At 38.9% G+C, this 120,982-nt stretch overlaps 7 protein-coding genes across 16 annotated transcripts; 2 read left to right on the top strand and 5 right to left on the bottom strand.

Moving 5' to 3' along the window:
- Positions 1–12,132: 12,132 nt before the first annotated feature.
- LOC140946315 (uncharacterized) lies at positions 12,133–26,404 on the bottom strand. Of its 3 annotated transcripts, none has more exons than XM_073395414.1 (9): positions 26,273–26,404; positions 18,971–23,506; positions 18,056–18,288; positions 17,287–17,826; positions 16,746–17,109; positions 16,040–16,158; positions 14,419–14,514; positions 14,261–14,325; positions 12,133–13,527 (listed from the first exon to the last, which is right to left on the bottom strand). In XM_073395414.1, exons 1-9 carry the CDS (start codon positions 26,334–26,336, stop codon positions 13,362–13,364), a joined length of 6,183 nt encoding a protein of 2,060 aa, XP_073251515.1. In that variant the 5' UTR covers positions 26,337–26,404; the 3' UTR covers positions 12,133–13,361. The 3 variants fall into 3 exon arrangements, with proteins under 3 accessions (XP_073251515.1, XP_073251516.1, XP_073251517.1); XM_073395415.1 differs by lacking the exon at positions 26,273–26,404 and adding an exon at positions 25,464–26,168; XM_073395416.1 differs by lacking the exon at positions 17,287–17,826.
- A 6,538-nt stretch (positions 26,405–32,942) lies between these two features.
- LOC140945190 (uncharacterized) lies at positions 32,943–46,347 on the bottom strand. The gene is made up of 9 exons (XM_073394244.1): positions 45,968–46,347; positions 42,298–42,405; positions 40,068–40,280; positions 39,487–39,572; positions 39,062–39,366; positions 37,381–38,184; positions 35,256–35,285; positions 33,800–33,968; positions 32,943–33,177 (listed from the first exon to the last, which is right to left on the bottom strand). Exons 1-9 carry the CDS (start codon positions 46,034–46,036, stop codon positions 32,943–32,945), a joined length of 2,019 nt encoding a protein of 672 aa, XP_073250345.1. The 5' UTR covers positions 46,037–46,347.
- Positions 46,348–46,727: 380 nt separating this feature from the next.
- LOC140945074 (REPTOR-binding partner-like) lies at positions 46,728–49,788 on the top strand. Its single transcript, XM_073394142.1, has 2 exons — positions 46,728–47,254; positions 48,007–49,788. The coding sequence occupies exons 1-2, from the start codon at positions 46,850–46,852 to the stop codon at positions 48,094–48,096; spliced, it is 495 nt and encodes a 164-aa protein (XP_073250243.1). The 5' UTR covers positions 46,728–46,849; the 3' UTR covers positions 48,097–49,788.
- Positions 49,789–49,918: 130 nt separating this feature from the next.
- LOC140945189 (zinc finger protein 385B-like) lies at positions 49,919–54,991 on the bottom strand. Its single transcript, XM_073394243.1, has 4 exons — positions 54,635–54,991; positions 53,277–53,731; positions 52,133–52,377; positions 49,919–50,936 (listed from the first exon to the last, which is right to left on the bottom strand). Exons 1-4 carry the CDS (start codon positions 54,989–54,991, stop codon positions 50,737–50,739), a joined length of 1,257 nt encoding a protein of 418 aa, XP_073250344.1. The 3' UTR covers positions 49,919–50,736.
- A 5,653-nt stretch (positions 54,992–60,644) lies between these two features.
- LOC140945188 (interferon regulatory factor 1-like) lies at positions 60,645–69,289 on the bottom strand. The gene is made up of 6 exons (XM_073394242.1): positions 69,146–69,289; positions 68,449–68,806; positions 64,451–64,545; positions 62,611–62,706; positions 61,916–62,018; positions 60,645–61,020 (listed from the first exon to the last, which is right to left on the bottom strand). The coding sequence occupies exons 1-6, from the start codon at positions 69,224–69,226 to the stop codon at positions 60,977–60,979; spliced, it is 777 nt and encodes a 258-aa protein (XP_073250343.1). The 5' UTR covers positions 69,227–69,289; the 3' UTR covers positions 60,645–60,976.
- Positions 69,290–78,343: 9,054 nt separating this feature from the next.
- Positions 78,344–112,137, bottom strand: LOC140946391 (uncharacterized). Of its 8 annotated transcripts, none has more exons than XM_073395498.1 (18): positions 110,115–110,425; positions 108,163–108,322; positions 103,480–103,500; positions 97,970–98,054; positions 94,129–94,202; positions 92,594–92,784; positions 91,273–91,368; positions 89,083–90,755; positions 88,266–88,514; positions 86,819–87,400; positions 86,500–86,517; positions 86,227–86,376; positions 83,362–83,753; positions 82,595–82,694; positions 82,007–82,032; positions 81,206–81,375; positions 79,275–80,167; positions 78,344–78,772 (listed from the first exon to the last, which is right to left on the bottom strand). In XM_073395498.1, the coding sequence occupies exons 1-18, from the start codon at positions 110,207–110,209 to the stop codon at positions 78,660–78,662; spliced, it is 5,088 nt and encodes a 1,695-aa protein (XP_073251599.1). In that variant the 5' UTR covers positions 110,210–110,425; the 3' UTR covers positions 78,344–78,659. The 8 variants fall into 8 exon arrangements, with proteins under 8 accessions (XP_073251599.1, XP_073251604.1, XP_073251600.1 ...); XM_073395503.1 differs by having other exon boundaries at positions 86,496–86,517; positions 86,874–87,400; XM_073395499.1 differs by having other exon boundaries at positions 91,273–91,365.
- A 64-nt stretch (positions 112,138–112,201) lies between these two features.
- On the top strand, positions 112,202–119,096 carry LOC140946392 (protein disulfide-isomerase A6-like). The gene is made up of 8 exons (XM_073395507.1): positions 112,202–112,344; positions 112,420–112,561; positions 114,590–114,647; positions 116,001–116,093; positions 116,534–116,573; positions 116,815–116,930; positions 117,159–117,271; positions 118,040–119,096. Exons 1-8 carry the CDS (start codon positions 112,290–112,292, stop codon positions 118,803–118,805), a joined length of 1,383 nt encoding a protein of 460 aa, XP_073251608.1. The 5' UTR covers positions 112,202–112,289; the 3' UTR covers positions 118,806–119,096.
- The last annotated feature ends 1,886 nt before the right edge of the window (positions 119,097–120,982 follow it).

Genomic DNA, 120,982 nt, shown 5'->3' with positions numbered 1-120,982 from the left:
GCCCACCCTTTATTACGGCGTTCTCTAGCACTGGAAGGCCCGGCTTCTTCAAATGCAATTCGCTGTCTATCTCCGCTAGCCACATGCATCTCTCCGACTCGGTCAGCCCACTTCTTTCGTGCCGCATCGTACACAGACTCACAATCTAGATCTGACGCACGTACATGCTTCCCTGCGTCCATGTGAGCTTCCGCTTCCTCTCCAGTCTTGAACGTTAGCACGCATGTACTTTCACTGCATGAGAATATTTCTCCTCGTGGACTGGAAGCATGGCTAACTGAGCCAAGATTGTTGCTACGTGGACCCCACTCCTTTAGGACTTTCAATCCAGTTTCTTCTTGTGGTACAACTTCAAGCTGACTGTATGATAAGAATCTGCCGGGTCCAACGCTAAATGCACGCCAAGCGCGTATTCCGTTTCCCTCAAACGAAAAGTTGTTAAGGAGGCTGATACCTGGTATCTTGTTGGCGGTGATTTCTTTATTAGTGTCCACTTTGACAACTGCCGCCCTGACTCCTTTTACTCCTCCATGCGACTCCAGTGCTGTCTTCATGTCTTCCGCAGTGATGACATTGTGTTTTTCATTGACCCATCGTCGTATGTGTGCCTTCATGGGAGCGGTCTTTCGGTCACAGATGTCTTTTCCGGACTGTGGCTCTGAAAAGTCGTAACGCAGAATTGTCATGCTGGTTCGCTGACCAATGAACGGAAGACTGAGCAAAAGAGATCCACTATGGTAGCAACCTGCGTTATCGGATCTCAGGAAAACATTTTCAATCTCCGGTGATTCGATTCTTTCTTGATGGTATTTAAAAGATGCTCTATTATAGAGGCTACAGCAAAGCTATTCTGCGTGCAGTTATCAAACAGATGGACAAAACATTCCACTTGGAATTTTTCAGTATGCTTAGTGATCACAGCACTCACATGCCAGCTTCGTCCTCGTTTTCCGAAGAAATCACTCATTCGTTCCCGATAACGTTGTGGGAGGTATTTCATGGCCCAATCCATAACGATTAAACATGAAGCTTCATCAACATGTACAAGAGCAAATTGCTTTCCTTCTTCTTGATTTACTGTGCGAAGCAAATGCGCCTTCCAGTCCTGGATAGATGCCAAACAGAGTTTGTAGTCGTGGCTTAACCGCCATCTGTGCTCCTCCGGCATCTCAACACGGTTGATCTCGGATTCAATTTCCTTCAAAACTGTCTCTAATGATTCGCATTGCTCGCAGTCAGTTTCATGCTCGTGCTGACATATGCTTTGCAGGTTGGAGTCACTTGTGTCACCTAGGGCATGTGCAGTGCAGTGATCTGCACAAGTTTCTTCTCTGCCAACATGGGACTTAAACTCAGTCTTAAGGTATCTCTTTGCCTCCTTGATTTTTTGTTCTGCATCCTTTACCCAGGTAGCCTCCGATCCATGGTCTCCAAGCGTCTTAAGCACGTCAGTGACATTGTCTATGGCCTCCGTCCCTTCTGCTGTAGTGTTGTCGAGTCCCTGCAAAGATTTTTGCATTGAGGCACCACACACCTCAATTATTCTGTAGAGTGAACGCTGTCCTGCTGGTTCAAAATTCTGCTCTTTGCAGTAAACTGAGTATTGCTCAATTATTCTTGACGGTGTCATAGTCCTTATAACTGCCAGAATGATAATGCTTCCTCCCGTGTCAAGCTTAAGCACTTTTGTGCCAAATGCTACGTCCTGCAGCATCTCAGGTCTTGCGATGTAATCGATAAAATGATCAATTTGAACGGGTGAGATTCGGGAACGGAAAATTGGCTCTTACGGAACAGGCAGACCTTCACCAACTTTGGTAGCATGCTGTCGAGCTTCATCTATTCGCCATTTTGAAAGTGTTGGTATCATGTTCATCAACTGGGACCTGCTAAAATCATTGGCAAAGAGAGAGAGTATCTGTCGTTTTGTTTGCCATGACTCGGCATGGTTATATGACTTGATCAGAACGTCGATTAGCCCAGATTTCGGATCAAAACTTCTACGTCTAGTGGCACCACCAGAATCCTTATTTACTAATCTTTCCTGTCGAAGAGTGGTCCATAATTCCTCTTCCTGTCCAGGGCTAAGGACCGAAAGTGCTGAGCAGATGCTTTCTTTGGCCTTTCGCAGATAGTACTTTTGCTGTGTTGTCGATATATCATCCCAAGACGTATTCAAAGTTGACAGAATGGGTGAAATTCTTCCTCCAGATAAACTGCTAATGGTATTGTTCAGTTGCTGCCTTCTCTGTTGCTGTTCCTCTACTTCGTCGGACCAGATACTGATTTCTTCTTCTGGGATACTTTGTTGGGATGATTGTGATGATGATGAAACCATCTCTTGTTCTGCATTAGATGTTACCAGAGCGCCCTGATCTTCATTCTGCTGTGGTAGTTCAAATACATCTTCATCACCAGCCACTTGAGACTGTCAGTGCAATAAAAGGGATATTAACTACATTTCCATAATTTTTCTGTTACGTTGTTACCGAGACTGGAGCCACAGAAAAGGGAGTTACAGGACTCCTTAACCAGTAAAAACCACTAAAAGTTGCAAACAGACTAAAACCTGAAACCGAATTTTCAGTTTGTTGTCATCCAAAGATTTTGCTACCATGGCAACGTGACGTAACGACTTCCTCTCTCTATTGCATTCAAACCTTTCCCGGTACTATAGCCTACCCCTCGTCCTTATATTACAGAGATTTAGAATCACGGCAAACAGCAAACGTCGATTTGCCGCATCTCTTTTATTGTAGTTTACTAGTCACGATATCTACACAAATAGAAGTTTCAACTGAAAGCGATCTATACAAAACTGATGTACTCAATATACCTTAGTCGCTTTATTTTGTTATAATTTTTGTTTTAACAATTTGTTTTTTTTTAATTGATAGATTTGTTACGTAATAATATGTTAGAGCAAGCCTTTATGAAAGTAAAAATGTTTTCCCCTCTCTCCAAAATAAAAATCTTGGCGTCACATTACACCCTTCCCCCTCCCCCATAAAGGCCACTCTCTACAACGCCCCATCAAAAAGTGGCCGTTGAAGAGTGGTACTGGTCGGACTGCATCAAGCTGGCAGGTCGCTAAAAAACGTTAGAGTGGGGATAGCCAGTCCATCTAACTCCATCTATTTTCAAACTGAAAAAAGAGGCATTAACGTTGGCAATGCTATCTATCGCTTTTTCGTTCTCAGTTCCTAGCTTCCCAGCAAATGATACTTTTTTTCCAAACTCCCTCCCCCCCCCCCCCCCCCCGAGTTTTTCCATCCACGTTTCTTTCACGGTTTTTCGGTTGTTCTTCTTGTGTTTTCTTTTACAGTCTTGGATAGGTTTTTAAATATTTAAACCTGTTGTTAAGTGTTTCAGATGCCTAGCTGAAATTGCGTGACTAAAGAAAGCAAATACACAACCCGCTGATCGCCCCTTCCTCTTTCAGAGTCTTCTACATGGCGTAGTCTGTAGTGCTCTGTGCGGCACTTCACACAAATAGCTAATACAAATGAAATAGATAAAGATTAAAAATGCGACTCTTACTCCAACCCCCCAAAATCGAATTTTATACATAGTTTCTGAGACAGCTAAAATTTAGACATTGAGTTTCAATCTTTTCATCAGTGAAAGTGGAAAAATACGAGCACTTAAAACATTTTAAGAAAATAGCGCGAGAAGAATGATTACTTTTTATTTGAATTAATTTTCCTGTTCTAAAATAATCTGAAAAACGTTTAAAGTTGTAGTTTATAGTTCCTGTTCATTTAGGCGTGACACGCTGTAGCTTCTGTCACGACAGCACTTGAAAAGACTTTTTGTGGCAAAACAGGCTTCCGTTTAGCCTGCGAAGCGCAGACGTATTTCCGGTCGTCGCTTCTCTCCCCCCGTTATTTTTTGGAGGGAGAGAAGCGACGACCGGAAATACGTCTGCGCTTCGCAGGCTAGCTTCTGTTCTGAATAAAAGTATCTTGCTTGCTCACCCCATCCTCGGAGACCCAGGGGCAGTCAGTCTGTGCTTTCGTCGCGCCTTTTCTTCCGACCCAACTGACTGCCCCTGGGTCTCCGAGGATAGATCACCCTTGTTTGATTTATGGCACATCCAAGGAAATTTACCCCACCCCTCCCCCCGCCCCCCGCTTCGCTTCTGTTGATATAGTGGCGCTTTCAAATTTGCAACTTGATGCCAGCGCTTCCACTACAATAGTCATACTCAGTACATACTCGATACGCCTAGAGCCTAGAGCCTTTCGTGATATTTATGCAAAACGTAATTTACCAGGTAAGATCGACAAAAGGATTTTAAAGTAATAAGAGACACTCACTGGACCCAACTGGGACAGCAGCATTGTGTAAAGCAAAGATTTCCTTGGACATTGCGTAATTGACACGGCGTGGGTCCTTGACTTGCTTGCGTTGACCTTTGTGCGATGGATAGCAACATGTCGAACTTTTACGACCTCTCCAGTCGACTGTCAGGTCTCTTCTGTGTTTAGGACAGATGGTCATGGCTGCTACTCTGTCTTGAGATAAATCGAAGTGTCCTGCTCTGTTCAAGATGAGCTCCTTCTCAGTGATTTCTATTCCTTCGGATCGCCATCCTCGCTTGCTACTCACACCAAGGCCCAGTAAGTGTTATGTCTTCTTTACAAGCATCCAGCGGCAGAACATTTGTACTAGATCCGTAAGAACTACAAGGTGACTCTTGTGAAGCGAACGAACAGTTCATATTTTAAAGCAAGTGTGGTACAACGAAAGTACGCAAATTTCGGCGAGTCGTAAATGAAACCTGATAACCGAGCGGCGCGCGAGACATATAGATGTTGCTCGGTCTCAAATTACGCAGCTACAATTATACGTGTAAGTCGTTAATTAATTTCTTAATTTCATATTTTGGCAAACAAAAATTTTCTGCAAAAACCAAGTAAAAAATATTCTCCTGAAACTTTATATGACTGAAAATTCGTCGCACAGACAATTTAAAAATCGTCCATTCATTTCTTTATAATTAATTCTAATTAATACGTCTGCTTTATAATTTGTATCATACGTGTACGACTGCAACGGTTTCCGCTGTTCCAAAGTAAGGTTGTTTTCTTTTCATTGCAGTATCCTTTCCAAATTATTATTTTTTTATACGGGTGATGAAGTTTTCAGCCGTCTAAAGTTACAATTTAAAGGCCATTACCAAAAATCAAGGTTACATGCTTTATGCAAAATACCGCAAAATCACGTTCACGAAAATAGGCTTCCTGTAAAAAGAGTTTCTTGTACCAATCAATACTTTTTTAATTTTGACTTAGAAGGGTATAGACTATTGCAAAATGGAATTATTTATCAAATACACAACCGCACTTTCAAGAAAATGGGCTTAGAAAATCGCCGAAATTCGCTGTCCTGTAACAGTCACGCAACATACCCGGGTTAAAACCCTTGGGCAAAATTACCGTTACACTAAAAATTTGATTTTATGCATCCAAAACGTTTATTTTAAGGTACTTTAGCTTCAGAAAAAAATCTGTGCACTAATTCCTTAAGGAAAAATTGTTTTAGACCCGAGAAATTTCCATTGTTTTTGGTGGTTTTTAGGGCTTCCCTTGGCCAAAAACTGGGGGGGTGGTCAATCTCGGGGGGGAAAAGCCGGAAAATCTTGTTAATGTCACCAAAGTTAATCTTATCAGCTTGGTTTTAAATGCTGAAAAAATAAAGGAAATCGGCTGACCCCAATCTTTTGGCACCGCCCGGTTTTCTCTGACAATGGCTCTTAAGGCGTAAGAATAAAACAGAGTTCGTATAAAATTAAACAAGGGAGTGTTTCGTGTGGATGTGTTTTTAAAGTGATAAAACGTGTCACTTGTATCCCTATTGACTAGGAGTCAGTGAGTAGTCGATTTGCACTATTATTCTCCCAGAATTTTACATCTTTCAATTTTAATATTTATTTTGTTTGCACCGGGAAACGTTCAGAACATTGAATATTCAACAATGAAAACAATCAGCGTATTTAAATGATCGAGCCAGTAGATAGATGCGTTATCTTTCACCTGTCTTGGATTGGGTTTATATGCAGATTGTTCGCAATTAAAAAATATGAAGAGCTAAGAAACAGTAATTTAAAGTTGCTTTACATTTAACAAAAACCAGTAAACGACGAGCTGAAAATAGCAAGCTTTTAAGGATGACGTCGATCATACCATTATCTCTCAGGAGTTTTAATTTTTCTACCGTGATTCTTTTGACATGGAAACACAAAATATAAATTACATATCAATGCTGTTAAATCTTTCACCCAGTTAGTCAAAGTATACAAAAAACGTTCTCAAATTTTCCTGATTTTTGTCGCATTACATTTTAATCTTAAAATACGTGGCAAGGAACTTAACATCGGCATCAGCGAGTAGCCAAAGGTGGATGGATGGCAGTTTTACATAATATTGAATAATTCCATTCTCCAGCAAGTCACGACGTGCCAAGTTAACATCACGGCGAAAAATAGACGTTGGTTGGCGTTACTTTATATTTTAAATCTCTTGATCCACTTACGTCAAGTTGTAGAAGAAATTTTTCCAATTTATCTCTGAGAATTAAAAAAGCCTCTGCTACGGAAATCAATTAGAAACGCAGAGAATTCACTTTATCCAACAATATGCTTTATATTCCGCCGCTTTGTACATTGTTTATAATCTTTTTACCAGTGCTACTCCTCAATGTTAGATATTTCCGTTACTGAATGGTCTTCTGCTCCATTTGTTTTTGCTTCGTTAAGTGTTTTTTGTTCTTCCGTTGTCTTTTTATCCTCTTTCCCCTTCGTTTCTCCTTCTATCTTTTGATACAGAAGCGGTCTGTCCACATCGCCCGATTCTCGACTACAACAACGGTTGCCCATTTCAACAGCTTGGTGTTTCGACAAAATGTAATGTTGATCGCTTTGTTAGTTTCACCTTCCTGGCCTTGAGCATGAATTTTCGTTTACAGTCACTTGTCACGAGATACCCTGCCTAGAGGAAGGTCATCTCCCCTTTTGAATATTACTCACACCACTGCTGAGTTTACAAGATATCTCACTGGGGATATGCCACGTGTCCTGCGGCTTTGACGCGGCCAGAACCGGAACCACTATGAAATCGAGGCTATTGTTAAGGGCAAACAAACTAGGAAAAATCTCCTCGGACCGAGCCTAGTACTCCGAAGTGTTGTTTTGTTTTGTTGTTATTATTGCTAACAATCTAAATTACGTTCTTCGAAATTAGATTGCTCTTAACACTTGTCCCTGTTTAGAAAGAGAGAGGAAGGATGGCGATCCCTTGTGGCGATCTATTACGTGGCAAAAAATACCCTAATTTTCTCTTTGCGGGATCTGCGATGCGCGCCGATATACTTCTGGTGAACAACATGTTTCTAAAACAAAAAAAGGGTTATTTAGAGCGAGGGTGATCTTTGATCACTAAGAAGTCCTTCCGCTCTTGTTTGTATGCGCTATTCTCGTTCAAACTGGCGTGGCGAAGCGGAGAAAATTATGGTCTCGTTTAGCGAACTACTGCATATTCGATTAAGAACCATTTCGTCACTTACCGAAAATTCCTGAATCGTAATTGCTGGTGACTGATTTAAAAGATTATTAATAATAATAATAATAATAATAATAATAATAATAATAATAATAATAATAATATAATAAACACAAACAAGAACGGAACGACCTTTCCAACATCTGAGATCAAACTCGCTCGATGAAATAATTTTTTTTATCTGTTGGAAACGTGTTGTTCACCAAAAGGAGTGCAGCGCGCATAGCAAATGCTGGAAAGGGAAAAGGGTATTTTTAGCCACGTAATAGATCACCATTTACTTTCTTCCTTTCTCTTTCTAATACACAAGAGCAATCTGATTTCGAACTATTTAAAGTACTCGCGAACTTCAAAAAAACAGCTGTCTAATATGGTTTTGCTCAAAATTCAAACTTTTGGTAAAAGTTGTTGGAACTTCAGGTATGGTGACAAAATACTCCGTACAAAAAGAGTCGTGGCAAATAAGAGTAACTGTACAGACCAAATTTCGTTTTCTGTGCTGAAATAAACTAAACTGAAATAAAGTAAACACCTTATCCCAAGAGAGCCCGAGTAGCTTTGCTCCATTAGGTTTCACCCGCAACTGTTCCTTGGCATATGTCTGGCCATCATCTGTCAACTGCCTATCTGCTTCCAGTTCTGGTACATTCAGTGAAGTTCCACTTTTGCAACTCGAAACCTGCCCCTTCAAAAACACCCCTATATTGCAGCTCATTTTAACTCATACACTTGATCAACCGTATCTTCCCCAGCGATCATGATGTCATCAGCATATTAGACTCAAACGTAGTCCTTCACTGAACGATTGCTAAAAGACTGGGCCAGCTCTCCAAAACGTGCTCTGGAGTGTACTTCTTGCAGGTGCGGATTGGAGAAGCAGATCGCGACGCACTTCGATATTTCATTGGATAAAGGATTAAGACTCATCACAAGTTGAGACTTTGACACTCACGAGAGGCTTTGTTTGGACTTGTACAGTCGCCTTTTCTCCTTGCAGGGACCTTGAAACAACATTTAGAAACTTTAGGAACTGAATACCCAAAGCATGTGGAGGAAATCAGGCAGGCAGGCATAACTTTAAATAGGCTGATCACGTGTAGTGATTGATGTGCTTAGATGTGTAGTCCATGTGTGGATGTATGCTCTGCGATAATTATTATTATTGTAATTGTTGTACTTTGGAATAAATGAAACAAAAAAATGTGGAGGAAATCATAAGGAGTCTTTATGTTGCTGACATCATCGTTGGGGAAGATACGGTTGATCAAGTGCGTGGCAGCCAATCCTATAGACAATCTAAGAAGCGCTTTGGAAGGATATGCAGTGAGGTCTGTGTATGGATGGACAGACAGCACAGTGGCCTTGCATTGGATTACCGGTTAAGATAACTAAAGACAATTTGTGTCTGGTAGAGTGGCACAAATTAATGCCAAGGCCTATGTGAAGTGGAGTACAGTCGACTCCCGATAACTCGAACCCTCGCTAACTCGAACCTCGCGCTAACTCGAACCAAAATCGATTTCCCCTGGATTTCCGTCATACATTCACTGTAATTTTACCCTCGATAACTCGAACTCCCGCTAACTCGAACCAATTTTCGCTTCCCCTCAGGTCATTTTCTATATAATCTTACCCTCGATAACTCGAACCATGTTTTGAGCCCTTAAAAAGTCGGGGAAAAAGTCGTCTACAGGCGTCCGAAACATTGAATTTTGCATTTCCTATTGACATGTTGTAGGAGTATAGTTCACTAGCGGAGGCTGATGTTGATTGTCACAGGCTAACGTGAAGCAGCTTTTCTTCTCAAAACAGTAAAACGCATGCTCTATTTAGGCTATGTTTTGTTACGTTAGGTTCTGATTTATAATCTAGAAGTATCTTTTAATTTTCACTTGACATTTCTACAATTAAATGTGATTAAAATATTCACTGTGCAGTAAAAACTGTTTTTTACGTTACTCTCGGCTATTTTCATCGAACTCCCGATAACTCGAACCTTTTTTCGATTGCCCTTGAAGGGTCGAGTTATCGGGAGTCGACTGTATGTGGGAACAGGCCAAAATCCAGCTGACGTGGGGAGCAGAGGCACCCTGTCCAGAGAGCGTCTTGAAATCTGGCTAAAGGGGCCGAGCTGGCTGTCCAAACCAGAAATGTGGCCAGCGGTGGTGAAAACTAGACCAAGTAAGGAGACAGAAGCAGAGGCCAAGTTAGTAAAGGAAGAGGAGGACACCCTACACCAGGTTTTAGAGAAAAATGGATTCTGGAATACAAGACGTATCACGTCATGAGTAGCAAGATTTATCCAAAACTGTAAGAAAGGCAAAAAGTACCGGGTGTCCCTTCCATTCCGGCAACGTATGAGACTGACAAGCAAGTTAAATTCTGGGTAGGATGAGCTCCAAACAGCAGGTTAAACACAAACAAGTTCCATGAAGACCAGCTCAAACTTTATTTGCAGAAGAATGAAGAGGGTCTGTCCAAGTGTAGAGGACGAATTCAGGGAAGCTACCCTATCTACTTACCACCAGATGCCTTGCTAACAAAGAAAATTGTCTCTGATAAACGTGTGCTAGGTCTTCATGGGGGAGTGGGACTTAGGATGAGTTTTATTCGTCAACAATTTTGGGTGCCGCGGCTAAGACAACTTTCAAAGAGAGTTATCAGAGGTTATGGGTGCAATAAGTTCCTAAGTTAGCACTTTTTCAAACCCATCAGCAGGAAAATTTCCAACAGATAGAACGGAAGGATCTGCCCCTTTCGAAGTAGTTGGTCTAGACTTTGCAGGACGTATGGGGTACAAAGAAAGAAGGGAAAACCATATATTTTGTTATTTGCTTGCAGCTTAACCAAAGCTGTCCACCTTGAGTTGCTGCCAAACCAAACAGCTAAGGAGTTCATCAAGCATCTCAAACGGTTCATCGCGAGAAAAGGCCATTTCAGGAAGATTTATTCGGATAGCGGGCGAACTTTTGTTGCCGCAGCAAAGTGGTTGAATGGGGTGGTAAAACATGAACAGCTTCAGAACCACCTCGCTCCTCAGGGAATAAGGAGGCAATTTAATCTAAGCAGAGCCCCGTGGTTGGTTGGGGTGGGGGGGGGGGCGGGGAGGCAATTTGACAGACTTGTGGGCTTCGTAAAACGGGCATTGTAAAAGAGTATTGGTTGAGCTAGCCTTACGTGGTATGAGCATGAGGAAGTACTCGCTGGAGGTAGAAATAGCAGTGAATAATCGCCCTCTGTCATATGTGGAATACGACGTACAGGTAGCTGTTTTGACCCTATGTGCCATGATGTTCGGTCAACCAAGACTTGTGCCAGGAGATAACACAGGAGAAGGAGATGCTGACTTGAGGAAGAGAGTGAAGTATCTACGCCGGTGTAAAGAGGTTCTATGGAATGGATGTAGTGGGGAATAGCTGATCGAAGTCTCTGAGGGAGAAGAGCCCCCCCCCCCCCCCCCCCCCCCCCCAAATCCCAGAGCAAGTGAGTTTCGCCCCGTTAGGAGGCCTACAGCTGTAGCAGCGGAGAACGTTCGCTGCATTGTGGAAGAAGAAGCTGTCGAAGACTTAACTTACTATTTATTTGATCCCAATTACTTGTATCAAATAGGGGAGAGTGTGAGAATTCGTAGGTTAACATTAGGATGTTAAGGTTTTGTTCACGTTTTTTCCTTTCTGAACTAGTCAGACGCTCCCTAAGGTCCTCGGGGCCTGGGAGACGAGGTTTAAGGATATATATGGTTCTGTTCTTCATCGTGAGCATGAGTTTATTGTCTGGAGGAACAGTTCCGACAACAATAATGCACCAGTCAATGTTAAGACCCAGGATAGGGGGACCGGGCATACCCAGAGGGATTCGAAATTTTGGGCCATTTTCATGTCATTTCTTTACCCGGAGGAGAAAGACAGATGTAAAATACCCCTCCCTTGGGGTACATTTTGTTCGATTTAGATGATATAAATTGCAATGCATACTTCCTCCTCACTCCCATTCAGATAGGAGATAAGAGTCCGTCAGAACTCTTTCGCTATTTGTGCCTCAACTTTCACAATTGTGTTAGCATTTTCTTCAGCGCGTTGTACGGTCACAATTGCCTTCAAACTTGTTGATACAAAACTAGAGAGCTCTGAGCTTATTTGCTGAAGTTAGGGAAAGATGTGTCGTAGTTGCAAAAAAAACCTTTGTAAAAAACTGCCGGTATGTCAAAGGTTTTTATACCTACAAGATAGTAGATAATAATTTCTTAAAGTTCCACTATTCTCCATTAAGGATGCAGAAAATCAGAGAAATCAATAAAATTTTTACTGCTGAAAAGCGCCATTTCAAGACGTGAGAAACATGCTAATAAATGGGTTCGGGCCACCTTGAGAATCAACCTGAAGATGTCGCGGATGGAAGCAAAAACCATGTACACTGGTAACTGGTCAAACAGTCACGTGAGGCATAAATTCGTGGCAAGGGATTCAAGGTAGCCAAAGTTAGATAGCGGTTTTACGTAATATTAAATAATTCCATTCTTGAAGTAAGTAAATTCATAAGTGTGCAAATAATGAACTGAATATTCTTGATAACATAATCCGCAAGCAGTTTTATCATACAGCAGTTTATTTTGTCTTTGAGGACAATAAACTTGTCTCTTCGGACAGGTATAATTCCATATAATCTTGGTTAACATGGTATAACATCCGCTTTATCAACGGATCTGGCGAGATAAACAATGTCAATGATCTCTCATATATCCACGAATCATTCAAGTAAATTAATAACCTTTTTTCGTAAAAAACCAAACTAAAACTATACTGAAGTTTAAATAGCTTCTTTGGACCAGAAGTAATAAATATCAAACACATATACAGCTGTATACAACTGAGAGCTAAGGAGTACTGAAAGACGAGCAAACGCGCCTAAAATTATTGATTACAACTCCCAACAATGCATGCTGGGAAGAACACTGACATTACCAAAGATTCCATAACACGACACAAAACTGACTTAATCCTGAGATGATTAAAGGAGCTGTGTATCGAAATTTACCAAAATTTAAAAAGTGGGACCTGTCACCAAATTGAATGAAACAAAAAAATAACCACGCAAAACGTTAAAAGAAGGTTTAAATAACACAACAAATACAAAAGAACTAGGGCCCTGATGGACAAACTTGAAGGAGATTGAAACGGACTGAAATTGTAGTTTTTGAAAATGTGTTAGCCTAACAGTTTTTCAAAGTTCATTTTTGTTGTTGGTAATGTTTAAAATAAGGCTTGGGAGATGTATTTTTTTGTTTGACACAAAGCTGTGCTTTTGTCATTCACAAGTAATTTCTCAATTTTCTGAGCGAATAAGGAGATGTCATTGGTATTACAAACAAAATGAACTAGCCTGCCGTGACAGAGCCCCTTTAATTTAGTCTGTAAATAACATTGTTCGGTGGACACTGCGCGCACTCAAAGTTGCAGCCAACTTGTTTCATCACGAACATTATCCAATCTCGTTCCCAGGGTGCTCTACTACTTTCTCTCTCTCCGGTGGCCGAGTAGCAGAGAGCCTGGGAGGTTGGGAAATTATCATGGGAAAGTCACTCACGTAATCAATCAACCCTTTTAGTAGTTTATGGTAGTTTAACATAGTAAACAAGACTATTGTAACCAAGACCTGTGACTGAAAATACAATGGATTTTTGATACGCTATAACTGCATTTTCTCCAGCTATAAGGAAAACCTGTTCAATTCGACAACTACGTTAACACAGCACCAAGCACGTTCTTAAGGGACTGGGAGAACAACTGCAGCAGCATAGTTTTATCTCTGTGGGTGACGAGGAGGTCTCTTGAGATTTGAAGCTGTCTTGGAGGCTACCACGGGTTTCCCAGTATTCCAGTGGGACTTGTAAATAGCAAATCCGTCTACTGAAATGGAGAGAGTCTTGGAAGGGATCTTAGTAAACTCTTTTCCGCCGCTGTTATATCTAAAATGACACAAGAGAAATGACAAACTTGTAAACTTGCCAATCAAACAAAAGCTAACCTTTGATAAAGGGGTATACAAAGGGGGAATTCCCTACGGTAGAGGAAAAGTAACGACAACGTTATAGAAACTTTCATACGAGATATTTCTACCCAAATCCATGAATCTATAGTTCTGGTGTACACTCCTCAAGGCAGGCGTTTTCTAGGGCGAGAATCTAAAGCTTCTGCTTTTATGTTTTTAAATTCCTCCACTTCATCTTACGTTACAAACATCCAATAAAATTTATTATGAAATTCCAAGAAATTTTTAAGGACGTTTTTAAGGGACCTGAAAGAAAATTTTATGAATTTCAAAAATAGTTTGCACCTCAGTGCAATGAGCGAATTTTGAACGTTTAGTAACATATATTGAGGCAATCATTGCATAATCCAGTACGAATCTTGATTATACTATATGTCATTACAATATCGATACTTGACCCTGGTTTCCGTGGTAAGCAATCGAACCATTAAGTATTTTACTGCTAATACACGTGGCGTTGGAATACAATTAGCATCTGTTAATCTCTACAAAAAATTTAGATCAGGAACCACTGGATTTAACAGAGCCGTGTGGTTTACTGCCACTACAGTTAGATATTTTCTAAAGAATTTATTGATTGTAGTCTCTTTTCTTTGAAGTATCAAAAAGCGAATTCCTTGTAGCTTAAAAAAAAGATGTTGATAACTTACTTGTACAGAAATTCAACCATTTTGCTCGTCACCACGCGAGGCCCGATTCCAAATACTTTGAAAAGCTACAAAGAAAATGAAATCCGTTAGATAAATACCATATAAGTCGAACGTTCAAATCAAACCTCTTTCAACAGCCAAATGTAAAGAAAATTAACCTGGTCGTTATCGAGGTTGTGTAGATATATTCCACGGAACTTAAGACCATCTTTAAATAAAATCATGAAGTGATGACCGTCAGATTCAGATATAGCCTGAAATAAAACCAAAAAAGATCAATCTTGAGAACATGTTTAATAACAATTACTAATATAGTACAAGGTCTTCTGCGCGAAACGGCTTGAGGAACGTTTTTGGGAGGTGCGTGGACCGAGAATTGAAGGGATCCCTCAACCCTCACAGAGAGCTTGCTCGTAGACTTGAAATAAATTCTTATTTTGGTAAATCGCAGGCTACATGGAGCAATCTATAACTTATGGACGAACTAAAATCATTCAGGCGGAACAAAAACGGGTATTTAAGAAACGCTCTTCAAGTAAAGCGTCATCGCTCCCACTGGACAATGACGGAAGCTGTCAGAGAGTGTCTTTTAAAAAACGAAGATGTATTTACGTGATTGGCGTGGATTGGCGATTTTTGTGTTTTGCGGGAACGAATCTTTGCGATTAGGACAGATTGGTTTTTCTTGCTGGGAATTAATTTTTGCGATTTTCAGAAAGTCGCGGACAAATTATTGATAATAATATTTTCGTTTTTATTGAGTACGTGAAATGGAAATACATACAATCGAAGCTCTACTTGCCACCATTCTCGTAAGCGACCAGCTCTAATTACGAACACCTTTTTGAAACCCCGTTTGAACTGCGACTTAAACTTTGTAATGAAAAGCTCTCGTAAGCGACCGCGACCACCTTTGGGATTACTTAACTGGACTTTTCCTTTGTTTTTAAGCTCTCGTAAGCGACCACTCAGACTCTTATTCATGTACATGAACTCTTAAATGAAACTGCACACTGCTCTAATGGTTCGTTGATAAAGATCTTGTACAATGCCGTATTGTATTTGTAAAAGTTCAATAAAGTTCAGATATAAAGACACTCATTAAAAACTAATTTCTTTTTTATTTCTTTATGAAGTATTAATGAGTTTCTGAAGCTCTCGGAAGCGACCACCCTCTATTGTTTTACCATGCAGTCGCGTACGAGAGCTCGGTCTCGGTCTCGGTCGCGACCAGCTCTAGTTACGACCACTATTTCGAATTTCCGATGCGGTCGCTTACAAGAGCTCCGACTGTATTTTCCAACAAAACTACGGTGTGCGTACCCTATGCAAAGGAGTAAACCAGATTACTTTTCTCTTTGTCATTCGATTACAATAGTATCTGCGGTGACTGATTGTTCTGATGATAGATCGGAAGTGATTTCATTATCAGCTGATGCATCGTCTTTATCAATTCTACCATTTGTGGGTTTCTTTCTGAACGAATGAGAAAGGTTGTAAATGAGCAGACACGATTTCCCAGTACTGAATTTTTTGGACCTTACTTAGGTTCACTCTGGGTAAATTTTTGCGGGCAAACCGTTTGCGGCAATATATATATTTGCGGATCGCAGGAAAAATCACAAGAAATAGAACCCGCATAAAATTTCGTACCACACGGTTCTCCAAAGACACAAATAAAAAGCAGTAAAGAGAAAAAAAGAAGCCAGCACATCCGTGTAAGTAATGTTTTCCCGCCATCGTATTTGGAAATATTTGATATTATTCATTTTAACAAACCTGTAGGCACTTTTCTTTTTGATCCTGGTTCACTGTACCTGACAAACACACGTATGATATGGCGTTCACGATGATCTTCCTGTTCGACTTCCCACTTGGTTTAACGTAACACTGAGGACCTAATAACAGAAACACTGACAGTTTAGAGTAGTGTTCAATCGACTGTCGTAAAACTGAAACCAAAGAAATTTCTCTGGAAAATCATAACAGGCAGACTGTCAAAAGAACCAAGCAGAACCAAGAAAATAAATGTAGCCGGCGCGGCAAAGCGCGGGGAATCAAGCACGAGAGGCGTTTGGTTTTAGATGATTGGTTCGGGGAGCGAGATAGTAATGAATACCAAGAAAGTAATCACAGTATAGTATTTCTTAAAATCCCTCGTGGTCCCGACGTTTTGCACTTGGTTCTCCTCGGCTTCGCTCACATTTTTTGCCTGCTTTCTCGGCTTTACAGCTTGACTTCAAACATAATTGGCGCGGCCAATCGAAAAAATAAAATTCTGAGTGCTCCCAACAGAAGTCAGAACTCCAACTTATAACTTTTAACAACTATTTTGGATGCTCTAAGCGCCAAACTCTGAAAGACTTGTCGGGGCTTAGCCATATCAACTAAGCTCATAACTCGGAAACATCCAACACCCTAACAGCAAATGTTCGTTTAAGTCGCAATAGATGATACGGAAATCAAAACAGCAGACCGCACATACCACTAAACTCCGCAAATCCAGAAGGCTGCGTGGGACCCTGTACGAAATAGCTGCTTGCGTCATCATTTGCATCATAGCGCTGTTCCTGAGGCCCCGGGCGGCGGTAAGTGGCGAAGGAGTCTGGGACTCGCGGGGCTTGTGTTTCTCTGATTCTCAGTTCCTGTTCGACTCTTTGTCGTTCCAATTCTTCTTTACGACGTCTTTCTTCTTCCACTCTTTGTAGCATCTCTTTTTCGCGTTGTTTTTCTTCTCTTTTTCTCTTTTTTTCAAGCTCCGCTTCCTTCCTTGTCCTGTCTTCCTCTTGTTTCTTCTGTCTCATTCGCAAGAACTTGTCTCGTTTTCTTTCTTGTTCTGGAGTCAAGCACTGCATAAATTATATGCAAACATAATATTTTAACACACGAGTTTATGCATAAGAGGTGAGATTGATTTGATTCCGGTTAAGACAAACCGCTTAAGCAAATAGAAAGGTAAATCAGATTTACCTTAAATTAAATTATCCTAAAGGGAAATTCGTAGCTGTTACATTCTAGCAACTTACCTGACTTCCGGGGCTTGTATCATCACCTATAAACATGGCCAGTCCTTTCTTGTACGGAGTGTGATGGTCCACCTCTATTTCTCCAGTACCCTCTTCAGGAGAAACAGTTTCTTGCTCAAGCTCCATATTTACAGCCGCTGTTTCAGGTCGGACCAACGGGGATGGGGTAGTCACGTGGCTCACGTCTACATTCCAACACTTCCGTGCGGGTGCAGTTTGGCGAGTAGCTGCTGGCTGTGATGACGGGCGCGTCGGTACCGAGCTGCCCTTGGAGCTTGCTTCGACCGCTGGCTGGGAAGACGGACACCTGATGTCAGGGTTGGTTCCTGAATCATTACGAGGAGGATAATCCGATAGTCGGAACTCTCGCGTCTCAAACTGCTGACCTTGAGAACCGTGTTGTGGAGCGGGGAGGGGAGAGTTAGAAGGGGATGACCAAGCAATAGGAGGGGACGATTGATCTGGAAATTCGGCCACAGGCTTCCTCGGCTGGTCCTGGGATTGAGACTTCATAACCGTTGCCTTGTCGGATGTCAGCGCCTACAATAATTACAACATCAAAAATGCAGTGCATCTATAAAATTTACCAAACGCTGTTGAACACTTCCATTACACACTTTGTAACTGAAGGAAAATAAACAGTTTACCCTTGTTCTTTCATAACATAACCTTTGTCAAATTAATTTTGTTCAGCTAAGGACAAAAGATGAATTTACAAAAGCTAATTTTGCAGTGTTCAAAACTGTTTTTAAGACATCGCATAACTAACCTCAAACCCAGGTCCCTCTCCAACAGCCTGACCTCCTTGAGCTTTGCCGATTACATACCAAAACGCAGTTTGTCCCAGTCTCCGACGCTGATCCTCCCACTCAGCTTGGGCACGATGTTTCTCAGCCTCGATATGGCGCCGTTTTTCGTCAAGCTGCATGCGCAGGTAAGCCAGTTGTGACGTCACAGCTTGATCATCTTCGGCATCGGCCGGCTCCAATTCCTCAATTTCACCTTAAACACAAGCCTTTGTTAATCGCACGTCGTTACAAACCCATGAACGTCACGCAATCTAATGTCAATTAAAATTGTTTACCCAAACAGTTACCTAACAAAACAGCTGGTACTGGACTATGGAAAAACAACACCGTGACTGCAGAAAAGAGAAATTTAGGTATGTTGTGATTCCCTTTGTTTATACTTCTTGTCATCATTACCATAACCAAAAACAAAGGAATTTTAACATTGCAGCAAGGATAGAATTGAGCCACAACACGTACATTCACAAAGGGTGATCAACACAGTTCTACCAGACCTATTTTTGGCCTCTTCAAAAATACACCACTATACAGCATGGCCTAATCTTACCTTCTTCATTACCTAAGGCGAGCTGTTTCACGGAAATCGTTTTTTTCCCACTGAATGTAAATTTGCTTGTCCTAACTAAATAAAGTACTAATGACTACAAATGAACGCCTAATGTGAATCTGTACTTCTTCATTCCCTATTTGATTTCGTTTTTAGGATTTGATGAATTCGCTTTTTTTGCTTTTATTTTTGGCGCGGGGGGGGGGGGGGGGCTGGGGGGGGGCAATTTCTAGTCAGTGAATTTTATCTCAAGAACTTCGGCGTGAATAGAGAGGAGAAAATGATCAGCCATAATAAATCCTCGCGGGTAATCATTATACCAACAAACCTTTTGCCTCCGAACGAGAATCGGTTATTTGATTAAGAACATCAGTAGGAGATATTCCACAGTCATCGGCAACATCCATGAGACTCGCAATTTGGTCTAACACACTGCCGCTTGGGCGCCACGTGGCCCGTCCACGAGTAGGCGCGCTGCTTGACACTGCCAAAGGCTCCTTTGTTTCTAGCCCCACTATTTCAGCATCCCTTGTGGGTACCAAGTCAGTATCAAGTGTACATTTGTATCCGGAAACTTGGCGATTTCTATCAGTACTTTCCAACTTGTTGCAATTGGATGAAGAGGTGGCGTTTTTTGTATCCCTAACGTCTTTTTTAGGTTCCAAAACACCAGAAACCTTTTCAACCTTGTCATCGTTAATCTGGAATTTCGAAAATGTTTGCTGGGGACGAGTAGAATCAAAGAACTCTATTACAAATGAATCAGGGTTTGACTGCAAAGGGTTTGGTTTCTTCAAAAACTGTCGTTTTGGTTTTGGTGGCGACTTCCTTCTTCCAATACTCGATTTAATAGGAATGGAAGTGTTTTGATTATGTTCGCTTAGTTCAAACTCTTTCGTATCATCTGATTTCAAAACAATACTGTTTGACAACTTCTCAAGAGCTTCGATCACCGGTATATCACGTGATATCTCGTCCATGTGATCAAGCGTAAACGTTCTTCGGTTGGAGTCTTCGCTGACGTGCGAAAGCTCTATGGCGTTGTCAAGGTCTTTAACTGGAGCAACAACTTTTGCTAAATTCAAATCTTCATTTGAACTGTCAAGAATGTATGTATTGGCTCGAACACGCGAAGACTCAAAACTCTGAGAAGAAATATCATTATCAGAGAACGAAGACACAAATCCAGAATCGACAGACCGAGGTCTGACGTCCTTGAAGGACGCAGCTGGTTCGGCAGGTTTTTCAAAGCTTATGTCGTCTAAGAAATCCTCTACTGAAGTACCAGACTGGAATGCCTCCTGCACGGCGAACGCAACGTCGCTTAGTGAATAAGCCTTTCGTATGGATGGAGGATAAGGAGACCCGTCGGGGGTGGTGAAAGAGAACTGCCCCTTTATGGCTGTTTCAGAGTAGCGTTTCCGTTTCCGATTATCCTTTCCTAATTGCGTTATTGGTAAATCTCCGCTCATTGCCGCTAACGAGAATTCCGCGAGTTCATTTGTAAGTTCATCTAGTGCTTGTATCACAGGTATTCCTGCCATTTTGGCATCTTCCAGAGTTCTACAAACATTCTCCAGCGAGTGTGTGTACCTGTCACTCTCTTTTTCGGTCCCGTCGTTTATAAGGTCTGAATCAGATTTGGAGTTAAGACGCATGAGATTTGTCCTTTGAGACGCTTCTGATTTCCCAACTGAACTTACGTCTTTTAGCGTCTCTACAACCGGAATTCCCTTCGCTTTTGCATCGTCAATTGTCAGTGAGACGCTTTCCAAAGAATACGTATTCCGTTCGGACTCAGTGGTGCAAGATTCAGGACGAAGTTCGTTTGACCCAAGCACAGAATCGTTATTCGACGTATTCTGCCGAAAGCTTTCTGTTCGCTGAGGATCTCTTGCCATTTCTTTAGCATTCGCTTCAAGCAGACGCTCGCAAGCTGATGTTAAATAATCCAACTTTTGAACGACACCAAGGCCGCTAGCGATATTTTCACTATTGTGTGGTTTTGATGTCAAAGCTTCTTGGGATTTGAAGTGGAAACTTATCGGCGACATCATTCGTTTTTGACTTCCATCATATAGACGTAGCTTGGTTCCCTCGCCGATGGTCTCCAGAGGACTGGCCAGTGCGTAGGTCTTCCTGTTGATTAGTTTCTCTTGTCTTCGATGTACAGCATCTGGTGTCTGTCTAACGGGGGAATCTTTAGAAGAAGTCAAATGTCCTAACGCGTCAACAACTGGGAGTCCCCTCTGCTTAGCATGTTCTAAAGTGTGGCTGACTTCATCAAGGGTGTAAGTACCCCTGTTGTCTGCTCCTTGGTCTGGTATCTTAAGTCGCAACGGGCTCTTTGGTTTGTCCTTTGCCAAAGCCCCCAGTACTTCAATCACAGGTACTCCAGTAATCTTAGCGTGTTCAATTGACTTTGACACTTCATCTAAAGTGTATGTCCGCCTTTTGTCAACACTTTCTTTCTCTTTACACTCCTTACTTGTCTCTTTATTTCTTGCCAAATTCTCCAAAGTTTCCACTACAGGAATGCCTTGTTCCGAAGCAGTTTGTAATGCACATGACACTTCATCCAATGTATAAGTTCCTCGCCTTTCTTCAGACAGCTGAATCTTCACACTTCCGTCCTCGGAAAGGTCATTTTTTGATAAATGCTCAAGCGTCTTAACCACAGGAACGCCATCTTTCTCACCATCTTGAAAAGAAGTAGACACGTCCTCAAGGTCGTATGTGCCTCGTTTCCCTGAGTTCACCGCATGGGGCCGTTCGCGCCTATGAGATGTTGGAAACTCTTCGTCGCTGTCGCAAGTCACGCAATCCTCAAGTTGTTCTAGGGCGTCTTCAAAGGTAGCTTCAAACTCGTCTCGGGTGATGGACGACAAAGCGTGTGCATCACATCTTTTTGGTTCATACGTCCCATCCTCAGTGGAGTTATCACTGCCATGATGAACATGGGAATTCCGCTGCTGCTTTTCCTCCTTCGCTAAGTGGTTTAGTGTCACAGAAACTGGGATTCCCTTCTCTACAGCCTCCTCAATAGCGTGAGAAACTGTATCTAAAGTGTAAGTTCCTCGATTCTGAGGATTTGGCTGACTTGTCACTTCTGAAGTTGTCTCAGCAAATGAATGGCGTTCCTTCTCAGATGCGAGCGAATGAAGAGCCTCCACTGTGGGCAAGCCTTTCTCTTCAGCCTCTTGCAAAGTCTGTGACACAGAGTCTAAGGTAAAGGTGCCACGCTTTGGAGTGTTTTCCTCGTCAGTTGACAAGGTCGATGACTGTAACTCATTTTTATTCGCGAGCTGTAATAATACTTGGCTCACAGACAAACCCTTGTTCTGGCCTTCTTGAAGAGTTTGCGACACAGGTTCAAGAGTAAACGTCCCGCGCTTTACGACAGATTCGTTATTAGCTGCGACTTTCGATGGCTGACATTCCTCCTCTTTCGCCAGCTGAGACAAAACCTCTGATGGAAACCAGCCTTCATCAGCTCCCCTTTGTATAGAAAGCGAAACCGAATCCAAAGTGTACGTCGATCGCTTTTCTGCTGATTCTTGTCTCTCGTCTGAAGGTGAATCCGTTTTGTTTGAGTTGACACGTTCATTTGGAAAATAAGTTTCGATCGCGTTATCAATTTCTCGAGACACGCTCTCCAAAGTAAATGTACTTCGTTTTAGGGGTGTTTCGTCTACAAGCGCCGAGGAATCATCATGTGACTGCTGTTGGCATTGCTTTAATTCTTCCTTACTTGCTAGATCGTTTAGTATAGTTGTTATAGGTAGACCTTCACCATCTTCGTTCTCTGTCGACTGTGGCAAGCGTTCCAACGTAAAAGTGTCACGTTTTCTCTCGTCAGAATTCACGTCCACGAATCCGTGCCTTGTCACTGCCTCTTCCAGCTTGACATCTGAGCAAGTCAAACCAGCCTCGCCTACGTTCGATCGCTGTAGCTGAATCTTTGCACTCGATTTCTGTTGGTACTTGCGATTTGAACGCGTCTTTAAGGCCATAAACGGGGAATGCAATACACCTGGTTCTCCCTTTGCCCGTTTTAATTGAGGTTCGTCATCAAAGCCCACCTCAAATGCCACGAATCTGTCCTTAACAACGCCCTGTTCGTTATCAACAGTTCCAGTTTCTCTTTTATCAATCGCCACTAATTCCCCATTATTTGCGGCTTCCTGCTCCTTCTTATTTACCGTTCCGAATTTTGCACTATTTATGGCTTTGACTTCCCTGTTATTTCCTAGACCGAAATCCACGGATTCAAGGTCGCTGCTATTTAGGATTTTAGGTTCCCGCTCATTTATAGCTCGCGTTTCACAAGCTGACTTTCTCTGCAGATCTTTAGTACGAAATCTTGACGTTACACGGGGAGGTGGTTGAGGTTTAGTGGCTTTTTGAAAGTCAATGTTAAACGCTACACCCTTTCCAGTGGTCAGGTTGGACTGTTCCCTACCTGACGTGACATATTCTTTGGTTGGTGTTAAATCCAAGCGTGACACACCGGCCGCGGCCGACAACGCTGCTATCCGGTCCCGAATACTTCCACCAGCAGGGGTGTCACGTTCAGAAGCGGTAGAGATTGAAGAAGGATTCTCAAATGTTTTAGGTTCATTTTCAAGAGAGGTGAAGGCTGAAGCACTTGATATTTTCCCATTTAGCAAAAACCTAGAGGAAAAAGCTGTTTGTTTTTTATTTTCCGACGAAGGAGGGACAGGTGCGCTTTGTTTCCAAGGAGACGTCTCGTCTTGGAACAGAGGTTTTGAGCGAAAGGCCGTCGCTGCCATAAAATGTGGTTTCTCATGGGTGAAAAATTCATCAGCTGAGTGCTTCGTCCGTGTGTCGTCCTGCATGCAACCTGCAAAATAATATGAATATTAAAGTCAATAAACTGCACACCAGACGAAAAAATAAATACTGCCTATACATAACAAATGGAGATAGTTTAGTGAAAAAAGTGACATCGCCAAAACACACGACCCAATGACAGTCGACGGCAACAAATTTAAGCATTCGAAGGTCTGCGATAACACTGAACTTGAAGCGATCAATTTCACATTGCATAAGACAGGAAAAGAGAGATGTTGGGGGAGGGGGAGCAGATTAATTTGCAATTTGTGGTGGACGTATAAATACGCCTTCCAATCATAAGTGATTATATCACCCCTCGCGTGTCTCCCTCTCTTTTGCCCATATTACTTTCATGCGCCTGCTAAGTTATACGAAGGCTAGGCCGGCTCTTGAGGTTAAAGTTGGATTTGCTATTTGATAGGCCTGTATATATGACAAACATCGGGAATAAGAACTGACAACCACTAACTTTGAGAATGCCACCCTTGGTGTTTTATTTCCGTTCCAAGATAACAGAAGAGGCCACGATTTACAGTGGCCAAGTCTGAGAGCCAACATACGAGACATGCCGGGGGTGTTGTCATGCCGGAACCTAACAGAGCAAACTCAGCTCATGCTAGGCAAATATATTACCAACCCCTAGATGAAGCACTGTTATTGTGCACACATGATGGACTATATAAAACGGGATATAAATTGCTTACATTTTCATTAACAAAATATTATGTTCTGTAGAGGCTTTGTACATGTATGCCATTTTGTGGTGCATACGCTACTATTGGCGCTATATAAAAAATATATTTCTTAAAATTTTTTTCAGACGTCTGTCCATTCAAAAACCCGCGATAGATTGTCAAACAGAATGCCAAAGAGTAGCTAAGGTAAATGGCTGATCCGTCTTGCGCTAATGATGAAAAAATAATTCCTTCGTGTGTGGTTTCACCAAAAAGTGTTTCAAGAACATGATAGCAATATAATCACAATGAACATGTTTGTGATGCAAAATGAAAAACACAAATGAAGTAACAGGATACAAAATAAACATGGAATGGTGGCTCTATGAAAAATACAACGATAAAAAGAATCCTGGCTTCCACGGTGCTTCAGTAAATACAGAACTGACTTGCCAAAAGGCATCTGCTCGTGATAATGAAATTCATCATATAATCAGTACTTACATGAAAATTTGTCTAGCAACCCCCTAACGAGTCAAAAATGTACAAAATGCAAACACGACTGAACTCAGTTTTGTAGAAATTAAACAAGACATAAAACTTTCTCCTGTAAACAGCGACTAAAAGGCGACATTTAGACAAAAAACAAAATCACTTCTCAAGACCAGTGCGTGAGAGCAATATTCATTATGCTTTAGCTCAATATATGCTTTGCTAGATAAAAAATAATTGGAAAATGATCATTGTAAATATTGTATATTGAATCCAATAAAATATCGAACTTTCTCAGACAAGCATTTTAAAATTTTTTCGCGCATTTCAAACATAAACTATTTAGAACAACTATTACATGATTATGTTAAGTAAAACAACGAACAAACAAGGTTTTTCGAAAACAGATCGTATACGAAAATAATCTACTCTGCAGCTTCTAGGGAATATATTAAACTAGGTTCTCCTCCGATACCCGCCTCATGCAAATGTTTTTAAAGTCTTTTATTTGGCAAGAGCTAACACTTCTACAATTATATTGGAATCTCGTTGTGTTGCAAGGCTAACTTTCGGGTCTATGAATAAAACACTACGTCCCTTACGAGCATTTTTTTCCTCTCTGAAAAGAAATCGTAGTGTGACCATTCATGTGAAGGTTATAAGCAAGTCATATCCTGGGGTACTATTAGATTTAAATATTGGTGAATACTTAAATTCATGCATGGTTATGAATCAGCTTGAATTCTCAGACAGTAAATTGTTAGCTATACTTTGTTTAAATGAATTACAGTGGAATACCTTGAATTCTCTTCCAACAGACATTTAAAAGGCCCAGCAATATGATACACTCAACAAACCATCATGAGTGGACATAAACACGTCCACTTCCGGTGACGGTGTCGTACGACAAACTCCTTGGGAAATTTAATGATCGGCGTGGCTATTTTCAGTTCTTTCGACTTGATTTTCGTGAATTTCAGGGAGGATTTCCCGTTAGAGTCAGAGCACAAAAATGTCAAACAGATGCTTAGAGCCAAACGTGGTTAAAACGAATGCAGATCGCTCGCCATAACACCGCGTCTGTAAGCTATATCCAACAGTATTCTACCATTTCGTTCACATACGAGTCGTCGTTTACAAGGCAAAAGGTTATTTTGGCTTTATGACGTTTCATTCAATCCAACATCAAAGTCCTTCGAATTTCATTCCTGGGTAATGACATCATAACAAGCGATGCTTCGCTTACAGAATAGAACGCGGTGATGTAGCAGTTCGATAAAATCCTCGGCGTACACGTTGACTATTTAAATATCGGCTGTTCGCGAACTTCCCTCTTTCACTATCTCCTGTCGGGCTGGATCGCACACGCTGAGTTATTTGTAAAAGATCTAAGAGATCAGCTGAGTTTAAACCAGTGTAACAACGCAAAAACCGATTAAAAAACGCGCAAAAACATATCCATTGCCACGATTATCAAAGATAATATATTCAGTTTTCAACATGCAAATTACAGACTAGAGCTGTGCGCGCGAAGTACAAGCACATCAACAATCATTCTATTCGCATACATTATTCATTATTAACGTTAAGAATGTAGGTAAACGTACCTTTCTTCTGCAGGTCAAAGGGATTTCTCTGCGTCCAAGCAAGATGACTTGAAAGCGTCTTCATCACCGGCGGCACGGCTTTGTCAGCTGCGAATCACTCATGCGTGTTTAAAGTGAGTGTCAAAAAAACACGCGAAAACACAGTCACGTTATTCGACACTAACGCGAGATCGAAGGCTTCTCACAATCGCAGTAAAACCACGCAAACGGACCTTTACAAGAATATTTCTCACTCTTCTGAACAAGTCAAACAGTAGTAATTGCCGATAAACGGATAAGAAAGCAGTAAAGCAGTATTGATCAGTCTACAATGAATGAATTTGAGAACGTTTGTTACAATACCAATTTCCTGAATTTGAGATAACGAACCAAATCAGCTTAAGTTAAGGATGTCAAAGGGTGTAGTGTTTGTCAAGTAAAACAAATTGCTTCGGCCGCACCTCGGAATTACTTCATCAAACGGAAAAGAGAGATTAAAGCAAGCAGATCGCTTCCACCGGCGGATATACACCAGCTGTCTTCTGCAAGAAAAACAACTTTTCTGTAATTTAGATACAAAATATATAATTATAGCCATACTTGACATTTATGGCGCTGGTCAAATATTTCCTGCAACATGGTCGACACATCTCTAGAAATAGTCTTCTTCACAAGGTTTGTTTTTCACCTCAGGAGATACGCGAAAAAAGTAAACATTATCATTGAGTCACTTTTAACGTAAAAAAAAATTACAACCTTTCGTTTGGAAAGCACACAATTTTTGAATACATGAAACTAAGCCAACTTGAAATAAAAACATCAATATAATCCAGACAACAAGAATCTTGCCATAATGATTTTCAAAACTGCAACAAGCTTTGTTCGTCACGAAAACCCAAAAGGTGAGTTGTAAGTCAACCAATCTCTACGACTTTGCCCGCAAAATCAAATCATATTTAGGATGAGGTTCTTTTCCAGCTAGATAAGGAACTTAATAAATTGTGAAGAATGTTCTAAATAACTGACTCATTAGAAGCATATATTAGTGAAATGGCAACCTGAATTGAACAATTTCTTTTCTAAAGGATGAAATCTGCCTACAATTTGCCTTACAGATCCGCTATTGAGTTTATGGTTACTAATTATCACGAGATATGGATATAAGAATCTTATCTCTTCGGTGAGCCTTCCACACTGGTTCCAGCCTGTCGTTATTGTTCTCTGAATCTTACTTGCAAAGCAATATAAAGAGCAGCTATCCAAGATAGTTTGCGACTGAACTAAATTATGTTGCAGGCAAACTGCACAAACAAAAGCAATGAATTGTTTTGCATTGTTTGGTTTTGAAATGTTCTTAACCGCTCGCGGGCCACACTCTTGTAATAAGTTTTTGTGTAAGATGATGTCAGATTGAGTGCAGATAGAGCCTAGGAGATCACTTTGGACTCACCATAAATAGTATGCGGTTTACAGCAAGGAAAGTTCTTATTTCCGTAAGTTTTGGAATTTTTCACCTATTCAGTTCTCTCTTGTCCAGTACCAGCCAAGTTCTTACCATCCCCTCCCAGCATTTCTTACCTTTTTCATTGAGCATAACTTGTCCTCCTACCCCACTCTTTGCTGCAGTAAGCCAACTGATCCTCGCCCCAGGGCTTCCACGTCCTGTCTGTCTTGGGCTGCTACGCCTTCTGGGACTGCTTGTTGGGCTGTTAATCTCGTGTGCAGTCTATTCGAAGAGACAGCTGGTCAGTAAATTGACAGGAGGCCTGGGCCACTGTATGTAGTTAGTTTCGAGCGAAGTTTATGCCACAATCACACAACAAAATTAATCCACGAGTTGTGCTCGGCTCGATAAGCTCTAATCCAAGGTTAAATGGGCTAAGTTACCCTGTTTACTATCTTTTTTTTTAAGATTATGTTCCAGTTTTGTTATTTACTATTATATCTCGGCACCGAAACTGTTTAATGTCGTTTGTCGCGACGGATGCCAGGGATGGTCGTGAATTGAAACTTGGCAAAGTTGGTCCAACTTTTTCGCTCTGCCTGTAAAAATCACCAAGAAAATTACTATGGTTAATGCTCCCTGATGGAATTTGTTTGATTTCTTCTCCATAACTCTACAGAAGCATTTTGTGTATGTATAAAGGAATTAGGTAATGACCTAGACAGAGAATTGACCTAAAACGGAAATATCCTCGTGACGTACATAGCTCCTCCAACGGTAAATGGAACATATTAGTTGCTATGGTAACCAAGCCTGGATTTGGTCTATTTTTTTTTTTTGGAACAATTCAGCCTGAGTTTAATAAAAAAAAAATCAGTGATTTTCATAAGGGGTTACAGTTTCTTTTAACTTGCGCTTTCAATGGTGGTAATCACTTTGTAGTCGAACACCAGCAGTGGGCAACTGTTTTTTCAGTAAAATTTCTAAACATTTCGGGACGCCACCACCGGTTTCCCCCAAAAATGACGTCTGAGGAACAACTGCAGAAATTCCATTTGATGACGTGTCACTACGCAGTTCAGGTCGTGGCATGAGGGAATTTGCTTCAACCAATCAGAAGCACTATCCAGATCTGTGTAGTGACAACTCATCAGTAAAAAATAGGCCCTTTGCAGCTAGCCATTCACTTCCCGTGCTGAAGAGCAAAAAAGTCGCACCGGGACAAGACAAACAAACTAGACATACATAATTTTAAGGAAAAGTTTCCTTTGTTTGGAATGTCCCAGTTCGACTTCTGCTCTCCAGCATGGCGGTGTGAATGGTGAATGGTGAATGGTAGCTGCAAAGGGCCTATTTCTGCAGTCGTTCCTCAGACGTCATTTCGCGGACAAACCAAAGGTAGCGCGACGCGAAATATCGGCTGTTTTCAGTGGCTAGTCTAATTGACTAAGTCGCATACTCAGTATTTCTAAAGGTGGTGAGCTGTCTGTCAAAGTCATAAGGGCAGTTTTAAAGGAAAGGGGAAAGGGAGTTTTAGGCGCGAGAGAAACGCGAGGGGCGCGCGAGGAGGAAGGGAAAGAAACGCCGTTTCTCTCTCTCCCTGCTTGCCGCCCCTCGCGTTTCTCTCGCGCCCAAAACCCCCTTTTTCCTTCCTTTTCAAACACATGACACGAAGGCTAGGGTAGTTTTTCCTCTCTTACCTTTTTATCAACACTCGCATTTAATTGCCTCATTAGCCTCGCCCCAGCCTCCGGCTCGTCTGTCCAGCTAATTCTGTGCGGATTATCACTTCCTGCTCCCTCTGGACTGACTCGGATGTTTGTGACTACAGTCTGCTGTCCAGAAAGTTTTCCGCCGCTGCTGGATAAAGATGTGTTCCTGCCGTGTCCTGAAGAAGTATTTGCATTTGTAACATGATCATCAACGATATTCCCATCGGGCGTTTTCCGAAATGTTCTCGAGCGGGTAATGTAAGATGAGCCAGATGAACGTGTCTGCACCTCCTCCACCCCTCTTGGGAAAGCCTGCCTCTCATCACCCTCACCTTCCTTGTTGGAGTGAGGTGTCGCAGATACTGGTGCTTGCTGGATATCAGAGCGCTCTGAAGCGTTAGCGTCGTGTAAACCCTCAACACTCTCCTTATCATGACCCTGTTTATCCTTTTGTTTCCTTGAAAACGTGGAAAACCTGTCAGCTTCAATGCTTCTTCGATCATACGTGGAACCTGTTGAAGACTGCGCCGTCAGACTGCCCGAAAGAGCATCACTTGTCCCTTTTCTGAAAGTTGTAAATCCGTCAGACAGCCGCAGATCCAGGGCAGGATCGTTGGCTTCAATCTCTTCCCTCGTTACTTGCGGCGCTGAGTCTTTTCTAAACGTCGAAAATCCATCCGAATGTCTAAGATCTCTAACGCCTTGTCCATGGGTTTCCTGAACGATGCGATAGTGCGGCCTTCCATCAGAAGAGTCGCTTGCCTGATCTGGACCGTCAGTGTACTGCTTTTGTTCATCCTTATGAGATTTTTTACTGTAAGTACCACAGTGAGCCGCCTGCCGTATGTCCTGTAATCTTTGATCAGCAGTATCCTCATCATACGAAGTTGCAGGGCTGTTAGCTTTAAATACCTCTCTACCGGCCAGTCCGCTCTGTGCACCTACCTTATAAGTTCGGAAGTCTCCAGAAAGATTAATTTTATAATTCTCAACTGTATCTTGGTTAAAATCAAAGACGGGCGATTCAAAATTACTCGATCGTGTTACAGTTTCAGTATTATGCTGCTCAGTTTGGCCTGTCTTAGAGTTTGAATTTTCTTCAGGAGGATTTGAAAGAGAGCGCTCAAAAATAACCACATCATTCGGGCTGTCCTGAGATGCCATGTCACGCGCTAGCAAAGCCGCTTCTTGGTGGGCACCGTCCCGTTTCCCAAGGTTTAAAGAGGGTGAAGGCGCGGGCGAGCTCTCGAGCGAGTCCCGTCGCCCATCAACAGCCTCCGTTGCAGCGTCAGTCGTTTCAACGCCACCGGAAGACAAAATAAGTGGTCTAAAGCCTGATAGATCTTGACTTGAATCCGCTTCAGTCTGGATAAGGTTCCCACTTTGAAACACATCGCTCGAAGCACTGGTTGAAGAGTTAGTCCTTTCAGCAACAGAGCCGCTAGCTACTTCGAAGGACCCACCAATTTCTGACATTTGCCTACCCTCTCCGATCACAGGAATACCAGCGGCTTTGGCAGACTCTACAGACACTTGACCAACAGTATAGCTACCGCGTACAAGTTGCTCATATGATTTACTATGACAGGCAAAAAGACCGGCCTTTTCTCCTGACTTTCCTTGAATTCTTGGAGTCGCGCTCATTTCTGGATCAGCTTGGAATTCATCTTCCTCCTCCCCTACAAGAGTCTTCTCCATGTCTTCCCTGCTTTTTATACTGAATCTTTTACTTTTTCTGTCAAGAGTACTTGCGGGTGAAGTAGTAAAGAAGGCCGGCATAAAAGGAGCAACGTCCAAAGGCGAACAAGGACTGCTAGGCGCAGTGGAATTAGCAGAGGTCACCGAGTTTGGATTGGAAACTAGAGGCTCTGTTGTCTCAGCTATAGGAGACAGCTGATCACTGGGATCGTCCGCAGGCGCGTCTGGCACTTCGAGATGGGCGCGTTGATCTGGTGGATTGCTGGAAACGCTGACCGCGTTATTGCGGGCGAGGAGTATAGGATCATCGCCGTCTTCCATTTCAGCGCCATCGGGAATTTGTCGTAATTTATCTTCTGTAAGACGCTGCAAAACCTCAAGCCGAAACATGTTCATGTCCTCGCTGCTCACGCTGGTATTCAGGTCGTCTTCATCTTCTTGAGGTAACGGCGCTTTTGGAAAATTGCCTTTCGATTTTGCAAAGGTGCGGGGAGTCTCTACACTTTTTCCAGCCAGGATTTTGGCCTCGATCTCCTCGAACTGGCTCAGCTCCTTGGCTGAAATATCGCTCATGTAGCTGTCTCTTACACCTGTAAATAAAACATGTTACGGTATTTACAAGTGTCAGGAACACGAGCATCGCATCACAAACTTTTGGCGAGAAAAACTAGAACATCGTCACAGGAAAAGTCTACGACACAAGCGCTATTTCAAGGCAAGAAAACATGTATGAAATAGACCTCTCTACCTAGGATTGATTGTTTTGAATCTTCCATTTCAGAGCATCAGGTTAACGTTAATGTACATGTTAATGCCTTGTTTATAGTTGCTAGTTTACGGACACTCTTATCAATTAATCTAAATGAAAAACAACAAGGTATAAAACCCTAACAAGCAAAAGGGAAATCAATATTGGCTATAAACAAGCACAGCTGAAGAGATACTAGCGACGACCAAGAGAAAAACTCCAGCTAGTGGTTAGCTTGGGAGGGGGTTGAATTGAAAGCTCTGGAGAGACCCTTTCACGGTTGTTTGAAGTATTGTTAAGGGCCAAATAGCGGCTATCTGTTGACACTGCTAGAAAGAGCGCCTTAAATTCAGTAAACTGAATACATCTGAAGCGACGGAAGATATTAATAGTTTCGCAACGTCGCGAAATTTTTTAGACTTTTGTATGGTCGGGGCGCGAACTTGCTCCCCACCAAAGAAACGTCTGTAAAATTTTGCGACTTTGCGAAGCTTTATCTTCGTTAGTTTTCAATAAATCACTCGCAAACTTGGCAACGTCAATTATTTTAAGGGGTTCTTTATAGCGGTGTCAACGGATTTTCGCTGACTGCTCCGTGTCAAAAGCAGAAGAAAAAACTGTGGAAGGGTCTAATGGACGACTCCGAGACGCTGATTATTTGACCATTTTGCCCTTCTAGAGAACTATTTCTTTCAAATTTTATTTTACTTAACGCACTGATACATGAAAAATTAATTTAAACGCCACATGTCTATTGGTGAGGCAAAAAAAACAACAAATCAAGCTAAAGAAGTCTTTTTTGTAAGAGAGACGCATTTTGAGGCAAAGAAAAAGTTGGGTCTACAACAACCGTTTTCTGGTGTAACGACGGGGCGGGTGGGGTAAACGTTCTTCTACGTTAAAACCATGGTCATTGGTTTTAAACAACTTTGTTTGCTGACTACTCTCTCCTTACCCCATTAACAATATCCCCATTGAGCAAACATTCCCGCTAAGTCGATTTCGATACTTAAAGAGCAACGTTATTCCGCTAAGTCTTATTTCAACCATGGACAACCTATACCTATGTTAACTCAACCTGTACTTATATCATCTCAATACGACAAATGATCCCTTACCCACTGCTGCCAGAGATTCCCAGGGTTTATCCCCAGTAAATCTGGTATTAAGACTATCAACTGAAGACAGACTGTCCTGTGACGTATGCTCTTCCCGTTTAGTGGCTATTCCTGATGACTTTATTGCTGCATGGATCCCTTCAGCACCCTTCTGGGGAACACTTCCCTCTCTACCCTTCTGAGTGACATTGGTTGTTAGGTTTGGTCTGATGAGACAGAAACAGAATAAAGACACAACATAATGTAAGTTACTCGGTATCATCATTTAAGAACCCACGAATTCCTGGTGAATTATGCCATGTTCTTCATCTAAAGAACTTTGGAAGTTAAGAGAAAACTTAGTGCCCCTAGAAATAGACATGCCACAAGTTTAGTCAGTGGGAAGCTAATATTTGGAATTTTTGGTGATGCGTTTACTTCAGAACAGTGCTTATTTGATAAAAAAAAAAAGTTGTGAAGCACTGTCTTCCTTACAGACTGTAAGTACAGATGTAGCACTTTTTCTAAATCAAGGCAACACAAAAAAATGGCCTTAAATTGTAAGGAGCTAAACAGCACCAAATTTATCTAATACTGGTAATTTATTTATCTTTTATGGCTGGCCAATCAAGCAAGTTGTGATGGTAACATACTTGACTGATTAGCTATTTTACAGACGCCACAGGCTACAAGACAGAAGTTCTCTTGCATCCTGCAGATGTGATTCATATTTCTGGTAAGTTAATCAGTTATGTTTTTTGAGGGAGGAGGGTACACAATATCCTAAATTTAAAACACGCTTGTGAAATGAACATGACTTACAAGCTTGACAACTTTTAAAAGACCCACCTAAAGTCAAGTGATATTCTTTGATTCCTACTGGACGACAGATTGGTGTCTGATAAACTCGCTCCAGTCTCCTCTCGCCAGGCATGAAATGACTGCCTTGGTTCTACTGGAGCAGCTTTATCAAGGCCACTTAGCGACTGGGACCTCTGGAGATCATTGAGATGCAGCTCTGGATTGAAAGACACAATAATATATTAGGCAAGGACAAAGCCTTGAGTCTGTTACAGCAGACACTAATTTTCAGAAGTGACCCTGCATTACTAAAATGGTGTCAGTAAGTACAATATTTCAGTAAACAAAATTAGCAACATCCCAAATTGCTTTATTTTTATATACACTATAAAGCTTCGTCATTTATCTTATTACTTTTCTGGTATAAAGTAATGCTTAGAAACTTATTTATTGGGTATAATACATGTTAGACTGCAAGCAGTGCTGTATTTTTCTTTTGAGTCACGGTAGACCAAAAGCACCCATGGGGGTCAAACGGTGAATCTGAGAGGAACGAGTGCAGAAGTCTGAGCGATGACTACTAATTTGCATAATTAGGACGGAAGCCATCAGGGAGTTGAGTAATTTTAATTCCCAGTGGACAAAAACCTTGTACCAGATTAAATTTAAACAATATCACATTCTTTTTTACAGTTTTCAAGAGCTATAGATGTAAACAGTTATCTGTAATAACACGGCAGAAAATTTCTCATGAGAGCCCGAGAAAACAAATGTCTCAGACATGAAATTCTCAGAATTTCACCTGCGTTTTCACCGTTCTTGTGAAATTTGACATTTTATTGTCTGCTGAAAACTGAAATTACAGTGGAACCCCATCAATACGGTCACCAATGGGCCAAAAAAATTTGGCCCTGTTAACAGGGTGGCCGTATCAATGAGGGTTTTTTTACAAGAAAATGTATGGCGGTTTTTGCCAGGTGGCCAAAAAAAGTGGCGGTAATAACGAGGTGGCTGTAAGGCAGGGTTTCACTGTACTCAATTTCCTGATGGATTCCATCTTAATACTTTTTCACTTGCTGCATGCGGCTCTAAGTAATGACAGCTGCTCGTGGTCTAAACACATGTTTGCACCTGCACAAGGTTAGTATTTGCTGTTATTTAGTCATTTTGGCAGACACCTCTAAGGGAAAGCAACAGCCAGTGCTGGTCCCAGTATTGCTGATCTTAGAGAGAAGTCACTGCATTTTATCTTAAGATGACAATCATGAATGGATTGAAGAGGTCTGGCCTAAGGTCACTTGTCACTGTCCGACATTTTGGCAACAATTCAAAGTACTTCCGCAAGGCATTAAGGTGGGAAACAACCAAGAGAATAAAACTTGAGTAAGTCCCAGTTGCTGCGACTGATATTATAATTTTGTTACACTGATTAGTTTTAAAGAAAAATAGAAAATATATTATTTTTAAGTGATTCATATAATATTTATAATATTCCACAACATACCTTGTAGATATCTCTGAAGAATGCTTTTATCTGTGAAGTTGGATTTTTAACATGTTACTTTATACTTTTTCAGTTGTTATAGAAATATTTATAATAAAGAATTTAAAATTCACATGAATACTTGAGGTGCCTGATACAACCTTCCAGGGATATTCAAAATAAACAAAAGGATAATACTGTAACATTTTAAAGACTGAATTTTATAACTATCACAAAAATTTATTCTTGCAGATTTATAAAATTCAGATCTTAAAAAAAAAAATCATTGAGTTTCACAGGAGAATTCAAGAGAAACCCATGGGTTGGAGAAGTTTAAAATAATAATTATGACATTACTCTTGTGAGTATCACTTCCACTTTAAGAGAAAATACTAAAATTTATGTATTCTATAAATGACATGGAAAGTTACTATTAAAAATGCTGCTTTTTGAAGGCTCCAAGGAAGAAACTCTTTTCTGCATTTTTTTTAAAATATATTTTTAAAATTTAAAACACATTACTGTTCATATTGTGAAAAAAAAATTAAGATTAAGACCTTTGTTTTTTATGTGTTCACTCAAAAAGATCTCTTCTTTGAAATCCAATATTATATAATGATTGAGTTTTGCTACTCACAGTTTAAATGTTAGTTTAACTAACAAAGTTACAAACTTAAGCCAAGTTATGGCAGCAAGACTTGATTTTTGATAAAATACCATTTAAACCATGTTACATCAAAGCTTGAATAAATTTTCTTCAGCTACAATTCAACATAATCAATTTAATTGAAGATGATGGAAAAGAAATTGATTATTTTGCTCCAGGCTAAACCTTTTATTTACCACTTTAAAATATCAAACATAAAAACATTCCCTGAGAACATTCACTAATGATCAATATCACCCTCTATTATCCATCACGCTTGGATTACTACCAAAAATACATTGGCATTTCTTGATACAACTGAACACTGCATTCTCAAAGTCAATAAATAACAATCTTTTGGCTCAGGTGGATGAATCTTGATACCCAATAAAACACCAGATAAAACACTCACCAGGTTTTCATCAGAGATCAAATACTTGCATTTTAATGAAATGTCATTATTTATTAACACAACCCATGGAAACAAAGTAATACCAGAGAAAACATGTCACTGCATAATTTCCTTCTATTGTTTCATTTGAGAAGTCATGTCAAAAACTTGGGCTTCGTGCTTCATTACAGCTTCCAAACACCTTGAAACATGGCCTCAGGCTTTCATCTGTTTCTTGGCATTTGGAACCTGTGACAAACCACTTGCCCTCATTCTTGACATGAAACTTTGTTTATGCCAGTTTTTAAATTGGACTGAAAAGGTGTTCATAAATTACTAAATTGCAGCTTAACCCATTCGCTCCTGGAGATTTTGCCGAAAAACGCGTTTTGAAGCTAGTCCAGTGGTTTTCTGGTCACTATGGTGCTATAAAGAGCTAAAACTTACCCCAAACCGGTTTACAGGTCGTACACTTCATGGCCTTCTGATCCAGATGCAAAATATCAGCTTGCGAAGTTCAAGCATGCACAGAAAGCAAAATTTCGACATAGTTTTTGGGTTTAAAAGTGACACAGCAGTCTTGACTTTTACTTTTCGCTTTCTCTCCTCCCCTCTTTTTTCGCTTTTCTTGCCTCATTTTTTTTTTCTCTTGCTGGGCATTTAGTAGGCTTCATTTTGGTGGGAATAGTTTTTAGGAAAGCTTTTAGGATCTTAGGATTAGGTGAAAGGAAAGGTAGGTGGGCAATGGAACAAGATTTTCATGGAGATTTTCAGGTCAATGTTACATGGTTTTTTGCCTCTTTCTCTGGTGTCCTTGACTGGATTGTGCTCATTCTGGTATGGTTTGAAAGATCTCTTCACTCTGCACAAGTTAGTGGAAAAAGTTGTCCTTGACCGTTAAAACTGATGACGTCACAAAGGGTAGAAAGGACGTGGATCCGCACGGGCGGTTACGGGCGGTTCAGGGGCGAATGGGTTAAGCCTTGTGGATTGAGCAGCTCTTAGCTAGCTACATGAACTTCACAGCCCATTCCCAAGTTATGGAAAAGTTACTTTGTGAGTCCAAAACTAATTTCATAATAGTAATTATAGTTATTAATTGATTTTACCTTCTACTTCCTCTTGCTGCATATCCCACTCCTCAAGATCAAGCGTTCTTTGCTTTTGCTTGTTGCGCCGTGCAAGAAGAGAGTGTTCTTGTCTGGGCGTGACACGTGGGCTTCCCCCGACACTAAATGTGTTAGGAAGACTAAGTTTTCGGTCCCTAACAAGAACAGGTCTCTGGAATATTCCATTAAATGGATTTTCTTTATCTTTTTCATATTCATCTTGTTTTGTCAACGGTTCATTTAATGGAGGCTGCTGCAGATCATCATCTACAGTAAAATCCAGTTGAAATGGAGACTTGAATGATAGTCGACTGTTTGAGTTCACTTGTGAATCACTTTGTGATTTCCAAATATCACTTTTAACCTGTTGGATGCGCTCTGAAGAAGAGCTATTTAACTGTCCAGGCATGGATGAAATTTGTCCATTTTTTATCTTGAAATGTTCTCTTGGGCTTCTGTGTCCAATGTTTGTATCCTTTTCGGAGAGTAAAAGAGGATTGCTCAAACTTCTGTTATCAGTGAAATTTTCTTTATTAGCAACAAGACATTGCTGATCAACATCTGATTTAGAAAGCAGCTTCTTCTCGGTACCAATTTCAGGTGACTTCCATTCAAATTCACATACATTAAATAACTCAGCTAAAAGAGCAGTGATGTTTGGCTTCATGGCTTGCGATCCATACAACAAATCTTCAATTTTTAGGGCTAGGACAGAAGTGCAGATTAACTGACTGCACAAAGAGCGAAATAGGTCCAGATTGTGGACACAGTCCTCCGTAGAAAGGTTTGTGCCAAAACGAATATCTGTAATAATTGAAAATTAAATAAAGCATTCATTTGTAGCTGTAGCAATAATACCATATAAAAATATATACATGTACAACAAGCGCGTCGGAAGTGAAATTTTTTTCATGTTGGTCAAATCTTTTTCAATCTCGCCTGCACGTCATGGAAAAAGCTTTGTTCCTACATTTGTTTTAAGGTCTCTATTGTTCACCTATTTGATAACCTTGAGTCTGGAAAAATAAACTATTGTTTTGGAAAAAGTCTGGGAAAAGTCTTGAATTTTGGATCAAAATTCTGCACAAACCCTGAATTTATCATGCAGTAGAAACAAATTTGTGCATGTGGTATAATAAATGATTAATAAAGCACCTGTTATCATTATATTATAGTAATTCTCCTGCACTTAATTTACTAGCATGCAATGTAGGCACATTTTCTAGGTGAGCAAAAGCTGCTTGTTTATGTGTATTATACTGGGTCACCATCTTTGATTTATTTTCCATGAGCCATGTTTCAAACTTATGTTTAACTCAGTTATCGTATACAATGTAGCTTTCCAAAAAACTCAAGACTTTTTACAATTTTTTTAAGCCTTTTCCTCTATTTTCCAGACTTTTTCTAGATCTGGAAAATTGCTGGGCAAATTTTAAGACTTTTTCAAGTATTCAAGACTCTGCACGAACCCTGTAAATTACATGCAATGTTTTATTTTTGTTAATTCATGTTACATTTTGCATTCACAAAAATTTGAATAACAATGTAAGCTCCTTCTACATGTACCATCCCACCTCAAAAGTGGGACCCCGGCAACTAATTCAGGGATTCATAAAAACAGCTTTTCTTGCATTGCACAAATACTTAAAGGCCGATACGTTAACTGTTTATTAATATTTACCTTCTAGGCTGATAACTGATGGATGGTAAAATGCTATAATCCCAAGCAAACTCTGTCCATCACTTATGTCTTTCAAGAGATCTTCCATTAAAGGAAACACTGTTTGTACTTTGGGCTGAAGCTGGTCACGACGAAACCTGAACCTCTTGGCTTTGTCCTGATTCTGCAGTAGCTGTTCAGCATGTTGTCTTTGCTTCTTTAGCTGATTATCATTTAAACTGGCACATATTTTGTTGATCCACAGGAGTAATGCATCTTCCAGATCAAAGGGAAGCTCTTTAGAAGCATTGAATGAGGAAAACTTGCTGAAGGAAGTTGAAAAAGGAATTGAAAGAAAGGAAATTGTTTATTGTGTCATAAAGATTATTACAAATCCTCAACCTAACACAGAGAAGTTGTCACAAACAATTTAACCAGTGGTATACCTGACACTCTGCACAACTTGTTGCACACTTACAGTGCGAGTAGAGAAAGCACTCATCAGGCAATCCATCAAGGCAAGATGAGTGGACTGAAAACAAAACAATAAATAGTACAAGTCATTATAACAATGCTATGGAATCATGGCTGTGGACTACATTGTAACTCATACAAATTGTATATAAACAAAAAATATTTGAGCAATATTATTACTGCTTGATCCACCAGATAACAGTGTTGATGGAGTGCCTAAATAGGAAGGCAGTGTGACTGAGAAGGTTTAATAGAGCACCGGAACAGGAAAGGCAGCCCAGAGTTCAAGTTCCACCCCCACTTTTTAGTAGCTGGATTTGTTCTCAATAGTCCCGAGTTTAACTACTCAGTTACTGTAAACAACCAACTAGTTTGCTTCCTTCCAGATGAGATGCTTAAAGGTAGATTTCCACTACTGTTCACTAGGCTGCTCAGTGACAGATTGACTTGAAAAATTCATTGGCTGATTAACTGACTAAATGAAGGTATGGCAACTTATTTCTTTAGTGATTTATTGGTTACAATAAATTATTCTATCATAACACATAGTTACCTTTCTAAAGGGTTTCTTTTGTTGTAAGGCAGAATCTGTAACAGCAATGTCACCTTCCTCAACCACATAAAAGCCATGACGAGAGAGTGTCTGGATGATAGCCCACTGACCAACAGCAGGAGCCTTCCCATGAAAAATATTGTTACAAACCTTACTGTAGATCTCACCATTCGTAAGGAATTCTGTCACCTCTGGGCGGACTGTGATCCGTTTCTATGAAAAGAGAGACTTAATTCAGGGCTGCCACTAGGGGCAGGGGACTGGGGATTTCTTCCACCTACTATGAGAATGAACCCTGGCGGCTATTTTTCGTAGGGAATAAAGGGAAAATGAGACCAAAAGAACTCCCTGGCTGTTCAGTTTCCCCACCTACTAATTGCAGATACCCAGGAACTTGAAATCTTAGTGACAGCCGTGTAATTAACAAAAGTCAAAAGATGAATAAAATGAAACCCCCTAAGTAGAAGTTGTGAATTTTTGCTGATCAGCATTTTCCAGATTTGAAGCCCTAAGGCTTCACCTTGAAATCCAAGTACCAACAAACAAGTGCAATTCGGCACAGATGATCTTTAAATCTGTATTTAAGTAAATAAAATTAATGTTGGGATGCAAACAGGTTGATAACTCTTCTGCAAAAAGCTCAGAACAGATAAAGACATGTTTAATGATTTTTCCTTGTTTCTGTTGTAATTTTTCATAATATTATTACATAAACAGTGTATCTTGGATGCTTTGGTCTACTCTTTTGGTGAAAATAAATACTGTCACTTAGGTGTGTAGCTAAAGAAAAGCTACACAGGCTTTTTTATTTGTCAAGCCAACTTTTTCTCCAACTCAATCCTCAAAATAGCCTGTGTCACAGACATAATTTAATCTTGGTTAGTAACATCTGCGAAGTAGCAACCGATATCCTTGTTCAAGATCCCCAACGGACTCAACGAGTTACTGGAAGTGTGTTTTGAATTTCTTTTCACGCTCCTGACTGGCAAATCGACAATGGCTTTTTTAACAGGCCAATCATGACACATACTCAAATCCTGATACCCAGGTGAGGGCCCACAACAAGGATTTTGTCGCTGTTTCGCAGATGGACTTAACCAGAGTTTAGTTTTACCTGTGGCACAGGCTACCCTAAAAATTACCACATGTCTTTGTTTCCCAGAGCAATTTGAGCTGGTGGTAAATTCTTATTCAGATAGTGAAATTTGCCAGCAGCCCGCTCTTAGCAACATTCCTGCGTTAGCCCTTAATTTTTACATCCAACCCTGTCTTGTTAGTCAAGATAACACCTGTTGATTCAGATGCCAAACTCATAAAAAATTGGCCATCCTTAAAAATCTTTGAGACAAAAAATATTATTCTAAAATTTGGAACTTACCAGTATAATAATCATTATAACCATAAAGTTAAAAAAAATCCAGCATCTGGATCAAACTGAATCAAAACTGTTCCTTCTACTGTAAGTCAATTAGTAGGCTTCATTTTGGTGGCAAAGGTTTTTAGGAAAGCTTTTAGGATCTTGGGATTAGATGAAAGGAAAGGTAGGTGGGTAGTGGAACAAGATTTTCATGGAAATTTTCAGGTCAATGTTACGTGGTTTTTTGCCTTTCTCTCTGGGGTACTTGACTGAATTGTGCCCAATCTGGTATGGTTCGAAAGATCTTTTCACTCTGCACAAGTTGGCGGACAAAGTTGTCCTTGACCATTAAAACTGATCGGCATCGCATGGGCAGTTATGGGCAGCTCAGGGGTGAATGGGTTAATGGGTTAATAATAGTTTTATTGATCCAGGGTTGTCACAAAGATTTCAAGTTGCTGGGTAAATACAACAAGTAGGAAGGAAATCAAACAGTTAGAGAAATTTCTTTTGATTTTATTTTTCTCCTATTTTCCAATGAAAGAAGCCAGGGGCCACATTCATAGTTGCCAGGGGTAATCCCTGGCCCTCGGCTCTTAATGACAGCCCTATTGATCTAAATCCCAAACTTTTCACGACTTCTAGATTCAAGGAATATGGTTTGGCTCATGAAAACTTTGGAACTGAAGATGGCCTTAGACTTACAAAAACTAAATATTTTCTGCACTCTTAAAAGATGCCATAAATGTTGCCAATTTTTCAATGAGATTAATTGCCATTAAACTGACTTGAATATTGCATTTTTGGGCATATTTATGGCATCATCTCTATGATCAAAAAGACAGTGTGGATGTATAGACTGTACGTGTATACCTCTGAGTCACGTTGAATAGGACTGGTGACTTGAGAGGGAATGTTCTCAAACTCTCCATCTTCAGTGGCACGGAAAACCAACCAGTATAATGATGCTGCAAACTTTGCCTAAAAAAACAGAGAAAGATCCAGATTGAAAACATTGGTGAAATCACTTATAAGCACAGGGTACTCTCTATAATGACTATAGATCTATAGATTAAGTTCAAGTACAAGTTTTTTTAGTGATTAATGTTAACATTTTTATACACAAAAGTCCTTATCCACAAATGCTATGCAGCTAATCAAAGTGGAAATAAAAGATAATTACGATTTTTCAATCAGAAAGAGCTCATGGAGATGCAGTCATGTACTCACCATGAGGTGACATGTGACAATAAAACTCAACTGATGACCACCTCTTTTCATTAACAGCTGATAAACTGACCAGTCCATATGTTAACTTTGCTTCAACCTCTCAACTAACAAACAGCCAGCCAAATGGTTTAATTAGGAGATGTTCTCTACCAACATCTCTACAACAAGCAGTCACCTCTCCACAATTCAGGGCTGTCACTGAGATTTCAAGTTGCCCTGTAATCATTTATTTATTTATTTATTTTGCTTCCTATGAAAGTAGCCAGGGGTCATGCTCTTAGTAGCTGGGGGAATCCCCATTCCCTAGCTTGAGCCCCTATTGACCTATTGACAACCCTCTAATGGCATTAACCACTAAGCAGACCAGTCAAAATTTAACAATGCAAAAACTGATGTACTCACTTTCACTCACTTGCTTCATTTTAATGACATCTTATTCTGAACTGTTTTGAAAACATTTGATTTCATTATCTTGTTTAAATGTGACACAATAGGCCTTACAGGAAAGCAACAATTGGTTGTACAGGTACATAACTGGCATCCTTATCACCCCTCTACGATGTGAAGAAGTTCAACAGTTTTACAGGTAATTCGAGATGAAAAACATTTTTTAAAAACTTTAAGCCAAAGTCCAAACTGCAATGCTCAACATACAATTCTCAAAGAATTCACTAAAACCTGTGTTCTAAAAATCAGTCCATTGTAGCTTTCATAATCATCAATTTGTCCTTTTACTATACTAGTCTCCCTCAGGGTCTATGGGGTGAATGTAGAGAAAACCTTAAAGGAGATTAATTTTTTCAGATCAAATCACAAAACTTGTTAACATCATTAAATAATGAGCATACAGTCAAACCTCTCTAATACGGACACCGAAGGGACAGAGCGAAGTGTCCGTATTAGAGAGGTGTTCGTATAAAAGAGGTCATTATGATGACGCCACTTTTTTGACTCCACTTACAGTTTTAAGTGTTCAGTAGCTGAAACCAGGCTTACACTCGCCTTTAAACTGCACTTAAGTCTATTAATTCACAGTACAAAAACACTTTCAGTAGCAGACAACATTGTACATATCAGCTACATACGTACATTCGTAGAAAAATCACTGTTTTAAGATGAAACGAGCTACAGCGCAATGCTGCATGTAAAAAGTTTTAACGTAAAGCACAATTCTGAAAGTGTCTTTCGCTATTTTGCAAGTGCAGTTAACAGTAACTGGAGTACAAAATGTAATAGAAAAGATCTATATGCTATCTGTAGTTATTCAAGCCTTTAAAAAGTCGGTTATGTTCATCTGTCAGGGGCACCCAACGACAATTTTCGGAAAATATCTGTTCGGAAGACGATTTGACATCTAGAATTTTCGGAACATTTGTTGTAAAATTTCTTGCTTGCTGCCTCTCCTAAGATTTTCGAACATCTAAAAACTACTATAATTGCCCATTTTTAACGGATTTTTACCGTTAAAACGTCACGTAGAATTTTCGGGAACCTTTTTTCTGGCTGAAATTTTCGAAAAGGTAAGTTTTGATCCCTATAATTTTCGGATCACTAGACTTTCAGCTAGGAAATCCGAACAGATGAAAAATTTTTAGGGGATAAAAATATGCCTATATCTACTGTTTAAATACTAAAATAGGTTTAACAGTGCTATGTTTAAGTGGTTTTGAACTATATTCTCTTTGGGTGCCCCTGATCTGTACACATTTTGCAAATTAATTGTTTGGTATATAGCGACTGGGCTTTTGAAGCCACCTTGCATAGCTCATCAGCCAGACTAGACAGGATTTACTCTGTGCAGATTCACCTGATCACCGGAGTGTCCGTAATAGAGAGGTTACGTTTATGTGAATTTACTCTCTGGGGCCGAGATTTAGTGTCCGTTGTCCGTATTAGAGAGAGTCCGTATTAAAGAGGGTTTTTTTAAAGACAATATATGAGAATTTTGTCGGCACATTGAAAACTGTCTGTAATATAGAGGTGTCCGTCTTAGAGAGGTGTCCGTACCGAGAGGTTTGACTGTATTTGTTTTTAAAAAAAATTTAAAGAATTATCTCACTGATAGCCGATCTGTCGCTTCATTTTCTGATCTTGCTAACTCTGCACTCAGCCTTGAATTTAGTTCATTAGGTAGTTGAAGGAAGCCTATTAATATAGGCTTCAAGCTTCGTTAGGCTTCCTTGTCACATTAATTTTATAAATTAACTAACAACTTTTGTTCATGTTGTACAAGGTTTTGTGGGCGACTAAATAAATAAAACAAATAAAGCATTTTCAACTACCATACGGCTAAATAGTACAATTCCATGTCTCTCATGCCCTTAATTTGCCCCACAAATTTGCTTAAAACTTAATTACCATAACCATAGTTACATGCAATAGAGTCCCCTGTACTAACTATGCCATCACAGCAAGGTTCTTAAAAGTACAGTACACAATAATTATAATTATGACAGATAGTTAAAATTTTAAACACATAACTGTGAAGCCAATGGCTGTTTTTATACTACAGTCGTATTATCCATCTGGACGAACTTTGGCAAACATTTTGTTGTTTATCTGGTTGTGCATCTCAAGTTTAGTATAAGGACAGGCAAAAGACACGATATGCATCTGGATGAACTATCCTTCGTAATACATCTTGGACGACGCAATACAAAAGGTAGTTCATCTGGACGCAAAATGCATCCTGTTCCCATCTTTATACTTGAGACGCTTAACTGGACCAAGTACAAAATGTTTGCCCAAGTTCGTCCAAACAGATAACGCATCCTCAGTATAAAAGCAGCCAATGTTTGAGCAGTATGTTTTCAACAGTGGCCTTTCTTAAGAAACTAACACAGCAAGAGATTTCTCACAAAAACTCAGCATGATTAGTATAATATTTTTTTTATGTTAAGTTAGAACACAGCACAGTCAAAGGTGCATGTGGAATCTTCACAAAATCCTTTTTACTTGAATGAATCACTTTTTCCTCAGCATAGAAAATATGCAAATCAAATGAATATCACACATGTCTCCTTTACGAATAAACCTCGCTGATAATTGGCCATGTCTGGTGAACTCTACAACTGGAAACCCGATCATAATTTACAGAATAAATGTAAGAGACCTTGAAAAATTTAACACACACACATTTCATCAGCGTCTAAATTGAATATATGTCGACTGAATTGAATAAATGTCGGGGATTTTTAGCGTAAAGTCGTTCATTAATTATGTATTATTTGCCAGAAGCTATAGAATCTCGTGTTGTTTTATATGAACATAAGCTTAATTTAAGCTCAATCAATACAAGTGTAATAACACAAACCTCAAATGGATCATATTCTGTCACAGGAATAACATGCAAAGGAACATTTTCCACTTTTAACTCATCCATAGGAAACTATATCCTTTCCTGAGCCTTTAAAAGTCTATCCATTCCAGTACTAACAGAGACACCATATCCGTCTTTCAAAACGCTGAACGCGCGCTACATATCAAAATGTCAAATGTGCTTAAAAGTCACCTTTACATTCACTGCACAATCCAATAGTTTGAAGCGATAAATACGTGCATTGTGGACTTTTTCTTGTAAAGGGAAACCGTCTCTTTCTCCAGAACCAAATAATTAAGGCGAGAGAAACAACATAATCGAAATTCACATTTGTTTTTGTTCAACTTTCTTTCAACATATTCGAACCTTTCAAATTAGCCTCCGCGCCTGCGCAACTACTCTGGGAGTTTCGTCACCAGTTTTCTCCGAAAAGAGCCTTATTTTGTAGGTCCTTTTCTTTGTAACTCAAACCAGCCCTAACCAAATTTAGAAAAAGAGCTATATTTGAACACATCGTTCAACCCTGACCTTATATAACGGAAGTTGTTTACATGCACTGTTTCCTGCATCGTCATTATCATGTGACTCTCAGGAGTGCGCTCATCGCGCCAAAAAACGTCAGTAGTTATGTAATCCTTTTTTTGATTGGTTGGCAAGTGAATTGTTTCACGCTACGTTTCCCGGAGACTACAACCTCGTCCAATCAAATGCAGAGAAATGGTTTTATTTACACGTCAATCAAGAACCAAAACATTACATCACTTTGTTTTGATCGAGAACGGTGAAATTTACCACGTACGAGAAGGCTGGAATGTTCTGAGTTGAAGCAATACAAAAAGGTCTTCTTCTGACATTTTCTGAGTTTTTTGGCCGTGAATGGCTGTAGTCACTTCGATCTATACAAAGGAGACATCTCAGGCGAAGGAAATTCTAGAGGAATACAATAATCCAATGAAACAAGAGGGAATGAAGTTTTCCTGGACTGGTAATCGGCGAGCAAAACACGATAGCATATCGTCTGTCGACAGCAATTCCTCTTCGGATTCACCCTTCCCGGACTCTCCGAACAATACAGCTTCGAGGATGAATACGGCAAAAAAGACTTGTGGCAGAAAGCGAGGAAGGCGGCCCTCCAAAATCGATCTAGAAGCTAAACTTGAACGAAGCAGGCAATCGGCGCGAGAGTGTCGAGCTCGAAAGAAGCTTCGATATAAATATTTGGAGGATATGATTGCGGACAAGGAAAGTTACGTTTACAAACTCCGAGAAGAACTTGAAATGGTAAGAAATACACACAGTGATCCACTTGAAAAAATTTGCTAACCTTCGTTGGGAAATATGATAATTTAATCTCAATATACAGCGACCTTAATACTGGGAACACGATACCTAAATATTAAGCTTATGTAGTTCATCACCGTATGCCGTATAGACCGTATACCTTAATTTTTTTTTACGTTTTTATTAAGGCCAATACAGAGTTAAGTTTTCTGTGACAACACGAAGTTGTAGACTTCTGGGTGATCGGTGATCTGTTTATGTTCACATCTCAGACAAAACAAAAGTGATCACTCAAATGAAGGCATCTTTGGAATTTTAACGCTTCCTTCCGTCAGCAATTTGCTATAAATACATCAGGTATCTTTTATCTCTTTTTTATCTTAAGTGTTTGTTTTACTTTGTAACGTGTAAATAACACAATCAGGCCCACTCAATCAGAAAAAAATGTCATTAACCTTAATGTTTTGTTGAACCTGTGTCTTAGGACTTGGAAATATAAAATAGAACATAATTATAAATAGAAAATTTATAAATACAGACGTGATCTACTGGTATCAAATTACGATGGTTGGTTGGACCACAGTGGTTGGAGGCAAGTGCTCTCACCACTGAGCCATCCCATAACAATACAACTCCAAGGGGTCTTACACAATAGCTCCCTGGTCACATGCCATAAATTGCCTATTAAGCCACACCCCTAGAAGAAAAGGTATCTTTTATGCAATAATGTACATTTTATTTTTCTCTGTCAGTATCGCCACTGGTGCAAGGCTGTTGATAAAGGAGTGTACCCAACAGACCTCCAGGAGTTCATCAAGGAGCATGTTGACAATATCGACTAGCACTGGATTATGAAAAGATTGGTGTTTAGGAGATTACCCGTAGCCAGTATGCTATTATGGCTATACTGGGTTCAGCTATCTTTCCATGGCATTCCATTGCTCTGGCATATGCTCCCTTACCTCAGCCAGTTCAGAGACCTTCAAATTCCTTCTACAGCTGTGAAAAAAACATGAATTGTGGTGGATCAATTCTTTCCCTGAAGTTCAAGAACCTTAAAATCAGCTGTTGATCTGAGTGCACTTTTTTTGCCATCAAAGTTATGTCTTGAGAGGATCCTTCAAAATGGCAGCAGCAAATCTAAATAGCTTGAAGATAAACCAAGAGAAAACAACTACAATCACCATAAACACAGCTGCTACGCATCTTGATAATTGTTAAATATTGTTAAATTTCAGTTGAAGTGACAGACACATGACTGTTCTATTCCTCACCTGGCAGTGCCTTCATTATTTTATTGTTGCCATGGTCTAGATTCATGAGACTTATTAGCATTTACATTTTAAAAAATCAAATGACTTGGAATCAAACATGTGCAATTGAGGGTTAGCAGTAATTAAAACATAAGTGCTTGACAAAGTTTACAGCATCTAGGAAACTTCAATGCAATAATACAGCCTTTGTCATGTAAGCTCAAACAGGCAACTCAGCCTTAAAAATTAAAATGTTTTGTTTGTGGTCCTTCTGTGAATTGTAAATTGTACTAAAATATACATGGTTTTATCCCATCAGGTAAATAAATCCTATCTGCTACAGAAATATCATGTAGTTTACAACATGAGCATTATTTTTACTCTTCAATGTTTATCATTGATATGATTGTCCTAAGTTTACAAATTATGTACCCTAGCATGGACCATAAGAAGTTAGTAGAGTAGAGTTGTGACAAAGATCAACAATTTGATTAATTCAATCTTTTCTCAAACTGTTTTTAATTAATGTTTTATTTTTTAAATATTTTGTGAATAATTCATTTTATTTTAGTTTTAATATTGGAAATTCTAATACTGGAATAATTTTTTTATTATTGTTGCAACGCTTTTTGATGTGAATATTTTAACCCTTTCATTTCCATGAGGGCAAAAACTCCGAGTCACAATTTAAGAAAACTGACCAAATTTTATTTTGAAAAATACCAGGTAGCTGAAAAGCATAGCGTAAGTCAACTGTCAAGTGGTTCCATATAAAAGGTTACACCACAGGATTTCAAAACCATGTTCCATGTCTTTCGATTATTGTTACAGTGTAGTAACTGGGTTAAATGTTGAAAAAGTTGGAATACTTTTGTATAACTACTTAGTAAAACTTAAAATAATGAAACCTTGTTTTCTTCAATGAAAGTTGCACATAATAATGCTACCAATTTCATTGATTTTATTTGTAAAGACTAGTAATGCAAGACAACCCAATAATTTTTGCTGTTTCCTAAAATTGATTATGAAAAGGTGCGCTGTTGTATGGCTTAACACCTGTTAATAGAGTTTTGTTACTTCCACTTATTAAGATGGTTTTTCTTAAAGGAGTTTACCACACTTATCACCTTTTGAACAACAGTTACTTTAATGCTTCATCAGTCTCTATAAAAATACTTGTGTAACATTAACAGTTTAGTACAGAGAGTCACAGAATCTCATGTAAAAAATAATTTGGTTGCATTAAACTTTAATAAAGTCCAAATAACTTTGTACCAAAAATTCCCTCATTTGTCTTTCCTTTCTCATTTGTCATAAAATATTAAGATGGAATCCACCATGAAATTGAGTAAGTTTTATTATATTTTTCAGAGGACAAAAGCCTTCTCCCAGAATAATTTAAACAATATTGCATTCTTTTTTACACTTTTCAAGGGCTATATATGTAATTAGTTATCTGTAATAACACCAAAGACAATTTCTCATTGTAGCCTGAGAAAGTAGAATTGCATAAGAATTATGAAAACACAGGTAAAATTCTGAAAATTTTGTGTGTAAGATGTCATTTGGTGAAGATTGACATTTATTTTTTCAGACTCTGAAAAGAAATTTTCTTTGGTGTTATTAGAGAAATCTAATCACATCTATGGCCCTTAAAAAATGTAACACACTGCTGGTTGTCACTGTTGCACCAATGAAAATTAAGTCGAAGTCCAGAATCTGTAAAATAATAGAGGATAAATAAGCAAAATGCCTCACCAAAACTCCCGTCTGTGCAATTTTTCATAGGCAAGGTACTTGAAGAATATTTCTACCAACTTTTTAGACCTTAAGGGGGAGATGGCATGTTGGAAACCCTCTGAGGGACATCAATATGGTGGCCAGAAACAACTGTCATTGAGTTTTGCCACAAAAGCTTGAATTCATCACCTAAGGAACTTTAATATTTAAAACATTAAAATAAGACAAAGATTGAACACATAGCAAAAATCTCAAAAGATAAAGACATGTCAGCCTTCTTGGCCACCACTTAAGATGCTAACCACTGATTTATAACCTAACACTAAAGCATCTACGATATTACTAAAATATTGTAATGTTTGTTACCAAGGTTCAATAAGGGTTTTGTTTTCCAGAATTGTCATCATATTACTTTACTCTGTATATTTCATACTCTTACAATCCTTATGGAAAAACATTGCCAAAAATGTATTAAACGGACAAATATTTTTACAGTTTACACAAAGATGGTCTTTGCACATTAGAGTTAACATCACGATTAGCTGATTGTGTTTGTTGTCCACTTAATGAGTCATTTGGGTTAACCATGCATGTCAAATTGCTGCTTGCTTTAACAAAACTTGATGAAATAGGTGGGAACTTGGAAAACACAGCACCTCTTCCTCTGTTCTTTTGCCAAGCTCTTAATGCTGAAAGGCCAATATTATTGTGTTATTCATTCTCTAGAGGTATATTTTTGGAAATCAATAATTATTTGTACATAAACACAATTACCTACAACCACCATCATTCAATCTTTAAGTCTGAAATTTTTTTTGTCAAATTTGCTATTCATTTTCCTTTGTTTCAGATCTTCTACTATTAATAACATGAGACCAAGAAAACAAAAATTTAAACTAGTTTGCATGAAGAAAGATTTGACCCACAATCCTCAAAATTATCCCCCCTGTGCCGGCACACTTCAGCTAATAACAAGCCAGAAAATCTGTTTGAGCATCATTAATAATGAACCGAGGTCCTGAGGACTCAAGAGAAACCCCAGGGCAGGAGGGAGGGAGAGAAAATAGTAACTCAAATGCAGGGTTTGAGCTAGGATTTGATCACTGGGGGACAACTTGTCCCCTTTGCTAAAATTTTGGGGGACATTTTTGTTTTTAGGGGGACAGAAATTTGTACACCCGTCTGCTGATGCAAAGGGGTTTGTCTTCTTAGATTTCTGGCAAAAATAGCAGAACATCGCCTCCTTTTCATAGCTCAACCACGTGTGATCTCGTGATTTTTTCGGTTTCCTTCGATCCTCATCCGTTTCTTCCTGATTAATACACTGTTCTTCTGTATCATTTTTCTCTGATTCACTCTGGCTTTGATTTGGAGTGAAAAAGCTTTCTAATTTTCGAACACATTTTCGATGTGACACATTAACTATTGCCAGGCGCGTTCACCATGCTTGGTTGAGCATGACATGTACTTGTTCAGTAGAACGTAACTGAAACTTTCCATGTTCTGTTTTAGCTTGCAATTTCTGTACTGAAATAAATCTCTTCGTGTGTGCTTCCTTTCCAGCTTTTTTCTCTAAATTTTGAAGGGGACAAATTGTCCCCTTGGCCGTTTTTTAAGGGACAATTTCAATTGCAGTGCGGGATTGGCGCAAAGGCACGGTCTGGCTCAAACCCTGCAAATGAATGCCTGAGACAAGTGATCAGATTACACCTAGCCGCTGAAACAGCTTGGGTTCTTCTAGCTAATTAAGTTATTCCTTTGGAATATTAACCATTGTCTGCACCAGTATCATTACCATCAACATCATCATCACAATTTATTGACCTTTAGTCCTAACAACTGCCACAACAGACCAATGTATGTAGCTGTAAGTTTTTCTACTTACATGTTCCTCCTCTACCCCTCCCCTGGCCTCTCCCTCTTCCTCTAATTGTCCGGCCTCTAGACTGCTCGCATGCTTGTTGCCTTTGTACTCTGTTAATGTGCTTTGGACTACTTAAATGTTGCTCCATTTGAATCTGGGAGTTAAAGCTCATAATGCATTCATCACAGTAAAACTTCATCGGAGGATTGCCAACTGTGGGTAACAAAACCACTCCTAAATATTTACAACAAAAAGATACATGGAAAATTTAATACACATTGTTACCAGTAATAATATTTTAAAGGGTTTTGGAAAATTTGCTGTTTTAAGGGAAAACTTTTATCTTATGGGGAATGTCCACCTCCTTTAGAAAGCTGAGTGTGATAAATACTCCAAACAAAAACTTCAAAACTGTACTATGTCAATTTTAGTGGCAGTTTAATTTTGCACATGGGGCAAAGGTAACTTTTTAATATTTTCCAGTTGAGACTCCTCTCTCAGAATTCTACCAATTCTAAACAATAATATTGCACTCGAGATTCTTGCATATCTTGGGAAAAAACTACTGTTTTCTTTCTAAGTTATTACAGAGTTTGTTACTCTATTTTTATAACATTTCTCTTCTATGGTTGATTGCTCTTTTTCCAGGTGTCTGATTCATGTTAATAACCAAGGCATTTGTCACCTGGCAAAGTTTATAAAAGTACCAATATTATGATTTTGACTTCAGTCTTCATTTTTGTGGATCACCACTAACTTTTTTTCCAATCCGTAGTTTACGTCTAGGAGAACTTAAGCGATATTGCAGAGTATAATAGCCCACATCAGGGTTTCAAAAAGATGTTCAATTTCAGAGTCCTTTTGACAAGAAGTTCTCTCATTTTGCTTGCTGCCGAGCCTTTCTTGATCAAGCTTGTTCATTCAATGAAGCTGAATACATATGTTGAGGTTCAATTTTATCCTTGGTTTAAATTCTATTCTCTTTTGTTTTGGGGTATACTGATGTCTGATAATGAGTTTGAAACAAAAGAAAATAAAATTAAAACCAAGGATAAAACTGAACCACAACATTTATATCAATATTAAGCCATCTTAACCTTGCATTGTATCCTGGGCCACTCATACATTAATCTCTCTAAATAAATATACTTAGAGAGTATTTTGCTACATACTAGAAACAGATTTCCAGTGCATTTTCCCCTTAAGATGCATGTCCATTTGACTCTTGGAGTTCAATGTCAAGCGACAAAATTCACAGTGCAGTTCATTAGTTTCTTTATTAACGGATGATACTGTTTCACTTGTATTGGTGTCTTGTAACAGAGCTTTTTCTGGCTGTTCCTGTGAGACAACTGTTCCTAAGCTAGAAGGGACAGTTAACTCTTTTATATTGCCTTCATCTCCTGTTTGACTCAAGGCTTGCAATTTGCGTTGGTGCGATTGGCCATTAAAATGCTGCGCAACTTGTGTAGTAGAGTTGAATTTCCTTCCACAGATAAGGCAATCGAGACCGACACGATCAAGTGGCAAAGCTTTGAGTTTGGGTGGTATATCAGATGTACATGTAAAACTGAAAGACAGTTCCAAGCTTTCAGAATGCTCTTCATTTGAATCCTTCATCTAGCAAAAAAAAGTTGCAGAAAGGAATAAGCAGGACTCAGTTGTTGAGATAGCCACCATCATTATGCAGATTACCCTAACCAACGCTTTAAACCATAACCACATGTACTCCTAGTAACAATCTCCACAATTTTTTCTACTATACATTATTTCTTCTAGAGCAGATCTTCATGGGGTAGTTTGGAATTAGTTCAAAGTCAAACCCTCTAATCAAACTAAAACTGCCCACCTCTCACTTGCAGAGATAAAAGACACTTTGTCTCCAGTAGCCACATTGTCAGTGACTGGCAAGCCTCCAAGCTACCCCCAAGGAATGGGCTATTGCAGAATTTAATACCTGCACCCCCCAGTTGAGGACCAAAAGAATTCTTCAGGGGTAAGTGATAAAAATTGAGGGTCTCTAAAGCAGTAGAGTAAAAAATGTTGAATTTTTTTTTCACAATCTTCAGTCATGAACAAGAAAAAAATAACTTTTTAACAAAATTCTTTAAGGGCAAACCCTGTTTCCTTTGAGGTGCAATGAGTAAAAGAAAACGGTTGTTTTGGTTTTATTGTCTCAACTGCTGTATTTTGCAACTGAATGTAGCAGTGGTCTTGTTAATCTAAAAGTTAACCGCATACTTTATACATATACATATGGGGGCGTTCCATTTGTATCCACAACCTCCCCCACCCCCCTTCCCGCCCCCCGCTTAGGATGACCCTCAAATTTTTGTTGGTGTCCTTTGAAAAATGAAATCCTAAGGGTTCATTTTTTTTCGGCACCTTTAGAAATTTTGTCCGAAGGATCCAAATTTTGCCGGTTCCTTAAAAGAAAAAAAAAGCCCCCGCTGTGAGAAAACCTGTCATCCTTACGGTGGGGGTGCAGATAAAAAATGGAACGTCCCATGGCAGAGTCCTCACCGGGTTCATTGCACCAGGTTGACTCTGTTTGATCTGTTCCTTAAGTCGATGGGATTTCCCTCGTTTATGCTGTTCTGCTTGGGTCAGGGAATTGAGTTGTACTTTGCAGATGTCACAAAAGAATTGTTGAGCGTGTTGTTGTTGCGGAGTTCGTTGCTTGTTGGGCATGTGTTCATCATAGTCTTGGTTCGACATTTTTCGCTTCCTCCCTGGATTAAATACCATAGTATTGCTTTCTTGCGTTGGTGCATGGCTTTCTTTGGTGCTATGGTACAAAGAGCAAAAGTCTGAAAAGTCCGAGAAAGAAAATTCTGAAAGTTCTCCCTGGTTAGAAATCTGCAGATTTTGCAACGCCATTTTACTACTGGTGCGGTTCGCGCGGTTTGCACTTTGAGCCGTAGCTTATGTATGTAAGTGTCACTAGAAAGTCACCACGTACTTTACAGCAAGGAGCCCAAAAAAAGTGTAACCGCTTTTAATTTATTCACATTCTTTCGTGCAGATTTAATCCAATCAGAAGCCAGCTGGAAACTGTCCTCGACTTCTGATTGGTTAATACCTTCATGAAAGAATGTGAATTAATTAAAGGAGGTCACACTTTTAGGCTCCTTGCTGTAACAGTTATAGGCCCCGTGCAAACAGACGTAACATTGTTAGCCAACAACTCCCAACATTGTTGCGTCCGTTTGCACACCCTGCTGCATGTTGTTGGATGTTGTTGCGTGTTGTTGAGCAAAATTTGTAACATTGTTGAAAGTTGTTACGTCCGTTTGCACGTAGCTTTGTGGGCTATGAGCCTGCGATCATGAGTGTCCGATACGCCTAGTTCTTGATCACTGGTAGTGAAAGGGGTAAGGATCCAGTAACCATTTCTGCGTGCAGCACTTCCATAAAATTTTTTTTAATCACAATGCGACTACTATAAACGGGGCCGGCCACCCAGCCAAAGTTGACCAATCGGATTACGGGAAAATAACAATACATTCTGAGAAAGTTAGTTGTCAATCATAATAAAAACGAAACGAAATAAACAACACGTATCGAAATCAACTAATTACAACCTACAGACGTGACCATTTGAACCTGCTGAAGAAAGGACTTTTTTACCGAGAGGTCCGTTAGAGTGAGTGGCGGAGGCGAAAAAAGTAAACGATAATATACATAGAGAGAAATATATAGAGATGAACAAATATTTTTACTGATCCTCAGGTCTCACTCTATAGATCCAACGTTCTGCACCAGGTTTTGCAGAAAATTCTTTCGCGGCCCTCTGCAGTTTATGTCCATATTTGTATTTTGGGGCCGTTGCTATACTGTATTTCATCCATCCGATGAGTTGTACATTTTGCATGGTTTGATCCTGTGTTTTGTCTGTTTGGTTTGGCCATCCGATACATTTTGTTCCAGCAGAAGACTGTGATTTAATATAGACGAAATACCCAGCAAGGTATGATCATTAGAACTCGTTCATTAAACGGACTTCTAAACGCAAGAGAGGAACCAGTGTTCTTCGATCTTTGTCAGTTGAGTTCTATAAAAATTTACACTTTCGTCTCGTGCTTCTCTTGCTTCGCACTTCTAAAATTCTCATCAGCTTTTGCCCCTTTTTCATTGGTATCCTATGATGGACGCGGTGAGGTCATTAGTACATTCACAATAAACCAGATGAAGGCTTCAGACTGCCGTCCGTACAACATCGTCCTCGGGATCCTCTCTTAAGCCCTGTGTAAAAGGACACAACATTGTTAGAGTTGTTGCGTCCGTTTGCACGTAGCTAAAAGTTTGACCGGTTTCAAACTTTGCGCAACAACTCCCAACAACACGCAACAACATGCAACAGGGAGTGCAAACACACGCAACATGTAAGCGGATTGCATACTCAACGCATCAGTGGTTGTCCCACAAGAACTTCCGGCGTTTAACAAACTTATGAATCCACCACTATGGAGATCGTTTGCGTTGTTTTAATGCTGTCAGGAGGGTCTCAATGGGGTTAACCGATAGGCGTAAAACGACCAAAAATTTAGTCGACAGCCGTAAAAATTGAAAAATTTTAACCGTTAGCCGTAACTAGGGTAAAAAGAGTTAACCGTAAAAGAAATTTTTCCCTAAATTAGTTGATTTTAAGGAAGGTGCTTAACTCACTTATGACCGGCTGCGCCTTTCTTATTCACGGCTACTTTGATTCCTTACGCTCTCTCCTCTGCAGAAGCCTCTTTGTGTCGCAGGGAGGTTGCTGGGAGAAAGAAAAAGAAAGGGCGCGCGCGGGGACGAGTCTTGCTTGACCTCACTTGGCCTGTGTTTTATAGGACAAGTTGACAGCGCTACATATATCAATGACTAGTACATTTCAGTGTGAGTATTATCAATGTTTTACATGCAAAAGATGCGATAAATTCAAACTAAAATGTACTAGTCATGGAGTTATGTATAGTGCACAATATTTTGGAAAAAATAGCATAACGTCAAAACAGTGAATATTGAAATTTTAAGATGTTGCAGTAATCAATCTCAATGAACGTTTCAGACCTTATTATATACATTATGAAGATTATGTGAAGAGATCTTAAAAAAATTCGTTCGAGTCGTTTCAGAGATATACAAAATAGCGCTAAAAGTCCAAATTTTGAATGAATTTGCGCTTATACAGGTGGTGAGAAAAGGGCTTAGTTTTCAAGATCGCAAGAACAAAAATACACCCGAAAATTTCCTACGATAAAAAGATGATATTAGCAGCATTCTGACGCTACTTAAGAATTATTTGAGTCATTTATAACGCTTTTATTAAATAATCTATCATGGCTATTGAAAATTTGAGGTTTGAATCGAATTCAAATATTCAGAATTTTTTACTTCTTACGGAGATTGTTTGCTAAACACCAAACTTTAAGTTTCTAGTGTTGGATTTTCAGTAGCTGGTCTAGATCACACAAAATTCGCCTTTTATCAATTTCAAAGTTTTTTGTTTCTTGTTGTCATAGTAATATCGACTTTAAATAAAACTACATTTTCACAAATTTCACTCCATAGCCAAACGATCGGACAAGGAAAAAGCCACTTCACAGGCGATTGAAGAATATTGGTATGGCCTCTGAAAAACTGTATCGAAACACCTTGACTTAATCGGTGCCAGTATTGAAAGGTCTTGTTAGTATTTTTCCAACGGGTGAAGAAAGGCCAATCGAAAGGTTAAAGGCAAGACACTAGGAGTATCGGACACTTTTAACATTCAAGAAAAGCATTTCAAGGAAAACGTTATTGTAGTCTTGGCCTTGACGAGCAAGCCAGGAAGTTCCGTCTGAAAACTGTAAGGCCTCGCAAAAATCAGCAGCAAAACAGAAAATTATTCTTTATCGACCCAGCAGCAGCTAGATCTGTTGCTTGACTCAGATGGTGAAAGCCAGATGAACAGTAAGTACTGGTCAACGGTGACGTATCCGAGACAAAAACTCGCTCGGACCACGTAATCCGAAACGCATTGGCCGCGCAGAATAATGAGGCCTAGTGACAAGGCAACGGCAGACAGCCAGACAGTCGTTCTGTACAGTCCCTCGCTATCGTAAAAAAAGAACTTGAACAGCTCGTTATTAAGAACAGTTTGCTTTGTCCCTGGGGAAAGACAGCCCTTACATTTTCTCTAAATTCATACAAAGATGATCCTAGGATCTTTATTTTGCTTTAAATATACAAAAATAGAGGTTTATTGACAATTTATTAACAAATTCATCCTGAGATGATCCTAGGATCTTTACTGTACAAAAATAGAGGTTTATTGATATTTAACTCTTTGAAACCAAAGAAATTAATTTTTAACTTTTTTGTTTACCGTAACGGAAAAAAAATTAACCGATAGCCGTAAAAGAGCCAAAATTTTAGCCGATAAACGTAAAAGCCATCGAAACATTGAGACCCTCGGTCAGAGGCCGTCAACTCCTATAGTTGTTATGGCCCACTTTTTAACTTTTATCGTGGAAAGTGTGTTTTCCTTTCAGCATGCTTTACCAATTAAGGCATACAGTGTAGTATTCACCGACGCAGATTTGTAAAAAACATTTATTACAGTATATCAAAAGGATTTTCTGACGTTCCCACGTAACTTAACGTAAATATATTCTTACAAATATAGACTCTTTAAAAGGCGCTTTTTTTCCTTCCAAAGAAGTTTCCGCTATGTCTTGGACACGCACTTTAAAAACAACAACACATACTTTTATATTTCACAAAATAGCTCTTTTGACTAATCAGGGGCGTAGCCAGCAGCCTATAAGCCCGTCTGCCCGTTGTACGATTTTCCCTACCAAATACAATCATTGACAAAAGTTCTGGGACACTTTTGCATTTCTAGAGCGTTTTCCAATTCACATAGGTCCAACCCCTCCCCTCACCCCACAAACAAAGCTGGACGCTTGTATCCAGAATTTTTTCCGAGTTTCAACTTTGTATAGGACAAAGGGAGAGAGAACTGCAAGAAAATTTCGAAAACAATGCAATGTTTTATGACGAAACCCAGAAATGACAGAAAAATGTGAATATTACATTGAGGAGTTTTGTCCATGATTGTAACTTTTTTTTACTGTGACTCCTCTACCAGTAATGTTGAAGCAAAAAAAACTGACACATACGTACTTTAACGTTCGTGAATGAGAAAGAAGCAGAGGGGATAAATCTTGTTATAAACCACCCACATTGTGTTGCGATGAAATCTACTAGCTTGTCTTATATGTCCAAACCACGCGAACTACTAGTAACTTCGTAAATGCAAAAAACCTGCCAGAATAATAGAGACGATCTGCTATCAGGGTAAGGAAATTCTAGTAGCCAAATATATTACCAGTCACCTAACACGCGATCTTTAGGGACCATGCCTACAAAAAGTCGAAAAGCTACGCCCCTGCCGATCATCGAGAACAGAACCATTATCTAGAAGCGAAAACTATAGCCTGGGTGGCAGGCCTGTTGAAAGGGGACGGGAGAGAAGGGAAAAGGGATAGGGGACTGGAAATAAAAGGAAGGAGACTCTACCTTTCCCTCCTGGCGCTTTTCTCCTCCTACCCCCCCCCTCCCACCCCCACTTCCCCTCTCCTCCTCTTTTCGCAACTGCCACACAGGCTACTGAAATTATAACATTTACTTTGATCCAATTAAACGCATTTTGTATGGCACCCATAGAGGCCGTTCGTGGCTGTTGTACTATCTTAACCAAAAACCACTCAGTAACTTTTTAAGTTTACTTTACGAAAATACTTGGTATTAATTTCCTTTTGGCGTTAACTTTGTGAGTTATATATATTTTATTTTATATGATTTGAGCTAAAGAAGTTTTTAGTAGGCCACAGCCGAGTTCCAAAAACCCTCACTTTCAAAATGAGGCTAGGTGCACAACTTTTCTTGTGAAAATGAGTGTTATTTGCATGAGAATGAAAAATGATCTCCATATCAAAGGCTGAGGACCTACCCTCGTTTTGAAACAGAGGCCCGGGGGAACTCGGAAATGGCCCATTGACTACGCAAATGAACATGCAACTTGCTTTGAACATGCTTTGGACTTTTGAAATCTCCACAAAACAACGAGATCAGCGACCAAACTCAAAGCATTGTATAACAGAAATTCAGAAGCCCATAACCGGGAGCGAGAAAGATGAAGAAAGTTCAAAAATACCATTTCAGGGCTGTAGGTTTTGCTGAGTAGTTTGTAAGACTTAGAGATATTCTAAATTCGAGCCAAAATCGTTCTAAAAATAAACTGGTCGGGTGAAAACGCCGTGACAAGTGTACATGGAAGTTTCTCACTCCGGGTTATGAGCTCCTGACGACTTCTTAGACTTATCTTATATTAAATTCTTGAAATAAAGAAGACGCTACTAGACGTCTTATAATTGCCCTGGCATAAAACCGACCAGTTCTTTTCTGCACGATACATGTACAGCAACTCGCGGGGTTTTTTCTCGCAGCTTGACACTCGGCGGCGGCTGCATGTTTTCCCAAACTTGGTATAACGGTTTTTTTAAAAAATTTCTTACATCAGTGACAGCAGCCAATTGAACAATTACTGACGCCTGAGGGTGTGGGAATTGTCTTTAAGTTAAATGAATATCCATCGTTATGAAATAGATGTTTTTAAAGTAGCTTGCTCAAGTCTAGGATAGGATAGTATTTGAAAGGAAACTGAATGGAAGTTTTGACAACTTATTGCCTAGGGTAAGGAAGTTTTAGAGAAGGGTTCTTTAATTTGAATGAGCATTATCTGTTGTAGTATAGAACTTCCAGTGTCCCAAAGAGACAGTACTACCTAAAAAAGTTCAATGTGTCCCCTGAGCATAGGTACTTGGTAGTTTGGAGCCCTTAATCGAATACATCATGCCTTGGAAATTGAAACGGGTTAATGCCTGTAGAAAAAAAGAGACATTAAAAAATGCACATATTAGAGAAGCAAACGTGGTTAAATAAATTGCCATAATCAATTGTTAACGGTAAAGGTCAAGATAGAGATTTGTAAATGAATGCTGGGTGCATGGAGTTTCTTCAGGATAGTAAAGCGCCCCTCCCATGTTGACATTGCATGAATATCCATGGTTGTTATACCGCAAAAACGGACTTAATCTGATCTATGCACCCAGTGGGGGTCCTCCGCATTTAAAGTGACTTGGATGATCGAAGGATGTTTTGGGGTCTTAAATTTTCGATTCCAGGAATTTTTGGGGTCGGAAAATTTCCAAGTATTTTTTGGGGGCTTAAATTAAGTAGGGTTTTTTGGGGGTATACAAAACTAGCTGAGGATTCGTGGTAGTGCCCGCGTATCCCAACGGCGTTGTTCTGCGAATAAAATACAACCAAACTTGTTTTGCAGCTGTTTAATATTTAACGCACTACATTGCATTTAGCAATTATTAAGGCTCGGAAATTCCCCACGGGATTTTTTGGGGGGTTAATTTTTGGTTCAGGGATTTTTTGGGTTTTGTTGGAAGCCCTAGGGTTTTTTTTGAGTTTCGATCTTTGCCCATATTCGATCATCCCCGTCACTTGAAATTCTAAAAACCAACTCCCACACCCCCCCCCCCCCCCCGCCCCCTTGGACTACGCATGCGCTAGTAACTTGACCATACCTGCTTTTATCAGGAAGTGGAGAGTTGCGCCATTGTAGAGCGGAGGGAAAAAAGCGGATGAAAACAAGAGGTAGTCCAAAGAAAAATTTAAAACAATCCTTTAAAGCAAAATTTTGGAGGGATAACAATGAGTATTATGGTATTTTTGAATAAGGCCTATTAAGGAATGATTGCTGACCTGTGTCCACAGGATAACCACACAAGAAAGTTGTTGAATCAGCGCTACCTCCGGGACTACTAAGATATGGGGAGCTTGCTTCACTCATCATTTCATCAACCAACTGTTAAGATACAAAAACAACTTGAAGTTAAATATAGACATTTACCTTCTCAGAAATGAAGGAACTAGCCAGGTTCTCAAGGTATGTTCTAGATGTGGCGTAAGGAACATCCACATTTTTTTATCATGTTTTATTACAAAGATAATTGAACCAAAATTTGAAATTGTAACTGAAACGCCAAAACTGATGGTTAAACATTTTATGGAAAAAACTGCGAAAGCCTATGGCAACTCTGATTCTGCAAGCCATCGGCCAAAACGCTGCCCTTTCAGAAACCACGATCCTTGTATCGCCTCATGGAAAGGAATTCAAGACTGGATTTTGAACTCCCCACCGTGGATGGGATTCCAGATATTGGAATCCGGATTTTTGTTACTCTTGGATTCCGGATTCCAATTGTTGACGGAATCCGGATTCCTTGAGCTGTTTTCCAGATTCCGGATTCCACGAGCAAAAATTTCCCTGATTCCGACATCAGAGGGCGACTTGTACCTTGTACGCCGCTATCAATGTTTTAAAGTTCATGCCGTTCAAAGACGTTATTTATAAGCGGCTAATCGTTTCAGTTGTTTCCTAGTGTCAGCCATCTTACCGTAACTATTTCCACGTCTTCGTCACTCATGCAGTTTCTGCTGGCTTTAAACACAGGAGGCGACATGTCATACGGTTCAAAGGATGAATATAAAGGCTGAAATGGAGATAAAGATGCAAACTTAACTATTGAGCTGAGAGGATCAAATGAAACCAGGTCTTGCAATATGCAGTGTCTAGGACACTCTGTTCCACCTTGACTTTCATATGAGAACGATACAATTTGATACTGATTTTTGTCTTCCTGTTTTTATGTGGAATAAAAGAACCTACGCTAGCCATGCAGTAAGAGCCTGAATATAGCTCTACGGTAACTTCCGGTTTACCGGAAATCATTATCATTTCGAAGTCTTTCTTCCTCGTGTTTGTTTTGTTTGTCAGGTTATAATATAAACAAGTTGTTTCCTTTAGTGATTAGAACGCCTTGATAACAAGCAAAATTGAATCGGACTGTGTATTATTGACAGTATCTAGGATGTGGTTTATCGCCGGTACCGACTGCCAGTGAGCGTTTCTAGAGCGTTACTAATAGACTTTCTAAGAAATAGGAATCTTTTACAATAATATTTTCCCCAGAAGGGCCATTGTCAAATGTCGGCCGCTCAGTGTGCTTAGATAACTTGTACTATATGGCTCTAAGAAATCATAAACTTATTTAGAAACAGAAACGATAGCACAGCGAAGTACCCCGAGTGCTGTTTATCCTTGAAGAAAAGGTTACCTAGACGATTGCTTCTTCTAAGGGTAAGTAGAATTTTGACTTGATTGTTCGAAGAAATTTCATACATATGCAAGAAAGAATCAAGGAAACGATGAAGTGTCGGTAGACAGTGAAAAAATCAAAATATTGCTCTTTTTGATTTCGATTCAGGCCACTAATATTCAGTAAAGTATTTGCTTCTTAAAAGTCGCGAATACTTTAACCCAGTTTTATAACAATTAAACTTTCATCGTCGTTTACGGTTTAAATTAAAACGTTTCTAGGAATATCAGTTTCACTCATGCCTTTTCTCTTGCCAATAATTAAAACGTTACAACAGGTATTATGTAGAAAAAATTCTATCAAAATGAGGCAACATAAAGCCCGTATGCAGCTAATACGAGGAACCAACTGCTCGGCGACGGAGCCCGGATAGAAAGCTCCGGCTTCTCCGGGTCAATGATGATCGATTGGCTATTTCGAACATTGGTTATATTACAGTATTGTAATCCCTGGCTTTATAAATCACTTCTGAGGGTTGATTGAGCTTTCGTAAGTTATTTAAGAGCAGCTTCTAAGTTACAAAAAAACACGTACTTTATCAAACAAAGGCAAAGAATATGTATGTTCGTTTCGTTAATTTGCATATAATGTCCATGTGGCTTTTTGTAGCTTTAGCCAATTTTCTCAGTGGTTTAGACAAGAAAAAAAATGTTGTGTGTGATGAAACCATTTTTAATAGGTTGTTAAATTTTGAACTAAGGCCACAACATTGTTTTTCCGAAAGTAGTGGTTCAGAATATGAAGGTACTGTTGAGCCTCTGAACCCTAACAATAACATAGTCGTTGGCACAATGTAGGTCCGTATTGCGTGTATGAAGGGGCTACAACAGGATTGAAGTAGCTGACGCGCCTTAGGACCAGCACAAACGCCCAAACAAAAGAAACAAAAGAAAGAAAGAGAAACGAAGACACTCTTGAGCAAATAATTAATTATATAAGTTGTAGTTTATCGAAAATGCCTTTTGTATGATGGGAAGTGAAAGTGAAAGAAATATATATCAGTCATAAGGATTGAATTTTGCCCATGACAAGTAAACGAAAACAGCAATTGGATAAATAATAAATCATGCAAACTTACTTGAGGAGGAAAGGTAAAAGACAAATGAGATCCTGTGAATCTTGAGGGGTGACGAGGCTCACTCCCCTTGAGATCATGCTGCAGCCTTAAACGATCTAAAAATGATAATAAGCGAACACAATTGTCAACACCAACAATACCTAGTTATCAATCTTATCCAACTTTTAGAATATTAATTATGGATAATGATGCTGCACGTTAAACCAGTGGATGTTTCTAGAACCGCTTTGAAGGCGCCACAAGAAATTATTGTTTATTCTGACTCAAATCACTCCAAAGTTAAAACAAACAGACCATAGGAAGGTATTGCTCACAAACATTTACTGATTTGAACTGTCCCGCGTTAGATTTTATCCACAGACTCAGTTGGGACCACCTTTTAAGGCGTATACAGCGTGAATAGTGTCACAGTACAGTACTGTTAGGTATCTTTCATAGAGTCATACTTTGAGATTTCATCCACAGACTTAAAAGTTAGAACCACCAAGTACAGCGTAATAAACGGTACCACAGGAAAGTGCTGCTCAGAAGCTTTCATTTGAATTGTCATACTGTTGGATTTCATTCCCAGACTCAAGAGTTGAAACCATCCAGCGTGTACAGATCATAAAAAGCACCACAGGAGTATAATGGCCAGTAGCTTTCATTTGAATTGTCTTAGTTAAAGGTTTACTCGCATGGCTTAAATGCTCGAACTCTCTGGTAAAACGAAACTGTACCAAAGGAAAGTATGGTTCAGATTTAATTTCAAAGTTGACACCTTAGGATTTCACTTACAGACACAAAATTAGAACCATCTTGTACAACATAACAGACAGCACCACAGGAGAGCACTATTCAACAGCTTTACACGATACGATTTCATGCACAGATTTAAAAGTCAGAACTAACTTAGCCTGTACAGCATCATGATAAACAGCACCAGAGGAAAGTACCTCTCATTAGGTTTAACTCACTGCAGAATTTCATTCACAGTGACTCAAAACTGACATTCACCGACTGTGCAGCGTTATAAACAGCATCACATATACAGAAATGTACTGCACAAAACCGGGTTAGCCTTTATTTTAATGGTCAGACAAACTTTAGGGTATACAGTCTAGAATATAAAGATAGAACTATCTTGGACACCATCATACAGTAAATCTCGCGAGTAAGTTAGGCTAAAATTTGCCAGTTAGGCCCCCTCTATGCAACCTGTTCAGCCTAAAATTTGAAACAGGTTCATATTTTCTAAAATCCATAACTAAGAATTCTGTACACTTAAGCAAATAAGATAAGATAAGATATCCAGGGTACTCTTTGGAGACATACGCGCCTTATCACTCCAACTGCTATGTCAGTATTATGGTTTGCAAATTTTATATAAAGAATAAGCTGAATACCACTAAATCAATATTAGCTTTAAGTACTTGTATTTTTTTTTTTAGAAAAAAAAACTGAAGAACCTATTTACCTAGATAGCCTAAATTTGTACTAATACAGTACCATGTAAAAACCTGTTTAGGCTAACTTGGGAAAATGCTGTTTCTTACTCACAGGTGTGTACTGTAGCATGTTATATTAACTACGTTGAATCTCCAACCACAAAGATCATTCATTAAACGACCATCTAATCATTCTTGTTCCCAACCTTTTTTTGAAAAGAAAAAATTTTCATTTCATAAATACCTAATAACCAATCTTATCCAGACTGTTCTTTCCTTGAGAGGTTGCGTTTTTGTGGAGAAAGGGAAATGGTCAACCCGAAAACAAGTGTATTGTACCTCTAGTTAACGTGTTCAAGCAGAAAAAAGACCCCTTAGACGATATTTAGACAATTCTTATTCATCGAATGACGCGTGCCGGCATGGATTTTTATTTTTATGAAAGCGAAATACATGCTGACCGCGCGGCACGTTCCATGAGGGAATTAATTCCACGATAATTTTAAGATGGTTGCTGGTTCAAGGTCATCGTTTGGGCAAAAAATGGAAACATCCACTCTTGTTTCAAACATTTTGTATTATGGAAAGGATGTGAAACTGACGTGACTGAGGTTATTTTCTGTCTGGTTCAAATCGTCCTTTCTGTTGTAAGAGAGATAAGCCTTGGACAGTCCTGCGTGCCCCTTGGTGTCATGGCCATAAATTAATTAAGTAGTTTTCTTTGATTTTCGTTCGTTCTAATAATTGACCAAAACTCAAACATCCCGAAATAACTGCTATTTGTAATTTTCTGTATGAGTTTACTATCGATTATGATTCATTTCTTCAACAGATTGAAAAAATTTTATACGCCATCCATCACTTCATCAGCACTGCGCGGGAGAGTACGACTCACATTAATCTGAACGGAAAAATGGTTGTAAGGATTTCACATCGACCAAAATCATAGAGTCGTTTTTTAGACGTCATAAAAATACTAAAAACACGTGCACATTTGAATGGTGACATTTTATTGTTCCATTCACAAATTAAAAACTATTAGTGCTGCACATACCTGGTACAGCATAACAAAGACAACTACCGGAAAGTACGTGCACGCATGATATTGATTTACGAAGGACGTAAATGAGTCACGCTCTAAATTCATATAACAGAAACGCGAAAGCCGACCACCTAACTGTAAGACAACCGGTGAGACGAGGAGACAAGTGAGATATGAACAAATTCAAATTGAATCAGAGCAACTTAGTATAGAGGTGTGATTCTTGTTTTTTTTTTCTGATTTTGCGCCCTGCCTGCTCTACTGAGTGATAGTAGGCTGAAACCGACTTAAACTACAGAAGTGTCCCATATGGCAGCCATGTTTGAAAAGCAACCGCTGATAGAATTTGATACTGCATCCGTTTAGTAAATTAAAGTAACTAAGTGGATTTCTGCTACTCTCAAATAAGGCAAGAATGCGATTAATGGACCCCTAAAAGTCTAACTTTCTATTCATGTTTATTTTTCTCCTGTCAGATTATACGGGAAAAGACAAATTGTACAAGAAAGTGGTTCTTTTGAATTTGTTTTTAATCATTTCAGTAGAACGTAACTCAGAAATGACCGTTACCGAAGTTATCGGTAGCACAGAGTCTTGGTTAAGGAAAACGACCAGTTCATTGCCGCAATGTATTTCAATGAGAGGTTATTGTACATACCACCACAAGTCATGGAAATGCAATGTATACAACAAACAAACATTCTTTTGATCTTACATTTGGATTGATATGAAGTCTTAAAAGTTTGCGCCAACTAAGGATGTATTGTACTGGCATTTAAGAGCTTTGTGCTTTATCAAATCTACATTTCTAACCTTGTAGTCTTTTAGCATTTCAACTGATTGAACGAGAAGCTCAAGCGACTCTTGAAATGTCCTGGGCTCAAACGATCCCGCGAATGAGAACCGAAGAATTCAAGTTGAAATCAGCTGTATATTGATCTCATGGCGCGTGGCAAATACTTTGTCTCATTAATTTACCACTATCGATAGTTGATATTGATGGTTGACCGCTGTTCCTTAAAATCGCATTCATACAATATAAATGTCTCATTTGTCTCATCGTCTAACTCGACACTGACTCTGTCTATGTGAGGTAAAGTTTTGTTCGTGTTTTGTAGCGATACGTTGATGATTGCGCCAGACTTATTGCAAAATTGTTGACTTGAAGAAACAAATTGCTCTGTGATCTTGTAATATTAAAACCCATCAGTGCCAATATAGCTCAGATTTTGGTCCATGAAACCGCTAAGAGAGTATGATTTCCCTGAATGCGCACCATACCACTCTGGGTCCACTCTATACGAATTTCCCTAGTCGTTATTTTATTAGCTTTAGCTCTGAGTTCGTTGGCAACTATTTGCAAACAAGACATGCTTTGTTTGTATAGGCGGAAAGAAACATGGAGACAGAGAATGGAAAACGCTAACATCTTTCTCTAACTATAATAACATTACGTCGCTAACAGTGAGCTATTACAAACTTAACAGTTATCACATTCCGGTAGCATCTTTGGGTTCCAAATCCCTTACCTCTTCCTCGAACTGGCCGCATTTTGTAAATCTTATAAGCATCCTTTCCACGGGGACAACTCTCTTCGCGAATCTCCTTAATATCTGGTAAGGCATTCAAAGCACATCTAAAATTTGTCTTCCACTTTCGAGGATCAGGGAGGTCCCTTCCTTCTTTGTATTTTCCTGTATATGTGGCCCAGGCTCTAAATAGAGCAGCATCATCTTTTTCAGACCAGCCATGCCGAGAGCCGTGTTTCCAAGGGATTCGAAAGGTTCGCTTCCTCGGGTCTCCTTCCCATTTTAAACCATACAAGCCCGCATCGATCATCTCTTTGAGCCAGTCGCGAAGACGAAGCTTTTTACGTTGGTGCATCCTCTGAAAATGTTTAGTTCAACAGTTTAGGTTAGGCACCGAAGAGAATGCAGCGTAATTTGGGTAATGCGTTTTTCAAGCATTTTATCTAGGAGAGAACCAGTTATTGGCAAGACTCCGATTAGGGAGAGCTAACCTCAGCCCGAGCTAAAACGCCATTGGACTACTTAGTAAAATTGCAAATCATTTGTTATAAGCTCAAACTTAAAATTTGCGAATGAAGCATAACACGAAATAGATAGAGCATGATGTAAGGTGTGGCCCCGGCATGGAAGTTTATAAAACGGAAATCATTATGGAGATTATTGTAATCATGAGTCAGTTAAAGGAATCCATACTCACAGTTTTCCCCGAAAACGCGTGGCAAAAAAGCAATGGAACTCCGCAACACGGTAAGCGTGGACGCAGTAAGAAGCGTGCCATCCTGCTTTTTAACACCCAAGTGGCCAATCAGGACGCGGATCAGCCCGTTGGCAAAAAGCCGCGCATGACCTAACGTTACCTAAATACTTGCAGCTGTTGGCTGTTTGTATTCTCGCATAAAAATGTTAAAAACAGTTATGACAGTGGTTACATACTTTCGAACCTACTATAGTTGCGTGCGATATTTTTATTCTGCAAATGAGGGCTTAGTTACGGGTCAACTGGGTGAATTTGTACAAATAAATATGAATAGACATCTTGCTTCAAGCAAAATCCGTTCTTGCCACGAATTAACTACATACAATTAGCCTCAATAAAAAAAAAAAAATTTGTGCGATTACTCCACCGTTTAGCGATAGAGTACTTAAATAAACCTTACGAAACCTGCAGTTGTGGCCACTGCGGGGGAAAAAGAATTACAGGGCAATTCTGTGGAAAAAAGGGGAAGTCGGATTTAAAGCCTTTTACAGTCTAATTGTGTCTTTGTTTAGAATCAGCTTAAATGTCAGTTTGCGTTTTCTGTTTTTCCATCCTTCTCGCCTTGTTTAGCGAGTCTTATAACAATATCAAGGAAGTTTATTCAAATCAACAAATTAATGTTGCACTGCCACATGTAAGGCTGTAATCGACAATCTCATTAGTTTGAGGCGTGGTTGTCTGTCTATCACGTGGCCAGATAACTCTAAACAGGAAGTGCCGGACAAGACAAAGCCTCATATATCTCTTGTGTGAAGGGGGTTTTCTCGGTACTAAGAACTCGTCAGGACACAAAAATAAACGGATTAAATTAACTATCGACAGCTGACACAGAGAAAAAGTCCTCGATGTTATAATCTTTCATTTTCTCCCAGGGCATTATCTTTAATAGTTTCTTGTTGCAAAATAAATTCCCTGTCCCTTTGTTTTGTTAAGGATCATCTCCAACAAGTCTATCAAGGCAACATTTCAGTTTCACGATAGCTAGCAGTTTCAGTAATCCCATGCGCTGGGCTTATACGGTAGAAAACTATAATATATTTATTTTTTCGGTTTCTCTACGAGTTTCCGGTATCGTTGCGCAAAAATTGGTCAAAGCATTAGTAGGTTTGCTGAGGTCCGTACAAGCTAAAGCTTTTGTAAAATCAGCGCTGTAACAGTTGCAGGTAATTGGTTAGCTCCGATGAGTGCTTTACAGTTGCGCATAAATTTATGAGGCATTTTATTAATCGCTCTTTGTTTCAAGAAAGTTCTATTTCTTTCCTAATTAAACTACTCTGCGCAACAAAAACTGTCACACCTAATCTCTTTTCATAACAAACGTATCTGAAGCCACTTAAAATTCCCTCGAGAAAACATTTTTTTAATAGCTGAACGTTGTTCTACTCTACGCCTTCTCGTAGTAAACACAAGTTCTTAAGTTTCTATAAGAGAAACAACATGCCGGTTGGATACTTGTATTCATGCTTAGTTCGCTGTCCGTCTTGCTTTTAATAATCACCTGTGCAACATTCTTCAGTCGGCGTGTAACATGACTTGGCTGCGAGAGTTGAAATCAGCAGACGGCTGAAAACATCCCTGTGTTCTTTGTTAATTTATAATTTCAATACCACCATATTTCATTTGCGCGTAGCAAAGGGACATTCCGGTACGTCCGCATTTTTGGCGGATGTTGGCTTATGCTGCTGATGACATACGTTTCAAGTTTTAATTAGATTGCTCTTTTTTGCTTACTTAGTTTACTTTTTCACCTAATTCATCCGATAATAGTTTCCATTTAGTTCTGTCTGCACTGTTCCCCTTACCTTAATGTACTGCCATTAGCAGTGCTCAGAGTGTTGAAGTGAATGATATAGAATGATGATATAGGGTTTTCAAATGCGGGGCCCAAACAAATTTTGCAATAGCATTCCTTTGAGGTATCCTACTGTTAAACCATTACTGCAGTTAGATATTCCCATGAGAAAAATGTCTTTTTTGCAGTAAATAATGTAATGAATGAAATTATTAAATATTTATTCTCCCTTACATTAAAGGCCAAGATTCTCTCTTGTTCAGGCTCAATTAGGAATTATGATGTACTGTTATCTTGAGAATCAGTTACGAATCAGAGGGTGGAGGAGCGCACCACACTCACTGAATCACCGTTGTTAAATGAAAATTTTATTATGGGTTGGACGAAGTAACTTAGACAACTTGCGATCCTGTTGACTCTTAACAGAGCTTTTCAGAGTCGGTTAATACTGCTTTTATTTACACAGTAAAACCAGTGTTATTCGGAAACCCGCGGGGAATGTTTTACCGTCCGTATAATACAGGTCATGTGATTTCAATAGACGACGTCATATCAGATGTCAAACAGACCATACTTCCAGAGAATCGACTATAGAGGAATAGTTAAATCAATTAAGGTTTCTGGGAAACTGCCCACCTACCCCTCCCCTAAGTCAATATTAACACTTACTTCTCACTTAGGGCAAAATGTTGAGTTAGGGGAAGGGTAGGTGGGAAGTTTCCAAGAAAGCCGCCCTAAATTGATCCGAATAGTATGCCTCAGTGAATGGTGGCATTCAGGCGGGATGGTAAAACGCTTCCAAAAACTTTGATGATATGGTTTTCTTTAATTTCTTTATTATGGTTGACAGGCAAATTTAACAAAGTAGAAGAAACATAGAACCAGCTCAGTCAAACGATCAAATATAAGTAAAACACATTCTATACAAACAAATCATATTTTTTTATAATAATTTCCAGTTCCTTTTCTACTTGTGTATTCAACGAATGTTGACGCAAATAAAACATTTTGTCAAGTCACGCTTTTGTTTGTTAATCTTCCATTTTGGTTTGTTGAGTTTAAGTGTCCGTTTACTATTTCAGCCATTTTTTTTAGCTGGAAGAAGGGTATACTCAAAATCATTTGTTACTTCATTTAACGTACACCCGAGTGTATCTGTACAGAGTGCATCCCAAAAACGCTGGCGGTTTTTCGGTTTTGGTTTTGGCGCAGGTGTTGGGGGAATTAATAAGAGGGTCTTAATCCCGGCTCTTAATGAGATTAACCATCAGCCGTCGAAAAAGGTAGTTTTTTTTTTTTACTGTAAACCGTCAAAAATGTAGATTAATTTTAATTGTCAAAAAGTTTCAAGGTTTTTCAGTTCTCACTATTTCAGCTGATCTTCACGGACCTCTGGCTCCTGAAGAATCTCTGCGCAACTAGAATAACTAGCTCCCATCTGATATTCTCAAAAATCCCCCTAGACATAACAAGACCTTACAACTTGCTGAAAATATTTCGAAATTTTATAAGTGAAAGGCCAAGACAACCTTCAAATTACAAGTTGATGTTTACTTAAACTCTAGGACTAAATTTCTACTTAATAACCGGACGTCAAAAGCTCTAAAGCTTATCTGTTAACCGTCAAAGTTAGAAAAAATTCAGACCGTGAACCGTCAAAGCTACCATCCCATTGAGAAAATAGACTCTGATCCAAGAAACACGCAAGAAGATATAGCACTTCGTAGAGGGTTCGCTGTGCTCGTGTCTCGACCTTCCTCGTGGGTTCTTTGCATGTGGTAAATATTCGCGCGCGCTCGCTTATTTCGCGCCTCTACAAACTGAGGAAAATGAGGAACTATCTGTAGTCCAAATGAAATACTTTATGCAGCGCTGTCTGTTTATTGTGTCTTGCATTTCAAGGTGGTTTCTAGCACTGTTGACTTTGTTAAATGCTACATGAGATTCAGCTTTAATTTCCTGTGGAGCTAATTATGCGCTAAAATGAACACAAGTTGCTATAAGGATCGTTTACAAAGTTTTTTTTCCTCTTCCAGGCTTTAGGTGCAAGTTAATGTTAATTTGTCCGTTCAAGCTCTGCATGACACTGTGTGTATGTCATTGCGATTCTCGAGTTCGTGGAATCGAAGACCAAAAAAAAAACATTGGTTTCTCTATTGCTCAGAGCAAATAATTATTTGTTATAATGAAATCATACATATCCAGGAGACGTCTTCTGACTTATCTTAAAATATTTGTACCCTAAAACCTTAGAAGTTTGCGATCAAGCTATGTCAGCTATGGCTACGCTGTTTGTCACAACCTTGAGAAACACTCATTTATTTAGCCTTGAAACCGAAAGAAACAGGTCACCACAAATAATAAAAGCGCATAAATAGCATCTAAACAACCCACTGATACCCTTTGAATAATTCTTGTTTCTACCATTGCGCATTTGTCTTCTTAATATGTATGTCCTGGTTTTCTCTGTGGAATATTTTGCAGATTTCTGTGATATCCATTTGTCGCTTTATTACAGGGGGCAAGTAATATATTCACTAGTATTTTGAAACTTAAACACAGAGAGTAAGTGAGCACCATCACGGTGAGATAATACTGTTTCTTAATTACTTCTTAAACAGTTATTTAGTTATACAGCTGCTTGAATTGAATTTCAATATTCTAATCAAAATTGATTCTATATGTAATTTCAGCACAGCAAGGTTGCTTATACTTTGTGTTCTTTTGCACGGCTTAGATCGAAACAATGAAAAGACAAGAAATTTCATTTTCAAGACGTCGACAAACAAACGGTGCCTAATATAATTATGCCCCCGCGGTAGCTTTCAAATCTTTTGGCGAGCCCTCCGAAAGAGCTATATCTCCGCAGTCAAATGCCATTAGCTTTCATTTTAAACAGTCACCGACTTGAAAAAGAATTTTTTAAAAGATCAGCCTTGTGTTTGCTTAATAAATAGTACTTCTCCAAAGTAATGCATAGTTGCCTTCACTGGTATCGCGCCATAATTTGGCACGGAATACTGGTTCGATTCTGGGTGTGAAACCGGATGGCTCGCGTTGCTGCTCCGCGAGGAAAATAAGCCATAAATAAAAAAAACTAAGGAGGCTTTAAAAATTCATACATAAAAACGTTTCACTTCAAAACGGCTCAGCTGGTGGAAACTCGAGTCAATGCATCTCATAACTTTGGGGTAAAACGTCTTCATCAATAGCCGTCTAGATATTTTCCACGTGCTTTGTCCTCGTATAAGGGCTCTTGTTTTCAAACAGTGCCTCTTTAATTGGTGAGAATAAAACAATATTTGGCCTTACACAGATCTTTTACTGATACCCTTCACATCAAATCAGACATCGTCGAAAATCTTTCTAAAAACCAAGACGACATAGAAACAAAAGAACATTAACTGGCTTTTGGGGAAGATTCAGAAGGTTTTGGCCAGCTTTTGTTTTCCCAAAAATCCTTAGATGAAAGGCTTTGAAAGTAGAAAAACACTGTATATTCTTTTAATAAAAACAGGAATAAGATCATCCCAGGAAGAACTTATTTCAACCCGGTAGCAGGCAAATCAAAAACTTGGCAATAAGTGATTAATATGAAGTTCATCCAACAGATTCAAGGATGAAACTCATCCAGAGATCAGTTTGTTACTGGTGAAGTAGACTGTAGGCTGCGAAAACGGCCGTTTCTCGGCGAAGAGCGAGGAGAGACGGCTGTTTTCGCAGGCTAAGTAGACTGATTCATATTTTACAGTAGTCTAATTTTTTTTTATTTTTATGCCCATCAAAGTATTGTTCAACGTGCTCTGTTAAGAGAAGGCACTTGATGAAAGCACATGGGTTTCAAGAGATTATCGAACGCGCGCAAAATGTTATTAGTGAGTTCAACTCAAGCACCGGTTCAATAGTGTCGTTTCAGCGCTATAGGAAGTCTTAGTTTACGTTCACGTTCCAGTGTTGGGTTCATTTCTTCCATCATACTACTATACATGAGAAATTTCTGTAATTTGATTGGCTTAGAGCAGTAGTATTTCAGCTTAATTTGAAATACCTACATGTGAAAATTACAAAACCTTTGCTGGTAGTAGTATAAATGTTCGTGATATTTGGCATAAAGGACATAAATACCACTCGTAACATTTCAAAATTATCTCAATTACGTAAAACAATTTCGAAATATCGCTACAAATCATGCTATTACCCATACATAAATCGCAGTCTGGTGCTGAATAAACGTCGAAAAGGCCCAAGTTTTAAACAAATTGAAGCTGACTATTTGAACACAATCCTATGCTAACAGGATGTTGAACGTTTTAATTAGCTTTTCCTGAGTGAATAAAAGTTAAAAGTGTCAGAGTATGGTCTAAGGTTCTTCCATTCCCTTGGATATTACGAGGAAAACTTCGTCGATCTTGATGAATTCAAAATAAATTAACTACAAAAACCCTCAAAATCAACGAAATTGTCAGTCCCTCCCTGATCCCCCTGTAATGAAAATCCACTTCCATCGTAAATGCCTTATTGATTGATTGTTCTCAAAAACTACTTAATAAATAAAACTAGCACGAGTGTTTTATTAAGTTTAAAACACAGCGCACAACCGAGTGATTTGTTGAAACTGCGGATGAGCACGGTCACTATCGTATTGCGATTTATTGAACGGCTTTTAAATCCATCCCTGTGGGTATTCTCACGCTAACTATATTAGATCAGACGTAATTTATCAGATTAAGAGAGTTATTGGGGTCACGTGAGACAACTTGCATGAATAAATTCATATTTTAAAAAAAGCAAAACTTTAAATGGTGCACCTTTAAAAACGTTTATACCTCGCTGTTTTGGAACTCAAAATTTAAAGAAACAGCGCAAAATGGACGTTTCTTAGCATTGTCACTTATTTGGTTGAAATGATCTACAAATCTAAACGACATGAATGCTTTAAACCTCGGACTGAGGAGTGCAGAGTGTTGTGTGCAAGATTGCACCAGAACCGAGCACACCACTAAGCGTCAATAAATGAGCAGTCAACATATCCCACGTGCCATGACTTCTGGAAAACGGTTTTCTAACTTAAGTTTGTTACAAAGTTGTGATACAAAGTTTTGATCATTTATATGAGCTAAATTTGTCATCCTCACAACTTTAAGGCGTAGAAGCGTGCCTTTAAAATTCCGCTTCTCATCACACACGCTGTACATCATTCCTAGTTTACCTCTTCGCAGTGACAGCTTACGAGAATGAGCTTTATCTGCTCCCAGTTCCGTTAACTTATAATTATACTAAGCCTTTGATGCCTTTCATTGGGTATCTTTAGAAATAGAACGTGTTTAAAAACAGAACGTGGTGCAACGGTTGAAGCGACTAGTTAGCTTTTTCCCGTCGCTTATCTATACGTTTTGAGAGGTTCCACGATTCTGAACTCTTTCGCTTTTTAACGTTTTGGAAGCATTTCAAATCCTATTTAAATCACAAAGAAAAAGGAAAAATACCTCGCACTTGTCTTTACACTCCACTGAGTTCGGAGAGTTTGGACGTTACAGTAAAATTCTGAAAATAAGCCCCTCCATGTATAAGCCCTTCCAAATATAAGCCCCCCCAAACCCGCAAAGCAAAAAACCCTCCGTTAAATCGCCCCTCTAAATATAAGCCCCCCGGGGGCTTGTACTTAAAAAATTAACCTCAAATACAAAGTACAACAAAGCAAAAAATTAAAATTTACTTCTAACTATAAGGCTAGCCCTATCGATTTTGAAACGCAAATTTCCCTCCGCACATAAGCCCCTACAAAAATAAGCCCCTCAAAAAGGGCCTTTGAAAAATATAAGCCCCGGGGCTTATTTTCGGAAAGATATGGTATCTTTTCTACTTTGTTAATCTCTTTCATACTATACAGATTTGCATCTTTTTACTGGCTTGCTTTAATCTTGACGTCACGTTGACCTTTTTAATTCTTTGCATAGCACCACAGAGGCTTTAAGCAGGAATGCTACAGACTCATTTATGACAATGGCTGAAAGACTGGTTTCCTTATGACCAATACGATTAAGTTCAAGCTGAAGAGGTCTTTGTCGAGGTGACGATTATCCCCGCATCAAGCCATCCCGATACCCAAATCCTAGATGGTCGGGCTGGCTCGGTTGTTGTATAATGGAGACGTTTGTTTGTGTTGAGCTTGATGAAAGTGCAACGATCTTGGCCAAGCGAGCTCCCCCGCAAACCAGGTCCTTCGGGCTTAGGTATTAAATCACCCCCTTACAATGTTTTCACGTCACTTGACCGCGCGGTGTTGTGGAGATCGTTGGAAAATTGGGTACAAGCTTACGAACTAGCCAATTACAATGCGAAGCACCGAAATTTAGTTGCGTTTCTTAACTAAAATCCCAGATCAGATTAAAAAAATGCCGATCACTAGGATTTTTCGTTGAGAAAAGAAACGACCAATTTTTTCATCATTTAAATGATCCAACCGGTCAGTTTGAGGCATGGCGGATTTAAAGGGAGACAGAGGCGATCGCCTCCTCTTTGAGTCAGATAAATCAGGTCTTTAACAAATAATCAAGTGGTAGTTAGATAGCTGGAAGTCTCCAGTTTCTGGGTCCGCCCCTGCACGCGGTTTGGGCAAATGGTAAGCAAAGTTCAGTGACAAATTTCATTCGGGGATCGCGTTTACCATTTGCACAAATCAGTCCCTATTATTTCTCCAGCCCCACGGCTTTCTAGAGGGGCGAAAACCAATGGTGCAAACTGCACGCGCGTTTTAGACATCCCACTGATGAACAGTTACAAGAATAACAGTTATTTTTAGTCTGTACCCTTAGAACTGCAACCTTCCCTTCTTAGGCCTAAAAGCCATAGCAGCTGAACTATTGAACAACTCGCATGCGTTAGCTGCTAGAATGCGTGCGGACTAGTTAATCGTTCATAGGCACATGGCGCAAAGAAAACCATGGTTTAATTGAATAAAACATAACGTATGGCGTTGAAATAAAGAGTTTGACCACGCTGAAAGTCAGATGTTCGCCCTCACATCCAACGCTAAGTTTTATACAAAAATATAGCTCCAAAACCCAAGTTGCCCAAAGGGTGAATGACACTATTCAACAGATAAATCACTATCTACTGGATAACGCTATCTATTGGTGTTAATTCCTAATACTTTTCCGATGGATAGTGATTTATCCCCTGGATGGCTGATCCACCTTTTGACAAACAACTGTTAGTCTACCATAAGAAGAGTGAATCCTTTTCTCGTTTCCTCCCATCCATAAACCTCCTCTTCCTGCGATTCCAGGAGATAAAAAGCACTAGAGAGAGATTTGAATGTCTATATTTTAAAAGACTGCTGATGCTACATATGGTTTACCTGTTTATTCAACATCTTTCTCTTATTTACACAAATGTTCTTCAATCTTAATAAGGTTTATACAATAGGATAAGGCTGCGGGTATGCAACGATAACAAACACATTTTAGCAACGGCCCTTAATTATCAAGTCGCCGTTTTCTCTGACTCCTGTACGTCCTACTCGCGTGAAATAACATCTATTTCGACATGAGATTGCAAAAGCAGAAAAAGATTTGTATATAACTTCCACTTTGAAAAATAAGGCGATTGTGGTTGACTTGTTAACAGTGCTTTCTCTGTTGGAAAGCATCTCCTCAGTTCTCAGCTCACTTGCTGAAGTATCCTCCTCACTCGACCCAAATCCTTAACGAGCTTTCTAAGGTCAGTTTTCTTCGTAAGCTGGGATGGAGTGCCTCCGTACGCCTCTTCAAGAACTGTGAATAGAAATAAAATTTAGAATCCAGAAACAGGGAATATCACGAATTTTATTTTGAAAATTGCATAGAAACAAACAGTAGCAAATACCAAGTAGGGGTGAGGCTAGATCATAACCATAGTAATATCCTTGACCAATCACAGCAGAGGTAGATGATGGAAAATGCGTGGGAGCAATTCACCAATTTCCCATTGGTTTAGGACTTTCCTAATCAATTAAAAAGGAAACTTATCGCGCCCTTAGGGTTCGACAAAGCCAACTGATTTGCTCTGACAAAGGAACTCCGCTCAAAAAGAAAAAAGGGTCAGTTTCATTTATTATTAATATGATGATGATGATGGTGGTGGTGGTGGTGATGATGATGATGATGACTATAAATGTTGTTAAACAAATGTTAAGTTCGCGATAACGTCACCAATCCGATTACAGGACTTGGTTCAGGTGAGTAATATGGACCAATAAGAGGCCATATAATTGAATAATTCCAGAACGTGTCTCACCTGCTAACTGCTGTTCAATCTGATCCATACGCTCTTCAAGATCATCATGTATTTGATTAATATCACCCAGCAAGTTATCCATGGCTCCAATGCCATCATCATCTGACAAACTTTGCACAGATTCCCCTTGGGTATCTTCTGTAATGTTACTTTCTGCAGGTATTTTACTTTGTGATGAAATCCTCAGCTCATTCTCTTGCTTAATCTGAGTCTCGGATCCTGGTTGTGGATTAGATTCCATAGACTCTGTCCCAGTGGATGCGACTGAGGATTTAAGTTCCGCGGACTTTTCAGCCCCTTCTCTCTGCCCCTCAGATTTAACTGAAGACTGTGAATTGTCTGGCGTCAAGTTTAATATTGTTTCAGGTTTCACCTGCTCAGGCTGGCTTTTTACACAGGGTGTTGGTCCACCAACAGGGACTAATGCAGGAATGGGAGATAATGGTTCCTCCTCTTTTTTAACCGTACTCCCTTCACGCAGCTCAACTCCTGAATCTGTGCTTTTAAGTAGTGAGCTATGAGTCCTACTCGAAGTATCAGCTACTGTCGATAAGGTATTTGTCGATACAGGAGCCTTCCTGCCCTGTATATTGTTATTAGAGTCTCCAGGGCCGTCTAGAGAAGGACGAGGTGTTGAGGGTCTTTCTTGCTTTACTCTTAAAAGCCCATTCTGAGCAGCATTACCTAGTTCTGCATGTCCATTTACGACAGCGTGTCCTTCACTCTTCATTACTTTGACACATTCCCCTTTCTTTGTGGGCAAAGTATCCCCAACTGTTTTATTTTCCTCTACAGCAGGCTGGACTAAAGATTCAACTGTCGTACTCGTGCTCGTTAAACTATAGGTTCTCCGCGACTCCTTCCAGCATTTCAAATCTGGGTGGGATGGGTTTCTGTAAGTACACACAAACTGGTTAGAAAAAAGTTCAAATTGGACAAAATCTATCATCAAAAGTAGAACAAGGCTCGGTATCAAACGAATTTTCGACCAGTTGAAAATTCGAGCGTTTAAGGTGTTTCGTTCACAAAGAACCACGATAGGCGCAGGAAATTTAGACTCCTAGTCGAGCAAAAAAAATCCCGATCAAATTTTTATCCGGTGGGGTAAAAATTTGACCGGCGTGGTGTGAACACCTGACCGTCTAAAAGGCGTGGTTGCTAGAATGCTTTGTGACTCAGACGACACTCTGGATTTGCTCAAGTAGCGCTTTGCGCATGGGCAGATAGTAAAACCGCTGAAAAGGGTCAAATTTTTCAGCCAGTCGAAAATTCGCCATGTACCGTGAGAACGAAGCATAACTGGCAGTAATGGGATCCCCTTTACAGTAGTTAATAATAAAGTCACTATCATTTGTATGCCGTCAACACTTTCCTTAGGAAAAGGTCCGAATCCAGACTTTTGGCATAAACGAGGTAAGATCTACGACCGCTGAAGACGCGAGCTGCTCGTGGGCACTGAGCGTATGCCCCAAAAACATTTGAAATCACGAAGCTCTAACGCTATTTTAGCCGTTTTCATAAATAATTCTAAATCTAGCGCCATCAACTGAGAGAGATTTTGCTAATTACGAGACGTATCAACCCATATGATCCAAGTGCCTTGCCTCTTGCATCCTGCTGCATGATGGGATTCTAAGGAATTTCAGTGCTTATCACCTGTTCACAGGAAGGACAACAATATCAAAATCACGGCGATTTGGAAGAAAAATCCGAATATTCCTAATGAGAGTTGAACAGATGACTTATGCTCTACAACTAAGCTACAGGAGACCCATAGGAGCTAAGGCTCCTAAACTGGGTTCAGGACTAGAATGGCTATGTGTGCTCATGCGCAATGACAGAGATAGCTACGATTTTGTTGATTTTTAAAACCCTTCTTTCCCATGACAGATCCCTGATGGTGGCAACGTTCAGCATGGTAGAAATGTTACCTGAGCAGTTCAAATTTAAGCTTTAGGCTTCTGAGGCAGTTGTTGACATCATGAAGATCACCCATCAATCCATGTGTGGCTAGATTCAGCTCTGCGTTGTACTCAGGTTCTTCAATAGATACAAAAGGCATGCAAGCCAGCGTTCCACGTCTAAACCAGTCAAAATCATTCTGCAAGATACAAGTACACCGTCAATTTGTCCTTTCACGTCAGGTTATATGAGATGTTCTCAAGGGATTTGTTCCTCCATCTTTTCATAAATTATGCGTTCATATACATAATGAGGACGACCAAAATTGAAAGAAAGAGTTGTCTAGAATATGACCACCTAATTTGCATGGGAAACAAATAAAACCAGGCTAAAGAGGTCTATCACCAGATCTTAATTCTAGTGTTTAGGGGAAGCGTTTCCTTTTACCAAAGTCGCCTGTTAAGCACCCGTTATAATTTATTCAGATTTCCTGTTACAGTGTACGAGGAGGATGAGGAGGATGACAATGATGATAATGATGATGATAGTGGTGGTGGTGATGTTAAAGAGTATATCTTCTGCATGTTTAACCCTTTAAGCCCTAAGAGTGATCGGCATCAAATTTCTCCTTATAATATTAATGCTTTAGAAAACAGAGTGGTCATGAGAATTGAGCATATGATCAGGGAAGATGAGTCTAGTTGATACTTCAACAAATTCTTCCCACTATTTCTATTGAAAAAGTATAGGGACAGTAAATGAGAATCTCAATTTTGATCTTAGGGTTTAAAGGGTTAAGGCGCCAGTGGATCACAGGGCACTGAAGTTACCTTGTATTTAGCACTTCTTCGTAAACCTGCAACAATAAAATCAAACGTTCCTGATTCAAAACACAGTCTACCAACAAAAACATTAAGCTGCACACAAAACAACGACTAAATTTAAAGAATCATTATGAACGCAAACGGAAATTAAAGACTGAGATCCAAGGAAAGTGGACAAGTAACACACGACGTGTTCACGAGCTGATCACGCAGACGGTTATTACTTTGCTTTCTTACAATCTCGTGCAGTAACCACCACTAGTGGGTATCTGTCTTTGGTTGTGTGAGGGGAGGGGAGGGGAGGGTATCTAACTTGCATGAAACCTATTAAGCTCCATTGGTACCAACGGACATATCTGTGCCCAATCAAGCTGAGAAAGGTAGAATAACAGTACTCAAAAATACTGGCTGGAAGATCCTGAATTTTTAACTTTAACTTTTAGCTTCTCATATTGCTGGTATCTGTGGATACATTTATCAGGTAATAATAACTAGGTTAAAAAGTATTTCTCTTAAGTACATGTATTTTGATTTACCGGAAATCTAGTTTTTTTAAGAAACGAGAAGGAAGATTGTAAATGGAAGTTTGCTTACCTCTTGGATTGGTGCAAACATAACAAAGGTAGTTTGGTGGAACGGTAAGTTCACTGAGTCCAACACATTCACTGTGCTGCCATGTAAGACACTGTTCACACTACAGAAAAAGTAAATTAAAATGTGGCTAAATGTAATTTAGGCAAAGTTAAATTGCAAGCCAATGCGGTCAGCGGTCTCCTCCTCAAGCGTACGTGATCTGAGGGGTGTCCGCAGGGGCCTTTTGCTTATCTTGTGACTTACGTTGCATCTCACGCTGGCATTTTTGAGCTGATCTTTGCGGATCTGTTGCTTAGCGAATCGTTGCGGATTCCGGCTCCCAGCCCGTTCCTCCCCTTCTGTGCATTGGTAAGTATTAGGTCAGGTGAGTATTTTCCACTGAATTCTTTCAGTGTGACGGTGTCAGTTGGCGGCTGCATGCAAGGGTGGTTCCCGCTCGCAGGGTTGCCATGGATACCTCCTTGCTATGCCTGAGGCGTTCAGGCTCCCGTCCAACCTTTAAGGCACCAGTTCCCAAGCTCATCTATTGGCGATGAGTTTAAAGAAATACTGACATGGATTGATGAAATTATAAGTGTACGTTGCCTGTTCATTATGCACCACAGCGTACTAAATATAAAATTCGCAAGGTTGACTTTTAAGATGAATCTTTTTTTGGAAAACTGTAGTTAATGACATTCTTCTTTCTAGAGGGCAGTTTACGTCACAAAATTTAGCTCAAGACGATTATTTTGTGCTTTAAGTGCTAGGTCATTGCTGTCTCTCACCTGAATCATAAATCCTCCTTCTTCAGTCTCATTACACAAACACCGTATAACATCTCCATTGACATCCTCTTCTTCCTCGACTTCCATGCTCTCCACCATACCTGGGTCAATATTATCTAACTCCACCCCCACTCCCTCAATCTCAAGGTCTGTGTCCTGATTTACTGAGGGCTCAGAGTCCATGCTAACAGATCTGAATATCTCTGCTTGATGTTCCAGCTCTATTGATTCACTATTTGAGCCTGTCACTGGGGTGTTACTGGACGGACTTGTTAGCTGAGTGCTCCCTGAAAGCTGTCCCGGAGCAGATGACCTATGAATGCGGCGCTTTGTCACGCGACGGCTGCCAAACTCTGGAGATGTTTCAGGAGTAGAATCAGACCTAACAGAGGCTAGACAATACAGAAAATATTTATTGAAACAAAATAAAAGACTGGACTTGATGCATACGTAATAAACGGTTTTGTTGATTCACTGATTGATCGACTGGTCTTCTGGCAGAGAGAATGGAGGTTAATTAACCCTAAGCAAATGAATATGACTTTTCATATTCAGGCGCAGAATGAAGGTCTGACTACAATCGATAAGTCACCTTACTGCCCGGCAAATGTACTGATTGGCTTAATCAGCAAACTGTTTAGGGAAAAATTGTAGACCTTTAGACGAGGACGACTACAGGAACGAGATTTATTTCAATACTAAGTAGTGCACGTGCATGAACCAGCACCATTCTGGCCGGGAAACGCCATATTCGTCGTCATTCTACAACGGGTATTAGCGAGAATAGAGAGCTTTAGATTCTAAGATGAGGACGACTACGAGAAGTACGAGAACGAGATTTTCCCAATGAATCTCGTGCCCAGATCTTGTGTTGACGAAGCCGAATGCGAGATCTGGTCAAGTAAGAAAATTCAATTATTTGATTGGCTAGATTGTGAGCGAATGACGAGAGTGTTGTCTCCTGCGCGCGCTATGGCGTGTGCCTTTTGCAAACTTAGTCTTCAGTTCTGTTGAAATATATTCACTGAAGAAGTAGTTTTCCGGGTCAATATAACTTGTAAAGCCATCTTTATCTTATTTTTAAAGACTTTTTTAAACTCTCTCTCATTATCAAGATAAAGACTTCTGAAAAGAGCGAGGTTGTCGCGTACGGCTTTGAGCTTTTAGCGTGCGCTATTATAATTAATTTAAACTAACTGCCGCGTTGAATTTGATGTTACAAACAACAACAACAAATTACTTCGTTCATACTTAAGATGTGCGTATAACCACGTTTTGAAAACTTCACGGCTCTGTCAAATTCGTTGTTTAAAACGTCGAAACACGGCCGCCATTTTGAGCATTTATTTCAACTTGCGCTCTTTCATCGCCTGTACATTCCTGACAGGCAATCACGGATTTGACCAGATCTCGCCTTCGGCTTCGTCGACAAGAGATCTGGGTACGAGATTATTTCTCAATTGACCACTCCAGAAAATACCATAACATACCATGATGCTCTATGTCTGTCACCCCAAAATTTCATTGCAAATGCATTGTCTTCAGTTTCTCTTGGCAGTTAAAATGGCCCCAAGAGAAACTGATAAAAATGCTTATGCAAAATTTTGGGGTGACAAACACAGAGCATTATGGTATGCTGTGGTATTTTCTGGAGTGGTCAATACTAAGTAGTGCTCGCGCGCGAACCAACATCATTTTGGCGGGAAAAAGTGATAGCCGTCGCCATTCTACTACGAGTTTTAGCGAGAATGTCGTAGTGGCGAAAACAGGTTTGTGGTGAAAAAAAGTACAATGAAGCTTTCCAGGGTGTCTATTTTTAGTGAATAGACGAGAAAACTAAAAATTAAATGTCGTCCTCGAGTCTAAAGCTCTCTAATGTCTTAGTGAGGGAAACAAGTTATAAAACGTCAGTGGTTTTATCATTTTGCGATCAGGAGGGGGGCTAAGACTCCTTCAATTAAAACTGGATAAATGTGTTAACTTTTCAGGTAAAAAAGGTAAAATGAATTTTTCCAGGGTGTCTGTGTTTTGAGAATACGCGCAACAAACTTGAAGTCAAATCTCGTCCCAGAATAAGGTCTCTACTATTCGACATGCTCACTGATAGATTGACCAAAATGAACTGACTGACTGACTGACTGATTGACATTGATTTATTGAAATCTTCTCCACAAATTGACTGATCGGGAGCATTTCAGAAGTGAACTAGAAATACGTTTATCGCAAAAACCCTTCTACTCTCACCTTCCACAGGTCAGCTAAATGACACATGCATAATCGGCCTCATGGGCTATTGACTCAGAGGCCATAAGGGTGAGAGCAATAATTGTTTTAGTAAAATCCAACTAGTTTCTCAAGAATATCGAGACAAAACAACTTCAGCCAGCAAAACGCGATTAAGTCGCTATTGTTTCGGTTTTTAAAGCCGGCACTTTTTGCTACTAGTGGGCTCCTCGAACAGTCAAGCGGTTCAAGGCAGGTATGTGTATCGGTCTTTTTTCTTTTCTGATCATTGTATAAAACAAATAGATGTTGTCGCGCGTCTGTTCAGTAACAGATCACAGAGGAAGTCACAATGTGGTAAAAACATCAGTGACACACTCGCCGGCAGCTCGTGTGCCATTTCATTGTTTTCACCACATTTTGACGTCATCTGTGATCTATTACCGAACAGACGCACGGCAACATGGAATCTATTTGTTAAATAACCTATAGCCTAGTGGCAGCTCAACCAATCAGAACGCAGCATTGATAATAGACCACTAGTTGGATTTTACTAAATATGGCTAATCAAGCCTGTGCAATGGACTTACAGAAACATTGAAAGATGTAAATACTAAAATGGTAATACAGTGGCATGCATACCAGATTTCTTCCTCTTCATCCCAGGCTGCTGTTCATGGTAATATTTGACATGGTATTCCAGTCCACTCTCCTTGCGGAATGATTTGTCACATCCTGGTACTTTACACTTGTATTTATTATGATCAATCTCAATCACTAGTTCTTTGGGAGCTAAAATTTTAGGGAAAAAGATAAATCCAAACGATCAAAATAAAAAATATTGCAAACTACAAATTTATACTCAGTTACAACCATTTCAACATAAAAATACTTAAATAATATAACCATACCTACGTCTTTGCTTTTGCGGTTCTAAACAAAAGGGAAAATAAAAGCATTTTCTGTCAACATCTTTGAACACACAACTCAACATGAGGTCAGAACAGATAACACTTTGCTTTAATTGCAAGCAAATAGAAAAACAAGTTTTTGTGTTATGGCAGACTGCTGGGCACAACTCAGCTGCTCTTTGCTACTAGCTTAAATTCAAGTAATTTCATTTTATCTTATTTGCTTTACTTATTATTTATTTTAAAATTTAATGAAATACATTGCATTTATCTGCATCCAAGTCCTATTTGTTACTAACTGGTCTAATAAATGTTATACTCACTCAGAGATGAGTAACAACTGTTGACTGTTGAACCCCTCACACTCAAAGTACCCACCTTGGTACCAGGTTGGAAGCCTGATAAGCTTATCCCAGTCTCTTGACCAGGTGTTACAGACGCCGCCCCACTTAATGGCTCATGGGGGGTTGTCCCACAACCAACAATGCTGCCTGACAATGCAGTGTTTCCGTCTTTCTTAGCAGGGCTTGCTGGGAGCTGGCTGGATGCCACTGCAGACTTTGGCATACTTTTAATATTACTTTTAGACACAACGGTAGCAGTGGAGTGGAAAATCTCAGGCTGCGTTCCTGGAACTTCCGACTTTTCACCTTTGCTTTTTGGATCAACTACTTTATCTGCGGGGATAGAATTATCTGAGTCTTTCTTTGGAACTGAGGTTCCCAATGAACTCTCTGTTACTGGAAGGGTAGGCAATGCTTTAGTTGGAAGAGGCCTCTCACTCTTTCTTGAGCGTCTGCTGGCCTGTTTTCCACTGTCTGATGTTGGGCTGATGCAAGCTGGTGGAGGAAGAGGAGGAGGAGGAGGAGGAGCTTGAGATACAGGAGGGACTTGTGGAGTCCTCTCTGAAACACATGAATGCTCATTCTTGACTTTGGAATTAAATATTTTGTATAACTCTTATCTCAAGGTGCCACAATATCATGTGTTGCCACGTGACAACACTGAGCCCATCTTTACTAATGCGTACTGTGATTCAGTCCAAAGTTTCAATACTTTATTGTTACATGACCTTGAGACAAGGTTTTAGCCAGAAGGGTGTCTAGCTGTCCTATGGATGCCCATTTTTGGAAGAAATACAAGGAAAATTCACTTAATCTCTTACAATTCTGCGGGAAAACATTCCTTCTGGACGGCCAGTTTTCAATGTCTGGCTTAAAGCTTGCCTTAAGACCAGAGTTCATTATACAAATCAAAGACAATGTTCACTGCGAATATGCACAACACTCAGCCATACTGTTTGGTGCTTCAGTTTTCATTTAACATTTCATTACTTCTGTGGATCAAAATTAAATAAAATTCTCAATAGATATTAACCCCTTACTAACCAACTGCGAGGGCCATACTGGGTAACATTGGTCTTGGGTTAAGACAATATGGGCTGCACTCAGTCTGTACAAGAACAACTAGGGAAAATACTACCCAGCTTCCTCTAAATTTCACATTTTAGCATTCCACAGAGTACAATAATTAGAATGAAGACACTAAACAACTTGATGCCATTATTTTTAATGGTAAAATTCAACATCTTGGTGGAGGAAGACCCATGAACTATACAGTAATCCAGAGTTACGGAATTGTAGAGACTATCATTATTAAACATGACATCTAATAATAAGCTTATGTACATCATCATACATCACAAATGTCATTTACATGTACAGTATTGTAATTTTAATAAATTCAAACAGGAAGAACAGCCCCACTCACCATCATGTGCATGCCAAAGGTCATCACGATGTCGGCTTACTGGTATAAAGGACTGCGCAGGTGGGGGGCCATGTCTGTGTGTAATCCATGGTCCTGGAGGAGCTGCTCCTCTGTAATGAGGTGCACCATGGAGGATCCTCTGTTCACACTGCATCAGCTGAGCCAGAGCACTGTCATGACCAGGAGGAGGTGGAGGAGGTGCCCCAGGGGTGCGATATACAGGCTGCCTTGGACCAGCAGAGCATGAGCCTGTGATCAACCAAGATATTTTTTTCAAGTAGGCGCATAGGGGCAGAACACTACTTATAATGCCAGCAGTTCTAAAATGCACTACAATGAAAACTGAGAAACAAGTGGCCTGTAGGAGGTTTTACCAAAACCACTGAACATCACAAGAGTACAATTTATCGCCACCTTGCAGGATCACCATTTAGGAAATGAAACCTGTCTGTCAGCAAAAGCGTTTGAGAAGGAAGCTTTACACCATGTACCCTTGAGTGTGAATTGGACAGCATTGCCCTTGATTAGCAAAACTATTTTTCAAATATACTTAAGACAAAAATAGCTGTGATAAGACCATTGTCAGACAAAAGTTTCTTACCACAAACAGTGTTTTTTTTGCAGGGTTTTAACAGAAAAAGAATATGCATTTATATTATGTAGGTTTCATGGACATGTGATTGCCCGCATAATTCTATTAGACCAAGCAAGAGCATTCAGTGAACCACTGTTTCATCAGAAATAAAATAATGTTATTTTTTTCTTCTGAACTCTTAATAAACTAATAATAGCAATCTTTTTCACATTCATCACTTACACTGTCCGATGCAGTGTCCAGGTGGAGGAGGGGGATAATGCATACCATACAGCATGTACCCCGATGTTGGGGGTGGGTAGTCTGGGTGTGGATGCATGTGCCCTGGTGGAAGGTGCATTCCATGCGCTGGATGTGGTCCATACATGCGCTGATGATGCGGGGTTGGACAACATGACCCCGGCATGGGAGAATAAATCAATGGTGGGGGTCCAGGTGGTGGATATGCCTCTCTAGGGTAGGGTGGGGGTGGGTTAGCTGGTGGTGATGGAGTTGGCACTGCATGTGGAGGAGGCGGTGATGAATGAGGCTTTGTTACTTGAAACGCAGATGGTGAGTGTGCTGCAGCTTTTGCTTCACTTTGACGTTGAGCAGACAACTTCCCTGTTATTTGATCCAACCTAAACTTCTTTGCCTGATAGGTCTGTTTCTTGGGAAAAGGTTGATTTTCAGGTGGTATTCCTGTGGAGTTTGTAGGGCTGATAGGACTGGCTATGGTACTGGGAGAGTTTTGGGTAGAAATGTTTAAGGCAGTTAACCCTGGCTCTGGTATAGATACTTCAGCTTCCTCCTCTGCTTTGACCACTGGAGGAGCAGATTTGTCCATGTCCATAAAAGCCATAGAATAACCATACCCTCGTGGACTGATTGACGATGATCTTCCTCCCTTAAAGCTCCTCCGTCTTTGCACAGTCTTCTCGCTCTTGATGTTTGGTTTTAAGGAGGAAGTCCCTTTGGGTGGTGAACTAACCCGAGGGGTGTCAGTCTGTTTTGGTATCTGCTTAGTTTCTGCTTGCTTACTGGCTTTTAAATGACTAGCTTTGAAGCCCATTTTCAGAGTTAGCCCAGTCTTATTTTTGCGAGACCTTGACAATCGTTCTGCTCTGGACAAAGTCCTTTTAATCTTAGGTCCCTTGGAAATTTTCATTTTATGCAAAGTGGATTGAGCAGGTTTGGAGTCCACAGAATGATCTGTCTCTGTGTTTGGAAGAGTGACAACTATTTTTAAAGAATCACTTTCCTCCTCATTAAGCTCCGTTGAAGTATTAGGTTCACCAGCAGTGGTATCATTACTAGATTCACTTTCCTCCATTGATGGAACACTAGCATAAGGCTCCAGTTTTACCTCTTTAAGTTCATCACCTTTATCAAATACCACATTTTCATCTTCCATACTTTCAGATGTACCTTCCATGGGATCAGCCAATTTTTTTGTAATATTCAACATGCTTGCATTAATAGCATTATCTTTGTTTTCACTTTGTATACTTAGTTCGCAAGTGTCCTTGGTTTCTTCATTCCAAGATGAATTGTCAGCAGATCCTTCTTTCGGAGGCATATCTGCTTCAGTGTCTTCATTCCGAGTTTCACCAGATAACTGTAAAACATTTGATGCAGGAGGATCCTCTATTTTTATTCCCCCATCTTCAGTCTCTACCTTTTCATAACTAATAACAGACTCTGCTGATTCATCATGCTCTTTATCCTCATGTTTGGTTGTGGCAGATGTAATAGGTTCTTTTATGTGAGTAAAGGGAACTTCTGCTGTATTCTTTGTATCCTTCTTTACTGATTGCCTGTCAGTTTTATTTTCGTCAACCTCCTCAGGCTCATTCTTCACAGCTTTTTCAGCAGTCATTTCTTCCACTTCTCCACCCTCCTGGTTTTTCTCACTCCTTCAGTAAAACACATAAAAAAGCACAGCAAAAAACAATTTTGATCAGGTTAAAAGAGAAGTAGGGTGTACTTAATAAGCACAAAGTGATAAGCACCTAAATGAGGAGACAGGGTACGAGTAAGGCCACACAAGACCAAGCTTTAAGAACCAATAGTATAATTAAGAGGATAATTGACAAGCAAAATGTGTTGGCAATGTGTAGAGGAGGTGGTGGCAATTTAATGACACTGCTACTGCCACTACTACCACCACCACTGCTATCACTACTACCACCACTGCCACCACTACTGTCACTACCACTACTACCTTTACTGCAACTGCTACTGCTGCTGCCGCTACTACTTCGACTAATAATAACAATAACTATTATAATTAAGGCGTTGTTTTTGTTAATAATTAATAAAATTACAAGGCAATTGCTATGATATTATCATAACAACTTATTGACTGTACGGTGCATAAATAATTTACGTCATAAGAGATGGTATTATTATTTAGGTCTTAGAGATAATTACATTTTGTCTGATTCCAGAGACACTTCATCAACTTCAGGCACTTCGCCAGATGGGCTTGACATACTGGACTCACTGACCAGTCCAAATTCATCTCTGCTGCAAAGAACAGACACTGCCTCAGTAGCATGTAAACTTCTACCCCATTCTTGAATCCTAGCTATCAAGTTTGGGTTTTACAGAAGATATAAGACTCCTGACCCAAAACTTACTACACACCCCAAGGGTTCTCAATAGAGGCCGGCACCTGGCAATTGATCACTGCCTACTTTGGAATTTGTAACCGCTTACTTTGCATTCTACTAGCTGTTTTTCTCTTCTTCGTTTGTGCTCAAGTCTTCTATCTATTCCTTTCATCTGATTTTAAGTTTTCCTTTTCCTATATTGTAAATTATAATCGAAAAAATTGAGACCAAACAAGTGAACTTGCTGCTGCTTCCGCACTTCACAACAGCAATGTTTTCAACCACATAAACATCTGGGTATGCGACATTCACTTTAGCTGAGCCCTTCATGGTAAAACATGGTAATGAGTTACTCAATTTTACACACACTTTACACACACTTTATTATTATTAACAATTCACATTTAAATAGAGTCCATTTCCGCCCGCAAATAGCAGGTGCTAGTCGAAGCGGTGGAGATAATCGGTACAGCAGACAGACTGTCAGAAATAAATTACAAATAAATAGATAAATAGATAAATAGATATGTGTAAATAAGTGAAATAAAGTTTAAACATAAATTAATAACATTTAAAAAATCAACTACTTGAAACTCGTAAAATTAACTTCAGTCCTACTCTGGTTAATAACTAAAAGAGACACATGGCATTGCCAAGAATACTTTATTGAATTTGTAAAAGGAATTTTCTAAGCATTAGCATTAAGACTGTTTTCTATAATACGTAAACTTCAAGTGATCAGTTTTTTCCTGTGGTAAAAGTTGTAATAGTCGTAGTTGATGCCCAAAATGGCCTCAAAACTGCATTTCAGAGTTTGATATTTTAAACTTTTCTTCGGGAACATGTCTCAGACCCTTCCCTAGTTTATAGCCCTTCCAACAGTCACAGCCACCTACTTAAGGTTGGGCAGATGCCTACTTCAAATTGTACTGAGAACCCTGCAGCCCTAGCAATAGAGACCCTTTTATCACCACATATACACACCAATGTATTCTCCACATTGTTGTCTACATATTTCTGGTAGGATTTCTGTGGTATCCGCACAAGTCACAACCTTCCTCTCATAACCTGAATGCTTGATTAAACAATGAATTTATAATAAGAAGCTGATGACTACAAAAGCATTTGCATTGTCTTACTCTTGTGTCTTTCCTTTTCTACTTCTTCCATCTCTTTTTTTCACAGCTACCACAGGTGGGGTGGGACTTGTCTCAGCACTCCTCTTGCGTGCTCTTTCAGCTCTAGCTGAAGCCATTTGCTGTCGTCTTTCTTTTCTTTCCTGAACCTCCTTTTCATGCTCTAGTTTGGTTACAGGCACCATTACTTGCTTCTACATTATCAAAGGGAAAACCATTGTTATTATCATGATCATGTTTGCTTTCTTCCTACATCATTAATAAAATGCATTAACAACTTGGTAGTCACTTGTGTTTGAATATAATAGCCTAAATACTGAAGACTTGTCCCACTAAAATAAAATGAAATAAAATAGATTTCAGCATATTCTGTGGTCAGCATGATGTTACATATAAAGAAAAAAGAAGTTAACGAACAGATTACAAATTTTGCTATTAGAAATTCAAGAAATAAGAATACATTGTTTACACAAAAAACGGCTGTAATTGCAATGAATGCATGATTGAAGTGAGCAAATAAATGAACAGCAGGCCACAGCTCTCTGCATAACATCTGCACTATTGCCTCAGTGGTCCAAGCTCAACCATTTTTCAGAGTTTCCCTTTGGCCGGTTGCCAAGCATAAACATTGATCACCAGCACCAGGACACTTAGACCCAATTAAACACACGTCTGGACAAATTTTTGAATGGACAAAAATTTGCACGAATCTGCCTTTCCTTTGCACAGGACCTGTAGAACTGTGCGCCAAGTGCAAGTGCAAGTTTTTGAACGGTAAACAGTACAATTTGTAACAGGATTTGCATGGCTCCAAGTGAACAGGTTGCAGAGGTACAAAATTTGTTGCTTCAAAACTTTGTCTGGACCAGTGTTAATAGGGGGTCTTAGTGCCTTTGTATGTAAAGTTTGATAATCAAAATAGCTGTCCAACTATCACAATACATCATAGAATTTGGATGTGCATGCAACCTTTCAATACAGAGACAGCCCAAACAATGATGAAAACAGAGCATAAGTAATATTTCAGGCAAATGTTTATCTTCTTATTGAACTATAAAAAGACCTTAAACACTAACTAATAAAACATTATGGCTTAGCACATGACCACTAAACACTGGTTGCCAAATTGGCAACTTTTACTGCAATTTGGGCCACAATTTTTTCTACTTGCCATGGCAACCAAACACTCACAGCTTGAAATGCTGTGTGCACACCGTCAACTTTCTCAAATTTGGATAGGAAGCTTAGAAAATTGTCAATGAGATGTTATAGAGTAAACAACATTATAGAAGTTTATTCCTGGTTATCAGTTATATGCACCAGGTCATCTAGGCTACAACAAAATTTATTGTTTGACAAGGTCTGTATACAAAAACAGCACAAGTTGAATGAAGTGTTTCTGTATGGACATCTTGTCATTCTCTTTTGCATTCTTCCCTATCAGATGACATACGAAATCTGTAAGCCAACTGTACACATGGAATGCAATATTCAGCATACATATCAGTATAACTAGAGTAAAATGTGCACAAACTTACTCTGCTATCGGGTTTAATATTCACTCTATGAACAACCTTCTTGATTCCATCATAAAAAAGGACTTCATAGGCACCTATATTTGAAAGATATCAAGAAACAAATGCATCTGTTGCATCACATGAGAGAGAACAACAACTCTACAGAGTGAAAAGCAAACTATACAAAGTCCATGTTGTTTGTCATTTAGTGGAAAATAACAGTACAACATTAATTTTTAAGAGGAAGCCACTTCTACATAGGTTTAAATCTATTTCTTAGTAGTAATGATATTAAAGCTTTGTGATTAAAACAACCGCAATATTATTAAATGCTATAAAGGAAACTGCCACTTATATAATTGCTATCACTTATAATTAAATTAAATTTTAAACTGCTCACATCATTATCAATTTTCTCTCCCACTCTTAAAACTGTCAAAATTATTTTGACTAACATCCCAGTACAGGAAGAATAAAATACAGTATGTACATGTAGTATTCTACTACAATATTGCAACAACCATTACCATGATGAACACTGGAAGTGAAACACACTTGCTCAAAAAGTTGGTCAATAACAAAACCACATATGATTGACTTATCTTACAAATGAACCATCAACAACTTTATGTTCTTTCTTCTTTCATTGTAACCTTGCTTAATTATTGTTCGCCATACAAAGCTAAGCTTCAACAACTAATCTTGCAAATGAACCAACAACTTAATGTTCACTATTATGTGAACCTCAACAGGTGATGCTGGTTTTAAGCCTTAACCTACATGTACCTGTCATTTCAGAGAAACTGGGCTTTTGCTATGTTTTGACTTTACCAAAAACAGTTTTCAATAACACATGTCTCTCAGGGATGTACTCGAGTGGTACCTGAGAGGCCCTTGGCAACATACTATTGCAACAGGGTGCCACAGCAGCTTTCATTATGAATGGTCACACTTAAGGATTTCATGCACAGAGTCAAATTTAAAACCACTTTGTACAACATAATAAAAAGCACCACAGGAAAGTACTGCCCATACAATACATGTGGATTCATCTGAATGGTCATACTTCAGGATTTCATGCACAGACTCAAATTTAAGGTGGCTTGACTCATTATTCACTGGCATTGTTTTCAAGTTTCATCTGTGCACGTACGACTTTAACAAAAAACTAATTTCCATATTTCAAAAGAACCCTTGATTACTTTCTGAAGAATTCTCCAAAATATGCTAATGTAACTGAAGTGGTGAAGACAAAGGCTGTGGTCACACTACAGACTTTTATCTAGGTAAAACCGATTTACATAGGTCAAATTCATCAAAAATCTCCTGAGGTAAATTCATCTCAGGTTTTGTTCTACCTAGGTAAAAAATTCTGGGAAGGTCACACTACTGATATTGGCTTCCAAGGTTTTCACGCACAGTTTAATTTTTTGGCATGTAAATTCAAGAAGGCAAGATGCGGAGGGATCGAGCAGATCATAGAGACATTTTTCATTTTATCTCACTGTTAATTCTTATGCCAATTCAATGAGCAAGGTGAAGACAGACGAAGACGTAGACGACTCATGTCCCCAAAATTTCTTTGACAACGTGAACTATGTCTGGGTCTGTCATCCACACCTTCGCTGATGAGCCTCTGTTGGCTAGCAACCTCAGTATTTCATTTTTCCCTAGCTATCGCTTTGGGGTAGCTGTCAAAGGAAACTCTATTGTTCTCAAGACATATCCAAGCCCAAGACGATAAAATTTTCCCGAGGTAAGTTACCTGGGGAAAAATCGGTCACACTTAAAAAATCAAGTTTCCCTTGGTAAACTGTCAACAAGTCAAGTTTACCTAGGTAAAAAGTGTGCAGTGTGACCACAGCTAATATCTGTAGCATCACTTTTCCATCATGTGAACCGAAGAAAGAAATTGCTATGCAATAATATATTGGCACTTATGTTTCCGTTCTGCAAAATATTTTCTCGTTCACCTTATTTTCATTGGATGGAGACCCCTCAATTTGACTGGAAAGTAATTGAGGGTCCTTTGAATGCAAATAAGTTTTTGGCTAAAGTTGTGCATGTGCATATGAAACTTGAATACAGTGCCAGTGAATAGTGAGGACGCTCACTCATAAACACAAACTCTGGGGGAAAATTTGTGACATTTGAAGCCCCATTTAATTGCCTTCCTTGTTTTCAATGTCCTTGAAACCAGGAGGAGATGTAAATTGATGATTAATCTCCGGATTTTCAACTATTTAAAAAACATTATGGAGCGGTTTTTAAATTACCGCGAAACTTGTAGGTGTGGACCAAATTACACCCCAAAAATGAGCAGCTGAACGTAGTCTAATCAAATTCTTCTTTGTCACAACCAGCCAAAGCAATCCGCTTCTTTTTTAATACACAGTTTTAGATGGAATCAAACCACTATGAGATAAAACTGCATTTCCATATACCTTTTATGTCGATAGTATGATTTTTCACTGTTTTTATGACACTTAAAACTTTGTTTCAAAATATTTCCAAACTACTCTCATAGAATTTGTTCAAACTTTGCCATAAATCGAGGCAACTAAGGGAGAAACAAGCTCCCTTAACCCTTTGACTCCTGAGTTTTTCTGTCATATTGCTTCAGTTTTGACATACATACACTAAATAACATCGCAAAAGTTCCCTTTGAGGTAAAAGTGCCTATAATCGTACATATTTAGAAAGTAGACATATCAGAGTTTCAAAATATATATATATGTATTAACTTAACTTTTATTTGGAGAGCTGTTTGCCTTTAGCAGTCTGTTACAGTTGACACTGTACATCTTGTGGCCACCGAGCCGCCCGCTTGCTCTCTTTCTTCGATATTTTCTTGACCACCACACCGTGTATCTGCATGCTCAAGCTCTGAATTGTTGCCAGTATCTTCGTCCACTTAATCGGACTAATCTCCACCTAACCTGAATCACCGCTAAAATCCGGTGCTGCGAATATAGTTCGATCAACTCCATTCGTGTCTGACGCCATTTTTAAAGGTTATCATTAGCACAGCGAGGAAATATTGCCAAAAAGTAAGTCCAAAATGGCGAAAAACCGATTGAAATGAAATCATACGATAAACAACTTCATATAAGCATCATAAAGTGTCATTTGACAAAATATGGAGCCTTTCGGAGCCTTTTTTGGGACAAAATTTACACCTTATTTGGAAGCGCGCCAAAAAGCGCGCTCAGGAGTCAAAGGGTTAAGCAATTTCTGAAAAAATCTCATGTTGCTGAGAAATACAAAGGAAAGTAAAAAACGTAATGGAATCATTTTGTTGCCATGGCAACTCTGATGTTAATAAAACATGGACCATAACAAAATTAATGTGTATCCTTATATAGCTGTGGTAACCTTTTTCTGATATTTTTGTTAATCCCGACGTAGTAAACATTCAAAGTGGGGAAGTTTACCCCCTAAAAAATCCAGCGGAGCCACCTTAAAACCACCTTGTACAACATTTTAAACAGTACCACAGGATAGTACTCCTTGATCAGTACATGTAGCCTGCATTTTGCAACACTTCAGAATTTCTTACAGCATAATAAAATTAGTACATGTCCCAACACAAGTGAACTGATAAAATTATTAACATGTAGGATTCATTTCAAGAGCAATGACATCATCCACTGAAATTCATGAGTACATTCTCATTCTTGCACCTGAATGATGGAAATCCGACACCTAGTTAGCAGAGTGGCTACATTTCTGATAATCAAATGGAATAACACTTTGCTTAGATGCATTTCTGACCTCCACAGAGAACTTGCATATTAAACAAATCGACAAGAAAATAATAAGCAAAGCTTGAACCTCAGCTGGTTAGTAAATTAATTCTTACCATCACTAAGATTTTTAACTATTTTTGCTGGGTAGAATTTACAGTCCTGCCACTTTGCTAACACACGGTCATTAACCTTCCAATCCTGCAAGAGCAAACAAATACAATACTGTATGTTAAACAAACAGTCAAGTTAAACATAAGCAATTTTATATCTAATCTGCCATTACTTTAATCAGTGCAGTTGACTTTGTTTCTCAAATAAACTCTCATAAAGGTGTGTGATACCGCTGCAAAAGAAAGGGGGAACTTTATTGAGGGCTAGAGAGTCATAATTTATTAACCAATCCCTACTATTCAGTTTTACTACATCGGCTAGATTTTGTCTTTTCATTTGACAGCTGATTTCTACAATGTAAAGTAACATTAGGCAATTAAGCGTTGAGTATAAATCAAGATAAGAATGGAATTCGTCCTACAGAACAACTAAAAGTAGTCTAATCAACATTCACCTTTCCCTATAATGACATAATTTTTTCATCTCAGGATTTGCAATTTTCTTCCATGAAAAAATGTCTAACATTCATTTTATGTTTCCTCATTGAGAGTTTGACACTGAAATAAGCTCAGGGAAAAAAACTGAAACATATTCCCTGCTATTTATATCTCATTAACTCTGTACAAAATTTGCCCAGGGTCATTTAAACCCCATGACAACTACCACAATTAGCTGGGATGTGAACCACTCACTTGGGTTATTAAAACAAGGTGATGTTATAAGAAACCACAAGACAGTGGTCAATAACTCTAGCTACAGCTGTATATTTCACATTGTATAAAAGTAACTGACTGTCACTATCATTATGTTATTGCTATTATACAAAAGTAGATATTGCATTGTATTGTAAATTGTACGACAGATTGTAAAATGGTCTCGAATTGATGTCCATGGGCCTTCTATCATTTCCGTAAAATAATTATCAAATTTAAAGCACTTTTATTAGTGAGGATAACAAAGAATAACATAATGAAGTCAAGTTAGTACTACAATCAATGTTGAATATGCCAAAAATAAATATTTTATTTTTAGTTACTACACAATATTACACTAGTAATAGTTGACATTAGAGCTCCCCCCCCCCCCCCCCTGTATACTGTCGGTCAATAGTATTCTTGCTCGTTGACTAGCTCTTTGAAATAATATACTGATTCATAATGAAGATTTTCACACATATTCCACACAATAGGTGAGATAAATACAGCACAGGCAAGGTTCTATGCACAGTTTCAGTTCGATTTACACAGCTTTGATCAAAACATTCTCAGTTTCGAGAATAATTTATTCTAAACCATAAGAAACGACTTAATTAGAAGTTGAATTTTTTGTTGTTCCTCTTTCCCTTTCTACATTCAGTTCAAATTATTTGCAGGAAAGTAAACCTTAGAAATTAAAAGGATGTTTGATCACTTCACGCTCGCACATTCTAGTCTTATTTGAAACTTTATAGCAGAAGGACATCTGTGAGCAGGGAATAAGTCAGCACAGAATTTGATTGTCAGCAAATTTCTGTAATCGTCCATCGTTCTGCTAGTGATAAGCTAGCTGTTGTCCACTCATCTTGCTTGTTTTGGGCTGAGTCTTATTCCGGTCAAAGAGAGAGAAAGAGTGTCTGGCAAGGGTTCCAATCAAAGATTTGTGAACTCATGTATGGCTAACTCTCCAAACTCTCGATTCATGGGACAAACATCCTACATACTGCTTTACTGCCAAATAACGGTCACAAAATCTACAATGAGGGACAAAAGTGTTGACACACTTCCGTAAAATGGCCCCTTTTTGCATAGTTGATATACTTATTCCCTTCCCCTGTCTACCCCAACCCCTTCCCCCCCAAAATCAATGTTGAATTTTGGACCCTCAAGTCTTTTTTTTACTTCAGACAACATTGATTCGGGGGGTGAGGGGATTTACGGCGTTTAAAAAGAATGAAATAATAAATGAATTAAGTTTTTGTTAAAAGCACCCGTTTTAAACAAGTGTGTCAACTACTTTTGTCCCTGATTGTCTGAAATATGTATCTTTGTTTTTCGGCTAGATTTTTGACGCTGCTGAATTTTTGTACGATGACGTTACTCTATGGGCCAAATTGATTTTTTTAGAAACAACAATTTGTAAAGTTTCGTCCTGATTTGTAGTATACGTAGAGTAAAATGTACGAAGCGTATGTCATTACTTAATCTGGTACTCCCGCGCGCGTTCCTGATACCCTGTGGGGTCGAGAGGAAATCATTTGTGCTGTGATCAATGCCGTTGCAGCGGATGTAATGTTTTCACAAGTATTATCAATAGTGGAAAAAGGATGGAAACACTAAGGTGCAATGAAAATTGTTCTGGTAAATGGTTAACTTAAGCGAATGAAGTACTGCAGAGTAACGGAGGGGACATGCATTATTTTTGACATTGACTTGTACCATTAGTGAAAGGACGTGAACAATATACAGGTTATGAACCTCATAAGTGATGGGCCAGCCGTTTGTGCTTTGCCCTATATATAGATGTGTGGTTTTTTTTTTGAAGACCTTTTCAAACCTAAGTGATCCAAACCTTTAGCGTAAGTAGGTGTCGAACAGGTTAGACCAGGTTTTGGAATGTTCTTTTGTAATGATTTTAGATGACCGCCTGCCATTTATTCAGTGACATGGTTTTTTATTGATGTTGGATGGACAACTATTTCATCTCCCAGCTCATAAATCACAGAATACCAAAGAAATTGTTTTCAAGATAGACACACCAGTTTGCATCATCGCCAAAACAGCAATTACTTTTGCCCAGAAGTTCACTTGATGACAAGGAATGCGGGATAACATGGGATCGATGACGGCCGTGCGCTGGAAAATTTTCCTTTTTTATGCGCTAATTCTTCACGAAAGGCAAAAGAAGATTCCGCTATGTAGAAAGTACTTCGCAATACGTATTCTTGGCGAGAAAAATTCCAGCGATGTTGTGCAAATAAGGAGTTTTAACGGTTAACCACGAGAATACATATGGACATTAAGAGGTCACAACAGACTAATGTTACTTTTCGTTCGCCGAAACGTGGTTAACCGTTGTAACACGAAGGAAGCAGTGTTTTCCTCAGTTTGAGCTGTCGTTTTCTTTGAGAGTCAAATACCAGTTCACGTTTCAAAGGTCTCTTTTCATTTTCTCTGCCAACAATAGACAAAAACACAGGGTTGCGCTTGAGAAATACAGTCCAAATACACAGACATATGCGCTCATGTCACGCTATTTGCGTTGCGTTATCATGTCACTCATGGTGTCACGAGGTGGGATTGAAAGTAATTGTTTTCGTGGACACTTGCAATGTTTGCTACGCTGTCCTTAGTTTTTTATTGAATTGGCCATGAATTTACCTTCACTTTTCCGTAGTTTCGATATTGAACGCAGTGACGGCCGCTCCGCACTAACGCTCCATATTTCCGTGGCTGGCCAGTGAATATCCTCACTACGTGTCAATCCTTACCCTACCCGTGATTGTTTGCGCCTTAACAATCGGATAAAGTGAAGAACGAGAAATATTCACTTTATTAAAAACATTTTCAGTACGCATACCCTTGAAATTCATCAAAAGTTGTACATGTGCGCGAGTTTCAGCGTCAGTTTTTAGCTTGTAAACCATATCGACGTTAATTCTGGATATCGCAGCCCTTTTATTACGTCATCACGTAATTCCAATTGGCCCTATAATTTGGTCGTGAATAAGTCAATGTCACCCCCACCACCAATAACAGAATTATATCTTTGACTTCTTTCATTTCAGTTAAAATCAGTGTCATGCACGGCTCAACTTGTGTGCAGTAGCACAATTTTGCATTCAGACAATGAGGGACAAAAGTGTTGACACACTTCCGTAAAATGACCCCTTTTTGCATAGTTGATATACTTATTCCCTTCCCCTGTCTACCCCAACCCCTTCCCCCCCAAAATCAATGTTGAATTTTGGACCCTCAAGTCTTTTTTTTACTTCAGACAACATTGATTCGGGGGGTGAGGGGATTTACGGCGTTTAAAAAGAATGAAATAATAAATGAATTAAGTTTTTGTTAAAAGCACCCGTTTTAAACAAGTGTGTCAACTACTTTTGTCCCTGATTGTACCTACGCTGTCCCTTCTGGATTTTCTATCTTTACGTCATCCTAACCATTTCGTACTTGCGTGCACAAACAATAGAAACGTCATCATTACCTACCCATTCCTCGCGGCCCCTGTTCTAGAAAATCAAGATTTTTTCTGGCATACTGACTGTATATATCAACTGTAAGTACTTTCCTTAATACACACGCGAATTACTAGAGTGCCTCCTCGGGATTTCACCTTCTGGGCGAAATCCCTTGGGGGGAAATTAAAAGTGCCTGACACAGCCCAAAGTTGAAACGATCTACCATGTAAAAATAAGTCTTTTCTTGCATCACTTTCTGCGTGTATGCATTATACCTTGGTATAACTAACATTTCTTGTTTTCCCAAAAATTCGTTAAATCGAGGTTTTCAATATAATGAACCCACAGTTGAAGGATTAGCCTGGTCAGTTAGAAGAAATTATAAGTACACGTCACTAAAGGAAATTTCAACAAAGGAAAAGAAAGAGTCAGCTTTAACCAACTATTTTCATATTGGTCATAATGACTAAACCAGTCACAATGAAGAAAAATAGTCCTCTAATAGTCTTAGCACGTATGGTTTGTTAGGCTGCGATGGTTCAGGGACTATTGCAATTGGCAGGAAACATCTTGCCAAGATAAAGCATGCCAATTTCATAACGGAATTACCATAAGATGAAATTTTAAAGATGCCAGTTGTTTTGAATTTTTGCAAATTTGTGACATTGAATGTTGAGTTGAATGTTGTCATATCAAAAGTGGCAGTTATCTTAAAAATATAAAATTCTTGGGCTTAAAATAAATAAATGAAGAATTATTAAAAATTCCTGAAAAAAAAAAGGGCAATAGCAGGTATTGAACCCAGTACCTTTGCTCCAAAGGTTACAAGTTAACTCTGAGCACTACAAAGACAATAAAAATGCCCTTACTGACTTACTTACATGGACACTGACATAATGCCTACTCGCTGTAAGCCAGTAAGCACAAAACTGGAAGACTTGCACCCCTTCACCGAATATATATAGCAAATAGCTGTTTTTCATAGTAACGTATGAAAAACTACTCATGCTTTATGCTGGAAGTTGCACGGATCTGTGATTTTATTAATAGAAGAAGGACAATGTGTTGCTATTTATGATAGGAGAGGTGCAGATTAACCTAACTGTCTGACTTAACTGTCTTCGTTAAGTTATAGAAATAAGATCTTGCCTTGCAAAACGCCAGGACTTTTAGATTTTTTGGGGCAGTGTAAAGTCATGAGATGACCTTATTATAATGGCTTGAAAACAAGAATCAAAATTAGTTTCATTGTAATTTACATTAGAGATTTAACTTTAAAAAATGAACTAATCTATATAACATGGTTATGGTATTAACAAGATAAAAACAGCAAAAGAAACTCATCTTAACCTGATAGTCGCAAGCTTCCTGCTAGAGATGGACGTCGCAGCGAATGAAGATAGGCACGGTACAAAGAAAGGGAAAAATATTTTAGAAAGCAGGAGTGTACAGACACATACATGTACAGTACGTTTACATGCAAAACAAGGCATTAATAATGTATGAAGCAATAATAAAAAAACATCAAACAATCTGCATATGTATAGAGAAGGAGAATTTACAACAACATTATAAAAAACATTTAAAGTGTTAAGTAAATTTAATAATTTAAATTAAAATTCAGTGTAGTGGGGAAATAGTATCTTCAGGGAAAGTCCACACGGGAATTATCATTAATAAATTACAAGGAACAAAATTGAAGAGAAAATTAAACAGATTTTGAAGATAGCCATGCTACAAAGAGAAATATCATAAAAGGAATTCAAAAGAACACAGAAGGAGGTAATATTAAATTGTCTACCAAAGAACATCTGCAGAACTAACGATTGCATTACTTTAATTAATTTGCTGTCAATGTGTGTCCCTCTTTGTACACTTGTATAAAGGGAAACTTACTTTTCAAATCAAAACAGAAATTATTTATATTATTAAAAACAAACTCGCCAGCCATCAAGTGAAAAGATAGACTGCTCATAAAAACAGTCTGTTATACATACTAAGTCAATACTTGGAAATTAAAAAAGCCCAGTCAAATCTAAACAATAGCTGAGGTCAGTTAAGTACAAAATATTCCTCCTAGCTAATGCTATGGATAGAATCTTCTTTGGTTTTCATATTTTTTTTGCAAGTGGAGGCTAAATGCAGCAGTTAAAGAATTCTTGCTTGGATATAATTAAACAAGATAAACAAGGTGGTTCTAAGTTTTGAGTAATCTACATATAAGTGTGATCATACAAATGAAAGCTAGAGAGCAATGCTTTGTTATAATACATCCTCTTGTTCCCTTCAATATTCTTAAATAAAGAAAACTTGGGATTTTCCATAAAACCAACCTTAATGGAGTTTTCTAAAAGGTGCCATAACAGTGAAAACCAATATCAAAGTTACACCTATAATATTTTTACCTAACAATCTTAAAGTTGTGAGGGCCAGATCTTTGTTGATTACATAAGATTACACAAGAATGTAAACATCTGTTAATGGACTGAAAAATTTACCTTCTAAAAATTTATTGACAAAATAACCTCTGACAAAGAGCTCTTAGAGTTTGTGTTGCTTTGCTACAACGCAGTTTGTAAAATTAACAAAGGTCCCAAAAAATGCTTGACGTGGCAAAAACCTGTACAACACATAGCCACCTTGGCAGCAAAATTTGTGCAGTAACATGTACAGAGCACGATCTACATGCAACGTGTTCATTGTGATTGTTCATAAATTATACATGATAAGAAAAAGCAGAGAAGTGTGTTAGCAACAACAATAAACAAAAACAATATTATTCAGTCCTGAATATAAAGTAAGTTAGTAAGTACATGTACCTCCCCAGTATTATTTAGCCTGTTCCAGGCTCCAAGTTATTTGGGAAAGCGGATTGAGAAAGGCTGAGGAGAGACAGAGTAGTGGAGTCTGTGAGCATTGTTTTCCGCTCTACCAGCTCCCTATATTGGTCAATTGTGACCAGGCATGTGAAACCCTGCTATACTGCACCACTTGACGCCTTGACATTTTGCCACCAAAAAAAGTTTTTTCAGCAAGTGGGCAGGGTAGTGGGCAGATTGCTTACAAGTGCTTCCCTTCTCTCTTCCAGCCATTTTGCGCTTGTTCACTATATTTCACTGCTTGGTCACTGTTTTTGCTTGTCTGCATTGACCGAGATCTTGGCACAGGCTTAGGATAGTAAAACTTTACTGGCTATGACAAACAATTATGTATAAAAATGCAGTTAAAATTCTTGTTTTATATAAAACAAAGAAAACAACTGCACCACAACACATTGTTGTACATATAGAGACGTCAAAATCAGCTTTGAAAATGAAGTGCTTCAAGCAGGACTTCTTTCACCCTTTCACTCTCAACACTGGCCAAACCCAAAATACAATACAACGAAGTGCCGAAAAAGCCAATGAGGAGGTTACATTTGAATGGTCAAACCACAGAATCTCACCCACAGACTCAAAGTTAAAGTGACTTTCTAAATAACAAGAATGCTCTTAGCAGCGTTGAGTCTCGCTTGCTTGGAGATAAGTTTTGTTGACAGCTGGTTATGCTACTTTTTCGTTGGGAATACAAAACGAGTGTTATATGTTAATGTAAAAACCAAAACATTAAAATTGAGAGGAGAGACAGGCCACCTGTACATCTTAGCTTTACGCCAAGGTACTGAAGCCTATGATAACCGTTTGCATATTGCTATTGCTCCAGTGAGGAGAACTCTTTCAGGGATTTTACCCTCAAAAAATTGAACAATGATTTTTATCATTATAAAGATATATAGAGCTTCTATGTAGCGTAACCAAGATACAGCTCAATACAGTTTTTGCTCAGCACAAAAGGTGTAAGTTTAGCAGAACCTTATACAATAGACAGTTAATTCAGTTTGCACGTATTTATGTTGAATTTGTTGTCCATTTAAGAAGATGTCAAAATTGTGTGAAAGTAATTACATTTTCCATGGCTGCTTGGTATCTGCTTTTAATATCTCTGTACAGTTGATGTTTACACGATCTCAGAGTACAATGTTTAGAGCTCCACACAGCATGCATTTTATCAGAGTATCAATGGGATAAATCATTTCATTTTCCAGGAAAATTTCACTTTCTCATCAAAACAATTACTGACTCAGTCAGATCAGGAGTAGTTTACTTAAATTTAGTGCTCAGTGAGTGCGTACAGTGAGCGGGGTTACGTTCTGTTCACTACGATCCAAGATTTATTTATTTACTTATTTATTTTATTTGAGTTTTTTTAACCCTTTAAACCTTAAGATCAAAATTTAGAATTCTTGTTTGTTGCCCCTATTCATTTCCTACAGAAGTAGTGGGGAGAAGTTGATAAGATATCAAGCAAATTCATCTTGTGTGATCATGTCTGTAATTCTCATAACCACTCTGTTTTACAAAGGATTGATATCACAAGGAGAAATTTGATGCTGGTCACTCTTAGGGCTTAAAGGGTTAATCAAACCTTGATCCCCGATCCCCAATTCTGGATCCTCAATCATTGATCCTTGATCCTGGTTTTCCAGTACACCTTGAAGCTTGTTCTTTTTTTCGAGCACTGAAGTTAGTAATCAACACGTTCAGGCCATAGAATTCTTGGACCAACCCATTCCAGAAAAGCTCAATATGGGATTTCTATTCTATGGATATGGAATGCTGCAAGTAGTGTGCGTGATATTCAAATACAAAGCTACCTGTAATTTTGTAATTATTAATCACATCTGTGACACATACATAACGTCAGACAGGTAGCTGCTTCCAGTAGTACTCGAAGGTTAAATCATTCATATCTCAAGTATTTATAAAAGTGCGACTTCACATCTTAAAAACTGCGAAAATCTATCAATTAAATACGTACAACAAAGTGAGTCTATTTAACCGTAGAGGTCCAGTAACTGCAATAATAGTCTGCGAAACGTAACGCCTCAATACACCACAATAATATTTTCACATTCTTAACTCGGGGTATTTCATACGCATTCATAGTTAAATGAAAATCAAGGGCCTTGATTCTGGGAAAATTATATCATTGCCAAACATGTTCAACTTGCATGCACATGCGTCATTTCAGTCATCGCTGAAAATAAACCGCATGCTCATCACAAGACTCATTTGCAACCAATGAAAATTATCACAAGTGGGATTATGCACCCCCTTTTCGTGACGGATAGATAAAAAAAACACCTGCATTTTTAGAGTCTTGCTCTGCTAAAGCAAGCTCAGCTAAATAGTACCATGTCAAAGTACTGTTGAGGATGTTTAATTTCATTTTAAGTGGTCACACCAGTAAGAGTCATGTCCCTGGCTATTATCATAAGCAACAAAAGGAAAGTAGAACCAAAAGAGCTTTCTAGTTGTTCAATTCCCTACCTGCTAATTCAATATACCTGGCTGCCAGCTGTGATTCACTGTAAGAGTGAAAGGGTTAAGCTTTTCACCTCAAGAGTCACACATGGAACCATGAGGTACAAACTATAGAACTGCTAATATTGTACTTCTACAGTGTGTTTTAAGATACTAGAAAAACACTCTCGTGTGACTATTCCAATGACACCTCTGGCAGTATTTTTACGTGGTGTTATTCATTAAGTATGCAGTTCTACAAGTACCGCAAATTTTGAGGCTGTGGATGAATCCTATGGTGTCAAAATTTACGCAAAAGCCTCTATAACAGTTCTTCAATTCTGCAAGATATTATTCATTTTTCATTTAAATGTTAAAGGAAAAAAAACTTAGTATTTATCATTAAAAAAAGGTTGAGAGCCCTTGGGATTGAAAGGGTGAAGAAGAAGTAACTAAGTAAAGAGAGAGTTGTATTTGTTGTAGGTAAATCCATTCCCAGTTAAACCAGTTTTGTAGTTTAATTCAAAACTTCCTTTGTTTCCTAGCCCCATTTATTTATTACAATACAAAGGAAATTCTGGATTAACCTGAAATAAGATTTTACCTACAAATTATTTGCTTACAGAAAATTACAATATCAAGCCTCTTACAAAAAAGCTTATTGAATTGAAAAATATTATTTTCAACACACCTTCTCATCTTTAGGATCCTGCTGTGTGTGTTGTCGAGAGTGTGGCCTCAGTCGTTCACTGCCAAATGCGATCCACTCATCATATCGATGATTCCATCCTTCGAAGTGAATCAGCACCTTCTTCTCTTTTTCATCCACTCGGCAAATTTTTGCAGAATACCTATGAGAAGATAATTACACTATGACAAGAGATACTTAACATTTTGCACCAATGTAATACAGGTGTATTAAGAGGTTATTCAGTACTGCCAAACAATAATTAAAATGTCACACTGAAATTATCTGTCAAAATAAAATATCATTACTAAGGTTCTACTACAGTAGTTGTACTCCAATGCATTAATATTCTTTTCACTACCGAGCCATTAACTTCTTCTTAAAATAATTACATAGGCTACTAAAATTTTTGCACTCTAAACATGAAATAGGCTCATTTACCAGTTGCTGTTTGGGAAATGAGACCACACTCCTCCCCCACCGAACAGACAGCTGGACACATGAGTTTGCTATTGTCAATTACCACCAATCAGATTGTTGCCTGCTCAAATCAAGCAGGCAGCATCAATCTATTTTCCTGGCCCTGGTTGTTCAAACATTGAATAGTGCTATCCAGCAGATAAGTGTGAGAGAATCCTATTGCGTTATCCATTGGATAGAGGTTTATCCAGTGGATAGCATTATCCACCTTTTGAACAACTGGGCCATGGAGCAGATTTTAAACGATGGATGCAAAGGCATTGTTTGATGTGGTGTGCGATCGTGTTTCAGAGCGTTTTAAGTTTAAAAACCTAAATCATTTACAAAGAGAAGCATTAGCTTAGAGAAGCTGGCAAATGTTAAGTATGTTTTTGAAATTCAACCACCAGATCTGGATCTTCCAAGGAGAACAAGCAAGAAAAGACATAGAAAAACATCATTTTTTACCACATTTTGACGTCTTCTGTTATCTATTACTGAACAGATGCACAGCAACATGGAATCAATTTTTTAACCTGAACAGTAAAATAATGTTCAACCAAATACAGGTAAAACACATTACCTGACTTTGCTAGACAGTAGGATGGAACTTTCAACCTGATAATACTACAATCATATACTGGTACACAGCAAGAACTAAAAGTGTGAATAAAGAACGTGGATCTACAGTGCACAAACAAATCAAGTGTATTACTTGTTTTTCCTCATATTTCCAAATTTCCTAAGATGTCAATGTGATGGAAACAATCTGTTTTGCTACACCCAAACATTTGTGAACACATAATCAAATATTACTTAACCATGTATAGAACAAATGGGTAAACAGTATCATGCCACTTGGAGGAGAAAAAAAATTATTAGAATGGTATATCTTAAACATTTTTTTTACACAGCTTCTTCACTGCTAAATAAAAATCACGGACAAAAATATTTAAAGCCAAGTTTTTGTGAATAGTAAACGTAAATGAATATCAGAGTGCCAGCTACAACAATTTCTACAATAAGGAGGCAAATGAAATGAAATACAATATAGCCGAAAACCAAGAAATACAAAAGCAAAATAACTCATCGAAAACACCTAATGCTTCTAATTCCATTCATTGGAAAAAATAAACATATTTCCGGGATTTTTCTGACCATGAAAGGTGACATCATTTTCGACGATAAGCTGAATGAACACAATTTGCATGCACACTTTGCTGAATACTCTTCCACGATAAATTTTAAAAAAATCGACCAGCAAAGACACCTTTCATGTGGATATAAGAGGGAGGGAAACAAAAAAACGGTGACGACAGCAGCAAACTCGGAAACACCAACTTAAAGAGATTTGAAACATGTTACTGAAATCGGTGAACCATGCAACCACAAAGTTCATTTCGAGTTCCGCGCGCTGTGTTGAACCGAGAAATACTCCAAAAGATGCAATGACAAAGCAGGCAAAACATTAGTTGCTGTTAAGCAAAGTAACTCACCAATTTAGCGTGAAGTCCATTGCCTCGAGCCGAGCTCCGACCTGATAAAGAATTTTATTTTTCCCCGAAGATGGGGAGGTTTGTTTGGCAGACATTATTTTGTTGACCCTGTTTTGACGAAACGCAATCACCTACATTTACAGCCGAAATACAAGAGCCATTGCACGGACAAAGAAAGGCAACGAAACGAACAGAGCTTAACACCAAAATGGAGGCCACGATATCTCAAAAAGTTTCACAGCAGTGCGTCACTCGATCTTCTTTCTCTCGACTGCAAATCAATAGAAACATGACTCACATATCCACGAGGATTTGTCCAATATTAAACCACAATACCTTGCAAGCTCAGCAAATATTTGGCGAGAGAGATTTGGTAACCAATTAAATGTCGAAAAGCCTCATGGGATAAAATGTTTTTGGGTCCCATGCTTTCGAAGTACAAAATCTAAAATTGTATCTAAAATCTCCTGTTATATCTCATGATCAGCCATTTTGAATTGTACTTTTGAATTTAGAAAAAACATTACTTAATTATTTTGCTCTTCCAGTAAAATATAGCTGTTCTTTTTAAATCAGGCAACAATTGAATAAATACAGTTCAGAGGATAACATATAATTTTGATGAATTATTATCACACTGAATTACATATTTGCATGTCATTTACTTTTAAAGTTGAGATCCCAGATGCTAGCAAAGAAATATCCTGTGAAAACCTAAAGCAAACACAAAAATTACTACATGGAGTATTTTCATTAATAACCCAGCTGGATTCTATCAATTAACAATTAGCCACGCCCACAGATACAAAATTACTAAAAAATGTTCTGGTTTTGTAAAACTGGAACTATTGGAATTATGTTGAGCATTGTTCTTCTAGGCCTAAAAATGAGACCAGCCCGAAATTGTTCTGTGTTACTTGTATACCAGTCGGATAAAAGAAAAAATTGAAGTGGTGGCAATAAAGATACTAATGATATGACCAAACGCCTTTACTAAAACTAATCTTGTATTGAAATGAGCTTAGGAAATAGTGCATATAGAGCTGTAGCATTTGCTATCTTGAATTTTTTTACTGTTTTTAAGCTTGTAAAAATTTCCCAATAAGGTAAATGCAATGGCTTTGCCTAGTATGCTGCAAAAATAAAAGCCACACTGAGTAATAATAATGTCATAAAAACCAACTTGAGTACCAGCCAACCCAAGAAATCTGCAAAGGAGACATAAAGCATTGCAAATCAAATAGAATTGTTGGAATCAATAGAAATCCCCTTATTGTTGGCCTGGTCTTACCAACAATTTAGTAACAGGCTTTCAAAAATGGTCTCCTCTGTTGAGGATAGGTAGGAAAAAGTTGGACTAAAACTTAAACATATCAGCCTTTTTCAATTTTGACAGTTTTATCCAGAAAAAAAGCTTACAAAACAAGTGACCGATGGTGGTTTGCTAACAATTATTTATGTCTTTCTCTTATTCTTCATGGAGTGAACGTTATCTTAATCCTGAACTTTTGAGAATCCTTGTGATCCTACCCTTTAAATAAATCTCTTACAAAACAATTAAGTTAAATTTAAAAAACCCTGCTAAGATGATAACAATAATTGTTATCATCTTAAATTGTAATTATCACAATCTCTTACTTATCTATGCATCACTAGGCATATCATCATTTATAGAATTTAATCCTCTTCAGTGAACAATAGAGAGATTTGCATTTCCATAAAATCTGCAGAAGTTTTGAATTCAAAATTTTGATACCCACATATGATTATAATATACTGTTCAGAAACAACTAATAAAAACAAAAATTTGGATTTGATGGACAACAAAATTGGAAATGATCTTTCTCATCTTCATATTTATAAGTTTGTTGTGAAAATGAACCAAACTTATTAATCATACCTTGACTCACTTCTTTTGACAAGAACTCTAGAGGGAAAATCCTGTTGCAGTATTTTTGCAATGACTCTTCACTGTTTTTCTGAAGGCTTTTTTTTGCCAGGTACAAAAGAAACCTTTATTTATAAGCCCGTTGTCATACGACCAGCGGTACGTCGTCTTAAGTTAAACACCAAATTGACCAATCAGAGCGAGCCACGAGAGGCCGGCCTCTTTGAAGCTTCACAAAAAAGATAGTCCTTCAATTTCCCACGTCAGAATTTTGGTTTTCGAGGTTTATGGTTGTGTTTTGGACAAAATTTTACCTCTTTCCTAAAATGAAACCAATAATCGGTAAGTATATACCTTAATTTATCAACGTGTTAAGTTTAATTACATTCACTAGCTTCATGTCATTGTGTTTTTCAGGTGTTTTGTTATCGTGTTTCGTGACTTTGAGTACAGCCCTTTACGGACCTCATACCGATGTCGTAGAGCTGACGGCAAATAATTTTAATTCTATGGTCATGGATAGTGATTCAGTATGGCTTGTAGAATTCTTTGCCCCGTGGTGAGTTAAAATTATACCTCTGTGGTTTTAGTTGATGGAAGATTTTGTGACAATGTATTAAATAATGCCTCAACACGTTGCAAGATTCAGGTCTAGCTAAGCTATAAGCTAAAGTGGGATGAAAAGAAGCCAAGGTTATCAGCTTAGTTCTATGCGAAATTTTTTCATGTAAAATAGGTTTAAGCAACTCATACCAGTAATGCAAAATGGAATGTAATAAAATACCTTTCTTAATTTAATTTTGCCTAATTTAATTAGGATGATCATGTTGAACATGCAAAGGGATATAAACTGTTTACTACAAACTTTTTAAACATGTAAACATTTTCCCCTGAGTTGCTGTTGCTTAAGGCAGGTTCTTATATGACACCAATAACCCTGTGAGTGCCACCTGGGATACTGAGCTAACTGAAGTCACCAGGAACAGAGCTGTAATACTTGGCTCAAGTTCAACTTTACAAGCATACCAGTGGCTAGCCTGCGAAAACACACATTTCTCCTCGCTCCTCGCCACCAGGGACATTTCGCGAGGAGGAACGTCTGCAACTCATTGACAGAAATTCCATACTGATAAGGTAAAATCTGTCCGGAATCCAACACTGATTGGACAACGGACTAGTTACATTGTTTTAGCTATTGTTTATGAATGACAGACAAAAGACAAAAGGCTACAAAGGTCAAATGTAAACACAATGAATCTATAACAAAACAGTCAATATTTGTGGAATATAATCTCTAGAAAAGAAGCGTTTAAGTTTTGCTGGGGCTTTTTCACAGATGAAGACAACACTTTACCAAAATCTACCAAGAGAAGTTTACTTAAAATTGAACAAAATTTGCATTTGGAACCCCATGACTTCTGGGTCTTTATGTAAACATTGATTTTCGTCATCAGTATGAAATTTTTGTCACTGAGTCGCAGACGTTCCTCCCCTCGAAACATCCACAAGCGGCGAGGAGCGAGGAGAAACAGCTGTTTTTGCAGGCTAACCATTGGCCAACTTGCAATGTTTCTTGTTGCCTGTCGTTAATGTTCTAAAATGTGTTGGTACAGTATCCCATGTGGTAGCTATGTTGCAGTTAGGTTGACAGCATATTAGAACCAGGTCATAAGGGAACACAGAAACATCTGTTGTCTAACAAATGCCTTCGCTGGAAAAAGATCTCCTAGGGACCCAGTGGAATCCAGGCATGGCTACTCAAAGGAGTGGGTGTTCCTGAAACCTTATTGGTCAAAATGTTCCGTCACAGTCTTCTTAAGTCTCAAACTCTCTCAAGAGACAACTGAATCAAAGAGCCTCTAATTCCATCCAGTGAGGTTACTACCCCTTTGCTTTAATTCATGTATAAAAAACGATTTTCAACCAGTAAACAAAGGATGGAATATAGAATTCATATTGTTTTACTCGCAGCTCACATTAAATACTTGAACTGTCAACTGCCTGTGCACAATTCTGTATCACAGCTCAGTGTGTGAACAAAACAAAACCCTGTACACTTCCTTCAATTTGCTTTATTTCCAAAGAAGCTATTTGGTCCTTAATGAATGATACAAGCAAAGGAAAAGGAACCAAAAGAATAATAATATTACACTTGATAGTTGAAATAACAGGAAGTTCAAAAATTTTCTCGCTCAACATATTATCTGTCAAAAATCAATCCCTGATGCTTAACCTTTTTCCTCACCCACGCCCTAATCGGGGATCTTCAATTAATTAGGTTAACCCTTTAAGTCCCGATAGTGACCAACATCAATTTTCTCCTACAATATCCATATGGTGCCAAGAGAAATGATTATGAGAGTTAATAAAATGATCACCAAAGAAAAAATGCTTTGATCTGCTATCAAACTCTCAACTATTTTTTTAAGGAAATGTATGAAGGTCAGTATGGAGAATTTATAAGTGGATATCAGGGCTTAAAGGGTTAAGAACTAACAGAGTGAATGGTTGGGTCAGCTGTGCATAAATCAAACAACAATAAATTTATTGAGCAAATTGTGTTCAATTTGTTTCTTTGTTTCTGAAGGTGTGGACATTGTAAGGCATTAGCTCCTGAATGGATTAAAGCAGCATCAGCTCTTAAGGTGCAGTTCTTAAAACCATCAGAATTATTTTGTTTGAAGCATTATTTTCAACTTTCACACAATCCGCAAAGTTGTATATCTGTTCCCATTTCTTGAAATGTCAAGTTTTGGTGCAAAGTAGAAAGTAAAACTTAAACTCATTGGCTAAAAATCAGTGGGAGCCGTAAGCAAAAATTAGTTGTAACCTTGACAACCCTATGAGTGGCAGCTGCCAGACACTGTGACTAAAGAACTTTTGCCTTTGAAATTCATCACCCAAAACATTTCTTGACCTCTAGTTTACAATGGCTGCAACTATAGGCCAAGTTTGGATTCGTTTACTGACAGCTTTGTTACTTGGTTACTGTAGACACCGACCTATTATATCTGTAGCCAACTCAAGTTTCGACATCATTACTTAATCCACTCAAGTTTCATGCAAAATGCGAATTCCAACAAAATATTACTATAAACAGGGCTTCTGATATTTCGCAGAAAAAAAAGCAAAATTTCGCGGGATTTCAGGGGCAAATTCGCGGAAAAATTGGCTGATTTCGCGGGATTTTCGCGGGAAAAAAGTCAAAATTCACAGAACAATTGGCCGATTTCGGGCGATTTTGGCGGAAAAAAGTCAAATTTCGAAGGATTTTCAGGGGCAAATTCTTAGGAAAATCGGCCGATTTCACGGGAAATTTCGGGGGGAAACTTTGCCAAGAAACAATCAGTAAAAAACAGCCGATTTCGCTGGGATTTTTTTTGGCAAATTTCGCTAAAATCGATCAATTTTGCGTCGATATGACCAGCGTTGGTGAACGTTTTTGTTAACAGGGATAATCATTTGCTCTTTCAACATCAGTTCGCTCGAGAAATGGGCGACTGTTAAAGCTATTAACATTATGGTTAGTGCCCAGTTTTTCGCAACGTTCATCTAAATAAGCCTGGTAGTTTTGGGACGTTGTTTACTCGTTGCAATGACGAAGTTTCAAGCTAAATTTGAACGTTTGGGGTGAATAAAACCGGTCTAATAACCAAGATAAGTATTAAATATGTTTTGCCGACATGTATTTGGAAATATTTCTGGCAGATTTCGCAGTATTTCGCGGTTTTTTGGGAATTTCGCGGGATTTCGTGGAAATACCAGAATTTCGCGGGTCCGCAACCGCGTGAAATATCAGAAGCCCTGTATAAACCTCGTTTTATGAGGAATTTTAAAAGCACATCCAGAGGGCTGTGAGCAAAAAGGTTAGCTGGATGCGACAAGCAATTAACCCCAGAACACATTTTATAATAGACTGTGTATACTATCACTAATATTTTTGGTGTTATGCTACAACCTGTACAGTTTATACTAATGTCACTATGTTTCCTTGTTAGGGAGTTGTCAAAGTTGGAGCAGTAGACATGGATGATCAAATGAATCAACAAATAGGTGGCCAGTATGGGATCCGTGGATTCCCCACAATAAAGGTATCTGTGTGTAATGTTTATAGCCCAAAAAAGTCTTCTGGAATAGCTAACAGTCTTATATTTCCATTGTACATGTTGGTAGACACGTCGTAAGTATGTTTATGATGACTGCAAGACTTACACGTGATTGTTTCACATCACACTTGAAATCATGTCAGTCTTGTGAGACTCAGGGCACCTCCTTTGCCAAAAGTGGATGGCAACACCAGTCCAGTTGTAACGAAAATTTCACTATTAACCTGGACTTTATGGCTGGATGGGTTCATTTTTGGATAGTGACAGTGCATGGCATTGACAGGTTTTAGTTTAAATTTCAAGAAAAGACTGCTATTTTTGACTTCTCTGTCCTTTGGAAAATGCCCTTAGTAATAAAACATTCACATGTAATCCTTTTCCTGCTAAATGAAAGTAAATATTTTTAAAATTATTGTCTATCTTAGGTTTTTGGAGCCAACAAGAACAAGCCAGAAGACTATAATGGTATGTGTTGTCATTTGCAGGGTTATTTTACTAAAGAATAGAGGGTTTTAGTAATAAGTATTGTAATATTATAGTAATAAGTATTTTAGTAATAAGTATTGGTGATTAGTGTTGGCATTATTGGAGACCGTCGGTCACAGTGGTCATGGTCATGGTCATGGTGGTAGTAGTTTAAGGGGGTTGTAACTGGTAAATGTTTTTAATATTATTGTAACAGTTTGTATCTTGTGCATACCCCAAGGTGCTAGAACTGCACAGGCCATCTGTGATTCTGGTCTCAGTGCTCTCAAATCCATGGTGAAAGACAGGTTGTCAGGAGGAGGACGTCGATCTGGTTCCAGTGGAGGAGGAAAGCAGGTAGAGTTTTAAAGCTTTGTTTATTAATTATTGTTTGTCCTTTGACAGTAACTGTCAACTTCTTCAGCTTTTTGTGAAATTTTACAAAACCCTTGTTTAACATCTTCTTATGTTTTGATCAAAGCATGGAGAGAGTGGACATGTTTTGCCATTTTTGAATTTAAGCCTTGTTGTAAAACGCAAGTATCTGTCAGCACTTTAAAATAAGCATTTAAATGTTTTTCACAGGGCAGTGGAAAAGCTGGAGACAAAAAGGATGTTATTGAGTTGACAGACAAAAACTTTGAAGAAGAAGTTCTTAACACAAAGGACTTAGTTCTAGTTGAATTCTTTGCACCATGGTAAGTGTTTTAAAGTTTTTAAATTAAGCTTGTTAGGAGATCAGTGTTTTTTCAGTAGTTAAGAGTAAAAATTAAAGGGATACCCATAGGTTTCTTCAATCCTGTAATCCCATTGGTTTTTATGATTTGGCTAATCGCAATTGTGGACATTCCTTTTAACACCTGCCTTAAGTAAAAAAATAAGATAATGAAATCAAACAAGTGCTGTGCTCAAAAAGGCACTTGACAAGGTCAAGGAAAAATAATATGAGCAACTTTTGTTAAGTCAAGACGGGTGGAATTTTCAACATTAATTATAAGCAAATGCAGCTTAGTGGTAGTTTCCTTACAGGAATATCAGTCCTTTAAAACATTTGCCAAATCGCGCATGGCAAAATCACTATTAAACCTGGTATCCCATTCATAACACACATCCCCAAATCAGTTGTGCTCCTCTTTGTCTCTAAAATCCTCAATTATCCTAGCCTTCAACAAGTTGAATCCTGTATCCAAGAAAACCTACTGCTGCTGGATGTTCAAAAAGAGAGCCAATGATTTGCCTGCACAGCTGGTGATTTTGCACCTTTTCTGCTCATTTCTTCACTTAACAAAAAATAATAATGATAATAAAACTCACTCAGTGCCAGCTATGCAGGCTACTGCAGGATCCAGCAGCTTTTCTTTAGCAATCTTTTTTATCATCATCATAAAAATAATTAGTTTCATGATTGCCATTAAACTTCAAACTTGAGCTGATAAAAGCATTTAATATCTTCTTGTTCATCCTAGGTGTGGTCACTGCCAAAGGCTGGCCCCAGAATGGGCCAAAGCAGCAACAGAACTTAAAGGCAAAGTGAAAGTTGCTGCTCTTGATGCTACCGTTCATACTGTCTCAGCTAGCAGATATCAAGTTCAAGGCTACCCGTCCATTAAAGTGTTTAACGCAGGAGTCAAGAATGCACATAGTGTTGAAGACTATGAAGGACCAAGATCTGCTTCCGATATTATCCAGTTTGCTCTGGATAAGCTTGCAGAATCCATTGAACCACCAGAGGTTTTACAAATTGTTAAGAGTCAGGTACTGAAAGAAAACTGCGAGGAAAAACCCATCTGCATTGTTGCTGTTTTACCACACATCCTGGACACTGGGGCATCTGGAAGAAACCAGTATCTCAAAATCATGAAATCAATGGGCGAGAAATATAAGAAGAAGCTGTGGGGTTGGATTTGGGCTGAAGCTGGGGCACAGCCAAAGCTTGAAGATGCTTTGGGTATGGGAGGATTTGGTTATCCTGCTATGGCAGCTGTTAATGTGCGCAAAATGAAGTATGCTACCTTAAAGGGTCCCTTTGACAATAATGGTGTTGAGGAATTCCTAAGGACTGTTTCGGTTGGGCGTGGCTCCACCTCTCCTGTCAAGGGTGCAGCTTTACCCAGCATTGATGACACAGAACCATGGGATGGAAAAGATGGAGAGATGCCAGTAGAAGAGGATATTGATTTGTCAGATGTAGATATGGATGAAGATGAAACACCTAAGAAGGAGGAACTATAAGACAGTGCACCTGGCTGGTTTGTTAACTTGTGTGCCAAATTTTTATGTCCTGTTCCACAGCCTGTCCACAACAAGACTTCTTTCAAATTTTGTTTTGTTGTGTTCATAATATTTTCCAAACTCACTTGGAACTTACTCCATGTTGAGACCTTCATTGTGGATCGAAGTGCTCTATAAAAGATACACAAGCAAATTTAGGATGGATTTTTATTACTGGCAGCTTTCCTTAGTATTAAAGTGAAATTCTTCAATAAAAATAAATAAATGCCTTGAAAAGGGGGCTTAACATGATTGATGTCAATCACCATCTTGAGGCTTTGTTGCTCTTTGTGTTATTCTTGTCATAGGAAAATTACCACTACAACTATAACAATGGGTATTGCTTTATGCGGACAAAAAGGAAACTAGCCTTTGATGTTTAACCCACTTAATAAATGGGCATGTGCAACTGGGTTTTAAAATCTTTAGAAAAACATGCAACTTTCCATTTTGGTTCTGTTAAGGGCAGCTACCTTGTCATGATATTTTAAAATTTTTTTAACCTGGCTGGATTTCAGTTTCTCTTCTTTTAATTCCCTTTCACTGCTTACTTTTGCTACTTGTATTGTAATATCAAAGTAGTCCCCTGGCCCATCAGGATTCAAATCTGTGACCTCTTCTTCTTTCACAGGTGTTTATTAGCCTACAGACATAATTATTTTAACTCTGGTTAGTAACGTCTGGAAAGGAGCACCTAGATCCTTGCTCTGGGCCCCCAACGGTTTCAACAAATCAACAGAAGTGCATTTTGAATTTCCTTTCAACTTGATTGGCAAATCAACAATGGCTTTTGTAAGAACAGCCCAATCATGGCATGTATTCAAATCCTGGTACATAGGTGGGGGCCCAGAACACGAACTTCTGTGCTGTTTCACAGATAGATTTAACCAGAGTTAATTTTTGTCTGTGGCACAGGCTACTTACTTTATGCACTTTAGTTAATCCGAGGAAATTCATTTGCAAACAAAGTATTCACTCTAGACATATTCCAGATTCAAAATCTCCGGACATGCAACCAAACTAAGAATTTATTGGGTTAATGCATCTGCATGTACGACAACAGCAAAACAAACCCACTACCAATAATGTTCTTAATTCATCAAGAATCCAGTGCAATTCACTTTAGTGTAAACCTGGCCCTGGTCAAACTCTGTATCAGGGTTTTCAATAAGGTTTTAAGTAGGGAGCAAAAGCTCTAGAGTAGGCAGAGCAGGAAACGACTTGTGATAACAGCATGGGTTTCTATTAAAAAACGGAACACACCTCCCCGAAAATATTTGACATCTGGACCTCATAGAATGCATTCCCAGCTTTCCGGAGCAAAAGTAAAAAATTACAGTGTTTGAACACAACACAGACATCATTAAACTTTGGCTTTTTTATTCACGTGAAACATCTGGCTAAAGTCGCTGTCTGCCAGCTCTTATTGAAAACCCCGCTGTATTTTAAACACCAAAATGTCAACAATTTCATCTGATGTTACATTTTATGCAACTGGGCTCACTTTTGTTGGCCTCCTGTGTGTAGGGTAATGAATTAATGGTAATGTCATAATTACAGCACTCTTCAAATGTGTGCATTGGAGCTAAGACTATAGTTGCTTGGAATGCATCCATTCCCTTTACCTTACAACAAATCAATGTTTAACTGATCCAGTCATGCATGTAGGTAACTTTAAAAACAAAATCTATTAAAAAGTACAAATTTACATAGGACAGTCATTACACTGACAAAATAATGTCTCTTTGCATAAATAACTTTGTAAGCAAACAACACACAGGTGATTTCAAAATTTATAAAAAAAACAATTTTATTCATTAACTGTTCACATCACCAATGCACAATTAAAGAATTATTAATGTTTAAATCAGTATTGAAATCTCCGCTAGATCTGCTCTAGAGGGTGTCTGAATTGAACCCCTTTTTATGCCTCCCTTTAAATTATCACTAAGTCTTGATCCAATATTATATTACCATTCAACAGTCACATGTAGGACATGATGACCAAATGAGAACATCTTAAAAAATAATTTTAAAACCTCATAATTCATGATTAAAAAAATTACAAAGGAAATTAATCTTGAAGATCTGATGAAGCACAGCTGAGGTTCTAGTGCCAATTTGGTCAGGAAAATTTT

The sequence above is a fragment of the Porites lutea genome, chromosome 8, assembly GCF_958299795.1.
Source record: "Porites lutea chromosome 8, jaPorLute2.1, whole genome shotgun sequence".
Classification (NCBI taxonomy): Eukaryota; Metazoa; Cnidaria; class Anthozoa; order Scleractinia; family Poritidae; genus Porites; species Porites lutea.
This window is presented reverse-complemented; position numbering and strand designations above follow the sequence as displayed.

Excerpts from the sequence above, each read along its gene's own strand:
- LOC140946315 (XM_073395414.1), bottom strand. The coding sequence starts at position 26,336 with ATGAAGACGCTTTCAAGTCATCTTGCTTGGACGCAGAGAAATCCCTTT. Across the intron at positions 17,110-17,286 it reads ATACAAGCCCCGGAAGTCAG|TGCTTGACTCCAGAACAAGA; the intron begins GTAAGTTGCTAG and ends TAATTTATGCAG. Across the intron at positions 14,326-14,418 it reads ACAACCTCGATAACGACCAG|CTTTTCAAAGTATTTGGAAT; the intron begins GTTAATTTTCTT and ends TTTTCTTTGTAG.
- LOC140945190 (XM_073394244.1), bottom strand. The coding sequence starts at position 46,036 with ATGGATGAGTTAAAAGTGGAAAATGTTCCTTTGCATGTTATTCCTGTG. Across the intron at positions 42,406-45,967 it reads CAGAATATGATCCATTTGAG|GCAAAGTTTGCAGCATCATT; the intron begins GTTTGTGTTATT and ends CTGTTTTTTTAG. Across the intron at positions 33,969-35,255 it reads TCTTCAGAGATATCTACAAG|AGCTGCATCTCAATGATCTC; the intron begins GTATGTTGTGGA and ends CTTTCAATCCAG.
- LOC140945074 (XM_073394142.1), top strand. The coding sequence starts at position 46,850 with ATGGCTGTAGTCACTTCGATCTATACAAAGGAGACATCTCAGGCGAAG. Across the intron at positions 47,255-48,006 it reads TCCGAGAAGAACTTGAAATG|TATCGCCACTGGTGCAAGGC; the intron begins GTAAGAAATACA and ends TTTCTCTGTCAG.
- LOC140945189 (XM_073394243.1), bottom strand. The coding sequence starts at position 54,991 with ATGGCGTTGCAAAATCTGCAGATTTCTAACCAGGGAGAACTTTCAGAA. Across the intron at positions 53,732-54,634 it reads AACCTGGTGCAATGAACCCG|ATGAAGGATTCAAATGAAGA; the intron begins GTGAGGACTCTG and ends TTTTTTTGCTAG. Across the intron at positions 50,937-52,132 it reads GAGGGGTAGAGGAGGAACAT|CATTAAGAGCTTGGCAAAAG; the intron begins GTAAGTAGAAAA and ends TTGGCCTTTCAG.
- LOC140945188 (XM_073394242.1), bottom strand. The coding sequence starts at position 69,226 with ATGGCACGCTTCTTACTGCGTCCACGCTTACCGTGTTGCGGAGTTCCA. Across the intron at positions 64,546-68,448 it reads GCGGCCAGTTCGAGGAAGAG|ATCGTTTAAGGCTGCAGCAT; the intron begins GTAAGGGATTTG and ends TATCATTTTTAG. Across the intron at positions 62,019-62,610 it reads AAGACGTGGAAATAGTTACG|TTGGTTGATGAAATGATGAG; the intron begins GTAAGATGGCTG and ends GTATCTTAACAG.
- LOC140946391 (XM_073395498.1), bottom strand. The coding sequence starts at position 110,209 with ATGTCTGCCAAACAAACCTCCCCATCTTCGGGGAAAAATAAAATTCTT. Across the intron at positions 108,323-110,114 it reads ATGGACTTCACGCTAAATTG|GTATTCTGCAAAAATTTGCC; the intron begins GTGAGTTACTTT and ends ATCTTCTCATAG. Across the intron at positions 88,515-89,082 it reads TGGACACTGCATCGGACAGT|GCTCATGCTCTGCTGGTCCA; the intron begins GTAAGTGATGAA and ends GGTTGATCACAG.
- LOC140946392 (XM_073395507.1), top strand. The coding sequence starts at position 112,290 with ATGGTTGTGTTTTGGACAAAATTTTACCTCTTTCCTAAAATGAAACCA. Across the intron at positions 112,562-114,589 it reads GTAGAATTCTTTGCCCCGTG|GTGTGGACATTGTAAGGCAT; the intron begins GTGAGTTAAAAT and ends TTGTTTCTGAAG. Across the intron at positions 116,574-116,814 it reads CAAGCCAGAAGACTATAATG|GTGCTAGAACTGCACAGGCC; the intron begins GTATGTGTTGTC and ends GCATACCCCAAG.